Source organism: Equus przewalskii, chromosome 20 (assembly GCF_037783145.1).
Source record: "Equus przewalskii isolate Varuska chromosome 20, EquPr2, whole genome shotgun sequence".
Lineage (NCBI taxonomy): Eukaryota > Metazoa > Chordata > Mammalia > Perissodactyla > Equidae > Equus > Equus przewalskii.
Genome location: NC_091850.1, coordinates 24867340 through 25005739, shown reverse-complemented (window position 1 = coordinate 25005739; position 138400 = coordinate 24867340). Strand labels below are relative to the sequence as shown.

The 138400-nt window shown below is 38.4% G+C and overlaps 1 protein-coding gene and 1 long non-coding RNA gene across 4 annotated transcripts; one reads left to right on the top strand and one right to left on the bottom strand.

Moving 5' to 3' along the window:
- Positions 1 to 35995: 35995 nt before the first annotated feature.
- Positions 35996 to 98227, bottom strand: C6 (complement C6). Of its 3 annotated transcripts, none has more exons than XM_008537127.2 (18): positions 97979 to 98227; positions 92564 to 92726; positions 90958 to 91114; positions 89556 to 89700; positions 85184 to 85325; positions 80479 to 80617; positions 77096 to 77296; positions 73283 to 73523; positions 68119 to 68241; positions 64202 to 64368; positions 62538 to 62763; positions 61558 to 61729; positions 61180 to 61291; positions 57558 to 57690; positions 56448 to 56636; positions 51399 to 51489; positions 48353 to 48594; positions 35996 to 43109 (listed from the first exon to the last, which is right to left on the bottom strand). In XM_008537127.2, the coding sequence occupies exons 2-18, from the start codon at positions 92704 to 92706 to the stop codon at positions 42928 to 42930; spliced, it is 2805 nt and encodes a 934-aa protein (XP_008535349.2). In that variant the 5' UTR covers positions 92707 to 92726; positions 97979 to 98227; the 3' UTR covers positions 35996 to 42927. The 3 variants fall into 3 exon arrangements, with proteins under 3 accessions (XP_008535349.2, XP_008535348.2, XP_070443002.1); XM_008537126.2 differs by lacking the exon at positions 97979 to 98227 and adding an exon at positions 97514 to 97741; XM_070586901.1 differs by lacking the exon at positions 97979 to 98227 and adding an exon at positions 97447 to 97683.
- Positions 98228 to 107077: 8850 nt separating this feature from the next.
- Positions 107078 to 133297, top strand: LOC139077823 (uncharacterized). The gene is made up of 5 exons (XR_011530343.1): positions 107078 to 107205; positions 110387 to 110449; positions 113659 to 113729; positions 129323 to 129536; positions 131000 to 133297. It is a non-coding gene; the product is annotated as an uncharacterized lncRNA (long non-coding RNA).
- The last annotated feature ends 5103 nt before the right edge of the window (positions 133298 to 138400 follow it).

The window sequence follows — 138400 nt, the reverse complement described above, 5'->3', positions numbered from 1 at the left end:
TTCCAGTGTATGTCTAGATCCTATGTTAATGTGGTAGGTGTTAGAGGGAGTGGGAAGGGCTCCCTAGCAGTCTATAGGTTTGGATGTGAAAGGGGCTGAATGGAGGGGCATGTGATGACTCTCAGCTGTTGCTTCTTCTCCAGCTATCTTCCTTTCATTAGCGAAGTTTATTTCAGATTCATAGGCCAAATGTTTCCAACTAAATCTCTGAATTAATTTATCATTCTTTTCATAGACAGATATTTTTTCCCTGTATTTATTATAGAGGTCCTCAGCAGGCTGGTGGTCAAGAATATTTTCAGCTTCCCAAGTAGGCATCCCTATTTTCCAGAGTGTGTCCACAAGTGCCTTGTAACAGGAATCACCTGTTGTCCTTGTTTAAAATGTCCACTCCCAGGTCCACCTCAGACCTGGTAAATTAGAGTGAGGGATAGTAATCTGTTTTTGTGGAGTACCCGTAGTGATTCTTAGGCTCGCTAAAGTCTGAGAAGGACTGGAGAAGATCCTTGCCCCATCACCCATTATGGGATAATTGAGAATTTAGCAGTTACCTGAAGGATGTTCACTGTGGTGGGGCAAGAACAGTAGGTGTTTCTCTCCAGCCCGGGACTCACCCATTGGAGGACAGGCCGAGAATTGGTGGGTCAGGGAGGTACTGAGGTGACGGGAGGCAGCCTGAAACTCTTAAGGTCTTACAGGGAAATAAAAACATTGGAAATTATGTGCTCTTAGAATCTTAAAGAACAACGTGCAATAGAATCAGTAGTAAGAAAGCTAGCCATTTAGGTAATTGTTATAATCAATTTCTTACTCTTTTTGTGAATGATGGCAAATGATTTTTCTGAATGTCTGTAGAGATTTCCTTGATTTCATAGAGAATAGGAAAGTTAGGAGATGATTGATTTATATTGACTTTGTAATTTATTCATCAGGGCACTCAAAACACATCTTTTGGCTAAATATTCTTTCAAATAAAGCACATTTACTCATTGATCTCTCTTTTCATACAGCAGTATTGCAGATAGATTAAAAAAGTCAAATTTCAAAACAGCAAATTTGCTGTCATTTTATTCCATTTTTCTGGGCCTACTTGTTGCATTTTCCTATTATTGCCCACTCTTCTCTTTACATGAGGCTAACACAATATGAGCTGGATTTCTCTGAAGCCCTAAGAGCATGCTAAACACTAATTCTCAGAGCTAATAGGATGGCATGTGCTAACTAATGAAGTATTGTTTCTAGATATTTGTTTCAAGGGAGCCTAAATTCAGCTTGCTAAAGAACTAAGAGTTCTCTCTGGGTATATGGTAACCATGCCCTTTCAGTGCAACTTGTCAAATGATACTGCCCCATCCCAGGAGTGCTAGGTTCCAAAGGAGGTGTTACCAGTAAGAATATTAATATGGCAGGAAAGGCAAAATATAAGGCTATGGGAGAATAGATATATGTAAAAATAATATCAAAATTTATAGAAGTTTAAATTATTGTGTTCTTAATGGTTTTATTGTAAGTACAATTCATTTAAATTTTGACATGAGTCCTTTTATTCTTTAAGTGAAATGTTAGATTTTATAAAAAATATTAAAAATAAAATTAGGCCCTGTGTTTTTTTGAAAAAAGTCAATTTTAAAACATAAGCCTAATCCCTTATACTCTAGTATATGGAAAGGCAAGAAATATTAGACTGTAATTTCATGTCGAAGGAACTATGCCTCTGTTGCTAGTAGTCTCTCATTACCCTCTTTTTCTTTTCTCTTCCTTCTTCCTTCATCCTTCCGACCTCTGCTCTTTCCTGTCTTCTTCTCTCTTCTCCTGTTCTCTAGTCTCTCTTCTTGTTCCTGCTTCTCTTACTCTTTTTTTGCTTTCTCTACTTGTAGCAAACAATAACAACAAAAAGATAATTTCCAGTATAATTCACTTTAGTTCAAGTCATCACACATTTCCTGACTTCTTGTTAGGCCAGAAGCCCCATTATAGATGTGCTCGGATGTATCATGATGAAAGAGGCCACATCCTAACCTCCAGGAATTCACAGTCTATGGGGAGAAGCCAGTCCATTGGCACAACTAACTGAAAAATGGGTCAGAGTAGTGATTGCTATGATAGAGGAGTAACAAAGAGCATGCAGGAGTTGTGAACTCTGTCCGCAGAGCACAGGGGTAGCATTTGAAGCGGTCCCTGAAAGCAGAGGCAAATCTTCTAAACCCTCAGGCAGAGAACTCATCTTCTTCCTTCTCGAAGTAGAAGACAGCAGATCCCTAATTAACTTATTTCTTCATCAGCATAAATAAGGAGCATACACAATATTATTTTCTTGATCTTTTTCTATTTACTTACCAAGATTTATATTGTTATTGTGTCGCTGCAAATATACAGTGTTCAGCTATGTTATTATGATAAAATATATATTCAAGATCCTTTTTTTCGTGCCAGGGCAGGATTCATACATGAAGTAAAAGAGGAAAGAAGAATTAGCATGAGACTTGGAGTTCAGAAACTTGAATTATATCTCAGTTCTGCTTCAAACAAGCTGTATTAATCTGGGAAAATCAGTCTCTGGACTGAGTTTGAGTTCTCAATTGCAAAAACAGGAAGATGGGGTTAGTTGACATAAAGATCATTTTCTGCATGTGGCAACTTTGTTTTCACCTTCTTGGTAACACCCAAACCATTTGTAATGTTGTTCTTAATTCCTAAACAACAAATTTATAAATGGATTTTTTGTGTTGGGACCCTTTGTGGATGGGGAAGTTCTTAGACTCTTCCTGGAACAAACCCAGCATGGAGACTTTCTTCTTCCTTGCATTGATAGCAGCGGCCAGTGATGTACGGGGAGGAGGTTGTAGAAATGCCTCTGGACTGAAGGCAAGGCAATTGTCATGGTAGACAGCAAGGTAAGATACATGAAGACACCTCAAACTTAATATAATGAACCAGCCTCAATGAATGTTTCTTGGTTAATAATCCTCAGGAGATATTAGGCATGAATTGCTAATCTGAAACGTGTGTAAACAGCAGTTACTTTTCTGTATATTAAGCATGCTGCATTTAAAATTGAGACTATGGTTTCAAAGTCGTCTGATTAGGAATTCAGGAGGAGTTTAAGAATTTAATCTGGAGAAGGGATGAATTTATAAAATGGTTTCCCCCTCAAGTGATGGATGATTCAAGCCTCTGCAGATGAGTTAGTAATTTTCTAGCAAATTGTTTCCTAAACAAGTTTCATATTAGCATTTCTAGGTTCATTACAACAGGGGGCCAGGGGAACACAGCCTGACTTTATAATTTGGAGTAGGAAGAGAAACAACGGGAGCCCTTTACCTCTGAACACCGTGCCTAGTGGCCTGGCCTCATGGGATTTGACTTTCTGGAGCTCATTTGACCTTGGCCAGAGCTTTCAGAAGGACTAAATATTCACTGTCAGTTACCTCTTGGACGCTCAGGTCGTGTTAGTGAGAAATGAAACATCATCTTTTTGACCAAGGAATTTATCTTTGATGGTGGCTAGATAATTCAAAGTAGGATATTTTCATTATTTCACCTTTCCGTAATGAATTACTTGGGTTCTGTAACTGTCTAAATAAATAAATCTTAGAAAAAACAGTCGTCTGTGCTATATTTTTAAGAGTTAAAAGATATTTCCATTGCCTCTGGATGGTTATCTTACATTTAGAAAGAAAAATCTTCTCCATTTTTTTTTTAAAAGAAAGAAACTGTCTCTGTTGTCTTTTGATTACTTTTGTAAGATTAAAAACATTTCTAATTCATGATTTTGGTGGTTTCAATGGTCTTCAGATGTGTCATAAAAATGTGTAAATTTTGGTGTTACACCGAGAATGTTTTAGAATCCTACAAATGTTCAATGAATTTTGTAAAAATAACTTATTAAATGAAACTGTTCAAAAGAATTTTAGTTAAGAAGTCATGGTAAAACTTCAAATAGTAGGGCCTGGCCCAGTGGTGTAGTGGTTAAATTTGTGTGCTCTGCTTCGGTGGCCCAGGGTTTGTGGGTTTGGATCCCAAGAGTGGATATACACACCGCTCATCAACCCATGCTGTGGTGGTGTCCCACATACAAAATAGAGGAAGACTGGCACAGATGTTAGCTCAGTGACAATCTTCCTCAAGCAAAAAAGGAAGATTGGTAACAGATGTTAGCTTAGGACCAATCTTCCTCACCAAAAAAAAAAAAAAGGAAAAATTCACATAATAAAATTCCTGGTTACCAGTAGCACTCAAATATGAGTAGAGATTTTTGCTGGAAAGAAGGTAAATTACAAACCCATACTCTGAACCGAGGATTGAGAAACAAAACATAACTTTCATGGCTGATCCTAGTGTTAGTATGTGTAAGTCTTTGGTGCTTCTGTGCACAGAGATGAGCACAGAAGTTCAAAAAGATGAACCTGGAAGGATGTTGCACTGAGTTATCATTAAGTTGTTGTTTTCTGTTATTTTGTGTGCATTGTTCTTGTTCTTGTTGTATTTATAACTTAACCAAAAACAGACTAACCAGACCACATCCTTCCAGCAGCATTAAGCTAATTGAGGTCATAAGAGTATGGTTTCTGATTTGGGGAGGAAATGTTCTTCCAGGATTCTTTATGAAATACTCATACCCATGACATAATCAATGTAATGGTTAATTACTCAATTGTTAATTACCCACATATCAAAGTAATTGATTATGTTATCTGTTGCATTTCTCTTTTGTATTACATTTTGTAAAACAATATTCCTTAAATCCTCACTCTTCTTGATAGTATACTAATTCTATAAAAGCAAATATACTGATCATTTTTTTCTTGCTGTTTACAACCTAAAGTATGTAATTTCTAAGTCTGTTTCTATTTATTGATTCTTTTCCTCCTCTTACTGGTCATAGTTTCCCATTTCTTTGAGTGTTTTTTTTCCCACTGGATAGCAGACATTGTAAATGTTTTCTTGTCGGGTGTTGAATATTTTTGAGCTTTGCTCTGTCACACAGCTAAGCTACTTGGAAACAGTTGGGTCCTTTCCAAGATCGCTTTTAGGTTTTGTAAGGTGTAAGCACTGGCAGCCTTAATATGGGGCTAATTTGGCTTCACTTCTGAGATGCTATCCTTCTGAGTACTATCTGATGTCTCGTGATTTTTTCCCTCTGCTGGTTGAAAATATGGATTATTCTCAGGCCTGTGTGACCTTTGGGGACTATTACTTCTGTTCTTTTAGTGTTTTCCTCAGATGCCCTCCCTATTCTGTACTCAGCTGAAGACTGGAGGGGAATGCTCCGCAGATCTCTAGAACTTTCTCCCTTTGCAGCTCCCTCCTCTCCAGTAGTCTGCCATATAAACTCTATCCGCTTTGCCCTTCCTGAACTCCCAGCTCTGTAGCTTCAAGTCAGGGAGATCTCCAGGCTCCACCTGGTTTCCTCTGCTCTGTTCTGAGGCTTAGAAACTTTCTCTGGGAGGTCATCTTGGGCAATCACTGAGGCTAACCTCATATTCTTCCCCTCTCTCAGAGATCAATGTCCTGCATTCACTGATGTTCAATGTCTGAAAACTGTTGTTTCTCATATTATGTCTATTGTTTTAGTTATTTTAGGTGGAAGGGTCAATCTAATCCCTGCTGCTTCATCTTTGCCAGCAGCAGGAGTCTGCCAACATTCTTACATATGTTTATGTTGTTTCTGTCTTCTGAACTCCTGCCACCTATTTTGCTGCCAGGAACACTAGTGTGTAAGTCAGGAATACATTTCCCTGAAAAAAAAAACAAAAACAAAACAGAAACCCAGAAAACGCTATTAACAGTGGCTTGTGTATATACAGTGTTTTATTGTTCTTATATAAAGATCCATCTGGGGACAGGTAGCCGGAAGTAAAGCAGCTGTTCACCGATCTTGTTCTGGATCCAGCCTCTTTCTCTTTTTCTGCTTTATTATCTTGAGCATGTGTTTTTGACCTCTTAGTTGCAAGATGGTTGCTATACCTCCAGACGTCATGTTTGTATTCCAAGAAGGAAAAAAGCAGAAGAGTACAAAGCTTTCTCCATGTAAGATTTTACATTTTTAATTTGAGAAGAGAAGACATCCACAGTGAATTCCATTTGCATTTTATTGGTAAGAATTTGGTCAGGTGGCTGTTCTTCACTGCATTGGAGTCTGGGAAATCATGTACTTTAGTTTCTAGGCCTCTCCAAAGAGAGAGGCAAGGGAAAAAAGGGGTTGTGAGGATCTTTTGGATAGATAGTCTAGAGTGTCTGCCAAAACAATAATCCTACTGTGTTCATTTAAGGATATACAATATTGCCAAGAGCCTAAATATGACTAGATCTGTGGGAACTAGACATAGTCACTTATTTCCTGTGTTTGGTAACATTTTCCTTCTGTGTTTGTCAGTTGGCCTTATGTAAATCATGAAGATTGAATAAAAGTAAAGGCAAGATGATAAAATTAGTTTAGGGCATAAAAGATAAATTCAAATGGAGACTATATCTTGTATCATTGTCCTAATTTGTTAGCTTTACTCTGATTTGATTTGTTTATTAATCTATTTAATTCAGAAGCTCTAAAAATTATTAATTTTCCTCTGGATCACACACATAGACAGAGATATACATGTACACGTATGTTTGCACAGATGCACACACACATGAACTTTGATGTTGTTGAGATGACAAAACTTAGGATAATACATTTTTCTTGCTTAAGAAATTCCAGTGTAATGATGTACAAGTGGAATCACACTTAGATTAGATGATTAAACAGATGTTTTGGCGTAAGAAGCAAGACCTCAAGGGATAGACTCTAAGCATAATTAATAATCTTTAATATGCCCTCTAAGGGACTGGGTGTGGTTAGCTTCAAGGCTTTTGTTTTTCTCCTGGGGGATTGTAAATATGAGGTGAAAATTGAATTGCTTGAGAAAATACAGGAGTTTAAGAGAAAATGTAGTGAATGGGAAAATTTGATGGCTAGTGATTGAAGAAAGACTTTGGGAGAGAAAAGACATGTTAAATAAGATTTTATTTCATTTTTAAAAACGTGGAAAATACCAAACATATACAGAAGTAGAGATAACTGTATACTAAATGCTCATAGGCTTCCATCACCAGTTTCAGTAATTATTAAGATGTAGACCATCTTTCATTTATACCCCCTTCCACTTCCCCATTCATGGATTGTTCTAAAGCAAGTCCCAGACATCATATGATTTCATTCACAATTATTTTAGGATATTTCTCTAAAAGCTAAGGATTCAAAATTGTCCTTAAAGAAAAAGTAAGCATAATGTTATTACTATATTTTTAAAAATTAACAGGTGGCGTCCCACATGCCACAACTAGAAGGACCCACAACTAAGAATATACAACTATGTACCCGGGGGCTTTGGGGAGAAAAAGGAAAAAATAAAATCTTTAAAAGAAAAACAAGAAGGCATACTTTATTTGTTTATTTATTTTGGTGAGGAAGATTGGCCCTGAGCTAACATCTGTTGCCAATCTTCCTCTTTTATTTTTTTTCTTCCCAAAGCTCCAGTACATAGTTGCATATCCTACCTGTAAGTCCTTCTACTTCTGCTATGTGGGACGCCTGCCACAGCATGGCCTGATGAGTGGCATGTAGGTCTGTGTAGGGGATCTGAACCAGTGAACCCCGGGCCATCAAAGCAGAGTACGCAAACTTAACCACTACACACCACTGGGCCGGCCCCAGAAGGCAAACTTTAAAAAGCATGTGTGTGTGTGTTTCTGTCTGTGTATGCATGTATACGTATACCTTATTTGCATTATAAATTGGCAAAGTATCTCATTCACAAGTTATAGTACTTAGACAGATTTGTGGTTCTGAAGTTGGCACTTAAATATTTCCCTTGCCTGTCAAGAAGTGTCACTTTTAAGACTTATTAAATGAGTACCACATGCACATCTAAATTTAGACAGTTTTATTTAAGCAATTGAATTAGCAATTCTCACAAGGGTCATTTTATCTCAATTTGTGCTGGCTGCATTTATGTCTAGCATTCTCCATCGCAGGAGAGTCATCGGGTTTGTCTGAGTATTTCTCTCATGCCTGGGAAGTCTCTCTCTCTCCTTGGGTGTGTGGTGGAGTAGTATGGATGGTGAGAGAAACTTAAAATTGGAGGACATGTTGGATGGTGGTAGAGGGTCACCTATGTCCTACTGTCCTAGGTCCTGCTGTCCTCCTCATACCCCCTTCAGTTCTTAGCAGGTGGCAACTTGGCCTCTGCTGGAAAACTTCCAGAGACAGGGACGCTACCATTTTCACACAATCAGACTATTCCCTTTTGACACAACTCCAATGATCAGAAAGCCCAACCTTATGAGCCAATTTCTTTCATTTTGGAAAGCCTTTGTTTGGCTGCAGATCTGTCCTTTGTAGTAGGAAGGTTCTATTCCTGTGTCCACATGATAGCACTTCAAGTATTTGAAAAGATTTCCAGAACCATTCTACCTTGCACAGACTTTTTCTTTTCTAGGAAAAAGTCTAAATGATCTCTTAATAGTTCCTCTAATAATTTGGTTTCCAAGTCTCTTACCGTCTTTCTCACTTTCCCCTGAATATTTTCTAGAGTTTAAAAGCCCCTCTATATTGAGAATAACCGATTACACTATTCCAGACTGTTGTGGACATTGAAGTTCTCTTAGTTCAGCCTAAGATTTAAGTCAGTTTGTTTTGTTTTTTTAGCAGCTCTATTACATTGGGTTTCTGTGCTCTGTTAACTCACAGATGCTTTTTGCTTGAACTGCCAACATACCAGATCTTCCCCAACTTATATTTGAGCAGAGGAGTTTTTAAAGCCAAATGAAAATGTATTACTCTGCTAAATTTTTTTTGGCTTATCATTCTGGTTTATTTTGATTGATTTGTCTTCTAATCTCCTAGTTTTTAGGAAAAATTCAAATAAAGTATATCTATCTTAAATGAGAGCAGAGAATTTAACTTGTTTATTCATTTCTCTGTTTCCAGTTGTTAGAATAGTGCTAGACATACGCTGGAGGCTCAATAAATATTTGTCTAATGAACAAATTAAAAAAATAAACACTCTGAATAGTTTAGAGGCTGTAAATTGGGCAGTCTTAGCCATAATAATATTTAGGAGTTGGTAACATTGGCCAGCCAGTAGGGAGAGAATATGGGGGGATAGAGACATGTTTATTGAGGTGAAGAATAAATGTTTTCAGAGGGACTAAGAGAGTAGGCTTACGCTTACTCAGGAAGGTGGGCACATCCAAGCAGATAAGTAGTTCAACTAAACTTGAATTTTCTTTATTATGGACTGAATGTTTGTGTCCCCCCCAAAATTCATCTGTTGAAATCCTAATTCCCAACGTGATGGTATTAGGAAGTGGGGCATTTGGGAGGTAATTAGGTCATGAGGGTGGTGCCCTCATGAATGGGATTAGTGCCCCTATAAAAGAGACCCCAGAGAGCTCTCCCTCTCTTTCTGCCATGGGAGGACAAAAGAAGTCAGCAGTCTGCAACCTGGGAGAGGGTCCTCACCAGAACCCTACCATGCTGGCACCTTTATCGCAGACTTTCCCGCCCCCAGAACCGTGAGAAATAAATTTCTGTTGTCTACAACCACCCAGTGTATTGTACTTTGTTATAGCAGCCTGAATTGACTAAGAAAATCAGTAAAATAAAATTTTTCCCCAGGAATTGTGACTAGGAAACTGAGCTCCAGAACACAGGGAGGTTTTTATTGAGGTTATGATAGCTTACAACATTGTGACATTTCAGTTGTACATTATTATTTGTCAGTCATCATATAGGTTCACCCCTTCACCCTTTCTGCCCACCTCTCACCCCCAGCCTCCTGGTAGCCACTAAATAGTTCTCTTTGTGGGACAGGTAGATTTTTGATGTATATTCTGCTTTCATATTCTTCTTCCCAAGTCAAGATTGGCTTGGGAAAGGGGACTTGTTCAAGGCTGCACATAGGGAGAATTTGGAGAGTCAATTTCTAGAGATGGGGAAAATGGGGGCAAGGAAAATCAAGCAGGAATTGAAACCTGTAGCTGGACCCTAAATTATTGTGTCCTTATTGGCATTAATGAGCCAGCTATTTGAGTACTGATGCTCAATAAATTTACGAATTTTCTTTCTTATACATATCCGTCATAGAGTTCTCTCTCTTGACTACACAGGTGTGACAGTTTTTGTTAAATAATCTGTTGAAATAGAAACACACTTTTTATGGCACTCCTAATGAGTCTAAGAATCATATCAACAAAGGACATTCAGAGAGCCTAGAATGATGATCAGATTCTTGGCCATCATATCTTCCTTTTTCAAGATCTTACTAATTACATATTTACTAGTCTTCTTTAAACATCTTTGGGGGTATGAAACTATATTTTCATGATCCACCTTTCTCCCCTCCTTGAAAATTAGAACTTTTTCTCCCTGTAGCGTTTGTTTTGTTTTGCATCTCTTTCATTCCCCCAAATTCCTAAAATGTTGAGGGTGGGTTCAGGACCACAGCTGCACTTTCTCTCAGTACACGGAAATGGGTCATCCTGCTTTATCCCTTTTATTTGATAACCTTGGAACTTCCAACAGCAGTGGGATCACTCTTTTGTATCCAGTTCTTTCCTTCAAGCATAGCCCTGAAAGCTCTGTGTTATTTCCTGCTTGCATGCCTCATTGTTTTCTGAGTTTTGACCATCTCTACACAATTTTTAGGGTATCTTATCTCTGTTTTGTATTTTCCTTTACTACGTGAACTACCTGAACTTTCTAGGTCTCGTAGTTCCCAACGAAGAGGAGAAAGGTCCCACCAAGGGGAGAATTTAAATGTTGCTCTCTCCCCTTTATGCCAATTCTTCCTCTGTACCCCTAATAAAAGCTTCATACAGTAAAATTTCACAAATAGGACAAGGGGAGAAAAGTCGTATTTATTGAGGACATGCTGTATTCCAGATACTGTATTTTAGTGCTTTTCGTTATTTTAGTATTTAATCTTCCAATAAAACTAGAAGGTGAGCATTGCTGTTCTTATTTCATAAATAAGAAAACAAAGACTCCCAGAGGATGTGATGAAAGGGACTTGGAAAGAAAGATAATGAATTTTCACAGCCAAACTTGCTCCTCATTGTCTAGATTTGAGTCAAGTGGTTAAGTAGATGAAGTTTCTCTGTACTACTTGCCTCCACGTTTCCCTTTGGGGACCATTCTTAATTTCTATCCTCCTTGTGTTCTATCCAAGCCCATAAGTAGTTCAACTAAACTTGAATTTTCTTTATTCAGTCCAAATTTACTCCTGTTGTATCCCATGTTCTAAGGTAGCCCATCCATTTGGCAAGACAAAAATGGAGTAATCTGGTAAACTTCTCTCTGTCTGCCCTTGAGGTTCAATTGTTACCAATACTGGATAGATCTGTGTATTTTCAGAGGGACTTCTGGAAACCCAAGACCCAATCTAAAAGAACAAAGGTAAGAGTGCATACTCCAGCTATCATGATAAAATGGATTATATTGAGATTTCAGAGAGGAGTAAAGTCATGAAGACAGCAAGATTTTCAGGATCTTTAAAATATCCTGCATGCAGTGCCTTCAGGAGACACTCTGATTCTCTTGCCTTTGGCTTATATAGTCCATGTTGTCATCTTCAAAATGCTTTCATATACTTCATCTCATCAAAGCCGCACAAGGTAAAGGAGGACAGCTATTCTTAACTACATTTTACTGTTGAGGAGAAGAAGGCTTCCACAGACCTGGCAACTTGCTAATGTCTCCTGACTTTTTGCGTGTCTCTTGACTTCCTTTCCTGTTTTCCTTATTGAAACCAGCAGGTGCTCAATGTGTGTTGGAAAATGCAATTATTGAGTGTTTAAAAATTTTGTCGTTTGGCTGAACTCTGAGGAGTAGAACAGGATAAGGGCACTTCTGGGGGCTTAAAGGCGGAGATGAGAGTTGAGTGAATGTTATCTGAGAGCATCTAGATGTCATGTAGGAGGCAGCAGTGCACAAAGGGGGCACCTCACTCAGGAGGCAAGGGCGAATGAATGGGATATTGTAAGAGCAATAGTCATAAGATATTAACAATAATATAAGAAAAATATTAGTGTGTACAATGAAAAACACCCAAAATAGAAACTACAGTTCTCTAAAAAATCCTAGATGGTATATAATCCAGAGATGCGACTTTATTTTGTACCTTACTCTTCTGTCAAGAAAAACATGACCCTTTTAATTTACACCCAGCATCTTGGCAGAATAATGGCAATTTCCCAGCATCCCCCTCAGTTTCTGCTGAGCACTGACAGTTGGGATGCTTTTAATGAAGCTGATTATCATTTTGGCAGCTCAACAAGACTTCCATGAGAGAAGCAGAGTGTATGTCTTGGGACAAACACATCCCTGAGCTGTTTTCTCTTATTCATACAGACTACTCAACTTTTTTTGGTAGAAAACTAGACTAGAGTAAAAACCAATTGCTATATCAATAGAGCACTCTTAAGAGGTGTGACTGTGGTGCCTGGAAGCTGATAAGCTACATTTCCAGGTATCATATTCTTTGGGAATCCCTTAGCTCTCCTCCCAAAACAAAAGATACGCAAAAAGCTAGAGTTGGTACTTGAGTGTGAATGTAGAAGATTTTGTGTCCTCTAAGGGCTTGTTTATTTTCATATTCCCTGTGCCTATATACCACCCTACACTCTGTATCAACTTTGATTGCACTTACTTCTATTTGTAATTATACTTCTATTTATTGCGTATGTGTTTGACACCTGTCTTCTCTCCATGAAGACAAGGACTATGTGTGCTTTGTTATCCATCTGTAGCCTTAATGCTAGCAAAGCACCTTGACTTGATTGTCCTTCAATAAATAGATAGCATTAACCAGTTAATGAATGAATATAGATTATCTGCCTGAGTATCATTTGTGAAATTCACTCCCCTTTATTTCAAAATCAAGTTTAACCAATATCAATCCAATGGTAAGCAAGGATAAGTCTTGATCAAATCCTCTAGACATTTCAGGCGGTCTAAAATTATGATCCTGTTTTAAATTTTATTTCCTTAAATATCTTCCTTCAACATTTACTTAGTGAAAATAAGCGGAAAAAGTGGTTTTTATTAAAGAAGTATAAATAGAAACAGATTTACTTATAAATTCACATGCATGACCAAAGTGAAATCAATGTTTAAAAATTTGTCAAAATGGGGGCTGGCCCCTGGGTGGTTAAGTTCATGCGCTCCGCAGCAGGCGGCCCAGTGTTTTGTTGGTTCGAATCCTGGGCGTGGACATGGCACCGTTCATCAAACCACGCTGAGGCAGCATCCCACATGCCACAACTAGAAGGACCCACAACGAAGAATATACAGCTATGTACCGGGGGGCTTTGGGGAGAAAAAGGAAAATAATAAAATCTTTGGGGAAAAAAAAATTTGTCAAAATGTTTTCTCTTTATCTGCATATTATAGAAACTGTTCATTTTCTCTTAAATGCATTTTCTCTTTTTCTATAGTAATTGAAGCTTTAGCTGGGTAGCAATATGCCCATAAAGACTACATTTCCCAGCCTTCCTTGCCACCAAGGAGTCATGTGACAATAATCTGGCCAATAGGATGTGAGCAGAAATGCCAGGATAATTCTTGGGTCATAATTTTAAAAGGAAAGGAGATTGACTCCTGTTTTCTTTCTCCTCCCTGTAGGCTGGAATTTGGGTATTGTGGTGAGTCCTTTTTGAGGAAAAGAGTGTCACCTAGGGATGCATAAAAGCATTGAAGGAGAGCCTGTCCCAGACTTTGCTGATTCTATGTACCAACCAGGACAGCCAAACAAAACCTATATGGAGAGAAATAAACTTCTCTGTGCATGACATCTTTAATTATCCAGGTTCAGGATTGCATCTCACTTTGAATTGTTAACTTGATGCTAAATGAGATTGCTCTTGTCTGTCTCAGATGTTCAAGAGAGCTTCGTCAGCACTGGAAGGCGTGTTTTCACATTTCTCTTCAAGAGTGCTATCCACTTTTGTAGGGTTTGTGTATGGAATGGTGTGTGGAAACACCAGTTTATTCTCGTGACGACTCAGCATCCTTTATAGATTGACCTTCCTATAATCTGACTCTGGGCAAGAAGATTCTATTTTTAAAAAGCAGAGATTTGACATAAAGTAGATTATTATCAAGTAAAAAATTACTTTTTTTACTCTGTAATAAATGACATTAGATGTTGCAATGATGGGGGACAGGGAATTTAAATGGAAATACAATCACTATGAATACCCCTCAAACAACTCCCAGTAATGGAGACTGAAAGCTACAGGCCTGTGAGCCAAACTTGGTTACCAGAGTGCTGTACAGTTTAATTTTTTTCTTTAAATTTATAGCCAAATATTTTGGTCAGATTTCAGATATAACAATGCTGTGTAAAATATAACCCTAGAAATCTCAGTGGCATGCAATCACAGACATCTATTTTTCTTGCTTGTGGGTCTACAGGTCAGCTGGAGTGGCTGTGCTGCAGGTCTCAGGCCAGCGGTGGGATCTGCTCCATGTGTCTCTCATTTGGGGATCAGAGGTTACAGTGGCAGATTTAAAGCTCTGGTTAGACACGGAGTTAGAGACATGAAGTACTTGTTCAAGCAAGTCATGTAGGCGACCATTTCTCAGTGGGGGAGGGAATTATACTCCGCCTCAAGGAAGTGGGTAATGAAATTCAGAACAGTAATGAAAACTCTACGCCAACAACATTTAAAAATGGGGATTTTCACATAAAGTTTGGAAATTTTACATAAAAAACTGGATTCTCAAATCTTAAAAATGGGAAGATTTATCACCTCTGAGCCCATATTCCCATATTTGCAAAAATTAGGTGGACTTGAGTATAGCTTTCTCCCTACGGATGAAACATGCTCTTTCAGTTAGCCAGAATCTCCACCACCCACGACTGCCATTTGTCAGCCCTCTTTACTCATCGTTACCCTTCTGGCTTCTAGAGGCAATTCAGTTTATGACCTGTTGTATAGCAGATGGGGCAAAATGCACAAAAATACCTCAAAACCCAACTGAAGAGTGTTAAGAGGCTATTAAACAAAGTGCAAATAAATTGCATGAGAGAACTGTGGGACAGAGATTATTTCTGGCTACTGGCAAGTCATTAGGATAGAATGAGAGAACAAATTATGGAACTCTTCGTTAAAGAGCGAAAATCAGGGTGGTATCTCAAAGCATGGGTAAAAGTTTGCTATAGAGCGAAAAAGTCTTCTTCTAAGAAGTGGTCTGTAGACACTAAAGAATATGCAAAATGGAGGCACATCCTGAGTGTCAGTACAAGGTTGATAATAAGAAACATGGGAAAATGTAGTTATAACTGATCTATTTTCACATTGTCATTTTTTCTCTTACTGAATGAGAATTAAGTTCTTTGGGAGAAGATAGCCTCTATATGAAACCATAGGAATAAAAGATAAAAACTAGACAAACTTATCCCATGAGTTCTTTTAAAGTTGGTTTTCATAGGTTGAAATTTTTACATACCCCCTTCTTTCAGAGTCAGAGCTTGCCAGTCTCTTAAAAGCATGTCACCTTTGTCCCTAGAACGTCATCACCTTCTGTGAAGTCAAACAGCTGGTGATCTTAGGACTTATTATTTCATAGTTGCTTAACTGTGTAGAGTGGGGAACATTTTAATATTTCAAGAATTCTTACGAAACACTTCTAGGGTTAATTGTTTGACTGAAAAGTTTTTCTTCATTATGCACACAAGCAATATTCAATTTTTTTGTTAAGTTTTGCAATCTGTGGGATTAAATGAAAAAACACAGCCCAATTCCTGCATCATGCTGGGACACGTTGAGGGGTATGTTAGTCAGCTATTGCCGCAAAACTGTTGTGTAACAGGTCACCCCAAAGCTCAGTGGCTTAGAACAACAGCATTTATTTTCATTAATTTGCAGATTGTCTGAGAGCGGCTGACCTAGGTAGGGTGTGGCTGGATGGTTCTGCTGGTCTTGCCTATACTCACTCATGTGTCTGCAACTTGCTGGATTCAGCTGATCGAGGCAGCACGGATTTGTTTCATGTTTCTCATCTTCCCCCTGGACCTTTCTTGTGGTGTTGGTGGAGAGATAGTAGGGCAGCCCAGTCACGCAAACGCTTTCAAGCCCCTGCTTGCATTAGGCCTATTAATATCCCATTAGCCAAAGCAAATCACATGGCTGAGGTCAGAGTTTAGATGTGGGGGTACTCTCTGCCAGCAGTGAGAGAGCCCTAGAAAGTTGCACAGCAAAGGGCATATATGCAGAAAGCAGTGAAGAATCAGGAGCATCAATGCAATCTGCCACTAAAGCCCAGATCACACTCTTACTCAACATGTGTGCTACGGTACACAAGGCTGGAAAAATCAAAGTTTTTGGAATTTAAACAGACTTGGATTCACATCTTGGCTCTGCTTTTTACTTGCTCAGTTTTGTCAGCTCTAAAATGGGGATAGTAACAATACACACTTCTTATGTTGCAGAAAGTGCTTGGAACCTGGTGGGCACTTAATGAGTACTAGTCCCTCCCTCAAACATGCTTTCTTTCAAATATCTTTCATCTTGCTTTATGGAGCTATGGTTTATTTAGCAGACTTATGTTTTAATTTCTATCTTTAAAGAAACTCTCATCTGCTATTGTTTGATGTCATGAATCAAATAAGGAGAAAGACTCTTTTAATCCTACAAGAGGGATACAGATGAAGGATTCCACCACCATCATACCTCCCAGGAATGTTTCCTTCAATTATTTTTCAAAGCCTGCTCATTGAAACTCTCCTGGCATGAACATTTTTGCCAGAACATGAGTCTAAACTGGGTTATGATAGATTTGTGATTTTTTAATGAAAGCCATATAACTCTAAAAATAAACATGAATTACAGACACACCACAGCTTTCTCTGAGCCTGCAGCAGATTGAAGTCTAAAATAACAGAGAGATGCTGCATGCTGGGAGTGCATGAGGTGATACGTTTGGAACCAAGTTGACATTACAGAACTGGATGGAAACAAATTTGCTGCCATGGCAGAACTGTCAAGGGCTGTATTAAATTCCCCTCAAACAAACAAAAAATTATATCAGTTTCTAGAAGGAATATTTGAAGTGCTAAAGAATATATGCTTTGACTGTGAAAGGATCCCAGTTCATGTAGTTGAGGCTGAGTGGAAGGATAAGTCCAAATGAAAGTTTAACTCAAAGTGAAAAAAATAACTCTGGAAATATATATTCTTGCTACTAGGATCATTAGAACTATTCATTATATTTTCTTTTCCTGGAGCACTGCAATTCTTATTTCCTACAAGCTGAGTTAAGAGTGATATAATCACTCATTATATTAGAGATGAAAATAATCCATGACATTTTGTCAAAGTGCATCAGCAATTGGAGTGTACTTAGGAGTATGCAATAGAGGTCATCTGACTTTGAGGATAGTGTGGCCATCATTTGGTTAAAGTCAGCATGAGCTCCTGGTAGCTTTTTTTGACTTAACTTTGGATTAACTTAATATCAAATATAAGCAAAAGGAGAGAGTAAACTTCAGCAACATTCACTTGTAAAGGGTTAGTATGAATTGATGTGTATATATAATATTATATCAAATTGAAAGCTGTGGAGTAAGGAGAGTGCACGTGGATTCACAAGGCCTGTTTCAGTCCTAGCTATATAATTTATTAGCTGATTGGCTTTGGACAAGTCACCACTGGTAATATCTGTTCTTCTGCTTCTGCAGAACTGTTTTGAGTGTCAATGAAACAATACATAATGAGAAAGTTCTTTTAAAATGTTAAAGTGCTATAATTATATCTTTTAGCTGTCATGAAAACCCTTATTCTGGAGTGCTCTTACATTATCAGGACCTTTTTGTCTTTGAGTTTCCTTAGTTTTACAGCTTTCTTTTCAAGTCAACCAAATGCCATCCTTTAAAAGTATTTTCAAGAGTAAGTAGGCAGCATATACCAAGGGCTTTAGCCACACAGGTATTCGTCCTGTGTGACCTGATAGTAATTTCACAAATAAGCAATGAAACAAAGATGCTCATCACAGTGATACTTATAAAATAAAAATATTTTTAAAACCCCAATTGTTTGTTAGGGGATAATTGAATAAATTATGACACTTCACTATATGGACATTATGATAATTTTTAAAAATTAATGACATGGCATAGTAGAAATATTTAACAACTCATATGGCACAAGCACTCTTATCATATTGGATGCTGACCATTGTGCTGGAGTCGTTTTGGGACCCTCTGGCAGTGTCAGACATATTCCTCCAGTTTCTGAAATGTGAGGGAGTCTATGGAGGCTCCAGGGGTGGAGCCAAGGTCAATTCAGTAGGGGCATATGGAGGGCTTGGGGTAGCAACCATTTCCAACCAGTACGGAAATATTTCAATATTTTCATAACTGAAGTGGTTGGCATGCATATTCCAGCTTAATATCAGCCCATATGTGAGCTCCAAAGGATAGGATGCAAAACTGTATCTATAGTATTATTCCAATAAACTGTATTTTTACAGAGGAAAAATACTGAAGATGATATAATTACATTTTCTTCTTTATTTTTGCCCATATTTTCTACAGTGAGAATTTTTTTTGACACCTTGACTCTTTCCAGGTTTTGCTATTACAATCTAGAAATGACATGAACTTTTTTCGTGTCTTCAGGTAAAATGTGTAGGAGCTTCTCCTGTTTTACACCCCTAGGAGTGGAATTGTTAGCTAGGAGGGTATATGGCTGCATGACTATACAGCGTAATATGAAAGTTTTCCCAAGTGTTATAATTATATCTCATCAGCAGAATATAAACAATCCCACAGATAGCTATTCTCTCACACTCAGTATTGTTAGATTTATTTTTTCCTAATAATATGAGATACACTTGTTTTTCATCCTGACCTTGATTTGCATTTTCTCGTAGATTTATGAATGCCCCTTTCCAAACCTTGTACAGGCAGACGTTAGAGCCTCATCATGTATAATTTGAGGGCTCCTATGAAAATCCCCAAAGATCTCCGCTACTCATCTGTAACGTTATTTCACAATTAGAGATTTTTTCCTCTGGGAATGGAAGGCTTGTCTGGATCCATCAACGTTTTGTAAAATAACAATAGCTACCCTTCACTGAGCACTTATCTAGGAAGTAGAGAGCTAGATGTCTTCCAAACAATAGTGCAGTGTGTTATACTCACTCCTCATAACTTTCTCAGGTAGGTATGGCTATTTCCATTTGACAACTGAGAAAAGGGAGGCACAGAGAAGTGACATGACTTGCCTAACTAAGAACAGCAGGATTACATCAGAAAAAAATTTTATTCAAAAAATATTCTCCTATTCATCCTTCAATGTAGCCTCTTCGTGCAGGGCGGTACCTATACTTTTATCTCTTAATCCGGTTGTTCTCCACCCTGACTGCATGTTAGAATCCCTTATGCAAAGGGAGCTAGTTCACACCTTAAACATGGGCACAGGACCTCGAGGTAACATGCTGGAGGCTGTTGGAGATTTCAGGGTACCAGTCTCTCATCTTCCAAAGGCCATGTGGCCACCCAAGAGATACAGAATAGCCCTCACGCGGCGTCTGGCGAAGCCGCACAATTCCCAGTGGCTGCAGCTCTCTGCAAAAGGAAATGTTTGATGGGTAGTCTTTAAGTTACACTTAAGTTTTGATTCTTCACCAGCTCCTATTATATGTAAGATTTCCCTTCCTCCCTCTGCTCTTTCTTTTCCTTCTCTCCTTCTCTTTCTTTGTTTTTTCCTTCTCTCTTACATTGCCCAATCCCATTACATTCAAACTTTCCTTCCTACCTTTTATTAAAAAATTCAAAAATGTTAAACCCCATAGAAAAATAAAAGATCTGAAGCTCTTTAATTTCTTTTTGTTATCTTTTTATTATTGAAATTTTCAAAGATACAAAAATAAAAAAGAATATATAATAAGGACCACAAACATCCCCTCATGGGTCCATCAGCCAGTGTCAGTACTTATTAACATTTTGGTCTTCTAATTTCATCTAGCACTCTCCACACACATTTTATTTCGTTTACTTTTTGTTTAGTTAAAGAAAATCACAGACATCGTACCATTTCAGTTGTAAATACTTAAGTTTGTATCTGGCATCTTTTGAAAGGTTTCAAAGTGTTATCCCTTAGGGTATTTGATCTAGTGATTGGAATGTAAGACAGCATAGGCGAGAATTCAGTGATTTAGGGGCGCTTTCTCAGACATGAGATTTAACACTCTGGCAAGGACCCCAGAGAAGGGGGAAAATTAACTGCTGGGGTGGTGCTTAGAAGCCAGGAGGAAGTTGTAGCCCCCCTTGAGTGAAACTGAAATACTTGAGTTGCTGAGGCAGATTATAGAGGAAGCAAAGAGGCTGAGGGAAGGGAGCATGCTGGAGTAGATATGTTACGTGAGGTCAAGAGACCCACCAGGAGATTGTATTACATGGAATGACTTAGAGGACATTCTGCTCATTAAGACCATCAGTTATGGCTGAGAGGGGCAGTCAGTGAGGATGCTACTTACATCCACCATCAGAAGAAGGCAAGAATAGAGGAGCAAGAGGCTGGGGACAGTTGCCTAACAAAATGATCATGATCCCCTGCTAGCCAATTTTTCCTTATTGAGCCAATTTTTAGTCTGGATCTCAATGAATCCAGGTGGCCAGGTCAAAAGGAAGGACCTTACAACGCCATGGCAAATTTATATTGTAAAAACACCTCTAGTCCTTCCCCAAAGGGACTGACAGCCATTTACTTGGGTTTCTGTACACTGGGAAAATAAGAATGTCAAAATATTTTGAGTACTATGGGACACAGGGTCTGAGTTGGCATAGAGACTCGAAGCATCATTGGAACCTCCCTGTTAGAGTGAAGACACACAGGAGCCAGGTAATGAATGGAGTCCGGGCCAAAGTTTGCCTTACACTGAGTCCATTGCTTGTCACTGAGTATATAATTGAATTGACACACTTGGCAGTTGGAGTAATCGTCACACTTGAGTTTTTGGCCTGCAGGTTAAGAGCTACTACAGTGGAGAAGGACAAACATGAGACTCCGGAACCATGTCAAACCCCAGACAAGATATTAAATATAAAACAATCCTGAGGGGGTGGATATTAGTGTCATACTTAAAGGGCTTAAAGATATATGGTGGTGGTTCCTATCATTTCCATTTAATTAGCCCATCTGGCCCCTGCAGAAACCAAATGGATGCTACAGAATGATTCTAGGCTACTTCACTCTCATCTAAGTCATAAGTCTGATTGCAGCGGCCATACCAGACATGGTATCATTGGAAGAGCAAAGTCATAATGTCTCAGGTACATACTGTCTGGCCATTGGTGAATGTGTTCTTTTCCATTCTCAATAGAATAGAAACAATTTGTATCCATGTGGACAATAAGTCATTTAAAGCTTTGCCTTAGGGCTATGTTAACTCTCCCATCTTCTGTCATAACATACTTCAAAGAGGTCTGGACCACCTGTACCATCTAGATATCCCACAGAACAGCACACTGATCCATTACACAGATGATATCACGCTGATTGGGCAAGATGAGCAAAAGGTAATTAGCATGCCAGAAGCCTTGGTATTCCAGAGGATGAGAGATAAATCTTATACAAATCCAGGGACCTAACATTTCAGTGAAGATTTTAGAGGGTATAGTCAGGGGTGTGTCAGAATATCCAAAGTAAAGGACAAATTGCTGCACAATGCTGGATGGTCCTTTTTAGGTTCTGGAGGGAGCATATGCCATACCTAGGAATTGTGCTCTGGCATACATATGGTAACATGGAAGGCTGTCAACTTTGACACAAACACCCTTGCCCCTTGGCCATATAATCTAGCCAATACTATGGCACTGAAGTGTCCGAGATGAAAACGGACTCGTTATGGAGTTTATGGCAAGCCCCAGCAGAAGAATTGCAATGCAGATCTCTGGTGTTCTGGAGAAAGACAGAGCCATCTGCAGTGGAGAATTATACATTTTTTTGAGAAACAGCTCCTGGAGTGTTACAGAGTCCTGGTAGAACACTTGACCATGGCTACCAAGTGACCATGCATCCCTCATTTCCTATTATGATCTGGGTTCTGTCTGACCTGCCAAATCTAAAGCCGGAGAGGCCCAGCGGCAGTCCATGGCAAGATGGAAGTGGTATTTTCAGAGCTAAGACTGCAGGAATAAAAATGATACATCCAGGACCACATAGTAGGGCTTCTTTTACATAATGGGGATAGGGAGGAATCTACTAGAATCTAAGTGATCCAATTGGGTCTGTTTTGTTACTCTCTTACCTGATTGTAATTGTGAGTGGACAAATGCAGCAGCCCTGTCCTGAGAAGGGTACTATGACCAGGGTCTCAGATCTTTCAGGAATGAGGCTCTGGGTAATATTACCAAGGAAGCACTAAAACCTGCAGATGATAATGTAGGGTGAGCAAGCTGAGAATCGATAGTGGAGTGGGGAGACAATGAGCACCAGTTGTGGCCCCAAGACAATAATGACAGAAGCTATATGTTGTCCTCTTCCGTGTTCACCTGAAGAAGAAAGGCCCTAAAGAAGTTGCTTCTTGAATGTATGTGGAGATGTGGGTCCGTACAGGACAAAGAGTGGGCTGTGGCATTTAGGAGGTATGTTGCTCAGACCAGTCTTGATGAGAGAAGCTGCTTCAAGGAGTGTACTTAGTAGACAGCCTCCAAATACTTTGTGATCTGCCGCTGCGTTCAGCCCACGGTCATTCTTTACTAAGGCTGCTTCTAGCAATGAGAAAGCACAGCAGAGCCCAGCCTGTGCTGTCCAGTGTGTGACTTATCTAATGCTCCATCTTTGCTTTGGGCTCCACATCAGCCTGGCGGAGACTTTCTCAGAGCTGCATCCCCCTCTGAGAGTCTTTCTCTGCAATCCTCCTTCTCTCGCCCTATTTTTTCACAGTATCAGATCTGCTTTGTGATCTGAGATTCCCCTTGCCTACTCTTTTTTCCTCTCCTCTTTTATTTTTGCCTATGAATCTTTTGTACCTCTCTTTCCATCTTGATGCCTGCTACGTGGAGGACCCAAACTGACACAATCTAGTTGTTTCATATTTAATGTAATTACTAATATACTTTTACATTGATCTTGTTATTAGCCTTCTAGTTGTCTTAACTATTCTGAATTTCTTTTTGCTCCTTTTGACTTCTTTTAAATTATATTTTTAATTTTTGCTTACTCCCTTATTATCCTGTTAATTATATGGTTTTTATTCTTATTTAGTCATTATGGATTTAGAGATTACAAAACATTCTCAAATTATTAAAGTATAATATAAATGAATACATTTACCACTTTCCAGACAAAGCAAAGACCTTAAAACATTTTAACCTCATTTATCCACTTCTCAAATTATGTGGTGTTGTTTTCATATATTTCTCTCTCCAATTTTCTTCATATTTTATTATAATCCTTACAAAAATACATATTGATTGTGTAGTCCGTATTTACTTACCCACATATTAGCATTTCCATCTCAATCATTTTCCTTCTATTGAAAGAACAATTTTTGTTATTTCTGTTAGTGCAGATCTGCTAATGATGAATTCTCCATTTATGTCTCTCTGAAAATATTTTTTTATCACTTTCATTTTTGAAAGGTATTTTGCTTTATATGGTATCTATTTTAGTAGATGCTTCCTTTCTGCTCTTTTAAAATATAATTCTGTTGTCTTTGGCTTCCATTATTTCTGTTTAGAAGTCAGAGATAAGTTTGGCTCTCCTTTGAAAAGTTTTTTCTTTCTTTCTTTCTTAGTAACACTGAAGATTTTTTTCTCTCTTTGGTGTTTAGCAGTTTGACCATGATGGACCTACGGGTGGTCTAATTCAGCGTTACTCTTAGAGTCCAGCTCTTTCAAGGCCAAATCAAGAGCACAGAAGTATTTATCAGGACCCCTCTTTTTGTGTGGTCCCTGAACTCAAATTGTGGCAGCCTCATGAACTGCTGTGAAGCTTAGCTCAGCTTCTCAACCCCTCGACTACCATTTTCAGAGTTGACAGACACCTCAAAGGGAAGAGCTTGCTTCTCTCTGCTTCCCTCTGCCTGGGTCTTGGTACTGCAGGCCCTCCTTCTCCTGGTAGCTCTCTGCTGTTCTCATACAAATTTTGCTTAAAAAATTTTCCAGATTTCGTAGTTGTTCTCCGGTGAAAGATTAGTCTGAAAAACCTGTTGCCATTGCCAGAAGCAGAACACTTTTGCGAGGCACTCAGAGCAATGTGCAACACTATAGAACTATCACTATTATTATAAGAAAACTCAGAGGTGCAGGTTTATTTTGATTTGTTTTGTTGTGTACCAGGAATTTTTTTCCTGATCTTTTGTGTCTTCCTTTAATTCAGGAAAATGATGAACTATGTTCTCTATTCTGTAGTTTTGGAAGAATTATTAGGTATATATTGGAGCTTCTCATCTATTCTCCTTATCCTGTGTCGTCTAAGTTTTTATTTTTCTTTATGTTCTACATTTTGTTCTGGATAAATTCCTAACTACGATCCTTCGATTTACCAGTTCTCTCATCAGTTAGATCCTTGTTCTCTCTTTTTTTGTTTCAGTGGTTGTACTTTTCATCTCTGTGATTTAAGTTTTCCTCTAGCTCTACTTATTTTTGATTCCTATCATGCTGTCTTTGTTTCATAATTATTGATTTTGCTTTTGGAAATGAAAGCAAAATTCAGAAGTGACAGTGGAAGTTCACAGAGGAATGTCGAGCATTTGGCACCATTTTATTTTCTCTTGAGATGTTTGTTGATTCTACAGTCAAGAGGTTGAGAAAGTAAGCAGATCTTTTAGTGGATTAATGGGACATAGCTAAAAATTGCAATTTCCTCCTTTATGTTCCTTAGTGATATAGATGAATCAGTCCACTTAAGAATAGTGACAAAGGTACTCAATCCATTTTAGCTGCCGTTATTTTGTTGTGGATGTTATTAATATCATTATCCTTCTTCTCTTCCTCTTCCTCCTCATCCTCTCTATGGAAGAGAGTCCATAGAAGGATGTTTTAATATTTGCTGTCATTTTAGAATAATTTCTTCTGGTTTTTTTTTTTTGAGCTTTATGACGTTCATTTTTCTCACGTGCTTTGAAATTTTTATTTGCAAGTTCATTTTGTGTAGGATTCATATGTATGTGTGTGAGCACTTGTGCGTGTTTCCTTTCTCTTTTGCCATGTGCATATCTCCGTGTTAGTATTTTACAATTCCCCTTTACCCAGTTGCTAGAATCCTAGTGGGGAATCAGACCTTATTTTGGTAACATGGGTCTGTTATCCTGAGAGAATATAAAAAATGTATTCCTGAAGCCAGCAGGTTAGCTTGACCTATGTTTGGGATCTCAAATGCTGCTACTCTCTCCAGATTGAGACGGGGTTTTTAAAAAAAGACTTTGTTCATGTCAAGGAGCTCCTGTTCATCTCTGAATTCATGCCATGAAACTGACTCTGGTTGTCGAAAATGTATGTGGCATTATAATTTCTAATCAACTGCCTAGAAATTGATCTACATATTTGTTCTGGTTTTATTTTGAAGCTCAGTAGGTCTGGGGTCCTAACACAACTAAGTTCTCTTTCTGGTTATGAATATCTGGTTAATATCATGTAAGCACAAATACAACTTTTAAAATATATGCAAATATTTTATTTGTCATTGTTTTGTGTTTATAATAAAGTTGTCTAATGCGTATTCTTATAATATTACTTGACTAAAATAAAGTATTATTGTTATTGTTGTCAATGGTACTAATAATAACAGTAGAAATAGAAGTAGTAATTATTGCAATGTTGGCTAATCTAAATGGTTGTCACTGCTTCAAAGTCTCAGATTTTTTCATTTGAACTGTTGCAAAGTCGGTGTTTGATTTTCTACATACACAACAATATTTTTGATGTCCATTCATATGTTTTTTGTAAGCAGGTAGGAGAAACAGTCATGCTCATATAGGCACATGAAAGCTCTTGTTTATAATAAAATAGCAGAAGAAATAGATCAATCAAATTGCCCACTTTTATTAAGGATTGAGAAAAGAAAGAAATAAATCAAGTCACAACAGATATCTTGAGAGCCAAAAAGACATGTTATGAAATGTTTGAAAAAACAGATGCAAAAGTGACAATAAAAATTCTAAAACGTTAGCTCAATAATGGCAGTCCTTGTGGGTCATATGCTTTCAAAATATTTCATTATTATTTGATTATTTTCCTTTGTGAGTTACATAATTGGGTTGCATTTTTGTCCTTTCATTAAGTACATTTTCAAGAATTAAGCATTTAAAAACATTCAGGCATTTTGTCAAAGGCATGCTACACTGGTATCCTGCCAATTTTGGTTCTATATTAATACATTTAGAAATTACAAAACTGGCAAGAAACGTTTAAGCTGGATGCCTTCCTAATTCAAATATACACAAATTAAACATTTTCTTTAAGCATTAAACAATTTCATGAAACAGGTGAAAAATAGTTCTTTCTGTATCACAATTTTTTCCTGTTGGTTTCTTGTTGAATACCCATCTGAGTACATCACTGGCAGCTTCTACTTTATGATCATCCTTTTCTTCCTCTTTCTGTTGTCTGTTCCTTAGGTGATGAGGTTGAGGGTTCCTGGCATCACATCTTAAAGGAACAATAAATACATTAGGCAAGATAATCCAACTAATTTTTTTGGATTTAATTGTAAAAGATTGGATTAATTATAATCCCTGAATCACAATGCATTATCATCATTAGTTTAGTCATGGCCTTCTTTTAGCTCTTTTTTTGTTTATGGAATGAAATTTAGACTTCTATTTTACATACAAATACTCATGCAATTAGAAACACATTGCCATTTCCAATAAGTGGCTGAACAAGAGTAGAGTCCTTGAACAGGACTTGCCTATCTTTTGCTTATGTTCAAAGACAAAATGAAGTGTTACCAAAAATATTTGCATCTAATTAGCGGTAGTTGGTGTACTACATATATAAAAAAATCTGTTTTAATTGGCAAGAGAGTAATTACAAATATTTTAAAAATTGAATTTGAATGCCTTTAGGTATGATGAGCACTGAAGTTTCATCAAAGAGCCCCCCTCTCCTCTCCTCATTTTTACCCACTTTAAATTTCCTGGCTCTGAAGGCACTTGTGTTTGCCACCCATCTTTAAAGCCTCAAAATTAATATTTGACTACTCTTGGAAACTGGGCTCTTAAACAAGATGTTTCTGTGCAGTGTCTGTGTAATACAGACAGACATAATACTCCTGAAAATACTTCATAGAGTATAGTCAGTTTAGTATGGTAGAGAGTACTAGAACAAGAATAAGGAGCTTGTCCTTGTTTTGTTACTAACTAGTTGGTAATCTCAGGAAAGCCTCCCAACTTTTGTAGGACTTCCCTCAGCTCCCTAACCTATTCTACTGTCGTTCTACCCAATTTTGCTCAAATCAGAACCCTCAGAGTTATCTTTGGTATCTTTCTTTCTCTGATCAATTATATTCAAACCATCAGCAAGTCCTATCGATTCTACCTGCAAAATATATGTTGAATCTAGCTACTTCTCTCTCTCTGTCTTCTATGACAATCCCAGCCCAAGCTACTGTCATCTCTCACCTGGATTAGAGCTATCATTTCTTAATCCTGCTTTTTGAGATGAAAATTGAATTATTTTTACTTTCGTACTTAAAACCATGAGATAGAATCAAATTAAAACGTTTTACCAGAGCCTAGAGGGCCCTGCATGATCAGTCCTTACCTTCATCTTCAATCTCATATCTCACTTGCTTGTATGGTCCAGCCACATGCACCTTATTTTAAAAAATTATATTTTTGAACATAAAAATCATACTTATTTTAATGTCTTTTCTCCTAACTCTAATATCTAGGTCACATGAGGACCTGCAGTTATTGCCTAATTTTTTTCTGTTGATTATTGATTTTATAACCATTATATGGTTCTCTCTGTTCACATGCCTAGTGATTTTTGGTTAAATATCAAATATCATGTATATTAAAAAAAAGAGTAGAGGCTCCATTTGGTGTTATTTTCCACCAGGGGAATTTTACTCTTTCCTTAGCTAGGCAGATAGAGTGCAGAACTGGTGAACTTAATTGGCTCCTTGTCTGAGCTGGGTTGAGATTGGGTTGTGGTCCCCCTCCAGGTCAACCCTGATCTTAGGGCTTGGTCCTCTGGGGCTTTTCATTGAAAGTCTTGTAGAATTTCATCTCCTCAGTGGTGAGACGTGGTGATTATTTCTACCCTGATTTTGAGGTTCGTTGGTTTGTTTGTAAAAAGACAGCTTTTTTGAGAAATAATTTATATGCTATAAAATTCACCCAGATTTGGGGACGGCCCCATGGCCGAACTTTTGGTATATTTACAGAGTTGTTCAGCCATCACCACAATCTAATTGTAGGGCATCTTGAGAGGTTTTGACTTAACTCTTCAGCCCCCTACCTCATGTGGCTTCAAGATGGCCAGATGTCTTGAGGAAGAGACTTACTCTGTATTGGTGCTCGTAAGTCTCCGCTTTTGTCATTCTTAGCTGATAGATCTGCCAATGTTCTGCTGGCTTTTCTGTCCCCCAGCAATGCATGTTTGATGGGAACCCAGGCTGGATTTCAGTCTCTAGATGTGCTGGTGTTCCCATATTGGCAAATATGTAAAAAGTGGCTGGATAGAGCCAGGATCATTTCTTTGCTCCCCCGAGGGCTCTCAGCTCTTACTTGCTGTTCTTTTCTTCCCAGGCCTTTTGCTCCAAAGCCCTGGGATGCTGCAGGAAATCCCTCTCTGCTTTGCTGAGGCCTCAGCTTCATGTTTTAGCCACCTGCTCTGCATCTTTGGAATGTCAGTGTTCTGAGGGAGAAAGTGGACACGTACCTGAGGCCATTCATTTCACCAGCTTTATCACTTAAGTCCAAAGATCCCACTGGATTCTCTGTCTCCCAAGCAGTGGCTCACTGCCTGTGCTTCGCCCTGACTCTTGGCTTCTAGCCAATGTCCAGGATCAGCAGGTGCCCCCCAGGGACAGAGGCAGATCCTCAGTTCACCTCTTGAAGGCTCCTTATATGAAATCCTGTCCTCTTTAGTCCTTTTGCGTCTATAGCTCTCTTATGCCTAAGTACTATGATTTTTGAATTTGTCTGGCTTCTCTTTTTGCTTTCAGCAGCATATTGGCCTCCAACCTGTGTGAAAGCAGAAGTCAAATGAGCCTGACTTCCTAGGTAAGCCCCAGACTTTCTCACCTCAGGGTCTTTACATTGGCTGTTCGCACCGTCTGCTACTTTCTCCCTAAGACTTCACATGTCATCTGGCTTCTTCCAACTCTGGAGTTCTCTTTGCAGTTTGTAATAACTTATTTATTAGTAATTAATAATTTACTTTCATCTTCTCCATAGTAATTTATGCTCCATGAGAATAAGAATCATGTTTGTCTCTAATAGTGCTTTTAGTAAGCTCTCAGTTGAATGAATAAATAAATACTGAAATGAATTAATGGATGAATAATTCAACAAAGAAACAATTGGGCTTTATTCTCTTAGGGAAATTATTTACTTATATAGCTTTTAGTGTCACTGATAGATGACTTCCACATTTGTATTTCTAATCCAGTGTTTTCTTTATTTCTCCTATGCTTTTGCTTTAATCAACTAAATATATTTGATCACTTGCTGTGTTAATAGCTCTGTGCCAGTTATCTTGAGGTATACCAAGAAGATTTTTAACTTTCCTGTCCTCATATATATTGCTATCAATTTTAGTAGACACAATTGTAAAGCTTACAATACATTTTTATAAATGACAGTTAAGCACATAGTAAATGCTTAATAAATAGTAAGTGTGTTAATATTACTGTGGTGGTTCTTCTTTAAACAAGTACCCTTGGTCAAGGATATTTAAAGCGACTGCTGAGAACTGAGTTTTGCTGGTTTTCAGGGGGCAAGGAACATATGACAGAATGTGTGTGACCTTTACCACTAACGGCACTGCTTAGTTTAGCCTACTTTTTTTGCTGTAGCAAGACTTTGTGGACGAAGGAAGCAGTTTGTTGATTTACATTCTGGTGCTGGCTCATTGTCTTGGCAGAGACCAGAAGAAATAATTCACAGACAAGCACTTTGAGTTGCACGACCTGAGGTGACTTCAGCACAGGGGACCTTGGCACCATCTTTTGAGTTAAAGGATAAATTGCGTACCCTTTACCATGACACATTCTGTTCTCTTTCACCTGAATCTCTCATAGTACTCTCATTTTACTCTCTATCATTTCCTTTCCTCTCTTCCTCACTATTTCAGAGCAGTAAGCAGTCTAGAGGTAAAGAGTCGGAATGAAACGGTCCCCTGAACAAGTGGGTGCAGATTTCTGTGATTCTCAAGCTTAAAGCTAAAGTTGCCAGTGCAGTTGGCCAAGCTAGAGGACTTGGACATGATGTTTATGGAACAAACTTTCAGAACAAGCTTCAAGTAGCCATGTGATCTTATTGCACTAGCACAAGCCTGGGAAAGTTCTAGAGGCCTTAAAGTGGATGTAAGAAAATGAATGAGGGATAGAGCTTGGACTAGGGCCCATGTTGAAGGACTCAGAGCAGGTAGGCAGTATAATTCCTGATATAAATGCCTGACTCAGCCTGGATCTGAGACAGTTTTCCTGATTGGGCTTTTATTGAATATGTGCTATTATCTAAGTTCTAAAGATTCTACTTTAGTAGCTCTGGGTGGGACTTGGGAATCATTTATTTTTTTCTTTTAGGAAGATTGGCCCTGAGCTAACATCCATGCCTATCTTCTTCTACTTTATACGTGGGACACCTGCCACAACATGGCTTGATAAGCGGTGCGTAGGTCTGTGCCCGGAATCCAAACTGGCAAACCCCGGACTGCCGAAGCAGAACACACCAACTTAACCACTGCGCCACCAGCTGGCGCCATAGGCTCTCCAAATGATTTTGATGATTACCACAGTTGGGAACCACTACCAGGAGATCTCTTACTGTTGCACAATGTCTCAACTTTCTGAAGGAGGTATCACTACCCTGATTCAACATCCTTCATTGTCTGGTATGTCAACAGGAAATTTGAAGCTTGGTTGTGGCATTGCTCTTCTATATTATGGTAACTAATCTCAAGTGAATTGCACACCCCCCTACACACACACACACACACACGCACACACTCTTCCAGAAGGCTAGTGTCAGAGCTGCTGCTTTGCTCTACATGACCTTGTCTTTAATCACAGTTGATCACTTTACTGAATCAGGACCAATGAGAGTCTTTCCCGGGGTTTTAACTTGAGATTCAGAGAGCCAAGGTTTATCCACTTATTCTTTCCTTACAATTTGGCTACCTTGTTTTCTACTATGGGAGAAAGCTTATCTGTGGAGAGGGAGAATAAAACAGAATGCATAAGGAAACTTAAGTATGATATAGGGAGACAGTCCTGATAATATTCAAGTCTAAGTACTTTGGAATATCCTAGCAGCTCTGGTCCCATCTTATGGGGTCAGGAGCAAAGTGGTAAGGATACTCTTAGTATTAGTAGGGGTACGTTGATCATTTGCTTTGTAAAATGATTTCTCTTTACTAAAAAAGAAAAAGTCCCAGTTCATGGAGAACTCTAAATCTATCATGGCTAATGATATCTGAAATGCACCAGATGTGGGAGACTGAATAATGGCTCCCCAAAGATGTCCATGTCCTAATCTCCAGAACATGTAAATATGTTACCTTACATGGACAAAGGGGCTTTGCAGATGTGATTAAGTTAAGCATCTTGAAATCAGGAGATTATCCTGGATTATTTGGGCGAGCCCACTGTAATCACAAGGGTCCTTACAAGAGAAACTGGTAAGAGGAAGGAGAGAGAGAAGGAGGGAGATGCGATGACAGAAGCAAAGGTCAGAGTGATGCAATTGCTGGCTTCAAAGATGGAGGAATGGCGCCATGTATGAAAGAATGCAGGTGGCTTTTACAAGCTGGAAATGGCAAGGAAAGGGATTGTCCCCTAGAGCCTACAGAAGGAATGCAATCTTGTTGGGACCTTGTTTTCAGGTGAGATCCATTTGGACTTCTGACTCCCAGAACCATAAGATAATAAGTATATGCTATTTTAAGCTACTAAATTTATGCTAATTTGTTATATCAGCAATGGGAAACTAATGCACCAGATAAAAACAAAGCACAATTAGGAATTTTTAGTGTTGGCCAGTCCTGTGGTGCTAAGGGCAGGGTTTCCAGTGGCTGAGGATCTAGAAACGACACTCTTGAGTTACCCTCAGTTCAGTTACCCATAATTCCTTGAAAGCAAGTCCTGTTGTCATTGATTCTGTGCCCTTGCATTGACAGGCAGAGGACTTCGGGCTCAGACTTGGCCCTCCTTCACCATTCCTGCTCAGTCAGTCTTTGGGAAGGGAAGCAAGCAATAAAGTCCTCCAAAGACTAAAGACGTTGTTTAGAACTAAGAGCAGAAAGTCACAACAGTCTGAAAAATGAGCTCTCTCATCTTGAGTAGAATGGGCATATTTATCAGGTGAAGAAGACAGCCACCCACAAAGGGAAATTCAACCTCGTAGCTCTACTGTTAACCTCTGTCTGCTCAGGTTCCGTAACTACAGGCTTGTGAACAATTAGGCTGTAATCATTAATGCTCAGTCTTGCATGATCAGCTCCTGTCAGCCCTTCAGTGCAGCCAGGAAAACACCTTAGAACAATTCTTGTTCATAGTTTAATGGAATCTAGTTTCTAAGGAACTTTTTTCTTTTGGTATTTTTGTCAATCTGCTTTCACCTAGGTTTTCAGCTCTGCAAGAGCACACAACTTGTTCAACTGATTGCTCTTCTTGAAGAGTGGGAGACTTTGCTCAGTTTCTTGGGCACCTGTTATCTTTTAAATAGTTGTACAAACAGACATTTTGGAGTGCACACCATAATTGAGTTTTGCAGCATCAAAGCCTTATTTTGGATAGAAAGTGGGCCCATGCTAAAATACAACCTGTGTTCCAGGTAGGATCACGGTGCCTTGTTCTGCTTAGATTATTGTCCCTTACTCCAAGGTGGAAAGACACTCTGTTTTGCTTGTGAGTATTTCTCTTCCAGACTGATACTGATGCATAGAAATGGAATGAGGTTGTCTGTACCATGTGACTTAACAGAAAATTAGATACTGCCTTGGGTTGTTAGCTGTGTTCACACATATATGATGTCTCACCCATGTTATGGTGGAAAGCCCATGGGTTCTCTTTTTAAATTTATTTTTAAATGTTTCAAATTTACAGAAAAATCTCAAGAATAATACAAGGAACTCCATAAACACTTTACCCAGATTCACCAATTGTTAGCATTTTGCCACACTTCTTATTTTCTGTCTGTGTGTGTGTACATATATATGTAAAATAAAATGAATAATCATATATAAATATAATATATATAAATATACATAAGATATATACAAAATATATCTTATATTTTTTTCCCTGAGCCATTTGAAAGTAAAAGATGTGGACATCATATCTTTTATTCCTTTTTTTTAAGGGCTTTTATTTGTTTATTGGTGAAGAATATTGGCCCTAAGCTAACATCTGTTGCCAATCTTCTTCTTTTCGCTTGAGGAAGATTGTTGCTAAGCTAACATCTGTGCCAATCTTCCTCTATTTTATGTGGGATGCCACCACAGTGTGGCTTGGTGAGCGGTGCTAGGTCTGTACCCAGGATGCAGGCCTGCAAACCCTGAGTGCCAAAGCGGAGAATGTAAACTTCACCACTATGCCACCGGGCCAGCCCCCATATCTTTTATTCCTATATATTACATTGTGTATTTCCTAAGAACGGAGACATTCTCTTATGTAACTATTTTGGTTATCTATTGCTCTATAACAAACCAATTCCAACTTAATGGTGCAAAACAACAGCTATTTTATATTGCTTATGGATTCTGTGGGTCAGGAATCCAGAGCAAGAACAGTGGAGATGGTTTGTCGCTGCTTCATGCTGTCCAGAGCCTCAATTGGGAAGATTGAAACCTTTGGAGGTTTCTTAAACATCTGGAATCTGGAATCACCTGGAGCCTTCTTCATTCACACATCTGGTATCTGGGCTGGGATATTTCAAAATCTGGACTAAGCTGTGACTGTTCACCAGGGCCCTGACACATGGCCTCTTTATGTGGCTTGCGTTTCCTCACCATATGGTGGCCTCAGGGTTGTCAGATTTCTATCATGGCAGCTCAGGGCATGAAGAGCAAGTGTTTCTGTGAACAAAGTGAAAGCTTCAAGGCTTTTTTGACATCCTCAGAAGTCACATACCATCACTTTTGCTCTACTTCATTAGTGGAAGCAGTAAGAAGCCTGCCAAGATTCAAGTGGTGGGGAACTAGAGCCCACATCTCAGTGGAAGAATGTCAGATAATTTGCAGCCATCTTTATAACCACAGTATCATTCTAAAACCAATAAATTTAACATTGATACTGTACAGTTAGCCCCTGTGGTCTTGAGTTAGACTGGCCAGGTTTGAATTATGTCTCTGCTTTTTACAAGATATATAACATTTGGTGAGTAACTCTGGTCTCTGACCTTTAGTTTCCTCATCTCTACGTGAGGCCTGTAATATCTATGTCTCTTAGGGTTGCTGTGAGGCTAAATAAAATAGCTCTGTGGTGAGTCTGGCACCTAGTAGGGCTTGGTAAGCTGTAGGTCTCCCTTTCACCACAGAGAATTAAACAAGGCACTGACAACAGGCCTACAGTTATTACTGGTTCAGTGGGAAGCTTTGGAGGTGACTTTGGCATTCTAAGAAATAATGAAGAAATTCTTTATAAGCTTAAATTGTTGCCTTATAAGGTTCCATTTCTGAAGGTTCCTCTTTCCTTTGTTAGATAAAAGATAAGTATTTTCAATCAGGAGTGGGAATTCTCCATTTTTTGTAAACAAGGTATAGTCATTTTAAAAGAAAAACATGCTATCAATCTATCAACATCATGGAAATACAAACTGCAAGAACATGACTCATTTCTGAATCAGGATATCTTTGCCTATGAGTAGTTGAAAATGCAACTCAAAAATAACAATAGAGAAAAGTTATTATTTTCTAGTAAGAAGGCCAGAAGCATGAACACTCCAGAGTTGGTTAATTCAGGGCCTTAGTGATGTCACAAAGGGTCCAGATTCTATGCCTCTGCTGGAGCCTCTTCCATGTGTTGGCCTAGACCACAAATGGAAATCCTCTCATGGTGGCAAGATGGCTGCAGCAATTTCAAGCATCGCATTCAGACTTGGCAACATTTAGAAGAGATCATCTCTTCCTGTGAACTCTTGAAGAGTGAGAAAGTCCTTCTAAGAAGCCTTCCAAAAGATGCTCCTCACCTCTTGTTCATCAGACTTGCATCACCTACACCATCTAAACCACATGGGGAAGGGAAATGGGACACCCCTGACTGACTTAAACCAATTGCAATTTAATTTTTGGGTCTGGTGTTGGAATTGGGACCAGCCTCTTGTGAAATAGTGGCCATTGACAGGGGCATGAATAGATTTTGGGAGGTGGGGAGTGGGAGGGGTAATAAATAGTACTTGCTACAATATAGTAGTTAGATTTTAAGCTATATCCCAGTGTTAGAAATTGGAACGAAGAATCCATTTTTGTATATATGCATCTTTATAAATGCCTGAAGTTCTTTAGAATGCAGTTTTGATAAGCAATTTATGTGAAATATAATAGGAATAATTTGGTAATCAAAAAATATGAAGCAGATTTAATTAACTTTGAAATGCTTTTTAAAATAGTAAATGTTTCTAACATTTTATAAAACTATCCAAATATAATGAGTTTCTTAGAAAAGCATTCACCATTTTTGCATTTACGTTTCTTTTTAGCACTAGCAGGTAAACTCTCTATACAAGATTTATTTGGTCTTTGTCACTTTAATTTTCCACTAATCAATTTCTCTATTAAATTATGGATGCAATTAAGAATGTATTTAAAAACTAAACTTAATCATTCCCTTTTTCTAATTTTAATTTATTTCTGTATTTTTTCCCAAGCATAGTAATGATTACAGGCCATGTTCAAAGCAATAGCAATTCCTATTTACTCAATAATGCCCATAGAAAGCTGAAAGTGTTCTGGAATGTAATTTGGGGACATGAAAGAGATCAGCATCTAATGTCATCATGTCATTTGTTACACTTATAGACAGACAAGTAGGATAGGTAATAATGTAACAAATAAACCACTCCCAAATCTCAGAAAGGTTTACTTTTTGCTCATGCCACATACCCACAGAAGTTTGACAGAGTTCTCTAGACTAGAGGACTCTGCTCATGTTAGTGACTCAGAGACTCAGGTTGATGGAGCAGCCACCATTTCAAATGTGCCACAGTGAAAGGCGGGCTTTTGGGGAATCTTCATGCCAACAATTACATGTTTTGTCCAGAAGCTAAACATGTACTCCTGCTCACATTTCATTAGTCAGAACCAATTACGTGGTACCCCAACCCACAGGAGCCAAGAAGTATGATCCTACCAGGTCCCTGGGAGACGGAGAGCCAGCCACACTGGTGAGTAGCACTTTTGACAATTGCAAAGATGTATCAGTGTGAATCACTGCCTTTTGGTAGAAGAGGAGACAAGTCCCAAAGCAAGAATTAGTTTTCAGTTGTTATAAACAAAACGGAGATGTTTCAGTTAGGGTGGTGCTTTAGATCCTGGTGTTATTACAAATAACAGCTTCACAGAGGAGACAAATTCCGGTCTCCTGGCTTTGAACTCTGATATGGCTTTACCCTCATGTTTTAGGTAAAATGTAGTCTTTTCCAAATCCACTATGCTGTTCCATCATGCAAGGGTGGTATTAAGCAAGCAATCCTTCGAGTGTTATTTCCAGCTACCCAGTTGAATTTGCTCTTCACTTTCTGTTTATGGATCTTCTGTTCATATTGCTTTGATATCACAGATTGTCAGGTTTTCAATTGTAAACATTGGGTCACCTCCATTTATTTGGCATGAAGGGTGATTCATTCCAAAAAGAACTTAAAACGTTTATGGCTGATGTTGAGCATTGTGGTCACGCCTGCGTGAGCACAGTGAACACGCACATTTCATCAGCTTAGTTAGATGTGGAGTCTGAATCCTCCAGCCATCTCTCTCTCTTGAGCACGCTAAGCAAATCCATGGGCTCCTTAATAAATTGGGCTTCAAGACAAGATTGGCGATAGAGGAAGTGTCTCATGTGGTGGGAAATAAGAGGTGAAGTCCAGTCACTCTTCTCTATCGGCATTAAATGATAACACCCAAGTAGTTGAATGCACATTTTATTCTAGGCTCTTTAGTAGTTGCAATATATATATATTGCCAATCCTCAGAACAAATAGAATGAGTTGACTGGTATTGTCCCTATTTTCACAAGAGGAAACTGAGTCTCAGAAGAACTCAGTCCATGTTCAAACAGCTACTCAGTATCTCCAACTGTTATCAAACTTTGAGAATTTAGGCTCAATTTTATTTTGTTAAACTGTCCAGTTTTTTTATTTCCTAAGGATGTTATCGGTACCTGTAAGTTTTTAATAGTAACTCAATGCTTTCTATTTTGTGTAATACTGGTTTAAGTATACCTTTAAAATCTGCCCAGTATACCATAAACCTCTCCAAAAATCTCTGCATGATTATAGACCTAACTCTCGTGGCTTAGCAGGTATTCAGAAAATGCTTGTGAATGAATGAATGAATGCATGTGAGGCTTACATGGCTGGCTGAAAGCTACTACCTGCCTCGTGTGGGCAGGTCTAGACCAATGAGGCTGGCTTGAACTCCAAGGCCAATTTGTCATCAGTGTGTCTATACAAGCAGAATTAGCTATCTGTTCTTTTCACCTAAGTAGAAGCAAAAATTTTTAGGATGAGTTTTCATGCCCAATTATTCAGAAAAAATGCCTGCTGATTGTAGAAAATCTAGAAGTACAGAAAAATATAAATAAGGAAATGAAAATAACTCTAAATTCCAGAGATTTGTTTTCCCAATCGTTGTTTTTAAAGGCTTTCATACACACACAATTTACATAGCTGTAATTATATATAGTATAGTAGCCTGGTTTGTCATCTTTTATTATGTCCTTTCCTATCTTTTTTTAAAAGATGCTTGTCAGTGGTCTCATACTGTCCCATCATATGGAGGGGCCATAATTTATTATTGGACATTTAGACTCTGTCATTTTTTGCTATTAAAAATAATGTCGTGATGAACATCTTTCTATATAAATCTTTGTGAGCATGACTTTCAAGGCACCATCTGTTCCTTGGAGTCCCTTGATTGGTGACACATACCTCTACTAACTGACATTTGACACGTGGAACTGAAGCTGTGCAGCTAGAACTTGTCAAGAAGACAAATAGGATAGCAGTGGCCTGTCTCACTCTCATGAAATAAAATGGATACAAGCATAATTTTGCAGGCCATTTGTTTGGTTAGAAGATTGATGCCTCATTGATTCCACACACAACGTATTCCAAAAGAATGAAGGTGACCTTAGAGAGAGCCAGCCATTTCGAATCCAATTAATCAAGCTTCAGGGTATTTGGTGCCCAACACCAACTGGAGACATCATGGTCTGTGAGATTCTCATTACTCAGAATTTGAATTGAGGAAGGGATGTGGATTAGGTTTAGCTTGTGGCTGCTCTTCTGGGTATAACAGAAGAGCTCAATCTTTAAAACTAAAGAAAGGTGATTGTGGGAGTTGCAGGCTTTTGTAGAAGGAGAAAAAAACAGTAACATATTCTAAAATTTAGAGAGCTTTACTAAAGCCTGCCAAAAAGAGGAACTCTTTAGTTAAACTTGAATGTCACCTCACCAGAGGACTGGAATTTTAAAATCATAGTCTTAGAGCTCTGCTCCTAGGATCTGTGAGATAAATAGCATTCTATCTATAAAATTCTTTAAATGGAGGTCTCATTTATTTTGTCAATATCTGGCAGAATCAACAAAAATTACAATCCATATTTAAAAAAAAGACCTGAATTGGTTTCCAGTTACTTAAGCTATAAGCATGAATGGTTGGTATTCATCTCTGGTAGCCCAAGAGGATAAAGCTGTTACCTCTCATCTAGAATTTATTTAATCTTCTAGGACAGCGTTAGAGATTCTAGGTCCAAATTCCAGGTATTTAATATGTTTCAGGTTTGCTCTCTGCTTCATGATGACAATTTTATCACTAGCTCTTAACACTTGTACTAAATTGCTATATTAATATTAATATCAGAGTGAAAAATTCCACTGGTAAATGGAATGCAAATCAGCCTAATGCAAACTTTAATGGATTAGCGCACTCAAAAAATCCTTTGAAACAAAGGTAACTAAAGTGGCAAAAAGACTAACTAATCACCATTAAAAGGGAAGATTGCTACAAGTAAAAGAATAAAACACTTTAAAGCAAGCATGACTGATTTTAATCAAACAATATGAGTGTAATAGCTGGTATAAACCTTCGATTATATTATGGGGTGCAAAAAGAAAACATTTTGTTTTCCCCAATCACAGTGCTATAGGTTAAACTGTGTCTGCAAAAAAAAGATACATTAAAGTCCAAAACCCTGGTACCTGTGAATGTGACTTGATTTAGAAATAGGGTCTGTGCAGATGTAATCCAAGTAAGATGAGGCCATTAGAGTGGGCCTGAGCCGACATGAGTGCTGTCCTCACAAGACAATGCAAATTTGGGTAGACAGATGTGCACAGAAGGAAGACGATGAAGACAGCCAAGTGATTATGGAGGCGGAGACTGGAGTGATGCATCTCCAAGCCAAGGAATGCCAAGGATTTCTGACAAACACCAAAACCCAGAAAAGGCAAAGAAGAATTCTATCCCACAGATTTCCGAGAACATGGCACTGCTGACACATTAATTTCAGATTTCTTCACTGTGAGACAATATATTTCCTTGTTTTAAGTCATGCAGTTTGTGGTACTTTGTTATGTCAGTCCTAGAAAACTAATGCCATGCTCACAGCTTTCACTATGTTCTGCCAAATTCCGGTTTTCTCATGCTTCATGTCTGGGACAGGCCATGTAGATTTATGGTCAGTTTCTGTTTTCAAAAGTTGGTCCAGTTTAAGTCTCTACTGTCATATCCAATTTACATCTTATCTCTTTCTCCGCCTCCAGGGTCAGCCAGGCTTGTGGATCTGAAGACGTGGGGTCCGGAGGGTACCAGGGTTGCTCTTGTCTGTTTATAACCCCTCTGGCATCAGAGAAGTGATGGGGAGGAGCATGCCTCATTCTAGGACACTCCCCTCCCCTTGATCTGCTGGGTCTGGCTGTCTGGTATTGGAAGCAAGGAAGTGGACCCAGAAGAGATGGCAGGAGTTATTTGATGTAATAAACAGTGACGGAGCATCACCTCTGGACTTGTTCTTACTAAATCTGGTTCTATGTTATTGGTGGCTCCTGTGTTTCTTGGGGTAGTGTTTTGGTTTACCCCTACCCACTCTGTCCCCCAGAACTCCCTGTGAGAGAGGCAGCTGTGGCTCCTTTTGGTACTTTCCATAGGTTTATGTTCAAGACTCAGGATGGCCTCAGAGCTCCTGCCTTTCCTCTTCTCTGTATTCCTTCCTGCTGAGCCAGCAGTACCAAAGTTCTCCATTCCTTCCCTATGCCTTGGGATTCAGATAGAGCAAGGGCTGCACCCAGTCATGCCACACCACTCCCTGCTATGAAAATGGTGCAGGCTTCTCTTGTAAGCATCCTGCCCTCAGCACTCGCTAGGCAGGAAGTGGTCTTGTGCTCATGTAAGGGAGAACTCCACCAGTGGTATGGATCCACATCTCTGGGAACTCCTCCAGCGCCCTGCTCACCAGCGGCAGCTCTAAGATTCCACAGCATCCAGCCAGCGAGGGCAGGACCATATATCCTTGCGACCCCACACCCTACAAATGATTCTCTCGGGGCTTCAGTTGCCTAGCTTCAGTGGGTACTTTCAGCATCATCCTCCTCTTCACCAACGGGAGGAAAAGCACAGGAGAGGAGGAGGACTTTCACTATGAGCACTGCATTCATGTGGCTGCAGATCCCCATGGCTCCCCTCCCTCTGCCCATAGTCCTGCTGTATAGCCTGGAGAGGTGTGGGGCTGGTGTGAGAGTTGGGTACAGCAGTTCTGAGGAAAGTTCCTTGAATCAGTTGTTAGTGGCTTTCCTTAGGATGTGAGAGTATTTAATTCCTCTTTGCCCTCCATCTGGGGTCTTGGGAGTGCCAAAGGCTTGAGGCTTAAAAGTGTGGTCTGTACCACTCCTGTAGTGAGGAGGGAGTGGAGTGGCTTCCCTGGGAAAAAGATAGGTTACAGACTCCTAGAAAAAGAAAAGTTCCCACTCAGTTGCTGTTATACCAGGAAAATATGTTTTCTGTTTCTAGGCTTTTTCCTTTCTCATTCTTCTCCTTTGATATTACAAGATGTTTTAGATTTTGCTAACATCCTTTGATTAAGGAGATCGAAGAGGAGCTGCATTTCCTGTAAAACAGTCCAGTGTGGGTGCCACCCGGGAGCTGTAGCTCACAGCCCCCTTCCATGAGGTGGGAATCCAAATGTAAAACAGTCTAGTGTGGGTGCCACTAGGGAGCTGTAGTTCACAGCCCCCTTTCACGAGGTGGGAATCCAAATGTAAAACAGTCTAGCGTGGGTGCCACCAGGGAGCTGTAATTCATAGCCCCCTTCCACGAGGTGGGAATCCCAATGAGTTTTAGAGGAAGGGAATGTGTTTCCACTCACCTGCTTAGACATTGGCTGGCTAAGGTTTTGAGATCAATTAGTAATCAGGATTAGCTGGTTGATGATTCCATTTCTAAACTAAGTATTCTCAAATGTGATCCCCTCATGATCATCAGCAGTACTACCTGGAAAGTTGTTAGAAACACAAATTCTCAGGCTCCACCCCAGACCTACTGAACCAGAAACTGGGGGTCAGTCACAGGGATGTGTATTAACAAGAGCTTCAGGTGATTCCGAGCACACTAATATTTGAGAACTGCTCTTTCAAAGAATCTTCTCTTCTCCAATCCAAAACGACAATATGGGCGTCTACTTGACATGGCCTAAGACGAAAGATCTGACTGACTTTAAAAATTATTCCTTCAAAATTATCTTATGATTTTCCATCCATCACACACTTCAGCTTACAAGCTGAATCTTTTTTCTCCTTGCTAAGAAAATGGAATTCCAAAGTTTATTCTTAACTACTTTAAACAGGGTAATTTCCACTTGAGTGCAATCATCCTTAATGTGATGCTTATTACTATGGAATATTTGCTTGCATGAGATAAGGCTTAAGGATAGGATTCACCCTTCCCTGCATTATTTTTCCATACAATTATCACCATCAAACCTACTATATATTTTACCTGCCTGTTTTATTTTTTGTAGATCTTCTTCCACGTGAACGTGAGCTTCATGAGGGCTTTTGTCTGTTTTGTTCACTGCTGACTCCCCAGCACCTGAAACAGTACTTAGCCCATTATAGACATTCCAAAATATTTGCTGAATGAATGCATGAAGGTTCAGTTTCAAGAATGTGTTTTACAAGTTGTTGTAGATTTCCGTGTTTACTAATTCGCTGAAGGAAATTATGGTTTTTGTTCCTATTTCTACTTGTGAGGATGCTTAATACTGCAGGCTTCATAAAGTCCTTGGAAGTTCCATCATTTTAGTGCAACCTGAACAGAGGAATTTGCTAGATTGACGTGAAAGTTATTACCTAGGAGTGTGCTACAGGGGGTCATATGCTGGAACTGGATAGAGGAGGCTAAGACAGGAGAGGTAGGGGAGAGTAATTACATGAAACTAACACAAGAGAATTTGTCAGTAACTTCTGGGCCTGCCAGTCTGTTGTTTGTACAAGAATGCCCTTTTGTAGGGATTATTTTTGGATGGTAAATCTGTTTATCAGTAATTGTATTAGACCAAACACCTCCCAGGATGCAGTATTTCCACTTTTCTGTTGGCACATCTTACAGCTCCTATTTCACAGATGTTCACTGTTTTCTTACTGGTTGATGATCCCATTTTGACACAGTAGAGTTGGTGTCCACCCTTGAAGCACTGGGGCGGTAGTAGGCAGACACATTTGGAAGTGGGGGCTGCAATGAGAGAGAGAGACGGTGTGACTCACCACAGTGCTTTAGAATTTGATCTCACCTAACTTGTCCCCAGAGTGGTGAGCACCTTGGTGGCAATGAATAAGAAAGCTGGAACACAGGCGATGACTCGAAAGACCCAACCATTGTTGAAAGGAGTGATCTGGATGTAAGAGAGCAGAGTGCACTACTAAGCCAGTAAGATTCAGGAGTTGGGCTGTCTCTGACTCCTCCCTCTCACTCACTGCCCAGATCCAATCGATCCCCAAGTCCTGTCAATCCATTTCCACAATGTCTTCAGTCTGTCCTTTCTGTTCTTTTCTCATTGGCATTGACAGAATACATTTATAGTTATCATTTATTAAGCATGTACTGTGAAACCACACATCATGCCAAACACTTTATATGCTTTATTTCATTTAATCCTTACAGCAAATATATGAACTCGTGTTATCACACTAATTCTACGTGTGAGGAAACTGAGCTCAGAGATTAAGTGATTAGCCCATGGTCCCACAATTAGTAAGTGGTAGAAGCAGGTTTTAAGTCATAAATGACACACAGGCTTGAACTCCTTAACATAACTTACACCACATTTGTTGATTTCTTTCTAGAATATTCCTGGGTTATGCCTGGGAATCTGTATTTTTAATAAGCAGTAAAATTGGGTGCTTCTCTTATGAAGCTTGGTTTCAGAACCATCCAATCATTTCATAATTCACATAAAACTTGTGTTCATGAAATAGTTTTAAAACGATTATTTAGGGGCAAAGTTACCAAAGCCAAGTATATTAAATCAATTTTGAGTAAAGGGATATAGGCTCATTCATAAATACATGCATGTTTTCATCAAAGTTCAAGGTCCTCCACAGTTTGCCCTCGATATCCCTTTGCAACATTATCTTTTCTGCTCTCTCCATTCCAGGTAGATCAATTCTCTCTCTGTTTCCCCAAAAAGCCCCCAAAGGTGGTCAGTTTTTTCCTTTTGTCCATATTATCCTCTTTTTTTTGCCATACTGATGTGCTCTTTACTACTTTTTCCCTACACGTCCAGTTTCTACAAGTCGCACGTCCTCCATGAACCATTTCATAGCCACTTCACCCCCACACCGATCTTTCCTTTAACTAAACTTTGATGATGTAAATTTGTCAATACTATATCTGACATTTTTATACTTTCTTGTCAGCCAGCTTTTCATATGTCTTTCTCCCAAGACAATTATAAGTGCTCTGTTTGAGAGCTAAGATTCATCCATCTGTATGTCCCACTCAGCTCTTAACAAGGTGCTCAATTAATTGTGCTTCATCAATTGATTTCAAATTCTGAATTTCGGGGGGGGGGGCGGTATAAGTATCCAAATATAGAAGTGTATCTGATAGATCTGAGATAATTCATGTTGCCAAAATATCTGAGTTGGCCTAAAAAATCAGCAATGATGTCATTAATGAGTAGCTTCTTTTGGGTAGATGTAATTTCTTTCCCATGTGTTTCAACTGATGGGAGAAAAAAGGGAAAGGAAATGGGGAGGTGCTCATATGCATATGCTTCCTGCCCTTGGTGGGAAATACTTAATGAAAATGCATGCATTTCCTTTCTATGCCCTCTGTCAACTGGCTAAAGAAGATTGTAGTTATGGAAAGTCTTGTCCATTGCTGGAAAGGACAGGGTTTGGCAAAGGACAGGAGACTATTTCACCTCTGGAGAGGAAGTCAGTTCCCTAAGCTTCTGGAAAGACCATGGTCACTGCTCTTTTACCATAGTTATGGCTTAAATGCTCTTAGCAAGTTTATTTTCAGACTACCAGCACCCAAAGGCATTTCCCACCATCTCTACCAATTCATCCTCCAACACACAGCTCTCTTGCTTCCAGCCTTATGAAACCCTTCCAGGCCAGAAGATATTTATCTCTCTTACAGCTCTTATCACATTCTGCCTTGCATTAAAGTTCTTCATGCAATTACTTTGTAAAGTTACTTCTCCAAGTACTGTGAACAATTTGAGGATATAAAGGCCCTTTATCTTCAGACCTCTCACCATACTTGTATAGTGACTTCCACATATTGGGTACCACATGGATGTTGGCTGAGTAAATCTTCTCCTCCTGTTGGTTGATGGTGGATATTTTTGAAAGTCAGACAAAACATTTAATAGTCATAAAAATAGGCTCCTTGGGAAGCCATTTGTGTTCTAACATTTGAAAAGTGAACTTCATGTTATTTTGAAGTTTCATTTTAAACTCTTTCGTATTTCATTTTAGATAGGGAGGAAATGAGTAGCAAAGTACACAATGTAATCAAGAACACAATTTAATCAAAGTGACATTCAACTCAAAATTAATAACATCCCAACTTCCCATGAGTGGGTTGGGTATAAAATACATTTTCAGCTTTCTCTCTCTTCCTGAATGCTGTGGTTTGTACACGGATGCCGTTCTCTAGTGCTCCCCGAACAGAATTCTCTGCCCCCTTCACTTTCGCTCACCAATTAGAGGAGGCTGGCAGAGGCACACTATCTCTTTAGGGGGAAAAATACTCTCAGGTTTCTGATTGTGTGCAGAATCAAAGAATATTTTAGATAACTTAACTCTCTTCTTAAGGAAATGTTCATGTTTTAGTTGGATTATCCTAAGACATTCTGCTCACTTGAGCGATATAGGTTAAGTCTTCAAACTTTTTAGTGTTATTTTTTAGACAAACTTAGACTTCTAAAGACAGTGGGATTTAGATAGATGTACAGTAATGGGTGATAGTAAAGACAAATATTTTGATGAAATTGTAAGCTGCAGATTATTTTTCATTCAGATAGATTTGAAAAGAATAATTTGTGGGAAAATATTTAAAAAACAGAAAGAAAGTCTCTGTAATAGAGGAGTTCCATGAAGACATTTTCTCCATTATACAGAAGGAAGAATGGAAGCTAACAGCAAACACCTCCCACATACTTAGACTACACACCTATTGTGGTATAGACAGGGACCACTGTCATCCTCCCTGTTGACCAAATTCCTTTTATTTTCCATATGTATTTTTGACAGTAATGTCCTTATACTATAATTTGCAGGGAAAAAGTTTATATTTTAAATACAAAATGATATTGCATAATACTTTCAGCTCTTTTCTACCATAAATTATTAGTTCTCAGAGAGATGTCAGCTGGGTAATGGTGTTGGTCAGGCAGCCAAAAAATGAATAGTTGTATTTATCTGCAAGATGATTTAATACTGATTAGAAATGGGCAATGTATATCTCAGGCCCTGGTTTGCTGTCTCTTATGTGGAATTGTCTTGTTCAGATATGGAATGAAGTTTGGAAGCCCCAGACATTGACCTCCTGAGTTGCCAACATCAGATGGCCTGTTGACCATGCCACCTATGTCTACCCTCTGTCATGAGTTCAATCCTGCTGCCTGCCAAGGGAGTGGGATCTTGATAATCAACTTTAAGTGGATCAGGAAGGAAGTGGATTTGGGTAATAAGTCCTCTCCCCTTTTCCAGGATCAAACCGAAGATCATTGGGCTGGAATGTGAAAGAAGAATCAAGGGGAACAATAAGGTTTTTATCTTTGTTTTTGCAAAAGTAAGTGGTTTCAGCAAAAGTTAGATGTAACAATTCAAGTTTCTATTGCATACTTTGTGCCTTGATTTAAGATAAATTTTTGAAGATGTGTCACAAGGGAAATCTAGCTGCCTATTTGAGTTCTGTTAAATCCCGATATTCAACCCATATTTATGTATTATATGAAGCTTAGATGGGTTATTTCAGGGTCAAACTTCATCTTAGAGCAAATGTACTGCTGTGAAGTTTCTGCTTCTAAGAAATTCACAAATGAAATTTCAATAGCCAATATGCTTATGGAAAGTGGAAATGTAACGCTACTTCTTGAATATTAAATTGGCAGAGATATAAAGGAGTGATAACTCCAACATTTGTGAGGGTGTGGGATGGCAGTCTTTATTATATGTTGTAGAGAGAAATATAATATGGTCAAAATATTTCTGGAAAGCAGGTTAATACATTGTATCAACAAAGACTATATTTTAAAATAATATTTAACTAGAAATTCCATTTTCTGAGGTATATCTTAAGGAAATAATCTTAGATTATAGATTTATCTGTGATAAATTTGTCTATTACAACACTGTTTATAATAGTAAAATATTGGGAAAAATCTAAATGCCTAAAAGAAGATTGGTTAAATAAATCACAGAATGTCCACATGGGCCTTTGTAGACATGGAAAATTATGTGGCAGAATAATATATGACAACATGGAAATAGTTTCAGAAATAGTTTCATGATATATTAAGCAAAAAGCAGCAATACATAAAATAGAATATAGAGTATGATCTTATTTTATTTTTTTTTAATTTGTAATATAATCGGGGCCACTCTTGAGGTGTGTGAGGCCCCAGGGAAAAATTTTTTATGTGATGCCTCGCTATATAACCAGTTAAAGTCACTCTGAATTAGTGTCAGCACCATAGTAGCAGTCCAATCTCAAGCAATCTTAAGAAAAAAATACCCTGCTGGCTGGTGGCTCACAGGCTGCTCTCTGGGTATGAAGGTCTAAATCTGAGCCAGGATGACTCTATAGGTGGACTCACAGAGCTCCTTGGAGCATCTGGTTGACCTCATGCATAGCCAGAGAGAGAAGCAGTAGAGGATCAGAGAATGTTCCATGAGGGAACTGAGGCCAAGAGCAACCCTGTTTGAAGTCAGGGTGTCCCGCCTGAATAATACTGTCAGCCTTAGCTGGTCCCAGGCACTGCAAGAGGACTTAAAAAAACATTGAGGAAGATACTTCCAGCAATCGGTTCCATGAGGAACCCAGCCCAGGATCAGGGCGCTCTACCTATGCTGGCCCCAGCTGGTCTCAACTGCCAGAGAAAAACTTAGACAATTTTGATGAAGTTCCTCCAAATTTGGGGGTGAGAAGAGTGCCTGAAGCACGAGCTTGGGACGAATGCTCTTCTTACTGGGGTCTAAGGGTGGTACGGATTATATATGCATAGAAAAAAGATCAGGAAGATTTACACCAAAATTGTTCGTTATTTCCAATTGTGGGTAGGTTATATTTTTCCTTTCTCTTTAAATAATTTTATAAATTTTTTTACAATGAAAAAGAATTATCTTTCATTAAGGAAGGGTTATTTTTAATAAAGAGTGTATAAATGTAAGTAAGATATATCAGCTGAGATGAAGGTTAAGTGAGAGTATTTCTAGTGTGTGGTCACCACTGGAGCTTACCTGAACATTTTTCCCAGTCGTAACAGGTGTCGTAGCCACAGGATTCTTTCTTTGTGCTATTGGATGAAAGTTTTGTCCTTTCAAGACCCCATTGCAGCTGTGGACCATCTTGGCAGGAACCAACATGTAGAAAATGGAGTTGCTGATAATTTAAACATTTCTTGGCCAAAAACTTACAAGTGGGTGAAGTAAAGTAATGATCGGAGTCTGTATCAAACACACAGAGATCTTCTGAATAATGGCTGCCCAAGAGATGAAAGCAAGCGTTTATACATGAAGACCAGAAAAAAAGAGACAGCGTGTAGCCAATTTAGTATGTTAACAGCCAGTTTTCTTCTCCCTGCTTTTTTCCCTCCTGATTTCTCTTCTTTCAGTTCCTCATTTCAACTTGCCTGCGCTGGGATTCATCTTTCTAAATTTCTCTTAATCTTGATATTATTCCTAATTGCCTTCAAATTAGTCTGAATTCTCAAATTCTGGTAATCAAAATCTTCCATAAATAGACTCCAATCAACTTTCTTTTCTCGACTTATTTTCCCATCCTCCTTAATCCCTCTTTATCACTTGACAATTGTATTGATAATTTTCTAAACTGCTAAGATTACTCTTGCTTTGCTGCCATCTCATGCCCTGCTCAATCAGCATTGCGTTCTTTCCTCTGCCTATCTGTGTCCACTTCAATTCTTGGCTACACTGTGAATCTAACCCTGATCAACCTAGCCCACAGAAAGATGCGCCTCCTCTGAACTCTATCACACTCATTGATTGCAACCCCAGAGTCTTATATCATTATATAGCTTTGCAAATGTGTTTGTATGGTGGTTAAGAGCATGAGCTTTTAAGTCATTCTCTGGGTAATTTGCTTACTCTCTTAATCTTAATCTCTCTAAATACCTACTCCCAAGAGGTAACCAGTGGCCACAGCCCTTCTCTTGCTGAGAGGACAAGAGCTCCTTGATTGCTCCAAATTTGAGTTTCTTCTCTGATGTCAATTGTAGAGTTAACAATTAGTGCACCAGTGTGTAAAATTATTTCCAGGAACTAGAGCCCATAGCTGAGAAGAAAAGGTTCTAAATTCAGAGAACTTAAACTATAGGGCCAGCCACTCCCATAAACACCTTCGATGCTGTATAAAAGAGAACTGAGGACTATAGAAAGAGGCCAGAGAGGTAGGAAAGAGCTGAAATGCAGACGTTCCAGAGGACAGTCTGTATTCTCAGACTTGGTATTGTGAAGATCAAGAAAGAAGTTTCCTCTTTGTTAAATGAACAATGTGAATGTTGTAAGTACTCCTCAGAAGGCCATCTGCTGAATGAGGAGACTCCAGCAGCAAGAAGCTACGTGGTGGGCCACCTGTGCTGAATGCTGAGAAAAGTAGATAGAACCACCTTTGGGCTGAATTACATCAATGGAATTATACAGGAAAACACCCTGTGATGTTCTCCAAAATGAATAAATAAATGTGTCCCTGCAAGCAATTGTTCATCTGCAGCACAGAGGAACATGATAGCCAATCAGTGTTAAAAGTGATATATAACAATTGGGTGGCGTCTGTTGGCTTTGAAGGAGGGCAGAATAAGCCGCCCCCAAATATGCCACTTTGGCATATTGATTATTTTGAATTAAAGTTACCTAAGGAACAGCCAGTGTAAGAAAGACTCTCTGATCCTCCTTTGTTTCCCTAAAAGCAGGAAATAAATCTCCTTTGTGGAATCAGTCTCCCTATACCGGAATGGTAGAAGGCACCCTTATTGCCTGAGATAGAGAATTCAAGGCCAAGAAGAATGTGTAAACAAACTTTGTTACTTCTTCATTAATTTACTACCCCAGGCCCTAAATCCTTTATTTTCTCAAATCTTAACAAATAATTGTTTCTGTGTCTACAAGGTATAAAAGCTGCCTGCTTTGGTCACTTCTTTGAGTCTCATATCTTTGGGGCTTCTGTGCACATGAAACTAAATTTGTTTTTCTCCTGTTAATCTGTCTTATGTCAAATTAATTACTAGACCAGCCAAAGAACCTAAAAGAGAAGAGGGAAAAAGTTTTCCTCTTCCACAGCTTCCTAACCCAATGCCATTCTTTCTCCTCCACAGTAATTTAACTCTAACTTTATTTAAAATGCCTACGTAGCCAGCCAAGAAACTGCATCTCATAGCCTCCCTTGCAGGTACATGTAGCCATGTGAATAAGAGAAGGTTAATAGATGGAAGCAAGTGATGGGTCTTCCAAGAGCTCTTCTTAGAAAGACAGGATGTGTCCATTTTTAGTCTTCCTTCCTTCCTGTTCCAGCAGAGCAATCTTGGACCTTGAACTAACTTTAGGGATGGGAGAACAGACAGCACAAAGGAGTCTCAGTCCTGTCTGCAATGAGAGAATCGCCATACTAGCCCTAGCTGCTTACCTCTGCATTTATTTTGTGAGACAGAGAAACAAAATTTGATCTTTAGCTAATGCTAGTTTGGCTTAAATTTGGCTGAAAGTAGCCCTTAAATTAATAAGCGCCCTCGACAGTCCCGGGTTTGTTTATGTAAAGAAGGGGCAGTTACAACAAAGAGGAGATAGCCATCTAGTCATGGCAGTCACAAGAGAATATATCATTTTTTTCTTCATGCTTCAGGATCTCTACCCCAACATGAAATAATAGACTGAAAAAGGGGTGTGTGTGTTTGTGAAGTCCACACTTACACTACTTTCTGTACTGCAAGTTTTTGGAATTACAACCTTCCCTAAACTTAGAGGGAAGAGGAAGGCTTCAAGATGATTGAGTCTGAAGTTTTCAAATGGCCGGGAATAAGTCTTTATAACCAAACTGAGACTGTGTTGATAAACAAAAGCCATGCAAACTTAGGGAATTGAGCTGAGAGATAATTAAGAAACCTTGCTACCTAGTGGGGAAGAAGGAATTCAATAGAGCACAAGGCATATCAGTTACGTGAAAAATTAATATGTTTTTTGTTTGTGCGTCAAGAAGCTCAGCTTCTCCATCAAGCTGGTTACACTACACTGGTTTTCCAATTTCCAAATAAGTCCACAGAGTATCTCTTACCTACAATCTTCTTCTGGAGACATGCAAACACATTCAGATCCCAACTGTTTTTGTCCTGGCTGACAACGGCCCTTTAATTTTGTCAGAATATCTGAAACAAAAGAAAAGGGAGTGAAGAACAGTGCACAGCATAGATTCCAAGAGATAAGCTTGAATTTAGGAGAAAAAGCAATAGTGAAAGCTTCTCATGTATCTCCTGGAGTTAGTGCCTTTGTTTGGCTTTTCCAAATAACGCTGTCTTGAAATATTCCATCTGGAAGGTCCTTTCTAGGTCTCATGAGCTGTCATTTTCCAACCTAAAATTCCTGCTAAGTTCAGATAACTGAAGAAAATGGAATTAGTGAAAGTTTTGTTTATTCATCTTTCAAATATTTACTGAACAACTACGATATTCCCAGCACTGCAGTAGGTTCTGGGGATAGTGGATTGAGCAAAATTTGACCCAGATTCTGTGCTCACAGAACTTATAGTCTGTAATACTAATACAAAGAGAAGTGCTGTCATTATTAGTGCTATTAAAGAGAAAGCATATAATCAAGACAATTGATGTAGCTAGGAAGGTTAGGAATGGTAAAAATGGGAAGAGAAAAGAGAGTGTTCAAAGCAAAGGAAACATCAGGCATAAAGTGCTCTGAAGAGAGGCAGCATGTGACTTTTCTGGAACTGAAAGAAAGCCGGTGAGGTTAAAGCACAGGAAAGTAAGATCATTTTGGCCAGAGAGGTGGGTGTGTGGCAGGCTGTGCAGGGTCTTAAGTGGCTTTTGAACAACTTTTGTCTTTATTTTATCAGCAGTGGAATGTCTTTGGTAGGTTTTAAGCAGTGGGTGGTGTGACAAAATCAGGTCTGCATTTTGAAAAAGAAATTAATTCTGGCTTCTGTGTGGAGAGTAGATTTGGATGGGCGTGGTAGTCAAGAGGATTATGGGTAGACAATCTGATGATAATTTGGACCAAAGTGCCAGAGATGAATATGGAAAGAAGTCGATAAATTTGAGACATATTTAGCAGGTAAAATGGAGGCTACTGCATATTGTGGGTAAGTTATGAAAGTTGTAAAATATGATTCTTAGGTTTCTGGTTTGCATAAGACAATGAATATTAGTGGCTTAACTGAAATAGAAAATATTAGAAGATGCTTAGCTTTAGGGAGGGGAGAGTGATGACTCAAAATCTCCTTTCTGCATTGAATTTATAGTATCTTTAAGACACTCAAACAAAATAGATATATAGGAATTTGGATATTCAGGTCTAAGCTCAGTGAAGAAGTCTGTGCTAAAGATTTAAATTTGTTATTAGTCTATGGAGGATCATTGAATGTGGGTATGGATGAGATTCCCCAGCAGGAGAGTGTAGCATAAGGTGAGGAGACAGATCTGAGCCTTGAGGAACTCCAACACCTAATGTCTAAGCACAAGGAGGACCCTGCCAAAACTAGAGGGCAATAGCCAGAGAGGTAGAAGCTACACAAGACGATGTTGTATATTGGAAGCCATGGAAAGAAAGTATATGCAGAAGAAGGTCAACACTATTGAATGTTGCTGAGATGTCAAAGGAGATGAGGACCAAAATAATGTCCATTACATTTAGCAATATGGATGTCAGTGACAGCAATCATGTAAATGGTTTTTGGAGGGTAATGGCTTGAAAATCAGATTTTCTTATAAGAAGAATCAATGGAGAAATGCAACTCCTAAATGTAGCTATTTATTCCTGCATGATATTCTAGGCACTGGGATAATATGGTGGGAAAAAAAATAAAAAGAAAGAACAAAAACAGCAGTGGTTATTTTTTTCAAGAACCTAAAGGATAGTGGAAAAACAGACATTAATAAAATAATCATAGTAATGGATTTATAATTAAAGGCTCAGATAAGTACTTTGAATAAAGAGAACCTGGTTCCAGGAGATCATACAGCAAAAAGAGCCCAACTGACAAATGTAAGGAAAGATCCAGGAGGAAATGATGCTTGAGCCAAGATGAGCAATTGAATAATGTGTATGTGAGGAATGGAGATAAAAGTAGAGGGAAGAACACTTGGGCATATTGTAGGAGAGGGGAAATCCTGTTCATCTTTGCTTGCATTAAGGCCAATCCAGAGAAACTTTAAACTGGTTAAATTGGACCTGGAGCTGACCTCCAGAACCTGTTGGATGAAAAAACTTCCCTGGTCTGAATCTGACTAATTGAGCATCCACAGAACCACAATGGCCTCTATAAGCAACTAATTGTCAAAGGAAAGCAATAGGCAGCTATAGCTAGATATCTGACACACTAGATGGCAGAACAGGAGACCCAGCTCACGGTTTCTCCTCTTAGCCTCTCAGGTAGAAAGTTTAATAAGGGAAGGAGGTTTATGTTAGAGGCAAAAATAAAGATTTTAAAAAATTGGTAGGTTTTCTTTTTTTGCTGCTATTTCCATTTCCTACTACTATCCTCTGTTAGGACTCTCATTCTATCTAGTGAGATTTGGCTCAGAACTTTCATGAACATGGAGACCTATAGCTGCTGGTAAGGCCTCAGATATTAAGATTTCCACTGATAAAGGATTGTTTTTCTTTGGTTTCTTGTATAACTATGCCTCATTGTTTCTAAAGAGGATCAACTTTCAAGCCATACAGAGAATTGCTCTCACCACTGATTTGAAAGTGTCAGTGATCATGTGCAAGGAGCATTTGCATGAGTGCAACGACAACCTGACTGGGTATCACGCTGAAGCAGGAACTGGCCCTCAGCTGCCCACACTGCTTGCCCTGCAGTTTGTAAGCCACGTGGAAATGAGAACATTGTGATCTTGGAAGTGCCTAGGGCAAGAGGATCTTCTGGAGGTGTTGATTTCTCAGAGGACGGGGAAAAAAGTAACTGTGGAGGAGTGCAGCATCTTATTTCTTCAGGAAGCAAAATGGTTTGTCACGTTGGAAGAACGAAAAGTCCTTCCCTGACCAAAAGATGGCCTGAAAGTCTCTTGGCTCACAACTCCCCCCACAGTGAGAGGAAAGAGTGTTCAGTTTTACTGATGATTTTCTTTCTCTTTCTGTGACTCCTCTCATTGATCTTTCTGCCATTGTCATTAGAGAGAAAGTATATGAGATAAGATATTTATTTCCTTTATCTAGATGTAGAACATTTCATTATCTCTCAGTTTGGATTATAATTTCAATTTCTTTTCCAAACACAGAGCTGTGTGTGTGTGTATTTGTGTTGTATAGAGAAGAGGATGCTACCTAAGATGCCCAGAGGATCCTAATTTTCTGAAGCCTGTGGTTCCTGAACACATCCACCCCTGACATAGATGATCAGGGGTCAAGTGAAACCAAGACACAGCATTAACCTGAAGTTCTCTCAAATTTCCGTGGGATCTCTTTATCAATAGTTTAAAGGTTACTTAACAGCTTAACTTTGCCCTCTTTCCTTCCCACATTGTAAAAGCACAGAAGAGAATAAAGAAAGCAAGACGGCAAAGAGCTGTTGCAGGGTTCCTGTTCAACTCAAACTGTCTGACCTTGGGTCTACTTTATTCTCTCTGTGCCTTTGGTTTTTTCATAAGCAAAATAGGCCTAATTATATCTGAGCTCAGAAACATCCTCAAGGACTCTCTGATTTAAAATGAGATGCCATTTGAAGAAGCGTGTTGAGAAATTTGGAAGATATGAATTAGTAGAATCTCTCTTAACTCTCGTCCAAGTTACTGACTTGCCAGCCTGACCGATGTTCTCTAGTCCTTCTGTGCCAGCTGCCTGTCTGACACCGAACTTTAAGGTTTCTACCGTCCTCTCCTCTACAGCTTCACACTTTTTCTCCCACCCCCCAAGAGTCGGTTCTGTTTACTTCCAAATCTATTTATATCAGTTGTTATTGTAATTGTGTGAGTTTATTAAACATTATCAGCTGATTAAAAAAAGGAAGAAAAAGGGAGTTACTTTTATAAAAGCGAAGTTGAAAATTTTGAACAATTAAAAGTGATTTTCAAAAATTTGTTTTGAATTAATTGTGGATGAGACTTCCGTAGAAGAGTAAAGAAAGACACATAAAACATTTAAAAGCGGGGCTGGCCCGGTGGCGCAGCCGTTAAGTGCACACGCTCTGCTTTGGTGGCCCGGGGTTTGCCGGTTCGGATCCCAGGTGTGGACACGGTACCTCTTGGCAAAAAGCCATGCTGTGGTAGGCGTCCCACATATAAAAAAGTGGAGGAAGATGGGCATGGATGTTAGCACAGGGCCAGTCTTCCTCAGCAAAAAGAGGAGGATTGGCAGTAGTCAGCTCAGGGCTGATCTTCCTCAAAAAAAAAAAAAAATTTAAAAGCATTCTCTAGTCACTTTGCTTCAAAAGTGCCTTTAAGTTTTCCCCTCTCTTCAAAACAATGGTTGCCCTCTCTGCTCACATTTGTGTTAGCTAAGAGAGATTTTATATAGACACCAAATAGTGGGCCTTCCCCAGCTCAATGACAATCAGAATCAGGAGATGGGACCTGGGCAGAAGTATTTTTCTAAAAAAGTGCCTCACCTGGAACTAAAAAACCATTGTTTAAGAGAAACTGGAATGGGAAACATGGTATGGGATAATTATGTGTTTGTTTTATTAATTTGAAACTCTAATCAAGAGATCCTTTATGAAATAAAAGGCCTTGTTCTTACATTGGAAAATTGGTGAATAAATGTGTATTTCTATGTTTTAAGTTAAAATAAAATGCTTAATTATGTGTGTACTACTTTTTTATAGTTTTCCACTTTAACCAAATCTTTAGGTAACTCTGACTTTAGTCAATTCTGATTTTGTTAGACGAGAGAGCTTGCACTCCCTCAAAATATTGAAGCATTACATTGGAAAAGAAAATTGACCTCGCTCTTAAAATTTGAAGATATTCACTTGATCGATAGCTTCTTATTTGCTGCCCGACCTCATCATCTACACAGGGGGAAATACAACCTAGATGGTCAGTGGAATCTTCTGCTTTCTCCCCCAACTTAGGAAATAGCATCACTGTAGATGCCACACTACCAGTCTCGAGGGACACCCCCTTAGCAGATCCCAGAAGCCCGAGCTGCTACTCACCTTTTTCACAGGTGAGTGAGTCTGAAATGGGTGGCATCCAGGAATCCCCACTGCATGTGTACCTTGACGGCCCAGCAACAACAAAGCCTTTAGGGCAGGTTAGCTCAATGGATTCACCAATTTTATATAATCTCTGAAATGGCGAGACTGTCAGGACTTCCTGCACGACTGGCTTGAGGCACCCCGTCCCTGCAGGCAGAGAAAGAGTGCAGGTGTATTTAATGGAGCAGATTCTTCAATGGATGTAGGCAGATTTTATGCCACCCAAGAGGCAATTTTATTGCCATTTACTGCATTGGTTCAGCTCTAATGCCACCTTTGGATCAGAAAACATGGAGGTTGAGGATGCTAGGTTTCCACTGAGAAACTCCTTTTAGTTCTGTTGTCTGGGGTCCCTTGCTAAGAAACTGGCTCTAGATACTTCAACTTTCATTCCATTATTGGGACCTTTTCCTTTCAAGAAAGGATCTTCTTCCTTCTTCTCCCCAGTGGGTTTTCCCAAAAGCAAATCACCACATTGTGGGGGACACTGAGGCAGGACATTCTCATTGACGCTCATCTCAACTTTGCGCCATGGTGTCCCATGATAACTCTTTGGAGTTCCCGTTTGAAGCTTGTTTGAATCTCATTTGGACTTTACTGTAACACGGATGTGTGTGGAGCCTACAAGCTCATCCTTTCTTCCTCAGCAAAAGATGTGAATGTGCCTCAAGGAGAAAACTGCGTTTCACACAAAATCCCATTTTTGATACACAGACTATAAGTATCATCTTCCTGGGACTCATCAATTTGCATCAATTTGTGCATCAGGCGAGGCAGATGTCTGTGGTTAGATGCAGTTAGCAGACTTCCTGGATTTCTTTTTAAGCACATGCTTCGCAGTCCTGTGTATATGAGGCTAATATGCTGGGGCAGGAGAACCGAAATATGAAGATGCTTTGAAATCTAATTTTAGCAGATGAATCCTATTTTCTGCTTCACTAAACCTTTTCACCGGAGTTACTAAAAAAATGCAAAATGTACTGATCTAAGGGAGTGATCTGGCTCTATTTATATCGGGCACATTCATCCTTTAGAGTAAGTCACGCAAAATGTTTGCCCAGTTCTCACGTTGGCATTCCACATCTCCTCGCCTCCAGGTCCTGTCTGGTAAGCATCTGAAGTACTGGTATCCAACAGTTTGGAACCCAGTAAGGCATAAAATTTCAACTTCTTCCCCAACTGAGTACAGTTTCTTTTCATTCTAGAATTAAAACAGAAACCAGCAAATTATTAATGCTATGAATAATAGCTCTGAACATCTTGGGGTCATCTTTCAATACCCTCACTCCTGTTGTCTTCTCGGTCACAGATTCCTTTCAATTTCCACTTCTAAATATCTCTCAAAGTTCTCTCCTTTCTTTTGCCATCATCACTGGCTTTGTTCACAGCATTTATTGTCTCTTACCAGGACAGCTTTCGAACTGGTCCATCTTCTAATCCATCTTCCATATTCCTGCTCTAAATTGATTAGAGTTTTTTTTAACTTAAAAACTTGCTGCCTTCTGTATATGAGATGGCCTGCTATTGCAAGAATAAAAAAACTGTATATGTACCTTGTAGTGGCTATCAACTGAATAAATAATGTAACCTACATATGCAGCAAACGTAGCAGTTGCTATGGTAACAAATTGACTACAAATCATTTAAAAATGTTACTCAATTCCTAACAACCCAGTGGTCATTATATATTTTCCCAATTAATGGGTAATTAAAGTACAACTACCGTCATGTGGAGGTTCACTATAATTTTAAAGATAAAGTGGGTCTTATATTCTTAGCTTGGAATATTAGTTTTAACCCATTTTACCATCCTCACCTCTTGCCATGTCCTCCCATAAAATCTGTGCTCTAGCAAAACAGAACCATCTGCCATTCTTTGAACACAATATTCTCTTTTATGCCTCTATGTCTTTACCTGGCTATTCCCTCTTTTCTCAACACCCTCTTTCAAGACCCAACTCAAAAAGAACTTCCTCTGTGAAAACTCCATTTTCCCAGCTTCATGAGGTGTACTTTCCTTTCAGTCCTGGGGGCAACTTGTACAAAGTTCTGTTTTATGGTGTTGATCACATTTATCAACCCCACCCCCTGATACTTGAGTGGCAACTCCACCGCCAGGTCTCTGTCTCATTAATCTTTACACTGGGCTTAATAACTCTTTGCTGAAAGAATGCAAAAGATTATTCTCCTTAGGGAGGCAGCAATTTAACAATCTTTTTCCTTACTGAGCAGGAGAAAAGTACAAAGAATTGACCAGAAGTTATTCTCTGAGAATTGAAGTTGGGAATTTTGAAGGAGAGGAAAGCTTAATCGTCAACTTTTATTATTACTTGCCTGCATGATTCAACCTGTCTCCTAGAAGATTCTTAATTTCCTGAATACAAAATACTATTCTACTATTGGTTATGAGTGTGGCTTTGCTCCCAGGAGAAATGGAATGATGAGTAGTAGTAATGATTTGGATGTTTTAGTTCAAGGCTGCACATTTTTTCTTGCATTCTTCCTGAAATAAGTGACTACCTGAAGATTCTGCTTCCATTTCTTTTGTGAAGCTCTAACCTATTAGTGTATGTGGCAGCCATCGAGCTTGGACCAACACATCCGCCAGACTGACTAAACAAGGAAACCTAACCTAAAGTTACTGTCACTTAGGGGTAGGACTTTGTCTTGGTCATTGAACCGATATCTTCTGCAGTAACACAATTGTTCCAACCTAGAATTAGGCATAACTGCCTCTGTTTGATTCCGTAAGAAGGACATTTTGCTACTAGAAATTCCAGTAGGTGCTCATTAAGAAAATTAAAATTATATTACTTTTGAGTAAAAACCATTGTCAGATAGGGGCCAGCTTGGTGGTGTAGTGATTAAGTTTATGTGCTTTGCTTCTGTGGCCTGGGGTTCGCTGGTTCAGACCTGGGGCATGGACCTACACACTGCTCATCAAGCCATGCTGTGATGGCATCCCACATACAAAATGGAGGAAGACTGGCACAGATGTTAGCTCAGGGCCAATCTTTCTCAAGCCAAAGGAGGAGGATGGGCAAGAGATGTTAGCTCAGTGACAATCTTCTTCACCAAAAAACCAAAAATTATTGTCAGATAGAGATTAGGCCTTTAATAAAAAACAAAATAAAACAAGGAGTGAATTTCTTCATGAAAATGGAAACATATAATCTAATTTTACAGAAGGAGTCATTAGGATAATGAACCATTGTTTAAACCCTTTGTTTTCAAAATTAGAATGTTGATAATTTTAACAGTTTTTGTAAGCAACTGGCATAAATAGATTAAAAATTATTTGTATCTGGATCTGACAAAATGTAATTTTGAGGATAATGTTCTAGGTCAGAGACTGGCAAACTTTTCCTGTAAAGGGCCTCGATATTCAATTGCAGGCCATATGGTGTCTGTCACAACTACTCACCTCCGCCATTGTTGCACGAAGCAGCCATAGACAATATATAAATACATGAGCATGGTTGTGTCCCAGCAATACTTCATTAAAAAAAAGAAAAGAAAATAGATGGCAGACCAGATTTGGCCTGTGGGCCATAGTTTGCTGACCCTTGTTCTAAAAGATTCGTTCCCAAGGTATGGCTTTTGAACTCATAGCGTCAGTATTACCTGGGAACTTAGTAGACATGGAAGTTTCCGGGCCCTGCCCAAGACCTGTTGAATCAGAAACTCTGGGAGTGAGATCCAGCAATCTGTACTTTAACAAGCTCTCCAGGGTATTGTAGAGTTTGAGAATCTGCATTCCAGAGTAAAGACTAATTGACATTACCTCACTCCAAAATATTTCCTCCCCTTAAAGCCTTCGGCATGGTATCTTTCACATGGGCAGAAGACAGATGAGCAGGGAAGAGAGACACATTAGTCCAGACTATGCTCTGTGGATATTTATTTGCTGGCCTTGGCAAATCGAGGGTTACTGATCTTTGAACATAAATATGATACAGTTGGAAAAAGATTAATTTAAAGGCTTTACTGAGTTTAAGAAAGGTAAAACTAAAAAAAAAGGTAAAAAGGTAAAATTGATTAGGGAGGATGCTTTCTGTGATCAATTTTAAGTATTATGTGTCTCCTGAAAATTTATCTCTAAAGTCACAGACTTGTCTGACAAAAAATATTTAGTTGTTTTTAATCATAGAAACATATTGTGGCTTAGTGAAAAAAGATGAAGTTAAAGGGTATTAAAACTGTATTGATTGCTTAAAAGTTCTGCAAGTTTCTAATCTAATAAGACTAGAACAGTCTATTACAGACTCAACACCTCCTATGATTATGAACTAGATTGTCTCTCTGATAACATGCCTTTGATAGGGGATTGGTTTGCTCACACTCAGAAATAAACAAACAGATCTTAGTTGCAGATTCTTACAAGTCATCCAAAGCCATATTATGCTCAAGTTCTATTCTCCAAACACACAAATGTGCCATTAGCCTAGGAATGAACAGTGCTGAGGAACACAAGGAACCGGCTATCCTTTGGTCTAACAACCAGGTATGAAGACACCTCCAGGGAATTCAAGACGGAAGAGGGGGGGGCATTTCTAAATATTACTTTTTACTTTTTAAGTCAACAGAAGATTATTAAACTAGGAAAACAATAACTTCAAATAAAAAAAATGCATACTTTTTAAGTTCTTTTTTTGAATTCCAAACTGAAAGTAAAGGTCAGGATGCTCACCCGGATAAATCCATTTTCTGGAGGAACTGGCTGAGGACACCCTGAATCGGACTCTATCTCAGGAAGGTCTATTTCCTTTACGTCTTCATCATCACTGATACATGGTTGTCCACTAAGAGGGAAAAATAAATATGCATGTATGTATATGCATATAGACACATACATATATATGTACATATATGTGTATGTGTGTAAATATATTATAGAGAGAAAACATCAGAGAGAAAGGGGTAGCAGCAGACCCAATACCTCATTAATATGCTGCGTTGGAGTCTGCACAATTCTAATTATTTCTTTACTTAGCAGTAGGATAATAAATATCTTAACTCTTTTTGTCAGCGGGGAAAATGACCCATTCCTCCCCATTACCGGCCTTACGTGTTCTCCATTATTGAAAATGTGCAGCGCTCCTCTTGCCGCCTCTCCCCGTCACAGGGCTTCCCTCCTCGCTGCGGGGCAGGGTTGTTGCACTGTCGGGTCCTTGATCTCTTATAAGTAGCATCGCACGGGCTCCAGGAAGACCAACAACCCCAGTACCCATCCACAGCAGCTGAAACGCAGGGAGACCCACGTGGGCTTTGAAGCCAGGCCAACTTGGTTTCCTCACTTTATTGCTATGACTTCTTTGATGGAATATCATAGGGTTATTGTGGTTAAGAAGTCACCTGTGGGAAGGGCCGGGCCCATTGCCTGATGTCCCTTTCCTGTTCCCACAGCCTGAATGAAATGGCAACAATCATGAATCATTTTGAACTATCTGTAACACATCACACACATACGTATGTGCATGCAGATATGTATAAATATGAACTTCTGAACAGAATATGCAAGATATTATGTTTTTAAAGGTAGTAAAATATATTCTCACTCCCATGACACATCCCCTTTCTAGGCAAGATTGCAGGTAACCATGAACACTACTTAGTCCTGTAAGAAACCTTTGATGTGGATTATTTCATCCCTTATTACAAAGCTACGCTCACTCTATGTTACAATACATAAGAGGCTTAGAACAATAGTATCACATATTTTCTTATATAGTAGGTTTTATGACTTTATTTTACGTTGCAGGAGTTGTGCTGTGTATCTTTGGGTACATCCTGGCATACCCATTTTATGGATGAACAGACTGAGGCATAGAGAGGTTAGATGACATTCCCAAGGTCACATAGCTGGTAGGTTACAGCTGAGACTCACCAGGGCTGGTTGACTGTAAAGTCTAACTTTTTACAGGCTTGTTTTCCTTGTGAGTGGAAGTTGCTGATAGAAATTTTGTTTTGTTTTAATTGGCCAACCTACCTAGAATACCTTTTGGAGGGGAAAAGGCATCCACTTCACAGTAAATTACTGATACTTACTAGATTTATAATCCAGGGAGCGTCTCTCGCAGTTCTCGCCGTATGTGCCGCTCTGGCACACACACAGACATTCGGTCCCCGAGAGCGTGGGGCGGCCATTATTAGGGCATGGAGCACACTGGCAAGGGTCAAACCTGGCTACATATTCTCGAAAAGCTTTCCTGAGGTTGTTCCGTCTTGTCACCGCACAGGGGATGTTTCTTACCAAGTCCGAGATGGGAGCAAGCTAAGAACAGATGGCAGAGAGGAGGTCTAGTCACAGTCCCGTCCCTTTGGCATATGTTGCCATCACTGCCCAATTTTCATGGGATGAGACGCAAGGCCTGGAAAATCCCACACTTCAAAAGGATTATTTGTAGAATATAGTCTGTCTGCCTGTCGAACCAGTGGGGAAAAGCCCTCTCGATAAAGGCAGGGCAATTTCTCTCCCTTCTATAAATTGGGTAGAGCAGCTCTCTCCAAGATGAGCTGGCTTCTCTTGTCCCTAAAGTGTGGCAGTGTGACGTATATGGAGCTTACTTTCCCTGGCATTCTATGACAAAGGAAGCCTCACGTGAGGTGTCGCTTACTTGGACTTACATCATGTTATTTATCAAGCATCACGTGCATGCATTGAAGTCCTGAGACAGGTGACCAGCAAGAGGGAGGCAGCTCATGAAGGCTCTGCTGAGACCTTGTTCAGTTTGACTCAAGCTGAAAACTGCAGAGAGGTTTTCTGTGTTCTTTGTGTTTCCAGGGACAATACTTTGACTTTTGGTGGGACCAGATGAGAAAATGTGAAGTGGGAGAAAATGGAGAAATGAACTTGCTGGTAGGATGAATGGGAGAATTATTGTAACAAAGAATGAAGCTAACACAAAATCAAGGCTCATTTTACTAACACTTTAAAACCTCAAAGGAATGACTCTCTAGTGCACTATATGACTCACAAGTGCCCAGATGGGCGGCTGGATCTCATTTTCCCACCATAACCTGTAGAGCCCAATGTATCTTCATTTCACATGTAAATTACTCTACTTTCATAGTGATGGAACTCCTTTATCTTCGTTAAATGAAATGAGCAGAGTAGCTTCTTTGGGGGCTTTTTAAAATGTGCTTATGTTTTGTGGAAAACTGGCTCTAAAAGGCATATGACTGATATGTGGGCATAAACAGACAAGTATTGCATAAATAATAAAAATCATCTTTTTATGTAATTACAACAAATATAAAACTGATAAAATTTAATCAATGGTGATAGAAACAGAAAGCCAAATGGATCTAAAATCCCATTTATCCCACAGAGCTATAAATGAAGATTTAAGAGTGCTCATCCAATAAAGAGTTGGAGGAAAAATAGAGAAATCAGATTTATTGTATACATGGGGAGATGAAGAGTGCTATTCAAGGCAAGTTTGAACAGTTTTATTCACTAAATTCCCTTTTCTAGTATTTTATCTATATTAGAGATTCTAAATACTGCACTTGAAAATGCTTGTTTGAGTAGCAAAAGCAATAGATGTGTAATTTCACATTTTTTAAAAAGGTACATTGTGCATGCACCCTAAAGAAAGACATTTCCTTTATCATCTGAGAGGAAAATGGAAAAGGAATCGTGTGATGTTCAATTTGAGCTGCTAGAGAACCACTTTAGCTCTCTTACCCATAATACTTTATAATCTTACCTCAAAGTCAATCACAGCAGGATTTTCCTTCACTGATTCTAACCACTCAGAAAACACTTTCTCCTCGGGCCCAGAGCTCCCTTTCTCCCACACCAAAGCTGCTGCATACTGACTCCTCCCGCCTCGAACCAGGGATATGGATTTCTCAGCTCCCTGCAAAAGCGAACCTGCAAGGTGTTTCAAGAAAATTACTCATTTTATTGCAAATTCAAACTTCAGAGAAGAGCCTATTTGCACAGGAGGGAGAAGTAGAGAGGACAGGCACGTAGCTCCATTAAGTAAGCTAAGCGAAAGGCAAGCAAACGCTCCTCTTGGTCCCTATAGGGAGTTTAATAATAGAAATGATAATAACAGTGAGAACAGCTACCATTTACTGAGCAGTTTGTATGTGCCAGGCACTCCGCACACACTATCTTAGGTAACTGGGAACAATCCTGAGAAGTAGGAATTATTACAATTATTACGAAGATGGACATTAAAGCTACAAGTAATCTGGCCTGGAACACGTGGTTACTAAGAGGGGGGCCTGGGCTGCAAATGCAGCCATGTCCTGCTCTTTGACACCAAACCTCTCGCTACTAATTTATATTAGCTCATCTCTTGGACCTCAGGAATAAAATAAACCATGTGATTCTGATATCCGATCAGTTGACTGCCATGCCAGAGACTTCTAATTACAGAAAAAAGTTGATAGAACGCTTTTAAGCTTAAAGACAGGAATAAAAACACAACCAGTCAAAGAAAAAAAATTAAACCTCAAGTTGAGAGTTGGCACAATGTTTCTTTAGAGGCAATGACATTTAACGTACACAATACAGATCTTTTATACAAATTTCCAAGACAATTCCTATTCACTAGCGGGGTCTTTAACTGACATGAGTAGGAGATGAGTAATAGGAAATTGCATCAAGAAATGAAATCATATGCCATTCCAGTGTGGGCAAAGACCTGGAACCAGTGGCAGATTCGGCATGTTCTGGAGACAATGCATGTGAACATCAGTTTGAATTGAAGCTGAAGATTTAGGTAGGAGAGGAACAGAAGAATAAAGAGGATGTGGATGTAAAGCCAGGGAAACTAGACTTCATTCTTTAGGTTTAGGAACAACTGCATTCTCTAGAAACGTTGAAAGGTTTTGAGTTGGGAAGTTGACGCAACTCAAAATATTAGCAATGTGTCAACTGGGCAGCAATGGAGAGTTGATAAATCAGATTGGAGACTATTGCAATCATCTCTGATTTTGCAATGTCCTCCTTTTATTCCTACAGGCTGAAAACTATGGGTCCATATTTGACATTTTATCATCTCATTGTTGGATAGGTTTTATAATTGAGTAGCTTTTTTTAGTAAGTACTCAAGAATGTATATTTCCAGAATTCTCTCGTGTTTTGAAATGTCTTCCTGTTACATTTACATATGACCACAGTTTTTTCCTCTTTCAGAAATTTGTGGATATTCCTCTATTGTCTGGTAGCATTGAATTTTGTTATGGAGAGTCTGAGGTCAGCAAGATTTTGTTGTTGTTGCTGTTCTGTAGGAGGCTTGTTCTTTCAACTGAGATACTTGAAGAATTCATTTTTAAAATCTTTGTATTTAGTAGATTAACTAGAATTTGTCTTGAAGTTGTATATTCGAACAATATTTTTCATACATATAATCAAGACAAGTTTCTTCCTTTATTTCAGGGACACATTATATAGCCTATTTTTAAAAAACAGTTTTTCTGTGTCATTACTTGGGATCTCTATTTTGGGGACACTATTTCCCATATATTAAATTATATTTGTCATTCTGAGTCCATTAGATTTTCTTTAATAACTGTTAATATCTGATTTTTTTCTCTGCATTTGTTATGAATTACTTTAGATCTTTCCTATGTGTGATTAGCTTTATTAATTTTATTCTCAGACAATTATATTTTCTCCTTGCAGTGTCTAATTTACTTTTAGCTATAATGGTGATATTTTTCAATATTTGTTTGTCTTTGTACCTTAGCTTTAAAATCTTCCTTTTCAATTAACTCTTACATTTAATCTTTTTGTCTCTGAGCTCTTGATTTACTGAATTCACATTCTTATTAAATCATTCTATTGCGTGAAAAACTGCTATAGAATCTGTTTCCATTCTGGTTTACATTATTAAATCATTTGTCTGCTTTGCATGCTGTTCCCTTTTTTCGTTTTTTGCTGTAATACAAATGCATAGTTGTCAAGCCAGTTCTCCTTATTTCTCTTATGCTTAACATGGGTATCTACATGTAGAACATCTATATATTCTGATAATTAAAATTATCTATTATTATTATAGTAAATATTATATTTTTATTTGCTCTTTGTCTGTCTCTCCATGAGAATATAAGCTTCCTATTTTGGGATTTTCTGCTTCCCTTTGTTCTGAGCAGAATGAGTAGCAATCAGTCAGGCAGAGTAAGAGAGTAAGAGAACTTTACACAGAGGAAGGAGTTATTTATAATAGCAAGGCACAGGAGAGAGCATGACTTATGTAGGAGAATACATAAAGTTTAGCTAGGCAGAGAGAGAGACAAGGACTGATCTTTAAGGCTATGAGAAACTATGACATGTTGAAGACATGAGAGTTTCAGGATAAAATTTGCCTTGGAGAAGATTCCTCTCATAGAAAGTATGTAGAATCGATTGGAAGAAGCAAGACCATAGGCAAAGGGACCAGTTGGGGGCTTCTGTGGCATCCAGGTTGGAAATAAAGAATGAGGGCATGCCCATGGAATGAAGAGATGGGGATAACTGGGAGAAGTATTAATGGGGTAGAATGGTTACTTATTGGATGTGGAGGCTAGAAAGAGGGAGAAATCAAAGACAACACACAGGTTTCTGGCTTTGCTGCCTGAGCCTTTTTCACATACCTCCCTTGGATCCTTGTCACTCTGTATTTTTAATGGTTGTTTATAGGTATCCTTACTTTGTAAGCTCCTTGATAGGAAGTCCTGATTCACACCCATCTTTACGTCACAATGCCTAATATTGAGTTCAGCCCAGGGGAAGAATCAACAAATATTCGTTAAATTAAACCTAAGTATAAGATAAAGAAAACCTTAACCCTTTCCTCTTGTAAGTAGCACTAATGATTTTATTTGCACCCTCTTCCCACTGATGCGGGATCAGTGAGCCAAGGAGTCAAAAGAAAGACTTCTTGGACTCTCAAGGTCTGGCAGTAGTGCTCTTTTATCTAGAGAATAGTGTGGAATAGCATGGGGACAGGACCCATGGGCAGTGGAGAGCCGCTGCAAACATGGGTTGAGGATAGGGCTAAATTTAAGTCATAGGTATGTGAGTTATCTCTTTAACAAGACAAAGGAAAGAATATGTAAAAAAAGTTGTTAAAATGGTATCAGTGCAGGTGGGGTCTGGTTATTGCTTGGTCTTTTAGATAACTTTTAGATAAGAATCAAACCAGATTAAGTAAATGGCTGAAGCCACCATCTTAAATATTATTTTTAGCTAAAGACAAAGGAGGATGTTGGGGGTGAAGGGGGAGTCGATCATGGGAGATTACCACACAAGTACAGTAAACAAGATGAAACAAGATGCAGATTGAAGTTCTTGCCTTCTGCATTGATAAGTTTCTAGAGATAAGGTCATCCCCCCTTCTTCCTGGTGCAGAGAGGGAGACACCTTTACAGATGGAGATTTCCTTTACAATGTAAATGTCTCTTAACAAAGGGTAAGTAAATTCTACTCCTCAGAGCCTCCTTCCCATCTGCAGTTTTTAAAAGTAACCAGCCTAAAATAATCCTCATCACCACCACACATAGAGCTCTGAGGTAGATAAATGAAATGAATGAACAGTTAAAAAATAGCACAGTCATGTGCAATATGGTACTTAAATTACTGCCGGCCTCAGGACACGCTGGGTAGGCTGCTAAGAGAGAGTACTGTTACCTTCATATTTCTCTGACAGCTTGTTCGTGGTGCACCGGTGTTCCACTTTTGTTTTCTTAACAAAAAGAAAACGTTTCTTTGTTTCAATCCGGATACAGTGTTGGACTTCTTCCTCTGTTAGACCTGGGAAGTGGAGAAAAGACCAAAAACCCTGAGGATGCACCATTGAGAACTCAGGGAAGATGTGCATGAGGCTCTGGGCACTCTGGGAGCTACCGGTACTCTGTAAGCTAGAGAGATTAACAGCTTTTCCCTACAGATTCTGTCCTTTACAGGCCCTGAGATGGGCTGGAACGGAAGAGGTATCTGTGAGTCTCTGCCATCTCCCCCTTCAACACTGGCCCTTTAAAAGCAAACCTGGGGTCACTGTGGCCCTCCCATGGGGATCATGTTGGCCTCTCCCTTTTGCCTACACACAATGCACCTCTAAGCCTGCTGGTCCTACCTGCCACTGCCACCGTATAGCCCAGAAAACCCAGAGATGAGCACATGATCTGTTTTGTGCCCCAATGTCAGGTCTTTTTTCTGGGACACAGCTGATTCTGTGAGACCTGAGGTCACTTCACATTTTTCCCTGTTCCTCACTGAAAGTAGACCTTGTTGATCATCTCCCTTCCCCTGAACACTCACTCTCGTACTTCTCTGTGCTTCTGCTCCCTGGCTCAGCTGCTCACTCCATCGCTACTTCCAAACCCTTTTGTTTTGCTCTCAGAAATTCTCACGTCCTGACCTATGAACTCCTCTTTTCAACGTCCTCACTGGCTGTTCTATCTCCTTATCTTAATTCAAGCCTGTACTTGACATGTTTCCCCTATTGTCTCCAAGGGAGGTTGGTACTGCCTCATTCCCAGCCCCTTCAGATATAGGAACTGGGGTTGATATCTTCCTAGTTTTCCATTGCTGCTTCCATAGCATGACTCTCCATGGTTTCATAAGTCTTGTAAAAACCCTGATGCTTTGAGGCTCAGGCCATCCAGCTCTAATAAATTTATCCTCATTCTTCTTATCTTCTACCAAACTTCCAAGCATCATTTGTTGAAGATTTTGGCATCTGAATCACTTTTTCCCACTATAATGCTTGCCATTTTTCTCAATGACTTCAAAATCTATGTGGATGTGAGGGATGGAGTAGGACCGGGCATGGACACAGGTCTGGCTATTGGTAAGCAGAGTTGGGACTGCCTATTTAGGATAATTTGAGAAGAAGCAATGTTTCATATTTCTCTTTTTTCTTAGTTTTTTTTAAAATTTTATTTTTATTATTTTTTTGAGGAAGATTAGCCCTGAGCTAACACCTGCTACCAACACTCCTCTTTTTTGTTGAGGAAGACTGGCCCTGAGCTAACATCCATGCCCATCTTCCTCCTCTTTATATGTGGGATGCCTGCTACAGCATGGCTTGACGAGTAGTGCATAGGTCCACACCTGGGGTCTGAACCAGGGAACCCCGAGCTGTTGAAGTGGATTGTGCAAACTTGACCACTGCATCACTAGGCCGGCCCCCATATTGCTTAATAGCTTCCCAACCTACCTGATCTGCTACCTGAAACATCAAAATTAGAATCCAGGTTTTTTGATGTTTAAAGTTGCCTTGCAAAACATAAGCATATGAGAGAGAGAGCTGTTAATATCAGCTTTTAGGCACTTTAAAGCAAGGAAGTTTATCAAACACTGATATTTAAGTTGAAGTTTTCCCCATTTTTGCAGGGAAAATTCACTCTGAGCGAACATCTGTTGCCAGTCTTCCTTTCTTTTTTTTCCCTCTCCAAATCCCCAGTACGTGGCTGTATGTCATAGTTGTAAGTCCTTCTAGTTCTTCTATGTGAGCCGTCACCACCACATGGCTACAGACAGATGAGTGATGTGGTTCTGCACCTGGGAATTGAACCTGGACACCGAAGCAGAGCATGCTGAACTTTAACCACTAGGCTGTCAGGGCTGGCTACAAATACTGATATTTAGGGTTGGAGTTTACAATAGGCAGGAAAGAGCGTTTTTAGAGCTTGAGGCACAGTTTGGGTGTGATAGGGAAATTGAAAGCTAAAGGCACTGATCACTGAGAAATGAGGCTGAGGAGATGGGGTTGGGGTCTGCCTACTTCAAAGTTTTTTCAATAGTTTGACACATTTGAAGAGATGCATTCTAAGTTGGGAGTAAAAAATTCTTGGTTTGAAGCCCTCATGTTTCCTTTGCATCTTTAACTTGGCCAGGCTGAATAAATACAAGTCATTTTGTTTTCTGGTAAGATTGTTCTTATAATGGATCAGTCAAATGTTTAGGCCATGTTAGGAATTTAATGCATCTATAGGGCACAAGTCCTATCCTTTTCCTAGTCTTTCATTAGGTTTTTATTATTTATAAGTGAAAATTATGTTTTATGTGTCCGATTAACTATACCATAATTAATCAACTATAAACTTAGTTAATTTCATTTTCTGAGGGTTATAGAAAAATCCTTGAAGATTTGAATGATGAATCCCTCTTATGAGCCATGATGTTGGTCATGTAGGAATTAAAATGTCACGTCTTTATCAGAGAACTTCCGTCTGAATTTCTTTCTTTTCTTCCTCGCAATACCGTGTGTCCTGTAGTTTACTGCCTGACCTCCATCCACACTAACGACAGAGTTGCTTGATGCTACAGCACTCAGCCTCTCAAACCTGAGCATCCCTCTGATGCAGCACAGGGATGAGTATTCTGAAAATCTCCTCAGCTACTCTGACTGGCAAAGGTCAACAGTGTGACTCAAAAATGGCATACTGATAAACAGTGGGGTGAATAGTTTCTCTCCTCCAATTCAAAGCAGAAAATGACTCCTAACAAAAGGAGTTTAAAATTACCATCTTGCATATTATGATATTTTAATTGTTTAATGTTTTCACTGTATTCCTGAAATTCTTTTCACCTTGCACACTGAAGCAATGTCAACTTTTATTCAAGGTTTTAAATTGACTATGGCACACTGAACAACAGAGGAATAAATCAAGGGAGGCAAATAACAAGCAATTTAATCGTTTCCTTCTTCTTGAGGGAGAAAAAGGACTATGAAATATCCAAGCCATTTTTTTGAAACTAATGACAAGGGATATAATTCTTATTGAATAAAGTAAACAAAAACTAAGCCTATACTCTAGTTCCATGTAATGGCCAGATAAGGGGAAAAGGAATAGAAAGAGAAAAGGGAGGAGCCCAGAGTGTATTCATCTAGAGAGTGGCCAAAAACAGGTAAACACACCCACTAGAGAATTCCAGTTTATTGAGATTTGTTTCTGTGTGAATGTGCTTCATCTTAACCACAATTAAAATTGCACACCAATATTATTATTGTGACTCAGAGAAATATATATATATATATAAGAATATATATTATATGTAAGAATGTTTTATTGAACATATTGAATATACCTATATATATACACACTATAAATACTATATATAGCGTGTGTATGTATGTGTATGTCGATGTGTAGGGTTATATATTTTTAGTTCCTATCACATCTCAAGCTCCCTTTCTTTCCCTTATTATGCATATCTGTTTGCTGGTTTCTATTTATAGAAAAAGAAAGGGCAGGTAAGAATAGGTAAGAACGTTTTAGTAGGAAAATGCAGCTCCTCCCTTTTCATTTTGGTTATGGGGCTTCAGCTATTAAAATGCTGGGTGGTTGATTAAAGATTCACATAGTTATTTAACTGACCTGATCCCAAAGCCTTTAGAAGCTTTGCTCTGAATGTATGATAAGTATAGCTCATCCAGGGCAAAATTATTCTCTAGGCTACAGCAGCAGTGACCAGCATAATTTCATCCCAAGGGTGAGATGAAATCAAGTCAAGGGGCAGAGATTTCCCCTAACCATTTTTGCTCAGCATTAACATTGATGCTATTCTCAGTGGCAGAAGATGTCCGGTTCATCATGCAAACGTTGCTTCAGTGGAAAGGATAACTGAAATGGGACATAAGGGACAGGCAGTGTGGAAAGCCCATCACGGCATAAATCTTTTGGATTTCAGTAACTCTGTCAGGTAAAATGTTTTTAATACCTTCTTACTGAAAGTCCTTCTCAAAGACATTTATTCCATCTCTTCTCTTAGGAAGCAGATCATGAGGGATATCTGGTCATTTAATGTTTGGAAGGACTCAGGGCAGTCACACTGAGCATTAGTATTTGCCACAGTGAGGTGTAAGAACAGAGCGATTGATACTCTATTGACCCCTGGGTTGGCCTGATGTTGTCTTTTTAAAGAAATTCCTGGGTTCTTTTGTATGAAAGTTACATGATGTAGAATTCTGATTCATTTCGGGGAAGTGGCCAGTGGAGTTCTAGTTACCGTACAGTTTTCCCAGCCATGTTCTCAAGAGACACATGATAGAATCATCACAAAGACCCTACGTCATTTCACACAGGAATCTGAAAACAAATTTATCCTCAGGAGCTCAAGCTGTAATAACAATTAATATTGGTAATTTAAGATAATACTTAAGAAACCAAAATTTATTCATAAACCAAGCTTTATATTGTTATTTTATGCGTAAGCAGAAAAATATCACTGATTATATCCCAAGATATAAAGTTGCAATCTTTCCTTAAACAAAAGTGCTTCTCATTTGGTTTCAAGTTTTATCAATGGTAGGTGCATATCTGGGCTACATTAACTCAGCCTCTTGCCAAGTCCTTAACTGCTCTTTCATCTTATGCCCTTGGCTTTTAGTTAAACTCATTAAAAGAAAAAGACTGCTAGTGAATTTGCCATATTTATTGATCTATAAAATTATTATCTCCTATACAAATAGTATAAATAAATTATCTTTTAGAATTTAGTTCCAGGACACATTTTGTTTTCCTTGAGATAATGGCATGTGTCTCTCTTTTTCAGTTACCACCCCTGTGTAGCTTATGTTGTTCCTAGATGTCAGGAAATTCAGAGACAAAATCTGATGCCCAGTCAAAGAGGTTAAGCATATTTATTTTTCCTTCTTTTTTTGTCTTAATTTTCTATTTTTATTTTGTGTGCTTGCGTTGTACTTTTTGGTTGTTCTTCATATTATTTTCAAAATAAAGCAGAGTCTAATAAAGTCAATAAAGAAGAAGAATTAAAATGATAAAGTGAAAAATGTATTGCATGCTATCATATCACTTAAAAGAAATGAGGGCTGCAGCAAGCATACCTGAGTTCCTCAGTTCCTCGCTGCTGTACTGATAGAGGAGGTCATACGCGCCGCCCAGGGAGCCGGAGATGAAATAGTGAGTCCCGAAGTCATCAAATATTCGGCTATACAAAGCAGAGTTGTACTCTAGAGGCAGATGGTTAAGTGCTTTCAAAAAGACATCAGAAAGCTGCAGATCTTTAGTTTTCATTGTGAAGTTTAAGACTTTTATCACTTTATGGATCCTAATAAAACTCGAATCCTAAATGGAAGAGGAGAAAAGAGGTAAAAAAAAAAATAAATAAAGATGATTAAAGGTAATGAAAGCTTGAGGTATCAAGCATTAAATGTCATCTATTTATCCTTAGCTTCATTCCAGTCATAGTACGCCAACAATTTTAACTCTCAATTGCATGTTCTCATGTACAAAAGTATAATTTTCATTTTATTTTCCAGCACCTTTCCATGAGGTGCTCTTTCAAAGTGCTGAACAGACAAGATTATCTCAATAACGTAAACTGTGACTGAGGCATATGTTATTCTATGGGAAAGAGATCAATTATCAGAAAAATAAAATTTTCTCTCTCGATTGTCAATTGTGACTACATCCTTACGAAGTTTTTACTTAGAAGGCCTTGCTAATGCAAATAATTTAAAAAGGATCATGTAAATTTTCAACGGGAAGTTATGCAACTGAGATTCAAGTCATACCCTGTCACTAACTGGGAGAAAGCCTTTAAATTTTCCAAGCCTCAGTCGGCTATGAAATGTCACCTGGTATACAGCTCTCGTCTGTGTACCAGGTGACATTACATACCCTTTCAACTCCAAATATTATGATTCTAAATTACTTAGGGGGTAAAATTAAAGAAAATTGTTTATATTCTCTCTCTTCCACCCATGAGCAGAAATATTTGTTTGAAGATTGTATTTTTAAATCATTTCTTGTTATTGAGGTTCATTTAGGATTAGGTGGTTGTTACTACGTTCAAAATCTCACTCTGTTAGAGTCCCTTCTACGTATCCATTGAGTTTTATGAGTGCAGCCATGTAGACTATTTTTTTAAAAATTCTGTATACTTTATCTAATATCTCAATTTTAGCAAATTGTAGTGTTTGAGTAAGAGTAACAGAGAAAGGAGTATATTTTAGTGAAATAACTTTATTGTGGTGGTAAATTATTAAACAGCTATCTTCCTGTATGTTTAATTAGGACAGCTGCGTAAACAAAAGAAAAAAATAATCACAAGAAATGAAAAAGAGTCATCATTTGTCCTCCACTCTCTCTCTTTTCCTATATCTCTTCCTGCCTTCCTCTTTCCCTCCTTCCTACCTTGTTGCCTTCAATATATTTACATTGCTCTGCTATCTCAGGTGCTGTGGGCCCAGAAATGAACAAGGCAGACAAAGTTCACGCCTTTGCGGAGCTTACATTTTAGTAAGTGTCCATTAATTCTATTTTTAAGTTTAATACTTGAATTTTTTCATAGAACCATGGTTTTCAAAAATTGGAGGGGCGTTGTGCTTTTAGTAAGAAGCACACTTACTCACTGAGTCTCTGAAATGCCTGTTCAGACAGGGATGTTAAATGGGCGGTTCAAAATTTTCAGGTTGCTTTAAAAACTAAATTGTGGAAAATACAAGTGAAATTTGGGTAACTCAACACATCACCTTCTCTAGCATTCCACTTGCCAGTGCCTGATGGCTGGAATAGGCTATTTTAGACTAGAGAGTTATGTAACAGTAGGTTGTTAACCACGTACGATCTATTTCAACACTTTGTGAGATCTCGCTTTATTTTAACCATCTTTTTGTCGGTTCAATTTTGTAAAGTAATTCAGAAACAGCACTGAATCTTACTGCAATAATTGGTATTTTGACTTTGAAACAGACTGCCCAACAAATGTTTAGTCAGATCAATCATTGACAAAATAAATAAATAAAGCGCATTAAGCTCCACCAAAGGGCATGGATTGATTTTCAAGTTTGTGGTAACTTGTTTTCACTATTTGAAGACTTAAGGTTGCAGTGGCATTTTTGATTTAACCTGAGATTTCCTTATTCTGTTCAGATCTAATCAAAGATGTTGGGTTGAATCATATTAAGTGGACAATTTTGTGAGTCAAAAATAGTTGACTATCGCAGTTTCATAGGATCCAACCAGATACTGCGAATAGCCCAAAATGTTTCCACTTTGGGGCGGACTATTAGAGGATCAAATAACAGCTGTTTACTGACAGATAAGGGTTTTACAAATGTCCTCTAATATGTTTGAAGCACTTATAAACTAATTCTGTGAAGCAAATCTTAATGTTGAGACTGAGATCTGTCTATCTATGTCTCTTTCAACATCTCCATTTCCCTCCCCATCTTTCACTATATTTTTAGGCAATTATTTCCAATCCTGGATACGACATCAGAGTGAGCTGGGGGACTCAAAAAGAAAAAGCCAGAATCACATGCCCGACCCCAGATATTCTGGATCAGGAAATTAAGGGAAGGGCCTGGGGGTGGGGGTGTATATTTTTACTTCCCGGTAATTTTATCTTGTCTTAAGAATATAATTTGGTAAGTTTGAGGGACACTCTGTGACCCATTTGAAACTGAACTAATAATCTAGTTATAAAAGGAATCTGTTTTATTCTCTTTTTTTCTTACATGTTCATATCAGTGGATCGTGCCGAACTTAACCACTAGGCCACGGGGCTGGCCCCTAGGGTTGACATTTTTAGATATATGAAGATTTAGGGAATATACCTTGCATGTATCCTACCTGAGGAAAATATAAAAATATGACAACTGAATGAGAACAAGGATTTCAAGAAAGAGAAGATGAGAAAAGAGGAGACAGTGAGGAGTAAATGGGATATACATATATGCACACACATATACATACAAATACATATATAAAATATAACACAAATGTAAAATACAGACTATTAACTTTGAATTTACGTGTTATGTGAAGAATCTTTAAATAGAGAAGACAAGAGTCAGAATAAAAACAAATAAATATATATAACATAAAAACAAATACAAAATGATACCTATGAATAGCTTGGAACACATACGTTTTGAACTATCTCAATAAAACTGAGGGTTTGGAGGTCTGTGATCACGGTGGTGGGGGAGTAGGGAAGTGAATGTGTTCTCAAGGACTCAAGGAAACAGTGAGGATGGGAGGTGGGGAATAGGTAAATAAAACATCTTTTTGGGGACTATAGACATTACTTCATGTGACAGAAGAAAAACACAGGTTTAATTATGCTCGTTAACTAGAGAAAGGTAACTATAATCAAAATTTCAAAGTTTAGTAGAACTTCCAAAATGACCAAAAGGATAAGAGGGAGGAGATAGAAATGTGACAAAGACAGAAAAAGTAAAGAAACAAGAAATAGCAACAAAATGAAATGAGTAGAAAAATTAAAGATGGAAGAAATGTGATCAAGTGTTTCAGTGAGTATATTAAATGTGAGTTGGTTGAATTTCCCTAGCAAAGGCCTGAGACTGTCAGATTACACTCAAAAAAGCAAAATTCTGTTACTTGCAGTTTATAAGAAATAAACCTAAAACAGTAAGACAAAGAAAAGTTACAATAAAGAAAACACAACCCTAAACAGAGCAAAACGCATGCAGACAGGGAGCATCATTATACATATTACCTCTATAACTTTTAAAGTGAGATACAACAAGAACAAGACATGAAACTATTTAAATCTGTGTTAGAAATCTTACTGATTTAATGTGAAAACTCTCCCCTTCTCATTGCATGATTGCTGGAATTGGCATTAATTTTTAGGAAAGAATAAAAAGATCAAGAACCACGTGTATTACCTTTTTGTGGGAGGCTTGAATAGCTTGTTTGAAGGCAGAGCTATGGGTAGAGATTTCACTTCTTTTTGAGGAATAAAAAACAGGGAAATGAAAATTGCTGCTCCCTACGCCTGAAGCTGAGGCTTGTTGATTTTCATTCTTTCCAAGGGGAATTAAATCCTTGTAGAAATCTGTTTCCAAATCATCTTCTTTAGTTTGTACCTGGAGAAAAATCCATATGAAATAAAACATAACTTAGGAAATACCAGAGCTACTGTGAAGATCTGATGCAAGAATCGTTCATTCATTTATGCATTAATAAATATTTACTGAGGACTCGTTTTGCTAGGGAACAAGGAATAATGTTAGTCCCTGCCCTCAGGGAGTCAATAGTTTAGTTAGGAAGAAAGACAATCACAGACACTTAATTCAATGTGACAAGTGTTGTACTGTCAACGGGATTGCCACAAATATACAAAATCCAGAGAGGCAATACCAGGAAAAGCTTGCTCAAGGAAATGACTCCTAAACTGAGAGTTACTGAGGTGATAAGCAACGAGGACTATTTTCAGTCTGCCTATTAATTTGATGCAGTTTGAGTTTAATTTAAGGTATCTTTCAGAAAATTGAGGGCTAGAAAAGGGAAGGGTAGGTCCTGTCTGCTCTGGTTCCATTCCCATCCCCTTAGCTTTATTCAATGTTGGGCATCAGCACTCTACTGGCCATGTCTACAAGGCAGAGGACAAAGAATAGATTGGTTCTGCCTGGTGGCGGGTTATCAGTCTTCACTGACTTAGTCTGGGAAGAAGAGAAAAAGCCAGTGGGACTTGACTTGAGCTATGAGTAGAGCAGGATGTTTTCCAACTACAAGTTAAATCCCTGTTATGGTTATATTGGTAAGAAGACAACAATAGATACTTTTTTAAGTTGAAAAGTAAATTGATCGAAGAGTATTTCTTTATGTTCAAGATGCTTGTCTGGTTTGCAATGGAAACAACCTCTTCTTGTTTTAAAATATTCAATATTAAAATGCACTGTTAGGCAAACCACATGTCACGATTAAATAGCCTGCAAAATCAGTCAAAGAAAGACAAAATAACCCAGTTGCAAGAGTCTTGCTCAACAGGAAAATACGGTCCAAAATTCAGTGTTACTTTCAGATATTGAAGTGCCTGCTGGTTAGCATTTAAAACGTCCACATTTTGTTTTTTGGAAAGTATTGTATTTTGAAAGTAAGCTCATTGATTGGTTGTTTAGGAGCTAGAAAGCATCCTCCAACATAACAATATTATATGTAAATGTTTGGGTTTTAGCTCTGTCAACAAAGCCTATTCAATACTGTACATCGTAAGAGTAGTACCATCTTTGACAGGATTCCTGATTTTATTGTTTCTTTGGAAAAAAGTATCTTCTGAGCTCCTATTCAGGGTACCGGCAAGACCTCTTCCACCTCCCTTGGTGTTGGTGGGCCCTGGGGTTAGCAACTTCTGGATCTGAAGGGAGACAGCGGGTAGTTTCTTTACCTGGTCAGAGGCCCCTCCTTACTCTTGTCACTTCTACCTCCAGGCAGAGATGGGACTTCTCAGGGCCAGTCTTCCAAAAGGTGTTGGAATTTGGCAGTTCCCAAGGACATTTCCCACACTCATTAATATGTACATTAGATGGTTTTAAATTGAGTTTATCAAATTGGAAAATACCTATAGTTATATGTATATAAAGGTTTTTTTTTAAAAGGAAATGTTGAATGAATGTTTCTGAACTTTTACTATCCATAAATATCTCAGAAATCATTAGACCTTCAGAAATGCTCTCCAGCATGTCAAATTTGTAGGCATGTATGTCACCATTAAAATCATGTCTTTCCTGTTTCTCTTACCATAAATTAAATGAAGTAGATTGTTTACTTTAGTTCGACAAGTATGGAGCACTTACCATGTGTAAAGCACTGGGCTAGATTCTGGGAGTAGGCATGATACTGCTCATTACCACTTGGGAGAACAAACAGAAAACCAAACCAACTTATAAGATGGGAAGGAAGATAAGCAGAGCTACCCCCAATATATTTAGATTCATCTTGATTTTTTTAGAAGCAGGCACTTTTTTATGTCTAAATTTTGTGGTTACCTGAAAGAGCTATCTACGATAGGAGAAAATTCTGAATAAATGGAGCTATTTATCTGTGTGGGTATATATCACAGCTGTATGTTCACTGCAGAAAGCACAGACTCTGTGACACCAGCCCTGATATCAGTTTCCCTACATTAAACCCAGCATATATGGGGTTAAAACCAAAAGCACTCCTCCACTTCCTCTGCTTCTCTAAGTTACAGTCATATGTAAATGTCAGTTTTTTAAACCTTTGTATCCCTGAACTTCACAGGGCAAATAGAAGTTATGAATGGTTAGAGCCCAGGTGGCCTCATGCTAACATTTTGGCTGCTTTCCAGTCCTTTGAAGTTTTATTACAGGGAAACTGATATCCAGAGACTATCAAGAAGCGGAAGCTGGGGACTGGCTGGGTGGTGCAGTGGTTAAGTGCGCACATTCCACTTCGGTGGCCTGGGGTTCACCAGTACAGATCCCAGGTGTGGACATGGCACCACTTGGCACACCATGCTGTGGTAGGCATCCCACATATAAGGTAGAAGAAGATGGGCACAGATGTTGGCTCAGTGCCAGGCTTCCTCAGCAAAAAGAGGAGGACTGGCAGTAGGTAGCTCAGGACTACTCTTGCTCAAAAAAAAAAGAAGCTAAAGCTTCCCACACCCCAGTTCCTTGGCTTCCTGGCACCATAATCCACCATCCACTGTGGAGGCAGACAATGAAGGATATTCACCTGTGGATTCCCTTATCTCACCATCCTCCTTCCTACAAGCAGCCTCTCAAGGCCAACCGCAGGCTGGTGGGAAGGCACGAACCAGCAAGGTCACGTGCTTCCCCTCCTCTACCTAAAACCTTAAACAAAAACCCTACCTTTTTTCCTTTGAGCAAGTGGATCTGAGTTCTAACAAACTCCCATCTCCTTGTCTGGCGGTCTTTCCTTGTCATAAACCTGGTGTTCCCATTTTTATTTTGGTATCTTTCTTGTGTGTCAGGTAAAAGAACCTGTGTTTGGAGCCGGTAATATCCAGAGTTTGGGAAACCTCGGCTTGAGTCTGTAATCCACTATTTACTAGCTGTTTGACTTTGGGCAAATTAGTTATAGTACTTTTTTCATCCGTAAATTGATGATAATAACACTGACCTCATTGGGTTGTGGAAGGACTAAACACCAATGTATAATAGGTGATAAAACTGTTCATTATCTTTTTATCCTGTCCCTTCATTCATCACTAATTTTACATTGGAAATTCAGCTTTTAATCACCATTGGCCTTGGAGTGCCGCCATGATAGGCTGTCATACCTCAAAGTTGACACTTTCCAGATTGGCCGGAACACGGTATGGATTACTTGCTTTACTGCTTTTGACAGTTTTACATATTCCTCCAGTGAAAGAGTTAGCAAGGACTTCTCCTCTGGGCTCTCCTGCCAGAAAATGAAACCTAGAAACAAAGTAATTTTCAAGAATTCAATAGATGTAGAGCAATCTTTAAAATTTACCTTACTTATATGAAAGAAATTCTTCTTTTAGACACTTTTGACTCATGACGAATGACTTGAAGGAAACCCCATTTTTTCTAGTCTATAGTGAAGCATCCAGAAAGGGCTGGAAGCCAAAACTCAACCCTTTTGGCTCTGTTAGATCTCCTTATTCCACTCACTTAATTGTTGTCGGCTTCCAACATGAAATAAAATTTGAGTTTATAATTATTTCATGACTTACAAAGCCAGTGCAAACTTTGGAAGCAGATTATGAAACAAATGATCACATAGTTAATGCCATTCTGGGTCCACTTCCTTCTGTATGGTACAATAAAGGAATTCTCATAGAGAGTTAATAATGAGATAGTAATAGCAATATTTTAATAGAATGGTAATAATATTACTATTGCTTTATTAGTAACTGTAATAATATTTAAAATTTATTTAACAAACGCTTACATACTATTACTATAAGTCAAGCACTGCTTGACCTATATTTAATATTTATTATATTTATTTAATATTCATTATAACCATGTGATGTAGGCATAATTATTATACCTATTTTGCAAAGGAGGAAGTTGAAGCACACAGAGATTAATTAGCTTTCACAAACCAAGTATTTAAGAAATTGTTTTGTGGTAGATGAAAAACTTCACCAGGGTGCTAATAGTTTTCCAAATTCTTATAGGTATTTTTGTTCTGTGAAAAAAGGAAGTTTTTTTGACAAAAATTTTGGTAATATTGGATTACATGTGATGAGATAATGGAAAATATATCTAACGGTCCCTGCTCCCAGTTCCTGGCGCAGAGTTCCTAAAATTCTTGTAATTTCCTGAGTGAGAAGAGCACCAGCAGCATCTTTTGTTCTAATATTGGTCTTGAACCCTAGTTCCTGCCACAGGGCTCCTAAATCCATTGGAATTTCCTGAGTGATAGCAGTGTCTTTTGTTGCAATGAGGTGACTTTTGGTGGGCTCCTGGATAACGGTGGGTCGCCAGAAAGACCAAGCCATGATTAGAAGCTTGGCTTTTGCAGCTTCACCCTCCATTCTCCAGAGAAGGGAGAGGGCTGGAAATGGAGTTAATGATCCATCATGCTTACATGATGAAGCCTCCATAAAAATCCCAAAAGTACGGGGTTCAAAGAGCTTCCGGGTTGGTGAACACACGGAGGTGCTGGGAGAGTAGTGCTCTGAGAGAGGGCATGGAAGCTTCACTCCCCTTCTCACATATTTTGCCCTACTCAGCTCTTCTATCTGGATATTCATCTGAATCTTTTATCATATCCTTTGATAATAAACAGGTAAACAGTAGCTAAACTGTTTTACTGAGTTCTGTGAGCCACTCTCAGCAAATTAGTCAAACCCAAGGAGTGAGTTGTTAGAACATCTGGTATGTCAGAAGCACAGGTGACAACCTGGACTTGAGCGTGGCATCTGAAGTAGGGGGCACAGTCTTCTTAGACTGGGCCCTTAACCTGTGGGATCTGACACTGTGCCCAGGTAGATAGTGTCAGAATTAAGTTAAATTGTAGGACACCCAGCTGGTGTCAGAGAGAATTGCTTGGTGAGAGAAAACCTCACACATCTGGTGTCAGAAGTGTCATGAGTATGGTAGTAGTGTGAGAGTAAAAGAGGCACACAGGAGGAGAATTTGTATGCGAGTTACATCTCAATAAAGCTGTTAAAGAAAGAAGTGATTCCTGTGGGTTCTGTAAGATGCACCTCATACTCAGCTGCAAGCATAATTTGAGGTTCATTCGCATCCATATTTGAGTTTGTATCAATAGGTATCTTAGGGACGAAGTATGAGAAGCTGGTCTGGGAAGAACTTTCTAAACTGCTTAAGTTAGCGCAACAGACACAAGTGTTCAAGACATTCATTTTTGTTTTCCGAGTTAAGTGGGATCAATGAGGGAAAAAAGAACTGTTGAACTCAGACTACCACATGCTGTTTACTTATTGTGTTTGTCGCAAACAAGAAAGGGCTTGAGAAAAATGGGTCCCAGTTCGTAAGGAATCTGTGAAGGTAGCAGCTGCTTGCAGAGAGCCTGAAGACAGGATTTTTGTGCACGTGGCTCTATCAGAGCATGCCTGAGGACTCTTTTAGGTGTTAAGTAAACTATGCAGCAATTTTCAGCTCTATTCTTTCTCCTTCTGTCTGTGGTATTGAAATTGACTTTAAATATTTTGGTGTTTCAAATACATCAAGGCCTTTAATATTTTAGTTTTCTAAGTTGCTTTTATCTAATTTGACATTATGTGTCATATCTTGTAACTTTTTGAATAAAAAATTATATATATAAAAATATGCATTTGTGTGCATGTATGTATGTGTGTGTGTGTGAGTGTGTGTGTATGCATTTGTACCTTAGCTGAGCGTGAGAAAAAACAAACAGTATGCTATTATTGCCTGATTCTTCCTTCAAGTTTTAGACCCGGTGACTGATGTTGGCAAGGTAGGAAAGTTGGTACGTCTTGTTAAATTCTTTCTTGGAGAGATGCCATTTAAAAAGAGGTACAGCCACCCAGGAAGCTATCTTTTGTGGGTAGACATGTGTAGGAGAGGGGGCAGAGATTCTGAGGCCAGCAGATTAGAAAGAGATTCCAGTAAGCAGTTCTCAAAACTCCCAGTCCCTGGGGAGGCAAGCAGAGGACTGGCTGTCCTGGAGCCAGCAGGTTTTGCTCATTTCTGAGAATCCTTGGAACAACAGCTCTGGTTGGCAGAGGGCCACATGGTCCTTCTGCCAAAGTACACACAGCATGTGGTCCTCCCCATCTGCAACTCTAGAGTCTAGACCAACTGAACAAGAGGTGAGTTTGGAATGTCACCCCTCATCAATCAGAACAGTAGAAAATGTGATTATCAGTGGGAGTTTTTGGCTGAGGTTTTCTTTCCGGGGAAGGAAAAAGAAGGAAACCATTTCTGCACATTGATAAGATGTTGTTGAAACACCCTCCTTGAAATCAACTCTAATTAGGAATTCTTAGGGCAGAACTTCAAATCGGTTCGTAGCTATCCAATATACAAATAAGGAAGCAGCAGCCCAGAGACATTCAATAACGTGGTTATGATATAGTGAGTTAGTGCAGAACTGTGGCTAAAGTCTGACTCCCCTTCCTTCCAGACTAATGGCTGTTCCATTTTACCGCTGTCCTTGAGTTTGTCCTTGAGTTTCTGGTTTTTATTCTAATCAAAAGAGATTGTATTTGCAACTGTTGCTGTTTGTCTTTTGTGCCCCAAGGTTTCATATTATGCCAGCCTGGCAGCATAAGTAAAGACTTAAAAAAGTCCAATGCAAAGCAATAAAAGCCTATAGCAAACTACTCGCTTTCTGCCCAAAAATTGAAGGGAGAATTCTTAACCATGGGAACAGGAGAGTACAGGAGATTATCTTTACTTATTTTTCTTATGCTTCCAACTAAGGCTAAGCTCTTCTGTGTTCATTGACTTCTCTTATATTTCCTAAAGTTTTCTAAGACATTGGCTCAGTCTAATGAACTTAGAATCCTTTGTCAAACCTCCAATGTCCTCATGATCTAAAATAGGAACATTAGAATTTCTGAGCACTATTCAAAGATTGAGAGGGTTGTGTGGTCTACCAAGGTTTCTTCCAGTATGTTTCCATTTCTAAAGCAGATGTAGTCCTGAATCATAATGAGATGGTGGAAATAACCTGGGTTTTGAAGTCTGGATTCGAATCTTGGTTCTACCTTTCACTAGTTGGTAGATTTGGACAGGTTATTTAAGCTTCCTGAAGCTCAGTTTCCTGGTTTGTAAGTTGAGCGAGTAGAACTCAAGGGTAACACAGGTCTGACCTTCTGCCTTTAAACTGTACCGGAGTACCCATGCATCACACAGGCCATGTGAGAGGAAGCTCGGACCCCCTAGCCATGGTCACTTTACTTCTTGCTCTCTTACCTTTTCACACCATTGTTTTTTTTTTTATCACCCTCTTTTCTTGTTTGCCTAACTCCTTTCCTTCTGGCTTTGTCTCCCATTGTTAATTCAGAGCTTGCCTCTCACTCCTGAAGATGGTTTTGCTTCTTTAGTGTTTTGACTTTTAATAGAGTCACAAGCATACTTTTCTGATACCCTCGACCTCCATTATCAGTGAGAAACTGCACTTCTCTGAGTGGTTACTCACCCATTAAAGACCCAGTCCCAGGAATCCGCCCTAGCACCTCCCAGCTTGGCTGGCCTCCCACCACTTTACCCTCATCCACTCCAGAGCTGTCAGAAGGATATATGAGAATTAAAACAAACAATATTTATGAAGGGCCTGTAACATTGCTGGCTAAACTAAGTATGAAAGTGCTAAGTTCTTTTATTCCCTAGGGGTGAGGATCCTGGCCACATGCTGCCTTAACATGGTAGCCAAGTGTCAAAGACAGGGCTGGTGGAAGTAGTAAGAGGATAATGAGGAAGATGGACAATGATGTGTCTCATTGTTTCATTGCTGCTTCTGACTCATTAGATCTGAGATGCCGCTACTGCCCAAAACAATGAAAAGATATTACATACCCAGTGCCCATCAACTGGACACTAGGGATGGGATCATACTTCCGTGAGCATACTGCTTTTTTTCTCCCACAATTCCTTTCATCTGAGTTGTCTCCACAGTCATTTTCTCCATTGCATTCTAACTTGCTGGCAATGCAGCGGCCTGGTCAAGAAAAACAAACAACAAGATTGACAACAAATGGTCAGTTATGAAAGCAATTATTGATTTGAAACATGCAAGCTTTAAATTTCAAGAGAAACTTGAGAGCAAGTTTTCATTATTTTTGGTAAAGATTTAGGAAATATGGAAATAGAGTGAAAAACTGATATTTTCCCTTATTTTTTAGGATAAGAGTCATTATAGAATTATTCAATCCTCATTGTGCATATTGTCTCAAGTAAGAGAAACAATTCTAGAACCCCATTTTCACTGCAGTAAGCTTATTGCAGAAATCATGTTCTGTAGGAGAAAATTAACAGTAGGTTCAGAATTTGTTTTGATTCAGGATAGCAGACTCAAGGTCACTGTTTTTATTCAAAAAACTATAATTTGACACCTACTCACAACCACAGGTACAAATAATACCATGGCTGAATCTCTAAAATTTTGTGTTGAGTGAAAGAAACCAAACACATAAGAGTCATGCCATGTGATTCCTTTAACTGATGTTAAAGAGCAAGAAGAGTGATTAACTGGAAAGAGAAAAGAAGGAACTTTTTAGGTTTACGGAAATTTTCTATATTAGGGGTTATTTACATGAGGGTATCCATTTGTCAAAATCAAATAGCACACTTATCTGTGTTTACTATATATAACTATACATCTTTTATTGTATATATTTACTATATATAATTATTGATCATGATTGTTTTACCATATATAATTTACTATATTTAACTATTTTTTGGACAAGTTAAATGCCTTGGTACTACAGCATTAGGTAGCAGGTTAAATGAGTAAATTTAGAAAATAGAACAAACTCCACATACTCAGATAATTCCCATCCTTTTTAAGCTTGCTGAATTTCATAAGGATCCTTGGAATCAGTGTGTACCCACATATTACGGAAACTGAAATGCCTTAGCTACTATGTACAGTGACAACCCCTCTCCTGTCCCTCAGCTTCTTGCCGATAATCAGAGATGCTAACATCTGTACCATTATGTACAGGTCTCACTGGCAATGGTTAAATATTTTACTCAAGATTATCTGGTTAACTATTTTAAGTTGTGATCAGCATCTCATTACAGCTATGCACGACTATTTTGAGCAACTAAAGTGCTTGGGGAGATTGGGTATTCTGTTGAATTAAAGGATTTTTATTAATAGAGAGTTCCCCAGAAAGCATTTGGTTTCAACTGTTTTAGTCAATAATCTTCACTAAGTAGAGTGTAATGAAAGTAATTAAGTCCTCCTTTGATTATTTAAAACCTTGCATTGTATCCAGACCATTCCTATAAGGAATTAGAGTTATGGGCACCACAATCAAACAAGACTGAAAATATAGAAGGAATTGAGTTTCTGTCACTACAAGACATAATCTGAAAGATGCTCTGTTTTTGAAATAGCACATCTCTAGTTTTTTGTTTGTTTGCTTTTTTCAGGGCAGAACAGAATGGGTAATTTAGTTTGAAATAGAGATGTTTTTTTCTAAAGAATAAAAAAGAACAAATATTACATTTTTAAGAAGTTTTGAACCTGGCACTTACAAATTTAATCAAAAGCTAATTTTTGATATGATTATGCAAAAAGAATCCCATTTTGTGAGTAGAGGAATACACATGCAGGGTACAGTTCTCACCAACCTAGCTTTGTGAATGGGTATCAGACATGTTAGAATACAAGAGATTCTATCCACTTGGTACTTCTAGGGGTATTGGAGATGACCTATTAGCAAGGGTATGGATCAAAGCAGGAGGACACCTCTTGAGTAATGTTTATGAAAGTGTGGCAGGAGTGATATAGGTCTAACAGGGCATAGCTGAGAATGATTCCAGGCTAATGGAAACTCAATGAAATAGGAAGCACAGGGGAGAGAGACTGTAAGCCGTGAATACGTCCTATAGCAGAGAAGGAAAGGGAAAGCGGAAGGGCAGTTTGGATAGTGCAGGATTTGCAGAAGTCAGCGTGTTTTAGCCAGCACACACGTTTGTACATTTACAGCAGGAGCTATGTAATCATTTAGAAATTGTACGAGGTTTTCCTACTTACTTGAACTGATTTGTGTTACTGCAAGAGTTTATTATTTTTACTACCAGCGGCAAATTCTCTAGTCTTAATGCTTAAAATTGTGATTTTGAGAGAGCAGTTGGCATAGTACACGGGGATTAATCTCATGGGTAATTCTCAAAGGTCCATGTATACATTAAAATAATATATTTAGTCTTGGGGGACTCTGACTAGCAATCATGAGGGAGGAAAGGGAAGAGGGGAATGCTTTAGGATAGAGAGTTCTTTGTCAACTGAGGGCCAAACATCATCCTAAGTCAGACAAATGATGATCCATCCAACCTTTTATTCCCTTTGAGAGTGGCATTATTGGACGTTTTTAGAAGAGCACAGTAGCATATCACCTTCAGTGGAATATTTAACAACCAATAGGCCACGGCACAACCCAATGAGAATGGATGCCAACCACCATGCCAGGGATTAACTAGTTAGTGGCTGGGTCCTGGGAAGGTCTAGGTATTCCTGGGGAAGGGATCCGGACAGCAGGGTAAGGGTCACTAAGAGAGCTCTAGGTAGCAACTGCTTACCAAACATTATTGATGCATTTCAGTAGTTGAGTTTTTTATCACTTTCTGTGGGGATTTTGCTGATGAACTACAGATAAGCCATGCTTACACCACTAACTTTCCTGAAATCACTCATTATGAATTGACAGCCCATTGGTGTTTCTCAGGCCTTCTCAAACTTGTGAATATTTTTGACCTAAACAAAGCTCTTTTGTAATAAATTTCACAGATTATTTAACCATTGAATAAAGGACTTCTTCCTGGTAATTTGCTCTAAAAACTATCCTTCAAGGTTCAAATAGTTTTATTTCAGTTCTAAATCTTTTTCTTAACATTCTAGATGTATTGCTTAGGTCTGTATTCCCCTCAGCTATTGCCATCAAGACTTTTCTCATATTCCCTCTTTTGTCAACTTGTGAATGACCTTATTCGTGTAGGCATGATGTATATCTCCCTTCCCACATCCCACACTCGTATCTCAGGTTTGGAGGAGCACAGAGGGAAAACCCTGACGCCAACATTCCTATATGACATTCAGAAAAGATTGGAAAAGCTGAAGGGAGGAAGCAAGGAGTAAGAGGAGAAAAACATTAGATCCAAGGTCTGGGGTCAGTTTTCTATGGGATTTGAGATCTGCTATCTTATTATAAATATTTTACTTTTCAATGTATTCCAGACTACACAGAAATGGTATGGATTTTACTCATCTTAGCTCTGCTTTTATGTTAACTTCAAATTGACTATTTAGATAAGAAGTCAGTGAACTATGGCTGATGGGCTAAAACTGACCTGCTGCCTGTTTTCATAAATAAAGTTCAAATGGAACACAGCCGTGCTCATTTGTTTATACACTGTCTACGGGAGCTTTGATGCTACATTGCAAGAGTTGAGTAGTTGCAACATAGACTGCATGGCTTACAAAGCCTAAAATATTTACCATCTGGACCTTTACTGAAAAAACTTACAGAAACATGATCTAGACTGTTCAAAATGATGGCCTTCAAGAGCTATTAAGAGGCAAGAGAATACATATGATTAAGCAGTATATTCAAGATTTGATCATAATCTAATGATACTTAAATATCAGAATTTATGAATTTGAATGAGTATTGGACTTGGGAATGTTGCCACTGTTTAAATCATTTTCAATCTTCTCTTTTGAAATTACCTTTGGAACCATTTGATGGACCCTGAAGAAAATTTGTTAGATCATCTCTAGTCATCCCCCTGACATAGTATCTTAATATTTTATTTTAATAAATTATATTGAAAATCTTTTTAATCCATCATTCCTTTTCAATTGCTTATTTTGATTATAGGTTTATGCATATTAATAGCCAATTTCTAAAAGTAGCTGCCTACTCGTCCTTTTCTTCCTCCTCTTCTCTCCTCCTCTTGCTTTGTAGCAGTGTGGGGACTTGGGCACCAATACTTGATGAGCAAATGAACCAGGTAACTGGTCAAGATGATTATAGTTTGACAGCTATAATTTCACACATAAATAGCTTGGTAATTGGTAGCATAACACCCCCGTCTCCCCATGCTTAAAATAAGGTGGGACTTCTCTATCATGGCTTTTATTGGTAGTCAGTTGGAATAACTCTATTTAGTCAAGTCGTTTTTAATAGAGGCTGAACATTTTCCAAAAGTACATTACCACTGTCACAGCGGAATTTATTCTTGCAGTCAATCTCTTCGATTTTGCAGAGCTTGGACGGAATGCATGGTCGAAAGGTCATCAGGGGCTCCGAACATGGTTGTCCCCCAAACTGACTGGGCTGCAAAATGGATCTAACCTTAAACTGAAGGGAAAGGAGAGAAAGGTGAGTCACGGTCAAAGCCAAAACATATCTGAGAAAACTTGGCTTCTCAATCACAGTAGTGATTTTTCCTAAGTGGTGTTTCCTAAATTAACTAATGACTTTTCCAATTCCATTATTGTGTGTGCTTACGGAAGTCATCACTTCTCTGAGCCTCAGTTTTCCAAACTGTACACTAAAGAAGTGGGGTAAAAAGGATTTCTAAGACTTCTAACTCTGAAATCATATGAAAATAAATAGAATCAAAATTAAATGCAGAAATATTTACTGAGAGTGTCCGAGTACAGTAAATTCTTCCAGGTAATAACAATGGCTCTTCTATATCTCAAGGAGAGTGTGAAGTGATAAATGTGAAAGGATGTGGGGGTTCTTTTGCATAAGGAAGTCACCATGGAAACCAAGGTCGACACATTCTTAACAGCTGAAAAGAGTGAATAGTAAAAGAGTCAGGGAATGATAGAAATATGATAGGATTAAAAAGTGCTGACTTTAAAATCAGAAAAATCTAAGTTCAAAATGTAGCTCCTCAGTGCTATATTCTTGGGCAGATTGCTTAACACCTAACGAGCTATGACATCCTGACCTGAAAAATGGGTAGAAAAACACAATGTGATGTGAAGTTTGAATCAGGTGATGTATGTAAAGGGCCTACAAAAATTTCCCTCAGAGATGGAGTGCTCCACAAATAAGTTTCTTTTTCTTCCCTGATGTGAGAATTCTCATCACCTGCCCTGACTGGAGTCCACATGGGCCACCGCCCTTACAGGAATGAACTTGAGGTGGGTAAATAGTGCAGCTGGGAACAGTAAACAAATTGAGGGACTTTCCCCCAGGGAGAGGGCAACTGGAGGAAGGGCCAGGAGTCAGGCTGTGGATTGACATCCCTCATTTCCATCCGATTTTAAAGCTTGGACTGAAATCTCCATTGTCTAGCCCTTGCTTGTGCTTTCTCAGCTCTCAGAGAGCACAGGCAGTGGAACTCAGAGCTGGGCAGGTGCAATACCAGTACTGGGGACAGAATTTCCTTTTGTTGGTTGCAGGACAGGAAAACATGTAAAATGAATCCTCCCCCACAACTCTCCAAAATTGTTAAACGGAATTTTCTCTCAATGGAAGCTAGGACAGTTTGTTTTCAGAAATTGAAGAAATTCAGCATTTCTGTGATTATTGAGCCTGTCAGGGAACAAAAGCCATTTTATTGTGATTCAGATTTCCTGAATATGCCCATATGGCCCTTACCTGTTTTTCAACACAAGGATCACAATCTGACCAAGGTCCGTAATCTCCCAGGAGGCAGTTGATAGGACAAGTTTGCCAGTTACATTCTCTAGTCTCCTGCTTGGTGCAAAGCTGGTCACAAGAGTTATCCAGATAGTACTGATCTATTACTATTTGTCTATAACAGTAAGGAAAAAACTACTTAGAATGAGTGAATTCACTGGGACTCCAGCCCCATAGGAAAAATATTGTCGAGAATTAACTACAGTGAATAAAAGAAAAGAAGGTTTTCATGGAAAATCAGGCAGGTTGGCATGTGTGCAGTTCTTACCACTCAGCAGAACTCAGGATTGGGTGCATAATTTGTGGGGCCCAGTGCAAAATGAAAACGGGGGGCGTCTTACTCAAAAATTATTAAGAATTTCTAGACAGTGATGGCAGAGCGTTAAGCCAAGCGCAGAGCTCTTCTAGGTGTGGGGTCCTGTGCTACTGACAGGTCACACATCCATGAAGCTGGCCCTGATGGAATTCCTGGAAGGGACTGGATAGGAAAGAAAAGAGAAGAAAGTTCCTGCAAATTGCTTAAAAGATGATAACACAATGTGATAAGTATAATGATTGAGATGGAGTCAGAGTGCTGTGGGGCCAAAGATTCAAACAGAATATGACATGAGAGATAGATCTTGAAAAATTCATATGAATTCTTCAGGCAACAAAGGAAAGGCTATGTGGAGGGGACAGCATATGCAACAGTTGAAGATGGAGGAGCCTGACGTGTCCATGGAGGAGCTTGTGCGCTGGGCCTGAGAAGTGCGTGGTTGAGAGGGACTGGATATTTGTTGCACTTTATTTGGTAGGCAGTAGAGAGCTACTGAGGGACTCTTGAGTAGGGGAGTATTATAAACAAACCTGTTTTTACATACTTAGTGGATGGTTTATTGGGGAAGTCAGTGGGTGATTTTAACGAGACTCACACTACATAGGCAAAAATAGTTTTCTAAAATAGGTCTCTAAAAAGTGCTATAATGGTTAAAACACATTAAATATATGTCTTTCTCCCCCATGTCATGTGAGCATCTCCATGGACCAGAAACATCTAACAGATTTAAAGAAACCGATTTAAAGAAATGTGGGGGACAAGTAGTCTGAATTGGTGAAAAGACTGAATTATTAAATGCCATCAAGTAAACATAGTTTTCTTGCCTTCTTGTGCATGCCAACAATCAAGCTAATAGCTAACAGTGCCACTCAATTGAGGTTCCGTTAGACTCGGTTTAATAAGTAGAAAATTCTCTATAATGAACTCACTAACTGCACGCAAGCAGAGTTATATGCTGATTGAAAAAAAGCTTGAGTGGTGAGTCTAAGTAAGTTAAATAGTCAACTGAAGATATTACACAGATTCCTAATTAAGTTTTTTTGAAACTCTTCAATTTTATGGAGAGAACAAAAGTAGACTTCATTTCAACCTTATATGGAAAAGACCTCAAATTCCATCCAAATTCACGAGTTCTCACTTTAAGATATTGTTTTTTTTCCCATTGCTTAGTGTGGCATTTTTGATATTGCTAACTCTGTCCTCCAGGGTACCCAGGGCACAAAGGAAAGCTACATAGCTCACACTCACCTCCATCTGCTCTGGGTTCCAGAATTGCAGGTCTTTGAGCAGCTAGACCACTGAGTCCATGGGTAATGATCACAGAAACAGGCCTGGCTCTTGTCAATCAGAGCACTCAGCAGGATGAAATACAGGATGGAGTGTCTGGCCATGCCTTGAGAGCCCCCAGGCCCTGAGGAGGAAGGATGTAATACATATCCAACCTTATCGGGGTAAAACTTTACAAGTTATTTTCAATTACAGACTCGAATATGATCTTAGAAAACATCAGCATCTCCCTGCCTTCCTTAAGGCAAGTTAACACCTATAAATTCACATGCTCATGAGTACAAATCCTATTTCTTAGGGTGGGTATTCCCATAGTTACAACCTCCAGGACTAGTAAATTTCTCTGAACTGTTAGTGATAGACTGTAAGACAAAATATGTAGTATATGTTTGTATCCTATTTCATTCCAAAATGGAAATTCTTATATAATCTTATACTTTTCAAAACAGCTGCTCATTTTCTGTGGGTAGTACCCTCAAGTACCTTTCAACTTTGATACTTTTCCGGGACTGAGGAAGGAGTTTGGACCATTCCTCTGGAAGCTTTATTTAGCTTCCCGGCATCCTGGAAACCCGCTAAAGAGAGAGTTCACTGTCCAACTGTCTCTACGTATAGGGTCACAGAAATCAGAGCTGGAATGGATCTTTGAAGCTTCCAGGTTAAGCTCCCTCATTTTATGGATGATGAAACTGAGGCTTAGGGAGGTGCGGGAATGGTGAGGCTACATGCCAAGTAAGAGCCGAAGACTCCACATTCTTGGATGAGGTGCGTGGCTGCATTGAATTTCTAATAACACCAATAATTGTGTTACTGGCTCATCTGGATGCCTAGAGCTCCACCACCCAGGCCACAACAGCGTTTATCCAGCTGTGGCTGCACGCTGGAGAAAACTTTGACCAGTGATTTCCAACGGTGTGCTGTGGAACCTTGAGGATCTGTGAATTATTGAAAGGAATTTTCAAAACCATCTCTGCCTCCCAATATTGTTATTTTGATCTTTACATCTCTAACAAAATATGCAACATGACTAGATAATATAGAAAATGCTGCTGTAATTAATATTTAATTTTTATTTAAAGAAGTAAAATGCCATTCATCTAATTTCTCTATGTCTCAGTTTTATTATCTATAAAATAGGAATAATACTTTTACCTTCTTCATAAGGCTTTTGTTAGGATTCAGTGAGAAAATTCATGTAAAGTGCTTAGAATAACCATTGGCATAAAATCATACCTCAATAAATATTAGCTTTCAAATTAGCAATAACACTTAAAAGTGTTACAAATTTAATTGTAGCTGTTAGTCATGCATTTTTCAAAATTAAGGGCTCCTCAAATTACAACAAGCATCACGTGAAGATAGAAAATATATTTTGATGTTAAGTAAGGTTATTCATATTCAAAGTGATTTAGAAATATGTCCTTAGTCGCTTTTCATCTCACAAATAAAATAGGATCTCCGACCATCTTATCTGAAATTGTAATTCCCACCAGTTTCCTATCTCCTTCACTGCTTTATTTTTCTGTTATATATCTCCCCCTAATGTATAAACTAAGTTTAAATAAATAGCTCCTCTTTCTTTTCTCTTCTTTCACTAGAATGTAAACACCATGGCAGTTAATCTTTTTTTGTCCATTTTGTTTATTTCAGCATTTAGGAGAATGAGAGCAAGCATCGTATATAATGAATAAGTATTGTTGAACTGGTGGAGTGTAGGACAATGTTTAGAAATGGGTTTTAATGAAATCTGAATAGTGTAATTTGGGTCCATAATTATGGCCACTTCTGTAATACTATTTTTTTTTTTTAAGGATTGGCACAACTGTTGCCAATCTTTTTTTTCTTTTTTCTGCTTTATCTCCCCAAACCGCCCCCCGTATGCAGTTGTATATCTTAGCTGCAGGTCCTTCTAGTTGTGGGATGTGGGACGCCGCCGCAATGTGGCCTGACGAGCGGTGCCATGTCTGCGCCCAGGATCCGAACCCTGGGCCACTGCAGCGGAGCACGCGAAATTAACCACTCAGCCACGGAGCCGGCCCTGTAATACTATTCTTAAAATTTCTGTCAGATTAAGGATATTTTCTAGACTTTTGGGAAATGAACTCATCTGTTCAATTGTTATGCATCATTTTAGCAAGAGTGATAGTTTGCAGTATAGCTGGTTTAGCTTTAGTTAGTTGTAATAGTTGATTGAAATAAAAAACTAGGCCTCTTGAGATACAGCTTTACTTTTAAAACACTTGTAATTTGTTTAGTCAGTACACTTCTTATTTATTTGATAACATTTGTTGTGTTCTAAAATATACAGTGGACCGGCCCAGTGGCGCAGCAGTTAAGATTGCACGTTCCACTTCTCGGCAGCCCAGGGTTCTCCGGTTCGGATCCCAGGTGCGGACATGGCACCGCTTGGCAAGCACCATGCTGTGGTAGGCATCCCACATATAAAGTAGAGGAAGATGGGCATGGATGTTAGCTCAGGGCAAGTCTTCCTCAGCAAAAAAGAGGAGGATTGGCAGTAGTTAGCTCAGGGCTAATCTTCCTCAAAAAAAAGAAAAAAATATATAGAAATCTATGATGAAGAAAATTAAGATGGCTTATAATGTAACCAACCAGAAAACTTCTATTGACATTCAAAAAATACAAATAATGTTCCCATATTTGGAAATTTTAAACAGAACAGAAAGAAAAACATAAGGCCTGAGTTCTCTTCTACCTGTAGCCAGAACCTCTCCCCACACATAATCACTGTTTTCTCTTTTTATAGGTAACCAAAAGAGGGAAAATTCTCCCATACATCACCTTACACACACACATGCATGCATGTGGTTTAAATACATACACGAAAAAGAGGAACCATGATGTATGCTATTCTGTACTTTGCTTTCTTCTCTTCAGAGTATACATTGAAGATCTTTCCATATTAATATATGCATATCTACTTTATTCTTTTTAATGGCTGCATAATTTTAGACCATATGGATGTATCATATTGGATTTAACCATTATCCTATTTGCAGACATTTAGTATAGACACACACTGCAATAAACATCTTTGTATTACATCCTAGCATACTTTTGTATTATATCCATTGGACCAACGGGTGTATTCCTAACAATAGAATGGCTCAGTCAAATGATATGAAATTTAAGATATTGATAGATATGCCAAATTGCCCTAACGAATGTCTCAGAGGGTGAGTTTCTGATCATATTTTAATGTGGTCATTTATGTTTCTCAGTTGTGATGAAAGGATATTTCAGTAAAAAAAAAAAAAAAAACTGGATTCATCATTTTATAAATCTTCACTCAAGCCAAGAGTTTGAAATCGGATATAAGAACTGTTTCTCCAATATGCTCAGAAATTAGAACATTTCTTCTTAATAAATCAGTAAGCTTTCTGAACTCTCCTACAAGCTCAGAGAAAAATGCTAGAATAAAAGTGACCAAATCCGTTGACATATGGCTGAATGTGTCCTTCAATTTAAAATGGAATCAACACACGTTTGAGTATCTATTGTGTGCTGCTAGGCGTTGAGTGAAATACAAAGAAATAGAATCCATTATCACTGTCTGCAGAGGGTAGACGGCAACTGAAGATGCTTCTCAGGCTTTTTATCCAAACTTTCTTATCCAACTCATAGACAAGCTACTACAGCCCTAGGCTATTTCAATCATAAAAATCAGAGGCTCCTTTAAAGATTGCTGAGCTTGCCTACTGATTTTAGTTCACTGATAAGTAACTTACCTTTCCTGGTTTTCCTCAACAGCATAGAACCACAGGACATTGGGACAAGACTGTCCAGACAAAATTTAGGCAGTGATCAGACAGAATAGTGTGAGTCCTAATCATCAGACTCAAGTCCAGACTGGGTGGTTTTTCGCTGGCTTCGGGGCCCTTGGGAGCCAAGGCTCCTAGACAATGTGAAGTCTCCCCGTTAACTGCTAGACAGACCACCACCCCATCCCCCCACCTCCAAATTGGGATCTTCTTATACACAAACCACTTCAACAAAGAAACCTAAACAGAGGGGTTTTTATTGTGGTTTATTTATTTGTTTTTTCTTATTAGATTTTAAACAGATAGCTATCTTCCAGAATAATTCCTTCAATTGTAGGCAAAACAGATTCTTAGAGCATTTTGTGGAATCAGCATGTAAATGAATGGGAGAAGTTGAATTACCAGAGATTACCAGTTCTCAGTTCTCAGCAGACACTATCTGTTTTAACTTCCAAAGCTTGGAAAGTATATGTGGTTTTTATTCCAATTCTCATCAAAAACTGCAAGGACAGAATTCTTATACAATATCCTGATCTCTTCTTTGACTATAACTGTTTTGAGGCAATTTGGAAAATGCTATAAATTAAGACGATAACATCAAAGCTTCTTATTTTAGGAGATGCTAATAAAAGAGCTAACTGGTACCTTTTCCTTTTATAACATTTTATTGTTATGAGGAAAAATTGTTTTATGTTAAAAGGATAATTTTCACTCAAATAAAGATAATTACTTCTCTATTTTTTTAATTTCCATGGCCCAGCATATAATATCAAATGGTTCCTTATTTATTCATTTCCAACATCTCTAGGCATTTTGGAGACATCTGAAATTACATGTGGGCATTCGACCCATTACCAAACAAACATGGAACAAAAGAATGTTCAGTGAATAGAGGAAGAAAGGAAAAACCTTCCACTGCAGTATCATGATAGAAGAGCAGCAATTCTGCAGTTTTTTTATATTTGCCATTCCCTCTTGAACTCTAAAAATCAGTGGGCCCATTGAAGATGGCTTTGTGAGCATTTAGAGAATTCTAGCATAGAGTGAAGTCCATCTTATTCTGACCTGTCACGTTTAGAAGTACTTGAGTCACATGAAAGATTCGTCCATAAAGCAGTTCGGCACATCTTACCCGACAGGTTCAGAGGATGCTCTAGTTTGCCCCCAACTGCAGGTTCTTCCTTTTCGTCTCCTTGTAAATGTCTCGAATCCCTTATTTCTTATTGTTTTCTTTTGTGCATGCCCCAGAGGCTCAAGAAATGATATTTACCGTTGCTAGGACAGGCTGGGGAGCCCAGGCACATGACTGGTCCTTTGGCTAAAGGTTATGTTTGCTTTACTTCTAACTGTAGTTTAGCTCATAGAAAAACTTGATCTTAACAGGGTAGCTCTCTGGCAGGATATTTCTTTAAAAGACATAAACCTTTGGTTCTTTTGAGATTTTAGCAAAGTAGTTATTTCTTCTTTTAAAAGAAAGACAAAGAAATGGCTATAATCTGAGTTATGTATTTTAATGCAAGAAAGAGTAAGTTTGTTGGAAACACAATCTACAATTCTGAAATATTAAGGTTACAAATGAAATCATGATGTCACTCACCTTTAAACAGAGTTTGTGGTGTCCGGAGAGCTAATCTGCAAATAGCTGTGGAAACAATAGGTATTCACAATGAAAAGAGTTTATATGAAAATCCAAACAAACTTTCTTTCGCTATTGCTAGCTAACACAAGACAATGCCATTATGTCCCAGAGACCCAACACCACCTAGAGTGTTGTCAAAACAAACGTTCTGTGGAAACTCTGGACTTTGCAAATGATTACTTCAATCAGCAGTAATCCTGAAACTCTGAGCAAGATTTTACACAGGGGCCTGAATTTTCAATGATTTTCCCGTTCAAGAGCTATTGCAATACATATTGCTGTTGCAGGGAAAGAAATCTCTGACTCTATTTTTAAAAACCCTTTAGAATAAATTGCTTAAAATTGCCTTCCCCTTTAGGAATGCGTCCATTTAATTGAAATATGTACAGATTCTTACTTTTTTCTGATTCTAGAATATTTATTGAGGAACATTTAGAAAATATGGAAAAGCGTGAAAAGGAAAATTAAAATCATTTTTCATAAACAGACAAAACTGCTATTAATATTTGGAGTAAATACTTTCAGTCATATAACATATATATGTGTGTCTCTCTAAGTGTACACATGAACACACATACATATGTAATTTTTTAAATGACGTCATACTTTTTCTAAAGATTTCAATGCACAGAATTGATCACATTCCATAGTTTACGGAACTATATCATCATTGGTCTGTGTAAGGTCTTCTTTTACCCTTTCTTCACTATTTCACCCCAAGATCTGGTTTCATTTCTTTTCCCAGATTAGTTACAAGTGTTAATGTATTTGATGATTGTCCTTACATAGGATTACTTAGATATATGTGTATCCTTCAAAAATACAAAGTCTCATTTTCCACGTGTATTTTGGTAACTTACATAAGTGGTATTTTGCTAAAAGTTTTATTTGATTTCTTGCTTTCTTCATTTAACATTATGCTTCTGAGCCTTACTCAGTGTAAATCTACTGCAGCATGCACATTTGGTGTTATCAATGGTATTTTACTTATCCACTCTTATTGTCCACTTTTATTGCCTTCAACTCCCTGCAACTCTAAACACAATATACTCTTTCCTTGTGAACCTGTGAGAAAATTCCTAAAGACTTCCAGGTTGCTTTTAGAAAAATTATACACGTCTATACTCTTACCAGCAGCCTGCAAGGGCTTCTCATTAGTGAGTTCTTACTAGCATTTGTTGTTTGCCAACCTACTGATGTTATATCTGATGTATGTAAAGTGGTATCTCCTGGTTATTTAATCAGCAGGTCTCTGATCAATAGTGCACTTCAGCATCTCTGTATTCTTGCCAGACATTCTGTTTTCCTATCTGTGAATTAACAATTCACATTTTCTGTCTATTTTTCTATTGTGCTTCTTTACTGACTTTTGTTAACTGATTTTCAGGTGTGCCCTATACATTCCAGGTGTTGATGCCTTGTAAGTGTTGGATTTTGCAGATTTCTTCTCTCAGTCTGACACCTATGTATTATTTTTACCTATGGTGTCTTTGATCGAAGAGAAAAATCTTAATTTTAATGTAATCAAATTTGTCTATTTTCCCTTGATAGTTTTTGCTTTGGATAGTTTTTTCTTTTGCTTAAGAAATTACTTTGTTTAAAAAATCTGAAGTCACAGATACGTTCCTAAATTTTCTTCAGTTAGTATTATAGTTTTATATTTCAAAAGGAGTTCTTTAATCCTCTGCATTTATACTGTATTTTTATAAATGATGTAAGGTAGAATAAAGTAAATGAAACTAAAACCAAAAAACTTATTCAATAGATGCATAAAAACATTTAGTAAAACTCAACACTTACTCAAGATAAAAAATTTCTTCAAATTAGGAACAGAAAATAACTTTCTTAATCTGACAGAGTGTCTCCAAAAAACTTGTAGCTTACATCAGAGTTAACAGGAAAATATTGAATCTTTTCTTCATTAGATCAGAAAAGAGATAAGGATGCCTATTATCACCACTTTTATTCAATACTGTGCTGGAGTTCCTATCCAGTGACACAAGGAAAGAAAAGAGATAAAAGCCATGACATTGAAAAGAAAGTAAAGAAAATGATATTACTTGTAGACAATATGATTGTGTATGTGGAAAATTCAGAATAATCTATAGACACGTATTAAAAGTAATAATTTAGTAAAATTACTTGATACAAGTTTATTACAGAAAAAAATGTTTTCATATATCAGCAAAACCAAATAGAACATTTAATCTGGAACATTTCATATAGCAGTGGTCAATCATCTTCTTTATATCTAATGATAATTATGCTTCTATGAAGGGTTCGCAATACAGTTTGAGATTGGCTAATATAGATTTTATGCTAAGGTGAAACAGAACAAAATAGTGCAACAGAAAAAAGACAACTATAGGGATCAGGAATGTGGACACCTACATTTTACCCTTGATTCTGTAATAACCAGCTACATAATCGTCAGCAAGTCGCTTTACTTTGTGGAAACTCTTTCCTCTGGTAAAATAACTATGTTTCACAATTTTTTTCAAAACAGTAGAAAACTTCTTTTAAAAGTATCAATTATATTCTCAGTTTGGAAAACAGCTAAAAAAATATTTCTTAGCTGAAATTTTCACCATGCAGTGGAGAATGATTATCTCAGCGAGTCTAAATATTCTTCGAAGCACAGCTGGGAAACCACTATTCTAAAGTAACACATTTTAACACGCATGGTAGCTACTTGTCCACAACCTGAGTAAGTCAGGAGTCTCACTTACAGTTTCTTTTCTTTCTCCTGTACTGTATGAAGAATTTAGAGACTGGAATTTCAGGCTAAGAAGGAAAGTCGAGTGGTGTGCCACAGACCAGCGCTGAAGACCCTTTGGGGTTGGGTTAGCAGTTTTACGCTTGAGTATCTGAGAAAATAAGTAGAGAAAATATTTGGTGACTGGGCAAGAAAAAACATTTCATTTAAGCATGTTCACTTCTTTTTTCTAGTTGGTTATCTGAGGTCCTAAAATTAAATACATTTTTCCTAAAGTCATTGTGTTTGCAGCTAAGGGCAAATGCTAGAAGACAACCTAGAGAGATGAAAGTCAGGAGCCAAAAGGATGAGCCTACACAGGGTTTTTTGTTTGTTTCTAGAGAGGAAGGTTGGCTCTGAGCTAACATCTGTTGCCAATCTTCCCCTTTTTTTTTCTCCCCAAAGCCTCTGCACATTATGTACATCCTGGTTGTATATCATTCTAGTCCTGCCATGTGGGACGGTGCCACAGCATGGCCTGATGAGCAGGGCTAAGTCCACACCCAGGATCCAAACTGGCGAACCCCAGGCCGCCATGGCAGAGCCTGCAAACTTAACCACTCGGCCGTGGGGCTGACCCCTTACCCAGGGTTGTTAAGCAATGTGGACTATGAGGAGCACAGAGGGTGAGAAAGTTGTGTGCCATGGCACGGCAAAAACAGGTAGAGAGAATTGAATGTGGCATGGAGGAATTCTGAGACGGAGAGCAACTGCCTACGACCCAAGTACTGGAACTGACCTAGCATCTTGTGAGAATCTAGCGTCTTTTCTGTGATGTATTTGGGTCCCCCATCTTGGGTCCTCATGAATGGTTAAATGACATATCCCACTCAGGGTCATTTTCTGGAGCAGCCATTGAGGCAAATGTAGCCTGATGCTGTTACAGGCTCTTAACATCAGCCCTGATATCAGTTCCCCACATTGAACCCAGCGTATATGGGGTTAAAACTAAAACCCACCACCCCCTTTCCTGCTTCTCTAGCTCCACTCACATGTAAATACCTGTTTCTTTAAACTTGGACTCCTTGAGCTTTACAACTAAATGCGAGTCACAAATTGTTAACAGCCCAGGTGGCCTGGAGTTGGAGGCACACTAAAATTTAGCTAATCATGTGTCCTTGAAGTTTGCCAGGAAAGCCACTGTCTCAAGAAGATCAAGGAGCGGGGGCTTCCCAGACCTCAACTCCTGGACTCCCGGCGCTTGAACCCGCCTCAAACAGGAAGACAAGACAATGGCGAAGGACGCCCACCTGCCATCCTCCTATCTCACCATCCCCGCCGCCTGGCTGCCTGCAGCCTCTCAAGGCCAAACGCAGGCTGGTGGAAAAGCACCGAGCTGCACAAGCTACATGTTCCTCCTCCCCTACCCAAAACCCCAAATAAAAATCCCTACCCATTCCTCATCAGGGAGCTAGAAATTTTTGAGGCATGAGCCCTTGCTTTGCTCCCTGTGCCTGGCATAGTAAAACCTTTCCTCTTCCACTCAAGACTCTGTTCTCGTTATTTGGATTGGCATCGTGTTCAGAGACCGAACTTTCGGTTACAATGCCTGTTTTGTAAATAAAGTTTTATTAGAATAAAATCACACAATGAATCATTGTCTGTGGCTACTTTTACAGCCGTCGAGTTGAGTAGTTGCAACAGAGACTGCATAGCCTGCAAAGCCTAAAATGTTTACTGTCTGGCCCTTTACAGAAAACATTTTCTGAACCCTGCAACCCCGAGGGAGAGATTTCTGGTCTGATCGTTACAACCACAGTGTCCAGTTGGTTTTGGGAAGTAGAAGTAGTCTTACATGGGACTGATGAATGGGTGATTGTTCCAGAGCTAGGAATCGAATGCTTGTGTGCAATTATGTTTAGGTCGGCCTCTGTGCAAGAATATGAGCGCTCTCTAAACAATATTTGGATGTGGGCTGCTGAGAAACAAAGCGTACTTCGAAGTTCACCAGCTGAACCGTTTAAGCAACCGAAGCCTTTTGAAAGTGTTGGCTGGTGACATGAAATACCGTTTCACGCAAAATGCTCCATATTTTCATAATGTAGAAAGTTGCTAGTGAGCTTAAATGCAGACTGACCTGTAGAAAAGGCCTTTAATTATAAAGGAACAGAAGAGTGTAGGAGGAAATTAGAGCCAGGACATGAAAAGCTAAGATGGAGCAAGTATCATTTTTCCAGAAGGAGAAGATGTATTTTGTTAAAAATCTTTATTCCTCTCTTAATGATGATAGATTCACAGCCAAGTGGTATTTTTTGCCAAGAAAATGACTCCAAACATAAGATAATGAACAGTGGAGGCTGCTGACTATCTGAAGGATTTTTCATATGCTAAGTATTCACATGCCAACTTACCATTACAGCAAAAATACTCTAATACCTCATTAGAGCCAAGGCTAATGACCCCGGTCTGTTTCACAAACCTTTTAGAGTGTACTTTGTCAGTCAGTGTATGAGCAGATAAAGTGAAATTGCAAATTGAATTATTTCACTTGGAGAATTATAGATTAAAACTCTCAAGAGGACGAAACAGAGGTTTGGACCTCAGGCTACCATGTTCTTTTTCTCTTTTCCTTTGCTACTAAAATTAGTAGAAAGGCTAAATTGACTACATTTAATTTCTTACCATCTACTCATTAACTTCACTCTTTTTCAGTCTGGGTTATAAATACAACCAGGCTACAAGAACTATTCTTTCAATGACCACTAGTACTCTCCTAATTGCCAAAATGAATGACCACTTCTCAATCCACATTTGGCTTCTTGGACACAGTACAAAACATGTGTTTCCTCTCTTTCCTCCTTCTGTGATTCTCTTCCTACTCCCATCTGGAATTCTATGCTCAGCCTCTTACCTTTCATCAGGTGTTATATCTGCTTCCATGGCTTTATCCATCACCTTTGTGTTGATTGCTTCCTAGTCCACAAATCTGCATCCTAATGTTCACTAATAGTATCCAAATAGAAGACCATATCACAGTGATGGCATCCTCTCTCCCCCACTTCCTCTATTTTACTAGATGCGAAATCCTGTAGCTGTTGTCTCTGAAGAGCCTCTTGTCTGTGCACTTCCCATCTTTTCTGTCTCTTCACCATGCCTACAGCTGCAACTTCACTTCCAGACCCAATGAACTCACACCTTGAAGACTGCACAGTGGCTCAACTGGTCTCTGAGCCTTAGTACTCCTTCTGTAATTCCTCCTAAACTACTCTGCCAGATTAGTCATTCCAGAGCTCACCTCCCAGCCCCACAACTCTACTCAAAATCTCAATGTTGTTCTTTTCAGAAGACCACTGAACTAGGAAAGAGCCCTAATATCTAATATCTGAAACCCAAGCCATTTGATCCTACATAACATCTGTAGATATTTTTTTCTCTCCTTCCTTTTGTATACTCCATCATCTAGCCAAATTGGATAACTTGTTATTCTTCAAAATGGCTACAATTTCTCCTGCCATTGTATTTCTTGAAACTTTTTCTTCCTCAATTTCAAATTCTGAAATAGTAGTGTATTTTATATCTGTTCTTCAAGGACCATTCCAATAAACACTTTCACCCTTAAGATCAGATATTGTATGATTCCTCCATCCTTTAAGCTTACATAGTTCTTTTTACCTCTTATGTAGAACCTGATATTGCCAGATATTATGATTACTTGTATGTTGTATTATCACCTACTCTCTATTATTCCATTTAATATATTCAAAGTTCCTTAATGACAGGTCCTGAATAATATTCATATTTATAATTGATTAACTTAGAAGTAAAATAAATGTTGATTGAATTGGGTTGTCTATACACAATGAATTTGCAAGAAAATGGCTGAATTTTACTTTATGCCTTTACATACATGCCCTCAGGTAAAATTCCACTATGTAAGTTCTCACTCATTTGGCATAAGAGGCAATGATCTTTCCTGTAGCAATGTGCTCCAAGAACTGTTTTTATTTACGTATTTGCTGAATTGTTGAGTGATCCATAATGATGATAATAAATTGAATAAGCCCTTGGACGATTCTTTGGAATGAAAAGAAAATGAACCGCTATTTAGGCTCCTAGTCTAAAACTAGTGTAACATAGACATCTATGTAATAGAAATGTAATTTGAGATCTAAAAAAGCAAACCTCTGCAAATTCTTGCCTCTTCTAGGATTATAGAGAAACTTGGATTAGATTTTAATTCAGGGCCTTCTGGGAAAAGGCAACAAAGCTCATTGAAGTCAAATAGATCTTGCCAAACCTCTTGGGTCATCTTTCTAGTTTGCTTCTTGATCTCCAGTTGTCCCGTGCATCTTGACCACTGTTAACAAGGAAATTTTCTGTCTTATTCCATTTGGACTGCTGAAACAAAAATACCATAGGCTGAGTGGCTTATCAAAACAGAAATTTATTCCTTAAAGCTCTGAAGGCCGGAAAGTTCAAGATCAGGGTGCCGGCAGATTCAGTGTCTGATGAGAGCCCCCTTCCTGGTTCATAGGTGGCTATCTATTCTCTATAGTCTCACACAGTGGAAGGGGCAAGAGTGTTCTCTGAGGTCTCTTTTATAAAGGCACTAATCCCATTCATGAGGGCTCCATTCTCATAACCTGATCACCTCCCAAAGGGACCACCTCCAAATACCATCACCCTGGGGATTAGCTTTCAACAAAAGAATTTTACGAGGACACAAACATTCAATCTACAGCATTTTCCTAAAGCTCCAATATGATGAAAATAACAATCTAACACTTGGGTAGCATTTTATGGCTTGCAAAATCCTTTCTAAGTGCCATAGGAGCAATAGTCTCTATTCACCTATACTGATCAATCCATAAATATTCACTGAGCACCCATTACACACCAGACATTATGTTGAGACTTAAAGATAAAAAAAAAAAATAAGTTTGGTTAGTTCTTTTAGGAACTTTAGTTAAAAGATAATGGTAGTTGGATAGAAAAAATGAATGTGAGAAGTACTGAAAATTATAAGAAATCTATCACAGGAATTATAACCTCCCTCGTGCATGCAGTTGCTTATTCTTTTGTCTATTAGGTCATATTCACTATAATTACTGCCATTAACGTTATCCAAAGGCTTTATTCATTCATTCAGCAAAAATTTACTGCAAGGCACTATTGTAGACACTGAAACAGTGAACAAAACCAAAAAAACAATATTCTACCTTCACGGGATTTACAGTCTATTGAGCAGAGGAGAGAGAAAACAAGCAAAATAAATATGCGAATTATATAGGTTTTTAGAAGTATCTATTTAATATTTATTAAAATATTGTATCTTCTAAAAATGCAGGTCATTCTCTCTGCCTCTATTTTCTCCTGCCCCTGTGCTCTTTTGGAGAAAATCTATCCAGTCTTGTCTCAGAAAAGCTAATCCTATAGGACCTGTTGAGTTGGCTGCAGGTCTCATGATTCTGCGTCTTGGACAAGACAGATGCACCAGGATTGCATATGAGTCAATTGAATTTCATGTGTTAAGGTTGGAGATTGGGACTCGGTGACTCTAGTTAGGCATAACAGGAAGTGTACTTAAGTCATATGCAAGGAGAAGCAGAGAAAGCCTTTCTGCAGAGAGAAAGAAGAATGAAGTGGGAACTTGAAGAAATGTGCCGAGAGAGTGTAAAGTAGTCCCTCATGAGGCCCAGCAACACTTTCTCCCCTTGAATTCCTTAAGGTACACGATTGTCTTTTAATAAATTATATTTTCTTGCTTCTGATACTTTGAATATATTTTTGTTTCTTACAAACAAGTGATTTTTAACTAAGATATATTTTGTAATTTTCAAACAACTGCAATTTCAAATAGTTTCAAAAGAGATGTTCAGAGACTTTCCCAACTGTATGATATGGCACTGCTCAGTCAGAGTGAATTCAAGCCATGTATCCCGGCTGATGTCAGCCCTGAGACCTGTCCACTGTTAAGTCAATGGTGCATATTGCCTGCTTTCCATGAGTTTCATACAACCACAGCAATTGTAGAAATTAACAAATTAGTTAAATATTTACTAAAAATGATTTACTCTACCTCCTAGGGTAGTGTGGAAAGAAGCAGCTAGAAATTGTGCTTCAAATCAGGACTGCTTCCTTGAGGTAGGGTCATCTAGGATCCATCTATAATATGGAAGGGAAGAGGCTGAGAAAGAAAGGCCAGCCAAAGTTCAGGTATGGCTATTGAGAGAGCTTGGAGTGGGCTCTATTGAACACTGTTTATCCTCTGGGTTGTGAGTAGCTAATAAATGAGGCACTGAAAGCAATGAAGGGATGTCCTTGAATATGAGGTCCTTGACATAGTTCTGACAAAGAGCTTTGAGGGGAAATTTTTATTCTGAATTCTGAGGCTGTGGAAAACTACTGAGAAGCAAATGATAGCAGCGATGTGGTCCTCTGGGCATAGAGAGATACCTGAAGCACGGAACAAAGGAAGAAACAAGTCCAGGTAAGAGATCACTGGGGTCTTGGTTAAGTTTGTGGCTGTGAGGCAAAGGAAAAAATGCTACGTCTGGAACTGTAAACAACTGCAAGTTTTAACAACAGTCTAAGAATAAAAGGCAGAGATAGAGCACATCCTCTCTTGGAGACTTGGCTCACACAAATAAATACCAATTTTTTTCAAGTTCTTCAAGGCGGGAGTTGTTTCATGAGAGACTAGAGGGCCTACCAAGCCCATTAACAGCGCATGCACAGCGTGTTTAGCCCCGCAGTGGAAGACAGCAGTTTCCAGTCACCCTGCTGCAAATTACTAGGTCTGCGGCCAAAGCAGAGAGGAAAATGAAAGAAATGGAACAAATTCAAGTGTTTAGGGAGGTCACTTTTTAAAATAACAAACTCTGATGAATAGTTGTATTTTTTATAAATGATGACAAGAGACAGTCTTACAGTGATGAAAACCTCAACTTCTGTTGACATGGGATAGGGTGTGATACAAGGACAATGAGTTTCCTGATTTCTTGACATTTTCCAAACACTTGCAGACATGAGACTAATCATTTAGCTGTGTTTATTCTTTTTATGACCTGATAAAAATGTCACTTTTTCTTACCAATGTATCAAAGCTCAGTCTTAAGAGAGTTGATAATGAACTCAAACTATTTCCCAGCCCACTCTCAATTTGAAAGTATTTTAAAGATTGGCACCTGAGCTAACAACGGTTGACAATCTTCCTTTTTTTTTTTCCGTCTTTTTCTCCCCAAGTCCCCCGAGTACATAGTTGTCTATTTTAGTTGTGGGTCCTTCTAGTTGTAGCATGTGGGGTGCTGCCTCAGCATGGCCTGATGAGTGGTGCCATGTCAGCACCCAGGATCCAAACCAGCAAAACCCTAGGCTGCCAAAGCGGCATGTGCAAACTTAACCACTCAGCCATGGGGCCGGCCCCTGGAAGTATTTTAAAAAACCTGTTTTCCAGGCTCATTTTGGAAATATTCTTAGAGTGCCTCCCATAATTAGGGAATGGATTAAACTCTAAATATAATTGTGAATAAAACAAATATAATCCTTGTTCTCATCAGCTTACTTACAGTCTACTAGGTAAAACTGATGTTAAACAAACACACACAAAATGTATATAGTAAAGTAAGTCATATTTTTTAAATAGTAACTTTAAAATATATAATAAAATATGACAAGTTCCATAAAATAATAGAGTGCTATGAAAAAGTATAAAGGATATGGAAATTTACATTTGGAGGTCAGTAAAGGCGGGAGGACAAACATTTGAGCTAAGGTTTATTAGATTAAAAAGGGTTTAGTAAGAAGAGTGGAGGGAGACAGATAAAGAATGAGTTATAGAATTATTTTCTTCAAGCTAGAAAGGACCTTGAAAGCTTATTGTGACTCCCCTCATTTTTTGGCTTTACTGTGGTATAATTGACAAAATTTTAAGATATTTAAAGTGTACATCATGGTGATTTGATGGTACTATTGCAAAAGAATTCCCACCATCTAGATAATTAACACATCTATCACCTCATATATTTCTTTATTCTTTGGTGAGAACATTCCAGTTCTACTCTCCCAGTAAATTTCAAGTATGTAATACAGTGTTATCAACTATAGTCACCATATGTTACCTTAGATCCTCAGATCTCAGTCATCTTGCAGCTGAAAGTTAGTACCCTTTTATCAAACTCTCTCTATTTCTCCCACCCCCCCCACAGCCCTGGTAACCACTTTCTAGTCTTTGTTTCTAAGAGTTTGCCTTTTTGGTTTTTTTTTTTTTTTTTTTTTACTATTCCACATATAAGTGACATTATGCAATATTTGTCTTTCTCTGTCTGGCTTCTTTCACTTGCATAATGCCTTCAGAGTTCATCTATGTTGTCACAAATGGCAAGATTTCCTTCTTTCTCATGACTGAGTAATGTTCCATTGTGTGTATATATATGTGCCACATCATCTTTATCCATTCATCTGTTGATGGACAGGTTGTTTCCATATGTTGGAATATCATGAATGATGTTGCAATGCAAATGGGAGTGCAGATATCTCCTGGATATCCTGTTTTCATTTCCCTTTTATATACATACCCAGAAGTGAGATTGCTGGATCGTATGGTAGTTCTATTTTTAATTTTTTGAGGAAGCTCCACACTGTGTTCCATAGTGGCTGCACCAGTTTGCAGTCCCACCAACAGTGCACAAGGGTTCCCTTTCTCCACATGCTCCCCACATTTATCTCTTTTTGGCAGTAGCTGTTCTAACCAGTGTGAGGTGATGTCTCATTGTGGTTTTGCTTGCGTTTCCCTGATGATTAATGATGTTGAGCACCTTTTCATGTACCTGTTGGCCATTTGTACAGCCATTTTTATGCAGGCAAGGTGTTACTAATAAAGGAGAATCTAAGGCCCTGGGTAACTTTAGTGATTAGCCAAGTTAATGCAACAAATAAATGGTAAAAAGAGAATTAGAGGTCTTTTGCTCTCTAGTGGAACTTGTTTTACTTTGTTCTTTATTATCTTTCAGTATCCCCATGGCCACCCCAAATCATTCTGTTACATCTGTTTCCCTTTAATAAACTTACTAATGTTTTATGTGTAATCAGAAAAAAAGTTCTTTGTATAAATTAGACTAAACAAAGACCAAGGATCTGATAAGCATTCTTGGCAGTTTAATTTTAATATTTTGTTAAAACATTTTCTTTATTTTATTAAAGCAACCTATTTATATACCTAAAAAAACAGAAACAAAAGTCTTCAGGCAGCAAACCAAACTTCATCCTTTCCCACTTCTTCAGCCTTCTGTCCAGTACCAGTCATGTTCACATTAGAGCTGCTTTTCTTCTCTTTTAATCTCTGTATTTCTCAGTACTAGTATACTGTATAAGAGTTTATTGAAAAAGTCAAACTCCAAATAACTGCATTTATCCTGATCCCAGGCCTTTATGCTGTAGTTTTCATGTAAACACCACAATACACTGTTATAATTTTTGCTTTAAACTATACATGCACAACAGGGATGGCATTGCCCTCAAGAAGATGAAAATTGGTTGTGGTTAGGGGCGGTGAAAAATTCCTAGGTATTACAGTAGTCTGTGACACTGTAAAGCTTAACCCTATCCAACAGAATCTTATTCCTTAGAATTTAATTTCTCTTTTTGGGTTTTCCTGGGTGTCACAAGAGCAGCACTGACATTGAATTCATGGAAGATACACAAAATGTATACAAGATCAATGTGAAAAAACTGTGGTGAGTAGATGGCTTCTTTTCTTTGATTGTTTGTTCTATCTTGAGCATATTGCAAGAAGCAGCCCACTCGCGTCTATTGGTTACCATTGGCTGCCTTGTAGATGTTGTTTATGCTTGATCCTCAGTGTTTTTGTGTGTGACTTGGGTTTTCAGAATTAAATAAAAATTGTTTATATCTTATTATTCAATTCTATAAAGGCTATTCAACCCATCACATCAAGTGCTGAAAAGAAAAAAATGATGATATCCAAATGAACATCTAGCAGTTATTTAAAAATTATACATTCTTATGGCTGGCCCCATGGCCTAGTGGTTAAGTTGGGCATGCTCTGTTTTGGCAGCCTGAATTTTGTTCCCAGGTGCAGACCTATGCCACTTGTTGTCAGCCATGCTGTGGCTGTGACCCACATACAAAATAGACGAAGATTGGCACAGATGTTAGATCAGGGCGAATCTTCCTCAAGCAAAAAGAGGAAGATTGGCAACAGATGTTAGCTCAGGGCAAAATTTCCTCAGGAAAAAAAAAATTATTTTCCCATATCAAGGAAAAATTAAAGGAGCCAAGAACATACAATGGAGAAAGGAAAGTCTCTTCAATAAATAGTGTTGGGAAAACTGGACAGCCTCATGCAAAAGATTGAAAGTAGACCATTATCTTACACCATACACAAAAATTAACTTAAAATGGAATTAAAGACTTGACTGTAAGATCCAAAATCATGAAACCCCTTGATGAAAACAAGGCAGTACACTCTTTGACATGGGTCTTAGGAGTAAATTTTCAAATACCATGTCTATTCAGGCAAGGGAAACAGAAGAAAAAATAAACAAATGGGACTACATCAGACTAAAAAACTTCTACATGGCAAAGGAAACCATCAACAAAACAAAAAGACAATTCCTCAAATGGGAGAGAATATTTGCAAATCATATATCTGACAAGGGGTTAATTTCCAAAATATATAAAGAACTTACATATCTCAACAACAAAAAAATGAGCAACCTCATCAAAAAATGGGCAGAAGATCTGAATAGACATTTCTCCAAAAAAGATACACAGATTGCCAACAGGCACATGAAAAGATGTTCAACATCACTAATTATTGGGGAAACGCAAATCAAAACTGCAGTGAGATATTACCTCACATTTGTCAGAATGGCTATAATTAACAAGATAAGAAATAACAAATGTTGGATAGGATGTGGAGAAAAGGGAACTCTGATACAGGGCTAGCAAGAATGCAAACTAGTGCAGACACTATGGAAAACAGTATGGAGATTCCTCAAAAAATTAAAAATAGAAATACCATATGATCTAGCTATTCTACTACTAGATATTTATCCAAAGAACATGAAGTCAATAACTCTAAAAGATTTGTGCACCCGTATGTTCATTGTAGCATTATTCACAGTAGCCAAGTAACCCAAGTGCCCATCAATGGATGAATGGATAAAGAAGATGTGGTATATATATATATATATATATATATATATATATATATACACAACGGAATACTACTCAGCCATAAAAAAGGACAAAATTGTGCCATTTGTGATGACATGGATGGACCTTGAGGGTATCATGCTAAGTCAAATAATTTGAGAGAGAAAGACAAATACCATATGATTTCACTCATATGTGGAAGATAAATAAACACCTAGATAAGGAGAACAGATTGGTGGTTACCAGAGGGGAAAAGGGTGGAGGTAGGGTGAAACAGGTAAAGGGGCCCAGATGTATGGTGATGAATAGAAACTACACTATTGGTGGTGTTGGGGAAGTGGGAGAATCCCACCCCCTCTTTTCCTTAAGGTTCTTATGGCTGGTCAAATAATTAAAAAGGCAGATTAGCAGGAGAAAATAAAACAAAGTTTAATAGCATGTATACATGGAAGAAACTCAGGAGAAACTGAGTAACTCAGCCAACTGGCCGAGGCTGCCTGTTTAAGCATCTTCAGCTACAGACAAGGAGGATGTTTGGGGTAGTGATTTTGAGCTTTAAAGGGGAGGAAGGCAATTCACATGGAAATGGAAAAGCCAATGTTTGGTAAATACAACTTTGATAAGAGCGGGCTTAGCAAGGATCCTCCCAGTCTCCCGGATACCGACAGTTATCTATGGTGATGGCCTGTCCTGGGGACAGGTCTTTATTTTAAATTTCTTCTAGGAAGTTAGGGGGGAAAGGTCAAATGCTCTTCCTGAGTCTGAGCCTTTATGGTCTTCATCTCAAAATAATCCGCTTACCAGAGTGGTGCATCTTGGGGCAGCCTGCCCTGAATCCCATCAGTGGTAAATATGATGCAGTCTATACAGAAACCAAAATATAATAATGTATACCTGAAATTTACACAATGCTTTAAGCCAACATGACTGCAATAAAATAATTTTAAAAAATTTAGTCATTCTGAACACTGCATTAAACAAAACGAATAAACTTTATATTTTTTATTTTTATATATAAAACAGAAATACAACATATAAACAAGTATACAATATATCTTAGGTATTAAAATTTTATTGGGGGGGTAGTGAGTAATTAGGAAAAAAATCTAAAAAGGCTCCTAGGGGATGATAATGAAAAAAAGTTGGGAAACTGATTTAAACTGTTAGATGTATTTTAAAGAAATTAAGTGGAAAAACTAGTTTATTTTTATGTATATCCACATATTTATCATTTCTGCTGTTCTTCATTCCATCTGTATGATCTGCTTTCCCAAGCCTGGGGTCTCCTGCCCAAGGAAGATGGGGAGGGGGTTGTTTATCTTGGTGCCTCCAAGTCCTTTATCTCCACAGGGATCTGCGGGTGAAAAGTGACTTCTCTCTGATATTCACCTCTGTGTGCCCTTTAGTATTGCTTCCTCTTCCCCAAGTCATGTACCATTCTTCCATCTGCTTCCTAGTTTCCAAAAGGTGTTGAAATATTATGTCTACTGAGATCTCCTCTATTCTCCTTGTCCTTCTGGTTTTACAACATTTTATTTCTTTCATGTTCTAATGAGAGATTGATGAAATAAGTCTATATGGCCAATTGTATGTTCAATAGAAATTCATGTAGCCTTTTAAATGGGAATAAATTTAACCTCTTAACAACATTCATTGAACCAGACAGTTTCTCTATTCTCCTCCCCCATCTTAAGAAACTTTAACATGCATAAGTTCTTTTGAATTTCTATTGTCAATTAAGCTTTCCAATCTGTTTTGATCACAGATATAAAGAATACAATTTACAAGAACGTGAAGGAAAGATTTGCATTCAGCCTAAAACTGAACCTGCCTCAGGTACGATTGTAATAAACAACGCTTTGGTTTTTATGGTTTCTCCTATAGGTGACATTTAGGGATGAACAGGCCTTGTTACCTCGCTGGGTACTGGAGGGCTATATGTCAGAGGAGGAAGGAAAACAAAGAGAGCAGGAGAATTAGTCAGAAAACTGTGATGATTTCATTATTCTACAAGGACTAGATGATTGAATGAAACTCTGCCTGAGACAGCAGAAAGCTCTGATCTGCTGCTTTTTGTTAGGACTCTGGCCCACTTCCGTCATATTTCAGAAAATTCCTTAAAAGGAAAAGTGGCAGAGAATTTATCTTACCATCATGAATTTTCCTCTTGGATCTCTTGGTTTGCTACAGTAGTTCTCACCTTGGTTATTCTCTTTTTAATTTTAGCCTTTAGAGTTGCTTTTCTAGGGGGTTTGGTCTGATAGGAAGCATCTGCTAGAGAAAGAATCAAAAGTCAAACACGCATAGTTTCTGACTGGTAAAGTAGAGACTGTGTTTTGTGGAATTTTGGAAAGTGAGAAAAGTAAAAAGAAAAATTAAAACATCACCCAACATCTTCACCTGATTATTTCCTAATGATCTTTCTCTTTTCAGCCTCAATTAACTTCTTCAGAGTCTAATAAGCCCTCATTTATATTAAATTAGATGCTATTGCTGGCATTTTGGTTTTTTGTTTACAGTTTTCACAATGTGTTATTATATATTTCTTAGATTATTATTTGTCTCCTTCATTAGATTGTTAGTTCCAGTGTGGCAAAGATTATGTCTGTTCCTCTCTGTAAACACAGAGTCTATCACGGCCTAGAATATAGAAGGTATTTGATATTTATAAAATGTACTTTTCTACCAGTATTTCTTCTTTATTCAATTAATATTCTAGTATGTGTATAATATTTATCTGCATTTTAATCCTCATTTTTTAAATTCATTTGACAACATATTATAAAAACTTATCCATATGAAGATTTTCTTCTAGTACTAGCTTAGTCACCAATTATTTGACCTTGGGAATATCAAATAACATGTTTAGGGCTCAGTTTCCTCCTCTGTAAAATAGGGTAATGGTCATTGCTGTAACAACTCATTCTGGTAGGTATCAAAACTAAATGAGACCACTGATCTGCAAGGATATTGTGGCATAAAAGATATTGGACATGAAATTGTTAAACAATGATGCCTTAAACTGTCGTTACCATTGTTGCTTGATGGATGGTCTATAAAAACTGTAGTTGGGCTATACCATGTGAGAGATCCATGTTTAATTCAGATCTCTAAGGAAGGTGTAACTTTTTATTGACATCACAGATGAGGAAGCTCTTCACACATAGAATATTTACATCATGGCAGAGGGAGGAGTGTCACAGAGCAATTGGGTAAGAAAACAACATAAAGCTAAAACAAGATGCAGCTATTCTTATTACAGAAAAGTAGGCAATTAGCTTTTCGTAGAGCACTTTAGAGGGAGGCAAACACATCTGCAAATGTAATAAATGCTCAGTTGCTTCTAAGTAAGTGCATGAGCAAAAAGAAATAATTGCAGTTATTAATAAGGGATGAGAAGGAAAAAGAGCTCTCCTGTCCTCAAAGATTTGAAAGAAGAGCACTGTGAGACAAACAGCAAAACCCACATGAGAGCAGGTCATTTGTTCTAGCTATGCTGGATTATCATCAGGTGATATGAGCACCTCATCTGTGTATACATTTACAGTTTAGCTAATTCTTTTATTAAATTGATTTCTTATTCTCTTTTGGTTTAATACGCATATGGCGGTATTATCACTATCGAATATTGCTTCAATAATTTCTGCAAATATTTATGTTTCCTTAATAAATCTCTGAGATTAAATTAAGACCTTCAAGTATTGCTATATATGATATCTGGATGGATAGACTTTGTTTAACCATTAGAGTCAAGACTTGGTAGCCAGAGCTTGCAAAACTGGGTGAATAGTGTCACTTATGGAATGCTTTCCCACAAGGATCATTCTTCCCAGAAGAACTTCACATTATCTCTTTTGAAGCATAAAAGTAGAACACCATAACCGCAAGCTATCAATATTGACACCCTCCATAGTAACTAGATTTTTGTCTCCATAGTAGAAATTCTACTTACCCATAATGTTCAGGGAAAAATTCTAGCATTTCCCATGAGTGAAACTTTGTTATTCTAAGTTTCTTTTGCTTGGAAAATGCTGCATAATTTGGGGAACTAGAATCCTTTCATCAGAGAATTTGCCAATAAATGTATTTCCCAAATGCTCGTTCTCTTAAATTCTATCTGGCGAAGTGGCCATTTAATCAACAGATGAGAAAATGGAGATCCAGTCTAGAGTTTAACTGGAGTAGGACTGAGTATAGGAGCTGGAAAAGACTGAAATATTCATTAGTCTGTGGTTTCTCCAATTTTATAAGTGATTATCAGTGACTAATGAAGCAATCTCCTACCTCCTCCGTATCACTTGTGGAAACAGAAGTGCAGAGACTGTTCTGCTCTGAGATTGCTGGATTAAGGTGATTCCATTTGTTGAAGATGCCAAGGGAACACAATTACTCATGTTCATTAATTACTAGGTTCAATCAAATCAGCTTTATATTGAAAACTAAGAAAGTTATGAGGAACAAGGAATGCCAAGGTGGTAAAATATGGAAGCACATTTGCATTTGTGAATTATTCAGAACTTAAGATTGACAATTATTGCTACTCGTGGCTATAATAACTCCTCACTAATGGAACCCTATTAATTGGAGTTTGAGATGATTTGGAGTCTTGGCTGAGATTTGTCCTTTTATTCATTATGAAGATGGGGTTTGAAAAGCAAGTTAGTAGTCAAGCAATGAGTATACTTTTGTAAAGCCAGGTTCTCTGCTGCCCTTCTTTATTAGATGCTGCGACAAGCAGCATGTGTTTCCTAATGGGTATTATCGTAAAGCCTTAAAAGACCAGATGGAAAGACTGGTTCAAGATGAATACTAGCTGTGGATGCTTAGTAACTAGGTAAGACAAAGCACATCACAATGACAAGCAGCATGGTGCGAAATGACAATCTGTGGATCAGTGGCCCCATCCCACCACCTCTATGAGTATTTGCATGGATGTTGAAATGGAGAAGGTAGAATAGAAACCCTACGACAGGGCAAAAACAATTTTGATAGAAAGTTTAAGTTTTGAGATGACTGAATATTTACCTTGAACAATAATATAATTGGAAAGATTTAGATGTTTTTCTTCAATCATTGAGTTAAGGTCAGGAAGGCAAGAAGAACTCAGAAAGTAAAATTACATTTTGAAGTACATCTGAGTTCTGGAAAGTGAATTTCAATTCCTCTATAGTCAGCACACACTTGTAAGGAGAATGTTTCCTTATTTAAGAGAAGAAGCTTTTCAAAATTCTCTCTATAAGTTATTACTTATTTAAAACAATAATTTATAAATTATGTTTCATCCCAAGATAGATTTTTAGCCAAGATTTTCCTTTAAATTTCTGTCTCATGTTTGCAAAAGCCTTGAGAAATCCCATGTTTAAGCTTTCAGTTACCCCCAGAGGAGCATGTCTAAATCTGAACTTGCTATTCTGCTTCTTTATCCCACCAACAGATCCCACAACTAATTGTTCCGTATCTAATAGTGGTGTCACAATCGTTCCAGTTCTTCTGACTTATGACTTTGCTGTAACCATTTGTTTCTTCCTCTCCTTAAATCTGTGTGCCCACTCAGTCAACAGGCCCTTTCAATTCTGTCTTCATGGTGTCTCTTACATCTCCTTATTCCTTCTAATTCCTTCTGTCTTAATAAGCCAGGTCCCTTTCGCCTCATGTTTAAATACCTATGGTAGCCTCCTAGCTGATCTCTCTACCTTCTGCCTCTGCTCTTCATCTTTCTAAAAATAATGTTGGTGTTATCTTCTTAGTAGCCTTCGTTCATCATATCTTAATCCACAATGGCTCTCTGTTAGCTCTATCATTGAGTCTAAATGCTCAGCTTGGCAGTCACCGTCAACCAGTTGGTGGTTTTTAAGAGAGTATTATAAGTTTTTCATACTACAAACTGTATGTATTGGCAAGCAACTTGCCTTTCTGTTCTATTCACCAACTACCTACTTGTTGGCTCATTTCTCTATTCTTCTCTGCCCTTCTCCTAAAATTTCCTCATCTCCACTCATGAGAAAAGCCTGTATTCTCTCAGCTAATATCTATCTCTTCCCCTAACTTTCCTGACCTCTTCAACCCACAGGAAGAAGTTCTAGCTCAGAATATCTATAACATTACAATCTGCAGCATACAAAATGTCATATGATTAGACATTTTTTTGCTCTGTCCATTATTTATCTCATATTTAAAAGCAGATTTTAAAGAACTTGAGAACAAAGTTTAGATTTCCTTCTTTTATATTCTCCATAACACTTAGCATAATCTTGGGCATATGTGGTGATATTTTAAAAAATGTATTTGAAAAGCTAATTATAATAATTAATTAATTAACATTAAACAAATCTTATCGCCCTGGTTTATTGCTCAATACATTTGAGGACTAAAATTTTATTCCTTTGAGGATATGTCATTAAGTGAAGCCAGTCTAAATTGAGACGTTTACATGAAAATGGAATTTTTCAGAAGAAAAATCTTAAAACATAATGTGCTACGGATTAGCACTAAGTTTATTTTTGTGATTCTGTTTTAGTCGATATGCTTGATTTTATCATAGGGAAATAAAACTACTGACCCATCACCAACCCATTGACCATCCACTCAGTTATTTTGCCATGCAGGATTGAGTATTGACTGGTTTAGTCATTCACTTATTCAGGCAATGTAAATCAGACACTTGTTTTGTGTCAAGCATGGGTCTAGGACCTAGGTATGTGGCAATGTAGATACAATCCTTTCTTTCACAAAGTTTAGAATCTCTCAAAAAGATAAACAATAACGAAAAAAACTAAAATACTATGGAGGCAGCGGAGCAGTGAGGGTAGGAGAGCTGGTTGTGGAGTTAGGCTCCTTGAGTTTGATAGCGGACTGGCTCAAGGGATTCTAAATGTGTGATACCGACAAGTTTCTTCCCCTTACCAAACCTCATTTTCTTCATTTGTAAACTTGGAATTAATTTTGTCCTCATGAGAATCAAATAAAACAAATGTAAATTGCTAGAACATACAAGCCATCTAAAGTACTGACAGTTAATATGTATAGATAAGTTTGGAATTTTATTATAATAACAATGATTAACAGTGTAATGAAGGAGAAATTCAGGATGGCAGTGCAAGGGCAGAGAGTCTAGGATCAGCAAGGTTTCCCCTAGGAAGTGAGAAAAGGAGTGGCCTAGAAACTAAATGTTGGGATAGGAGGTTGAGTTAATCCACAGAGGAAGTAGAATTTTACAAGATGGGCAAGAGTTATGATCTGGAAGAAGGTAGGAGGCGAGGAATGCAGACAAAGGAGAACACCAAGCTTTATTTCCCACCTTCTGGTAAATTTGGCGAGTACCAGCTACTACTGGGGAAAGGTCAGGAGAGAGCCTAGTTTTATTAAGGACAGCAGATCAAGAAAGCATCAAGGCCAGAAGAGGGCTTGCTTAAAGAGGAACATATTTTACCTACAACATACGAAGGACTAATCTTGAGTGTGATGTCAATGAGTGATGGAGCAGGAAGTGGCTCAGGCTTCAGGCAAACAACTAGACTAAGTGTCACTAAAAAAAAATATATGGATTGGATGGTTTTTGTGTTGACACATCTTATGATTTATGAGTACATTGTTTTTCTCTTATTTTGTAGTGTTACAAATAACTGTTCACTTAGCAATCCATTATGCTAAAAAGTTCTTGTCCTTGGCCTTTTTAAGCTTGTATAGTGCTTGATAATGATGCATCATGTTTTTTAAGTAGAATTTTTTGAATTTAGTTGCTTTATATATATATTTTAAAGTTCTTTTTGATTTATAAAGCTCTTTCAGGAACAATGGGACTAGTTACTGAATTAGACTGTTATTATTTAGTCTATCTCCTCTCTAGAATGTGGGTGTAGCAATAGCTATGAGTGGCCTACCATATCCTCTTAGCTCACCTCTCATACACCAAAGCCTGCTTCGTGAAGTCTCTGCTACTCTCTCCCTGAGGGCTATTTAATGACCCTGAGAAGGCTCTTAGCCCATACAAACGACTAGCCAGAAATGCAAAGAGTTAATGCTGCTGGAGTAGCCCTCAACTTTGGACAGTTAGGGAGTTGGTGGAAAGATACTCTCACTTTTTCTCACCATAGGTGAAATAACTCAGAGATGTACCACATTCTCTTCTACAGATCCACAGTGGAATCAAGCCCCATTTCCCCACCCTGCTAACTAAGGTGACAATCATGTAGTTACCAAGGGCAGAGAACCTTGATTACTCCATTCACAGCGCCTCCAGAATTATTTTAATCATTATCTGATGGATCAGAGATTATCACCGTGTATTTTAGCTCAGTGTGAAGGTTAAGATCTTCCCTTTAGTAAGGAAATCATAACATAGTGTTGGGATAGACTTTAATCAACTTGATAACATCAAATCTTCAAGAATTTTGGACTGAATAGTAGCGCAATCCAGAAAGAAAGATACATAAGAAGCAAACAGTGACTAGTCCTGTCATGGGTTTATGTGATTTCTGCTACTGTGGGTCTCAGTAAGAGCATCTTAGTCTCCTAGATAATTTTAAAAATGAGTAGATAGGTATAAAAAGATTACATCTCTTCAGTTTTTACAGGAAATTGGGGAAGACCTAGAGTTTCGGTACACAAATGTTCACGTTTGTCCCCTGGTTATCCCTATGCTTTGAGAGGCCAACCAGAAATTATCTTTAACAAAGGATCAATATCTTCAGATGGCACCAAAGGATCCACTTTTATCATTTCATACCCTTGGTAGAAGAGAAGTTGCACTCTTTTGGCTGCAAGGAACTGAAATAATGGCTTCCTTAAAGGAAATTGTATATAGTGGGACAAGAGTGTCTCATGGAATCAATGGCAGCCATGAAACCAGTGTACGTCTCCACTTCTCCTTGCCTATCACGGGCATTCTTATACCTCCACTGACTGGCTTTCTCTGTGTGTAGACTATGAAGGGGAAGATAGCATTCCACAACTGAATATACATGCTACAAGTCTATCAAAGGTAAAGACAAATTGGCAGTCCCAGTTTTCCAGAGGAGAGAATCTGATTGGCCAGCTTGGTCAGGAGTTCATTCATGGTCCACCGGCGGATTGCATTACTGTAAAAAGCCCATCATTACAGATTAGTATCTGCAGAGAAAACAGTTCCCAAAGAAGGGAAAAATCATTGTGAAAAGGTATCTAAGCATCTACAAGTTGAGATGTGTTAACAGAAAGGGAGGGGAGGTGTTACATTAACAATTTGAAAAGTTACTATCATGATGTTGCTGTGCAGTAAAAACAAATAATCTGTTAAATGTGATTTAGGCTTAAGAATCTTAGATATCTGCAGGCCTCAGATTGGGCTACATTATACAGACTGCTAAGCTTCTCTCAACTCTCACCCCTTCAGTAACTGAAATCGGAGGGCCCCACTGCTGATAAAATTTTGTGGTTTGGCACCAGCTAATCTGTGTATCATACACTTGGTTTTTTTCAATCTTGGATTGAAATCCAAGATTTTTCAATCTTGGACATAAATTCTCTGGCATAAAGCTTGTCTGGTTTTATGCTAAGATGTCATACCTCTAGAGACATCAATAGTCTCACCAACTGCAGCATATTCCATACCAATCTTCCTTTTTCTTGAGCTTCTATATCTATGAGCTGTTATAAGAGAGGCTGAAGGCCAACCAATTCCTTGATAAAATGGAGCAGGTTTTACAAATAGGTAAAGGAACAATTGCCTCATGATATAATATCAGTGGGAGGTACCAACTCTCACTGCCCAGCAAGTTCACCTTGGCTTTTTTTTGTTGTATCTCTGAGCTAGGCTTTCTGCCATTTAAATGAAGGCTTTAACATTTGCTATACTATAAATACTACACAGGGTAATGCTTCAAACTTTTAGTGGTTATTATACTTTCATATGAATGAAGTATCTGAGAGAAGTCTTCTTTAAGTGTAAGGCAGAGTTATCAGCAAGAAAATAAAAGCCACTAGTATAGAATGTCCACAAACAGTTACCACCACCTCTACTCATCCATCTGCAACTGCTCAGCCTCCCATACTATTGACAGTTTTAACCGTCTATTCTCCCATCTAAGGCCAACATGTCTACTGGATCCCATCCGTTCTTGCTGGTTCAGGAAGATTTCACTGACGTATCTCCCGTCTCTTTTGTTAATGATCAAATTCTCTCTCTCTGTCTGATGATTTTCTTCAACATGCATGCATGCTGTCATTTCCCCCATCTTAAACCCAAACATGAAACAAAAATAAAACAAATTGGTAACCCTACTTCAGCCTCCAGCTACTCTCCCATTTCTCTGCTTATATCTTCAGCAAAACTTGGTCATCTTTTTTATGCCACTCTTTCTTTTTTTATTATTTAATCTCCTCTTTTTCTTTGACAGATATGATTTTTTAAAAAGAAACAAGCTAATACTATCAGCATAAAAACTTTTTAATCAAATTTAAAACTTCATATGAGAAAACATTTTTACATAAGTGTTAATATTTTTTCTATAAAACATTATGTTTCTACCAAATCATAAAACTTGATATGACTTTCAGGGAAAAAACACCGAAGAAAAACACCAAGGGATGTTCCTCACAAGTGAAAAATTAAATTGCTTTAATTCCCCTGATCACTCTATAATAACATATTTGTGATTATTATATCTTGATTATATCAAGATTATATTAAATCTTGATTTACAGTTCTCATTAATGTATTATGAAAAAAGAAAGATAAAGCAAATTTGAAAAAACATTATTTTTGTCTTGCCTTATGAGTTTAAAAATCCAGAAAAGACCTAAAAAGTCAAATTTTGTAAATTTCTTTGTTCTACATGCAATTGAGAAGAAGGATTTTGACCCTTATGCAATTGTCTTTAGATTCGGGTATTTGCATTGTAGTAGTTTTATTTTATTTAATACTTTTATTAACTAAAATATGAGGCAATCACATTTAAATGAAAATGGGGAGGTTAGTTAATATTATAGGAAAAGCTTCAGACTGAAAGGTGGATCAGCCCCTTTCTAAATGTTAGACCTGGGGCCCCAGCTGTAGGGGATGAAGGGTGATTCCCCTACCCTCTAGGTTCTTCTGGCTGGAGTTAAAGAATTAAATTGACATGAGACCGTATGACAGGAGAAAACCAAACAAACTTAACAGCATGCATACATGGGAGAAACCCAGGAAAACTGAGTAACTCACCAACATGGCCAAAGTCACCACCTTAAGAACTGTCTTCAGCTAAAGACAAAGGAGGATGTTGGGGATAGTGGTTTGGGACTTCAAAGAGGAGGAAAGCAATTCACATGGAGATGGAAAAGCAAATATCTGGTAAATAAATGTTTGCCATGCCTTGCAGAGACAAGGGGACATGGAGAGGACTTTGATCAAAGGGGCCCTGCTAGGTTTCTCTCTGCCTACCACTCCTCGTTTATATCATACTCTGGTTATCTATGTTCATAGCTCCTTCCTGGAACAGGCCTTTTATCTTAAGTTCTTTTAGGCAGTTAGGGGGAAGTTCAAAGTTTCTTTCTGAGTCTTTTGTTCTTAAAAATAATCAAGCCAAAGAGAGACATTTTAGGGTGGCAAATTCTGATCCCTCACACGGTCACTTACATGCTTCAATGCTCTAGTTTGGGGATAATACCACCAAACCTAGATGGTTGTTGTGAGGATTATTTAAGATAATGTCAAAGAGGTTTTTTTAACATAAAACTGAAGTGTAATTCAACGAACTGTAATGTAATAGCCTAAACTCAGTCCAGAGTCAAATAACGTTTTTTATTGAATTATCTACTTCACTCTCCAGCAGTAACTCAAAAAGTTGAGAACACAGAAACACACAACTAAAACTCAACCTCACCATAGAAGATTACAAAAACGTGTCACAAAAAAGATTACAAAAATTACAAAGATTACAAAGATTACAAAAAAGCTTGCAAGAGGGCCCGGCCCCCTGGCCCAATTTGTGCACACCGCTTCAGCGGCCCAAGGTTTTGCCAGTTTGGATCCTGGGCGTGGACCTAGCACCACTCATCAAGATGCTGAGGCGGCATCCCACATGGCACAACCAGAAGGACCTACAACTAGAATATACAACTATGTACTGGGAGGCTTTGGGGAGAAGAAGAAGAAGAAGAAAAAAGATTGGCATTAGCTCAGGTGCCAAAAAAAAGCAAGCTTGCAAGGGATCCATTTTATTTGACAGGTCTTAAAGCTAGAGACTTGTTGAATGAAAGTAACCATGTCTATACATATGCAATGAGATTAACCAAGATGTTCATGGGTTTTAGTTCAGCAATAAAGAACTGGACTCTGGGTCACTATCACAGATGAGAAATTACATCTTGAAAGCTTTAAAAAAAAGAATGTCATAAATTGGTGTTGCCTTTAGGGGATATTTCTCTAATGGACTGGAAAAAATTACTTACTCAACTTAAAAATCACTAAATCAAACATTTAATGAAATTTTAAAAAAGATATGAATCCAGCCTTTGTTCTTTTTAATGGAGAAAACAAAAGATAAAAATGTTTACTTGGCCAAGGTTGAACTAAATGCATGGCTTATTTTACCCTCCGTTCTTTGGTCCATGTATGGGTTTTCTAGAGTCTCTTATGTTTATTCCATCATCAATGTAAATGATGTCTGTCTGGGTTCTTAAGAGGGATAACTTTAATTTTAAATCCTATTTTTCAGGTCTAATGCTATTAAACCTCCACAGTTGTCCCAATTTTGAGCACTTGAGATTACAAGAAATTTTTTTCTGAGATTATAGCACTATTTTCCTATGATAAGATTTAAACAGTTTCTGGCACTTTACCACCTCAAATAAAACCAGAAAACCCCTTGGCACAACCATTGAGAATTTAAATTACCAATTGCTTACAGTGGGCATTAGCTACAATTTTAGGAAGAAGAGATTTCTGTTTCCTAATTAGTTCATTTTATTGGCTTAAAGTTGCACTGCAAAAAAAAAAGAAAAAAAAAAAAAAAAGAAGAGCAAAGAAAAAGACTATCCATTCTAATGGATAGTTTGCTAACATATCCCATATGTCATACCCACTAAGAATAGGGACGCCATCAGTTCACAACAGGGGTGCTGCTGGCGTTATAATGTGAGTGACAGTTCTTCATTAAGCCAGACCTTCTTGTACATAGTGAGGGTTATTCAGCATCTCTGGCCTATACTCACTCAATGCCTGGGGCAGTCCCCAGTCATTATGACAACCAAAAACCTCCTCCACACATTTTCAAATATCCTCCAGGCAGCAAAGCATCCCCAGCTGGAAACCTAAACCTCAAAGGAGGAAGAACTAACTTTTCTTTAATGTATCTGTTTATTAGCCACTTACAGATAATGATTTCTAGGTTATTCACAAGTTCTAGCCAAACTTTCCTATAGTTTAATTTCTTTTCAAAAATAATTGAGGCTAACATTTTGTTTTCCTTCCACTATAAGCTTAATACAAGCTCTAATACTCAAATGTCTTTCAAATTCTCAGTCTGGGCAAATGGAGTGGTTTCCAAGTTGAAAACTGAGCTGGCATACACACAAAACAGCTTTGTGACTGTTACGTAACTTGCTGCAGGAAAAGATAAGTTGCAAATACTTAGGAAACCGAGTTTCAAAAACATAACATCAAACTTCTTAATTAGTACTTTCAGATTCTCCTTTTCAGTAAATTCAGAATTGTTCAGTAAAACAAAACAAACAAAACCCCCACAACATCTCTCATCTTAAACACAAGTCTTAAAGATGAACAATATGAATAAGGAGAAACAGAATGAATAAATGAAAATAAGGAGTTAGATTTGACAAGATTGCACTTCAATTAGTGACGACAAGACACTCCACAAAGGTTTGCCTTCCAAATGTGTAAATCAAATCTCCATTCACCTCACATAGACTTTGTCCCCTAGTACTCATATTATAAAAGACACTGTGTATTAATGCACTATAAAACATAGTCTATAAAACTTAATTACTGCCTTAGCCAACTTTCATCTAAAAATCTTTTTTTTCAAACCAGCCATTCGAAGAAACACAAACCTCACATGCATGCCCATCAACAAAAGAAAGAGAGTAATAAAAAAAGTGGAAAACTTACCATTTACCTATGACTTGGAATACCAGCAGATAATTCAGCACAACAGCCAAACCCAGAGTAACTAATTTCATATTTCATGTAATGGGCTCTCAGCAGGAATCTCAGTAGATACTCTACCAGATTGTTTAGGTCAGAAACATTTCTCTTCAAAAGCATTCTAGTTTTTAAGACGAGTTTCAGAATAAAGTTTAATAAGTATTAAGTTGAAAATAAAATTAAGAGAGACTCGAATATATTTTAGGGAAAAATTTCTATATACTCTAAATCTGATTTAAAATGTCTATATTTTTGTTTTCTTTTTAAAAGAAATAGAAGCACAAATATGTTGTTCTGTGTTTTGCTCCCACCATTTTTTTAAACAATTACAAATTTTTTTAAAGGATTGGACAAGATGCTTTCCTCTTTTTTTTTTTTTTTTTTGGTGAGGAAGATTGGCCCTGAGCTAACATCTGCTGTCAATCTTCCTGTTTTTTTTTTCTCTCCAAAGCCCCAGTACATAGTTGTATATTGTTGTTGTAAGTCCTTCTAATTCTTCTATGTGGGACGTTGCCTCAGAATGGCTTAATGAGCAGAGCGTAGGTCTGCACCCAGGATCTGAACAGGCCAACCCTGGGCAGCCAAAGCAAAGCTCTCGAACTTAACTACTGGGCCACTGGGCTGGCCTCCAAACAATTACAAATTAAACATGAAATAACTTTCTACTTCAGTTTTTAAAATTCATGAATTCAGGAAAAGAACATTGGAGTTGTATCTAAACATTTAAAATCTATCTCACAATTAAACTTTTTAAGTGGTGAAACTTTTAAAATTGTTTAATGGTCACTTATCAATACAAAAGATTTTAACATTTTTTATTGAATTTTTAAGGAGATTTTTTAATAACGATATCACTACAGCAGAGGTGGTGGTTTTTCCTGCCTTCAAATTCTCTTTCTGACAGGCTTTGGGAATGTATAAAAATTGAACAAAAAACATTCCGTTGAATTAAATATACTAAATGCTGTAATAAGCAAGACACATTCTTTCTGGGCGAGAAAAACTGCTGACAAAAAAAAAAAAATCCTGTCAATATATGATAAGTGAGCAAGCAAATTCTTTCTCTTCGTTTTCTTTCTTTCTCTTTTTTCTCTCTGTCTTTTCCTCCCTCCTTTTCCTTCCTTCCTTCCTTCTTTTGTCCTTGCTTCCTTTCAAAATCCACTTTTCCTAAAGTATGTTTCACAAAACTGGAATTGAAGAAATAAGGTGGGCAGGGAGGAGGGGAAAGTTACAAACCAAAAACAAAGAAGGATAAAATTGTAGCATGCCGACAATTTACAAAGTTCATGGTCATACTCCAAGATGGTAGAAGCTGCTGGAAGTTCTGTAACTTAAAATGGAGCAGGAGGGGCAGGCCCGGTTGCCCAGTGGTTAAGTGTGTACGTTCCGCTTTGGCAGCCTGGGGTTTGCTGGTTCAGGTCCCGGGTGTGGACATGGCACAGCCATGCTGTGGTAGGCATCTCATATATAAAGTAAAGGAAGATGGGCATGAATGTTAGCTGAGGGCCAGGCTTCCTCAGCAAAGAGGAGGATTGGCAGCAGATGTTAGCTGAGGGCTAATCTTCCTCAAAAAAAAAAAAAAAAAAAGAACAAGAGACCGTGTGCTGGTAATTTATACATCAATAGTCCCACTGTTTCGTTTGAAAAGGAAGAATCCAAACTTCAGATAGGTTGGCTGCAAGATGTTTGCTTTTAAGGATCATTTGACTTTTTAAAAAGTCAAAATACAAATTTCAAATGATATCTCTGAACAATATTTACTCCCTTCAAGGTCGCTTGATTTCCTCAAAATTCACGTTCAAATCAAAGGTTAGCTTCACTTGAGTTTTGCCTTTGGCGCTATTTTACCTTCTCTCCTCTCACCCTCATCCTGCCCAGCTTTCCTATAGGTCCCAGCCTCCTGGACTTCTCAGTTATTTCTCTCTGAACACTGCCTAGGCACTCAGACTTTGTGGGATAACTCCTGAAGGTAAAGTGTCCTTACTTTTACAACTCACAAAGATCTAAATTTCCAAGAAATCTTTCTTAATAACCTACTCTATCAAAAAATCTTGCCTCTCTTTATGGTTTTGGATTCAAGCTACCTAATCTTTTTTTTTTTTTTTTTAGGAAGATTATCCCTGAGCTAACATCTCTGGCATCTTCCTCTATTTCGTATTTGGGTTGCCACCACAGCAATGGCTGACAAGTGGTGTTGGTCCATGCCCAGGATCCAAACGCGTGAACCCGGGCCACTGAAGCAGAGTGTGTGGGAACTTAATCGCTATGCCATGGGGCTGGCCCCAAGCTACCTAATTTTAAACAAACTTGCTAAAGAGCTCTTTGGGGGTCAGCGTGTCCCCCTTTCAGGTAACAGTCCTGTGTTTTAACAGAGGTCACTTGGAGCCATAACACAAATACAACCAGGAATCCCCTCTCCTAATATCATGGCACAAATACATGCCATTGGTCTCAACAAGGACCAACAGAGACAATATACATGGTTTTATTATCCATCCCCATCACTGGAAACAGCATGAAACACCTGCGTTTTCTGATGTATGCTTGGGAACTTGTGGTGTAGGGGCTTAGCAAAAGCATTCATAGCAACAAAAGGCAGACTATTAATTTTCCTTTCATAACATGAACCAGAATCGAGTCATGGGAAACCAATTTTGAATCTGAGGCAGATAGTGTTTTCTATATCCTGCTATTATTTTTCTCTCCAGCATGTGCTCAATGAAGATAAGTCCTGTGAATAATTATCTGACTTCATAAAACCATTAGGCCAGGTTCCAAAGAGGTACCACAGCTGTGCTAGGGTCCAGATAATAGAGACAGAACAATGCTTAGGGCTTTTCACATCATCCATCTCTACCATGAATAGTGCAGTGGAGAGAAGTTAGGATCCAAAGTGGAGTGGTCCCAACTTCTCAGGGTAGGTATGAGACGCCAGGGGAATGGGAGCCAGTAAGTAAAGTCATCTAGGAAAAGAGTCAAGAGAACTGTTCTATCTCCTAAAACCTGGAGATTAGGATGGTTCTTTCAGTTTCTCCCTAAGTGGAAGGAATGCAACTAAGATGTTCCAGTTGACTTTAGCTTCTAAGGTAAATTCAAAGTGCAGGATGAGCTCAACGATCCAGGAGCACATACTCTGAATTCTCTCTCCGGAGTAATCATGGTAGGTTAAACCAAACCAATCCTTACAACCTCTGTAATTCTCTCCTAGAAAGGGCTAGGAGTTGGCTAATGTGCTGCTGCCTATATTGCCTCCTCTGATCAAACTGCAGTGTTTTGTTTATTTAATTAATGGCTTTCTTCCCATTAGACTTGCTGCCGTCACCAAATGGAGATTTCTCAGCCTGCCAGAGGGATGAGTCTGGCCTCTGTTTGTCTCAAGGACTGGTCTTTTGCTTTTTCTCTCTAATTTTTTAAAAGCTGTCTTAAAGACACGACTTCAGGCTACATTAGAAGCAGAGGAAAATATCAGCAAATCCCATTGAGAAGAGTAAATGAACGGCATCAGGGGTTTGTGCCCAAAGGTCAGTTTTAATCCAACTGCATTTCCGTTTGGGAGTTAGAATCAGGCTATTTTTTGAAAGATCTAGGTCTTTTCTTCATTTTTAGGTCAAAAGAGATAAGCTTGCTCACTGGGAGTCTATTTTTGAAATAAACTAAAGACTTCCTATCCAACTCAAAATACAGGTAGAGTTAGGCTACATCTCTATAACATCAATACATATAGAGAATAAGAGTGAAATATTCACTCTTTCTCTCAGATGATTGGTTTGTATGATATTAAACACATGTGGTGTCTAAATATTGTCCTGTCTTAGAATAGATTTGTAGTAGTACTTGGGAAAAAAAACATGAGACAGGCCACAGTAAGATAAGAGTTATATATTTAGAGAGAAGAGTGAGCGAGTGATGAAGAAGACTTAGACAGGGAGATTTGATGGGTCTTTTGTGGCTAAATGATAAGAAATAGCAAAAAGACCAATGCATCACTACTGAGCATAATTATGTTCACCACTGCTGTGAGGAGTGGCTGTCTCCCACTGGTTTCTGCTCTGGTTTATAGCGTATTCACACAAGTCTTGACTGAAGTTAAAGGAAGATCTAATTTGCACAAATATTCATCCTTAAAATATAATGTCAACAATTCCTTAATTTGGGAAATTTTGAGGAAACCATCTGCGGGCGGAAAACAGCGGCTCAAAGAATTTCCATAGTGAACCATTTTGATATCAACAAAAAAATCATTGAGGCAAAAAGGGAAGCCTTGTCCCTGTTGTCTTACTTTCATTAAGGCAGATGGAATGTTTACCTATTATCCAGGGCAGATCTGGAAAGACCATTGAACCACTTGAAAAGAAATGTCTTTGTGAACGAGAGGGCAGGAGAGATTTCAAAAGCTTTTCTCTGATGTATAGCAAAATCTAGCATTTCTTTTGGGAGGAGAAGAGCTTTAATTGCATTTTGCATTCATCCAAAATGAGAATATAATGTTGTGAGGATGCTCCAGCAAGGCTCTTTCATTTAGACATGGGCACTGCCTGGCAATCAGAAAGCTGGACTCTGGTTTCAGCTCTGGTGACTGTCTATGGGACCTTAGACCTTAGAAAAGGCCACTAACCCCCTGGCTTCAGCATTCACATCTATAAAATGTAGAGATTGGCTCTAAGATCCTTTAGACTGCCAAAATTCTGGAGATTTATGTTTCTCTCTGACAGCTAAGGGAAAGAAAAGATGGTCATAGAAACCATGTCTCTAGTACATTTCTTGTTGGGTATGAGTAATAAAAATTTAGGATAATACTGTGGTTTCAGTAATGAAGAATTTTTGCATTTGTGAACAACTGTGTTTTCTGAGCTCACTCCAATTAGGAATTATAGCGCAGATGGAAATAGGATGTGTAACTGTATGTCTTAGTGTGTATATAGTTATGGTCTTCCTCCATGGCTGAAGAAGTATGTGTCAACTGATCACTATACAATTTCCACAGGTTGTGAAGCAAAGAGATGAAAACTTTCTTCACCAAAACATCACAAGAATTCTGGAGATGGTAAACAAAATGCAATAAAACTGACAGGGCTCTGCCATTTAACACTTCAGTGGGCAAAGAGATGCTAGAACAAAATGTCTTTCTAGGCAAGCATGTCTGTGAACTGTGGAACTTGTTGGCCTGGCCCGCCTCTGCCAGGAATAAGCTGAGTGAGGTGAGATAAGTCCCTGAGTCTCTCTGTGTCCCAGTTTCCTCGTCTGTAGAAGAACGGACTGGAGTGGATGCATTCCTAATCACTTTCAGGCCTAGAGTCTTAGCACTGTAAGAAGAGATTAAAATGAAGTCAACTACAAATTAAGAATGTAAACAAATCATACAGATGCATATTTCAAATTCTTAAGAGAATAAGCTCTTCAAAGACATTCATTTACATATAAATTATTTATAAGTTAATTAAAACTCATATAGAGTCACAAAACTTTAGACATAAAAGAGAACTTGGCGATCAGTACTAACTGTTGTAAAACTGTATCACACTTCTTTACGAGTGTGCCCCTTGCCTTGTGTGTTCTTTGAGGACATAAATAGTCTTGTGTTTCTTTGTATCATCAGTAAAGATATAGAGTAGAGACTAAGTAAAGATTAATTAAGTAAATTTTGCGGAGGAAGAAACAGAAACCCTGAAAAGGTCTGCTAAGCTGCCCGAAGTCACACAGGTGGCCAGAGTGGAGCTCCTGCCTCTTCTGAGACTGAACCCAGGGAGGGCTAGTTCTTCTTTAAGGCCAAATTGAGAGAGCTTTTCCAAAAAAGCATTACCAGCAATGGCATCTATTTCCCCAAAACAGGCCTTCCAGGGAGTTTAAGGCAGGCCAAATAAAACTGAGCAGAGAGTAAGGTACAAAATAAATATTCAATAACTATGCATTGATTGATTTAAAGCTGAGTCAAATTACATTGCCTTCTTAAAAGCAATAAAGTTGTATTTCTGTGGTAGCTTTCCCCAAGATGGCTGCCTTTATTTCTTCTCTGCCTGTATCACCTGCCATTTCCCTGTGAAAGGATGAAGTCTGTTCCTCCACCCCTTTGAATCTATCCCAGTCTGTCACTGCTTTGGCCAACAGAGTACAGCAAGAGTAACACCACATCAGTTCTGGTCCTCATCTTTAGGAGGATAGCAGCTTTTGCCCTGGTTTCTTGGAGGCTGGAGCCATCATATATAAAGTCCAGCTTCACAGCTGACAAGGCCCTGAGACTACATGGAGAGGGAGAGGAGCCCAGCTGAGCCCCATCTTCCTGTCATCCCAGGCACCAGGCATATAAGAAAACCTTCTTGAACTGTCCAGAACAGCTCAGCTTCTTGCTAAATATCACAAAGCAACCACAGTCAATGACACATGGAGCAAAAGAACCACACAGTTAAATCTTACTTGAATTTTTGGCAGGTAAAATCTTGCGATATAATAAAAAATTGTTGTTTCAGGCCACTTAATCTTGGGGTAGTTTATTTTCAGCAATAAATAACCAAAATAATTCCTTGTTTAAAAAGTACATAACTCTACGTTTATAGTCCTACATTTTCCATAAATGAAACTCTTTTCTTATGTCCTACTGTTATCCCAGATTAATACAAGTTAGAGAGATTTAATAGCGCTGACCAATTTCAAGCTTGGCTATGTTAAGAATTTGCCCAGGATGGCAACATTAGGAAAAGCTACAGCTAAATTTACTTTGTAGAAAATAAGTTCATTTTAATGAGATTCATGGTATATAAGCTACAGTATCAATTTCTTTCCCCATAAATGTAGCTCTACCTTGTTTATAGAGAAGTCAATTGAAGCAGTAAAAATTTGCCCAGTACAGGTGTATGTGTTTGGGGAAAAGCATCCAGAGAGAATGACTGTCATTTGTAGGCTGAGTACTATCATTTCCTTTCTTCCTCTTTTATTAATTCTTTATTTACCACTCCCATTTTTCACTTCAAACATCTCATTCATTTATGTATGGATTCTTTCAGAAAATTTTTATTGAATCCTTACTGAATTCCTAACATAGTCCTAAGCATTGGTGAAGAAATTATGTTGGCTAAGAGGTAGACATGTCCTTCAAGGGGCATGCATTCTATTAGGGAAGACAAGTGTATTAATAAATAGGGCCCTTAGGGTATAGTAATTACTAAAATGGAAATACAAAGGAGAACGGGAGCTTGGAGATGAGCAACAGTGCCTACAGAAGTAGGGAAAGTTATTCCAGAGAAGGTGAAGTTGGATCTTAAAATGATAAATTTTGCAGACAAAGAAATGGTAAAGGACATTTCAGGCAGAGGGAATGACCTCTGCAAAGGCATGAAAAAGTAAGACAAAAATGGCAAAACTTCCATTGTGAGTGTAGCAAAGGATTGATGGGAGAAGGCAGGGGACTAACAGAGTGAAAACACTTATGCCATGAACTTACAATCAATTGCTCTTTGCCCACTGCTCCCTAAGGGGCCTACTGAGGGAATAGCATCCCACCAACATCCACAACCGATTAGACGGGAAGTGGCTACCTGGCCCAAAGTCAGTCCATCTTTTGGCTTGACTGTGACCAAGCAGATTCTCTATCTCAGATACTTGCCTTAAGAGATAGGGTGAGTGACTATAGCTGATGATATGGTATTGCACACTGGATCAAATAGTCACGTAGACATGGGGGTCAGCTCTGACCTCATGGCAAGCCAGAGCCACTAGCAAGTTAATGCTAGCGGCAACAGAAATACTGTAGGCCTTGCAGAGTCTGTGGATAAGAAAATGGAGCTGTCAAGCTGAGAGAGGCAGAAATGAAGCAGCGTGCAATCAGAGTGAAAGTGAGAGTGAGAGAGATGTAGACGGAGACTCAGGAAAAGAACCACTGGGAGAAGATTATTTCTGAGAGAACGGTGTGGGATCAGACAATTAGGCCAAATGTAGAGACATCAGCCAGGTGAGGATTTTGTTTTGTCCATTGGGTTTGACAATTATTACAGACCTCAGAAAGAATGTAGTCTCAGGGAAGACGTGGCCAGACTCTAGACAATATTATTAGGAGTTCTGAGTCTACAGGAGTGTCTGTGAAATAAGGCAAATGAAATACTATGGGTACTGATGATGTATTCTGTCAACTGGGGAGGCCATGGGAAATGGCTGCAAGGATAAGGGGATTCAAAACATGTTCAAAGGGCCACCCATCTCAAAGTCTGTTACAGTGGCATGATCTTCCCTTTTCTCCACTCAATTTCTCCTAATTCGAGAAGGAATTGAGCTCTGCATTCTTCTGATCTGTTGTCTTCTCTTTTCTTAATGATCACAACTAACCTGGTAATATTCCATTGACTTTGCCTATGTATAACTCAGCTAGTTCCCACGTTAGTATGACTACTGCTCATATATTGAAAGATTGGATGCAGCACCTCAGAAAACTTTACCTTTCAAAGAAACTTGTGTAGCCGGGGGCCATGGAGAGATGGAGTGGAGCGAGCTAAGTTTTGCGTTGTAGTTTTTCTACCGTTGGGATCCTCAGTGCGGCTATGCTCCATGTAGGCTGTAGCCACAAATCTAGTAGAACAAATGCCCAAAACATAAGGCTTATTTTCTCGTGCTAGCACAGCAGTTGATGCTTTATCCACAGCAGTCCTTGGTTTCTCTTTTATCCTGTGATATTGTTTCCCAAGAAAGAGCAAGAAGAGTGGGTGTGACAAGTAGTTTATAGGAGCATCAGTTACCTGTAAGAAGCTCCATAAGCCATTTGAGAACTGCTGCTTGTTGTAATATCACATTCCCATTGGTTCTCCTCAAAGGATCTAGGACCTAAAATCTTTCAGGAAGACAGCTCTTGCTTTTAGAACGACAGTAGAAATCTTTACTTATTTTCCACTCCAATTTTGAAGGGAAAATGAGATAAAAATGAATGATGACCAAAGGAAGCAAGAAACCCAACAACAAAAGAAGAGTCCTCTGAGAAAGCTCAGCAGTGAGTTCTATTGGTTTGTTTATTACTGACTGAGATGTAAAGGGAGTTAAAACAATGGAGCTGCCTTCTCTGGTTAACCTATTAGCCAAATACGTCAAGTCTGACTGTGTTTTGCTAACCACCAGGGTGCACCACACACACTGTTCCAAACTTCTAACAAGATCAGCGTTTGCTAGACCTTACTTATTGGGCTCAAGTCACCTTTGAAAAGAATACTGGGGGAGTTGGACCTCTGAGTCACTGTATATCATAGCACAATTCTCAAATCCTCTGGAATTTTTTGTTACATCCATAGCCTTGTCTGCTACAACATGTACTTTCAATGCAAATCAACTCATATGCAACTGGTAATTAGAGGAATGAGGTCAACATAACACAGAAGGCAAGTTGGAGCAAATGCAATTTTTCCCAGTGTGTTCACTGTTTGAAGCGATCAAAAGTAAACTTTTTCACAGTTAAATACAACAAAACTTTAATATCTGAAAAGCTTTGAAAAAAAAGAAGCTTAAAAGTCTCTAAATGTCTTCCTTTTGAGCAAGCAAGTGGCTAGTTTAGTGGCCTTCAGACACGCTCTACTACCCATTATGCTAAACTCCCCAGGGAAACTGTAAATGCAGATTAAGAACCTGGACAGACATTTTCACGTGTGAATACAAGATGATAGCAATAAAAACAGAACAAACTTCAGAATCATATTTTTATTTTGGATGTAAATGTCCTTTATTAAAGTGACTCTTCTTGAAAATCTACATCTCCCCGGGGGAAACTTGAGTTCTAGCATTTGAGACATCAAAGGGTGGACTGATTCACATTTTCAGGACAAAGGCCAGTGGAGATTTAACTCTGCTAGTATCTTTAGGATTCTTAGTGTTTTTCTTAGTGCCCTCAAACTATAAACCTTCTGCACAGCAAAGGAAACCATCAACAAAATGAAAAGACAACCTAACAAGTGGGTGAAGATATTTGCAAACCATATATCTGACAAGGGGTTAATGTCCAAAATATATAAAGAACTCCTACATCTCAACAACAAAAAAAGTAACAACCCAATTGAAAAATGGGCAAAAGAGCTAAATGGACATTTTTCCAAAGAAGATATATATGGATGGTCAACAGGCACATGAAAAGATGTTCATCACTAATTATTAGGGAAATGCAAATCAAAACTACAATAAGATATCACCTCATGCCTGTCAGAATGGCTATAATTAACAGGACAAGAAATAACAAATGTTGGAAAGGATGTGGAAAGAAGGGAACCCTACACTGCTGGTGGCAATGCAAACTGGTGCAGCCACTATGGAAAACAGTATAGAGATTCCTCAAAAACTTAAGAATAGAACTACCATATGATCCAGTTAGTCCACTGTTGGGTATTTATCCAAAGAACATGAAAACACAAATGCATAAAGATACATGCACCCCTCTGTTCATTGCAGCATTATTTACAATAGCCAAGACTTGGAAACAACCTAAGCGCTCATCAAGAGAAGAATGGGTAAAGAAGATGTGGTATATATACACAATGAAATACTACTCAGCTGTCAAAAAAGATCAATCTTGCCATTTGCGACAACACGGATGGACCTTGAGGGTATTATGGTAAGTGAAACAAGTCAGATGGAAAAAGTCCAATACTGCATGATCTCACTCATAAGTAGAAGATAAAAACAACAACAAGAACAAACAAATGCATAGATACAGAGATTAGATGGGTGGTTACCAGACGGGAAGTGGGGAGGCAGGAGAGTGAAAGAGGGATAGGGCACACATATATGCTGATGGATGGTAATTAGTCTTTGGGTGGTGAACATGATGTATTCTACACAGAAATTGAAATATAATGATGTACACGTGAAATTTATGTAATGCTATAAACCAATAAATCTCAGTAATTAAATTAATTAAGTAATTAAGTAAAAGTGCCATAGGTTTTGAGGGATCTGCTCCCAGCTCTATTTTTTCCCATGCACACTCTTATGTTTAGTGTGTGATTTTGCAAAAAGTGAAGAATGAGTACATATAGTGGTATGGCAGAAACACCTGTACCTAGTATTTTTCTTGGACAACATTTGAATAAGACTTACAAAATGCCAGATATTTTTCTAGACATTTTATATACATCATCTCATTTAATTCTCACAACGTACTGAGATTGGTTGTATTACTATCCCATCTTTGCAAACGAGGAAACTGAGATCTAGAGAGAATACATGGAGAGCAGAAGAACGAGCGCTTTGAGTGGATACACACCTGGATGGGGGGCAGGGGAGGATCCTATTCTTTAAGTTATACCAGTGGCAGGGCCATCCTCAAAGGTGAGTTTGCTGGGAAATAAGGTTCTGTTAGAATGAGGCTCTCATGTAGAAGATAGCATGTAACTTCACTTGATGAAAACTGGCTTTCGAGATTGCCACATATGTTTATATGCATAACCAATTTTGCTTTTAACTCAGTGAGGCACATATTGTTCATTTCAAGCTTTTAATCAAGCTGTCAATAGATATTCCATATAAAGCAATGCTGTGTGCAATGGACTATAGCTATTGCACAGGTTCATATCGCTAAAACTGGTTATTCTGGTCACTTGGAGTTGATTAACTGCAACTTCCCATTTGTTTCCTCCCTTCCTCCCTCCCTCCTTCCCTCTATTCCTCCCTCCCTCGCTCCCTTCCTTCCTTCCTTCTTTCCTTCCTCCCTCCTTCCCTCCCTCTCTTCCTTCCTTCCTTCCTTTCTCCCTCCCTTCCTTCCTTCCTTCTTTCCTTCTTCCCTCCCTCCCTTCCTTCCTCTCCTTTTCCAGATTGGATTAGCTACTGAGATTAGTTCAGCACACTATCAGGCCAGGCGTGGCAAATGGAGCCCCCATCAACCTCTCGTATACCAGCTTCTAAAAGGCTCAGTTGCTTACTTCTCTGCACATGAAATTGCTGCCAATAGAGAAACTCTTTCAGAAATTGATTTAATGGGAGTACATGAAATTTTAACGGTAAATAGGCATTGTGTGAGCTGCCTAAGGCACGGGCTTCAGGCGCTAGCAGAATGCAGTGGGCGATAATATCCTCAGCTGTCTTTCTGTGCATCTGAAGATTAGTAAACACCATTCTTGTTTTCATAATGAGTTCATAATGCAACCAAGTACTACAGGAGCCTGCTGCATCACCTGCTAATTGTATTCTGGGGCTCTGGAAGGAGAACATTTCATCACTGAATTAGCATTTTATTTGAAATTTCACAATGAGGAGAGAATGTCTAAAAATGGAGAAAATAGTGCCTGTAAATTTAAAGGAAAGAAGAATGTGACATTGCCTTTATAGTTCTCCCTTCCATTCTCTTGTAACAGAAATACTCTTCTGGTTTTTTTTCAAATTTTCTTTCCAGTGCCAAGTTCTTGAGGCTTAGTTATAGTTCCTCTTTTGA

What these genes read in the sequence shown, in the direction of transcription:
- C6 (XM_008537127.2), bottom strand. Translation starts at nt 92,706, where the DNA reads ATGGCCAGACACTCCATCCTGTATTTCATCCTGCTGAGTGCTCTGATT. An exon ending in TTCAAGCCTCCCACAAAAAG is followed by an intron (nt 73,524 to 77,095) that starts GTAATACACGTG and finishes TCTTCCATTTAG; the next exon opens with GATTCGAGTTTTATTAGGAT. An exon ending in GCTGTCAGAGAAATATGAAG is followed by an intron (nt 64,369 to 68,118) that starts GTAACAGTACTC and finishes AACACCTTGCAG; the next exon opens with GTTCGCTTTTGCAGGGAGCT.